Source organism: Astatotilapia calliptera, chromosome 4, assembly GCF_900246225.1.
Source record: "Astatotilapia calliptera chromosome 4, fAstCal1.2, whole genome shotgun sequence".
In the NCBI taxonomy this organism is placed as follows: Eukaryota; Metazoa; Chordata; class Actinopteri; order Cichliformes; family Cichlidae; genus Astatotilapia; species Astatotilapia calliptera.
In genome coordinates, this window is record NC_039305.1 from 9,904,486 (window position 1) to 10,030,296 (window position 125,811).

At 39.2% G+C, this 125,811-nt stretch overlaps 2 protein-coding genes and 1 long non-coding RNA gene across 3 annotated transcripts; 1 reads left to right on the forward strand and 2 right to left on the reverse strand.

The window, feature by feature from the left end:
• Positions 1–4,215: 4,215 nt before the first annotated feature.
• On the reverse strand, positions 4,216–20,404 carry LOC113019999 (uncharacterized). Its single transcript, XR_003272130.1, has 4 exons — positions 20,366–20,404; positions 19,685–19,812; positions 19,314–19,397; positions 4,216–4,245 (listed from the first exon to the last, which is right to left on the reverse strand). It is a non-coding gene; the product is annotated as an uncharacterized LOC113019999 (long non-coding RNA).
• A 3,078-nt stretch (positions 20,405–23,482) lies between these two features.
• usp31 (ubiquitin specific peptidase 31) lies at positions 23,483–39,821 on the reverse strand. Its single transcript, XM_026164499.1, has 16 exons — positions 38,649–39,821; positions 37,865–37,999; positions 37,406–37,500; positions 37,223–37,315; positions 35,642–35,777; positions 35,177–35,324; positions 34,888–35,068; positions 34,555–34,666; positions 33,951–34,045; positions 32,886–32,963; positions 31,500–31,629; positions 31,138–31,257; positions 30,714–30,939; positions 29,529–29,687; positions 29,249–29,401; positions 23,483–28,162 (listed from the first exon to the last, which is right to left on the reverse strand). Exons 1-16 carry the CDS (start codon positions 39,171–39,173, stop codon positions 26,676–26,678), a joined length of 3,873 nt encoding a protein of 1,290 aa, XP_026020284.1. The 5' UTR covers positions 39,174–39,821; the 3' UTR covers positions 23,483–26,675.
• A 6,269-nt stretch (positions 39,822–46,090) lies between these two features.
• On the forward strand, positions 46,091–96,334 carry baiap3 (BAI1 associated protein 3). The gene is made up of 34 exons (XM_026164500.1): positions 46,091–46,310; positions 56,928–57,073; positions 69,671–69,758; positions 71,403–71,486; positions 71,679–71,786; positions 72,303–72,362; positions 75,375–75,441; positions 75,703–75,916; positions 76,184–76,228; positions 78,532–78,609; positions 79,229–79,334; positions 80,088–80,195; positions 80,283–80,375; positions 80,677–80,780; positions 80,870–80,987; positions 81,167–81,291; positions 82,082–82,172; positions 83,823–83,879; positions 83,985–84,082; positions 84,264–84,315; positions 84,443–84,594; positions 84,691–84,814; positions 86,330–86,470; positions 86,616–86,711; positions 86,976–87,191; positions 87,323–87,391; positions 87,477–87,556; positions 90,483–90,591; positions 91,034–91,105; positions 92,130–92,213; positions 92,425–92,545; positions 92,618–92,741; positions 92,826–93,031; positions 93,285–96,334. Exons 2-34 carry the CDS (start codon positions 56,937–56,939, stop codon positions 93,386–93,388), a joined length of 3,531 nt encoding a protein of 1,176 aa, XP_026020285.1. The 5' UTR covers positions 46,091–46,310; positions 56,928–56,936; the 3' UTR covers positions 93,389–96,334.
• The last annotated feature ends 29,477 nt before the right edge of the window (positions 96,335–125,811 follow it).

Sequence of the window (125,811 nt, forward strand, 5' to 3'; positions counted from 1 at the left end):
AGAGTTTTGTGTGTCCCTCCACTGATATTCCCTGACCCACCGTTAAACCAGTCATGCAAAATAATGTTAAAGGCAACATAATGTTCTCAATGTTCTCAGACCCTTTCACATCTGTCACAGGGTGAACCCTTGAAAAACAACGAGTGTTAGTAGTGAACCTGCTATTTCTGGTGTTCTGTGGCAAATGTCAGTCAGGCTCCATGGTGTCGGGCAGTGCACACAGACCCCACTAAGGAATGCCGTACCTTCAGGCCACCCTTATCAAATTTGGTTCTAATTGCTTAGTCAGAGACATTCACACCACTGTCTTGCTGGGGTTATTTTGTAAGCATCTGGCAGTGCTCATCCTATTCCTCCTTGGAAAAAGGAGCAGTTACCAGTCCCGCTGCTGGGTTAAAGACCTTTTAAATCCTTGTCCAGGTCTCCTAGAGTAGCTGCCTGTCTCTTGGAAATGTCTTTATGCTCTTGATGTTGGGTGATGCAGCAAATTTTCTGGCAATGGCACATATAGATGTGCCGTCCTTGAAGAGTTTAGGATGCTGCTGTAAAACAGTGACAAATGGCAAATCATGGCTGTAGTGATAAAAATATGTCTATAGGAGATATGATGATTGAAGCCTAGTGTTTAATAACCAATAGATTAGTACAGCTACATTGTATTCAGTAGCGGTTTTTGATACGGGGCGGCATCGTGGTGGGGGGCGGCATCACGGGCATCGGCAAAAATAAATAAATAAATAAATAAATAAATAAATAAATAAAAATTGCTCGTACTCATGCTGCCCCAACATCATGCCAGCGCATATTGGGAATGGTACAGGCACAGATCGGTTTTCTATCGCCCATTTGCTGGGAGTAAGGGCGCCCTCCGTTTGCAAGGTGCGCCTGCTGCTTGCGGCACAGGGAGGAGAGGGCGGGGCGGCGGGGGAGTCTGTGGCTGGCTGGAGCAGCATCTAATAACCAACTCGCAAAATAAAACAAGATCAAAACAAACCAACAAACACGAAAACACCAGACATTATGATACAGACTTATAATTTGCACCGATGTTTTTTCGCAATTCTATAAAGTGAGCGCGAGAGCCCTCGGTGCGCCTGCTCGCTGCTGAAGTCAAAGTAAACTTTATTGTCATCTCCGCTACATACAGTCAAGTATATAGAGAGACGAGACGACGAGGCTCCAGTTACAGCAGTGCAAGAAAACAAACAATAAATATAAGAAGAGTAAGAAAATAAATATAGACTTTAGGACTCGGGGTAAAGGGATCAATAACAATTTAAAATTTATAACTTACAGTTTGATGATTTAAAGTCTCACACACAACCCGTCAAAAAAAAAGGGGGGGGGGGGGGCGGCTGCTTCCAAATAGAGCACATTTGATTCATAATATTGTCAATCCAAGCCCATTATGTATTCATGATTTGAATCCTGGGTTGTGCGAAATCCCAGAAATAAACCCTAGACAAAGCAAATCTGTGAACTAAGGTGTAGGTCTATTAGGTTTTGTTGTGGTGATTCTCGGGTTGGGGGATTTGTGTTCATACTGGAGTGCAAAATTAAAACCAATGGAAGATGGACAAGAAAAGTTCAAAGCCATCAGGTGCTCACTTTAGAAAAAAGAGAAAAGAAGAGAAGGAGGAACGAGCAAAAGACACATTGTGTTACAGATTTTAATATTAATTAGTCATTGTCAATTGTTGATTTGTCCTGTTCTCATTGTATGACAAATTATGATGGCTGTTTGGTAACTGTCTGCATACTCTCTCTCTCTTCATATGTGTGTGTTTATGTTTCTCTGGTGAAATTCAGTATGGTCCCGACAACAGTTTTATGTTAATGTACAATCCTTTATATGTTTTATGTGTGTGTGTGTGTGGGGGGGGGGGGGGGGGGGGGGGGGGGGTTCGCCCAGGGCACCAAACAAGCTCGGACCGCCACTGATTGTAATGTATCAAACTGTTCATTTATATGTTCATTTATGTATTCATCTAAATGTAAGAGCACCAGTTTACTGATATAGTATAAATCTCATTCACCAGTGTTTCAGACTGGGATGACCACAAACCCTTAAAGTCACACAGGTTCAACTTGGCAGCGAGATGGATTTTTTTCTGGAGCCTCAGGAAACCTGGCTGTTGTGCAAGAGCCTCGAGAAACATATCCGAAAAACAAACAAGCACTGGCATACTCCCTGGCAGTTTTATCATCAGTATTTAACATGTTCAGAAAATGGGACAGCCTGGAGTAATTGTGCATGCACTCCAAAGTCTTTACACCAAACCAACACTCCATTTGGTGTGAATGAAAAAGTCTCAAGTTGAATGAGAGTTTGAGCCAAACACTCTGGGTCCAAAGACACTGCCTTATAATTTAGCTTAATGAAGAAGAAGAAAAACATGCAAAAATGCATAACTAGGATTTTGGTCAAATAAGCTTTCTTAATGCACAAGTATAGAAATAAAGAGTCTGGTCTTGGTTAAACAAATATCTGGTAGGTGCAGATACACTGAAAGTGATCCTGAATATTTATGGCACGCAAACTGTCCTAAAGGAACAATCACAAGCCTCTGCTGTAAGATTCAGATTGCAGCTCTGTAACTGCACACCAGCCACACACAAGCTGCTCATTTGCACTGGCTTCACACTTCTGATTGCACAAGTGGTGCGACTTGCAGCGCGCATGATGAATTTATCTGTTAGGTGTGTGTTTGGTAGATTTTTTTTTTCATTTTTTCAAACTGTATATCTTCACCTAAATCAGATGTTGAGAGGACAGAGAGTGCTGCAAGGGTGTGAATGAAGCACACGGGTCACTTTGTTATGCACTGAGTGGCCCCACTGAGGTCAGGGATCAAAAAAGAGGCCTTGATACTGACAATTCCTCATGCTAGGCTTCCTGGCCGTATGCTAATTTACATACTAGGAATGGTTGGCTGACATTCTAACAAGTTTCCAAGCTGCAATCCGGAGAGCTTGTGTTTTTTCTCTGATTAAACATGAACGTGTATGTTATTGAATGGAAATCCATAAAACATATATTGTTTATTCTTCAGTGTAAATAGAAAGAGACTGTCATGTATAGAAATTCAGCATAAGAGGTCAGTTTCAGTGCAAAGAGATTAATATAGGCTTGTTTTAGCCACTGAAGGAGAAATCTGCTGATGCTAGTTGTAATAAATATTTCTTCTGTGTAACTATAATCCCTACTTTCAAACTACATTAATCATTATTTGAATTTATGATTTCTGGAGGCTAATGGTAATGATTGAGTTTAATTGACCAGCAAAATTAGCAACAGTGAAGCATCTCTGCTTTCATCTTCTTTTTATTCAAGTAATATTTTAAACTCCTCAGTTAGCCTCCCACTCATTCAGGTTTTTTTCCGAATTAGTACCTAGTAAATGGGCCATAAAAACTCCTTTATGTTCATTAGTGGAGATATTTTTCACCTTACAGATATAAGCTGGGGGGAAATGCTAAAGAAGCATCTTTTTTGAGTAACAACTCCATGCGATATTTTATTTTTATTTACATTTCAACATCTCTAAAGTACAAACTCCACACGGAAAGGCCACAGCCAGGTGGTGAAGTCAAACTCAGGACCTTCTTGCTGTGAGGCAAGCGTGCTTACCACCACACCACTGTGCTGCCCTCTACATGTATAGTCATGTTAAAAAGAACATTTTCCAGGCTCTATGCAGTCCTGTGAAAAAGTAGATCCTTACTGTTTACATAGAAATTAAGAGGCATAACACAATATTAAAACCTTCCAAGGAATGGACATTCCGGCAAATTTACCCCAAGATCAGACTAGAGAACGGGCAGGGAATTTCCAAAAACCCCAAGAACTACATCTCCAAATTTATAGAGCTCAGTAGTCAAGACTACATGTTTGAGTTCATGGTTGTACAATTTGAAAAACAGTGAATAAATATGACTTTGGAAGAGTTTTCAAGAGAAAGCGCCATCTCGCTAAAATTCAGTTCAATTTTATTTTATTTATGCAACGACAAATCACATCAACAGTTGCCTAAGGGGGCTTTATATTGTAAGGTAGACCCGACAATTATACATACAGAGAAAACCCAGCAATCATATGACCCCATATTAGCAAGCACTTTGGTGACAGTGGGAAGGAAAAACTCCCTTTTAACAATAAACCTCCAGCAGAACCAAGCTCAGGGAGGGGCGGCCATCTGTCGCGACCAGTTGGGGAGAGAGGAGGAAGACAAGACAGAAGACATGCTGTGGAAGAGAGACAGATATTAATAACAAGCAATGATTCAATGCAGAGAAATTTATTAACACACAGTGAGTGAGAAAGGTCCCTGAAGAAGAAATACTCAGTGCATCATGGGAATCCCCCAGCACCCCACACCTATTGCAGCATAATTAAGGGAGGATTCAGGGTCACCTGATCCAGACCTAATTATCTGTTTTAGCAAAAAGAGAAGTTAAGCCTAAAAAGTAGAGAGAGCGTCTGTGTCTGAATCCAAACTGGAAGCTTATTACACAGAAGATGGGCCTGAAAACTGAAGGCTCTGCCTCCCATTCTACTTTTATGTACTCTAGGAACAACAAGTAAGCCTGCAGCGCGAGAGCATAGTGGGGTGATGGGTTACAGCATAGCTTAGGTTTGCAAAGTTCTGAACATCTGAACAAACCACAAGACTTGTAGAACAATGGCCTTTGGACATATGAGACCAAAGTAGTGATGTTTGGCCATAGTGCACACCATCATATATACAGAAAACCAAACACAGCATATCAGCGCAAGCAACCCAAACCAGCTGTTCAGTAGAGCGGTGAAGGGGTGATGATTTGAGCAAGTTATGCAGCCACAGTACCTGAAATGAAACACCGGTGTAAAAAAGAGTGGCTCAAATTCCTGCATCGAATCCTATGAAAACCTTTCGTTTTTCGTATCAGCATAAATGAATCCATTTGAGTTGTTCCTTTAGTGTTTCTTGGTCATTGAAACTTTGAAATGACCAGAAGAAAAGTATTTTACTACATAATCTTTGACGCAAAAAATACTGAGAAGTAGGAAAGTTATGCCTGCACACAACAAATATAGCATTACTGCAGTTCTGATTATGAACGCAGTGTTTTCTTTTGGTATCTACAGCAAATTATTTGGAGGTTAACTTACATGGGTGCAGGCAGTAACAATAACACTTCATTATGTAGAAAGACCACGAGATATTTATTCTGTGTTATTTTTTGGCAAATCCCTGACAGGCACCATAGATTACCCCTTGCTGTCATGTCTCTTTTAGGGATACAGATGATTTGAAAACACTCTTTTCATCCATGGGATGTCTCGCTCTAGTGTTGCGTTAAAGAACAGCAACAGTCTGGTAAATAACATGTCCAAGTGACACATTGTTCGTTGGCAGGAAGTGGAGTGAAGGCGGACAGGTCAGTGCCCTCAAAAACACTCAAGCGTATCCTGGCCTCAGCTCTGCCAGAGAGAAACTGAAAACAAACAAGAAAGGGCAAAACTGAGCCAAACAAGAAGTCTTATATATAAAGTATATTAGGTAGACTTATGTTGCCTTGTTATTGATTTTTCATATAGAGTTCATGTCTTATAAAATGATGAGTGCGGGGTATTGTACAGAAGATTCTTTTGAACTGATATGCCCGAGAGGAGAAGAATCGTGTCTTATATAATTTATCAGAAGTAAAACCCAACTTGTTTGATGTTCAGAAAGGCCTGCAGACAGACATTACACATTCTTGTAAAACACCAACTAATTGCTGAGGGTTCACAGGACTGGATAAAGTGTGCTAATTACTGTCAACTGTGATTGATAGATTGACGATCATTATCTTTAATGACTGTCATTTTCACTAAGGGCATCGGGTTATAGATAACATATTATCCACCTGCACAATAAAAAAGTGGCATTTTGACACAACTTGACCCAAATCATTGGAGTGCTTTGTCATTTGGCTTTCAAGTCCAATGCAATGAACAAAAATAATTTATGAAAACAAAAAAAAAGCAAAGAAACACTGAGACTGATTAAATACGACCCCCCCCCCCCCCCCCCCCCCCTAAAAAAAATAAAAAATAAAAATAAAAAAACAAAAAAACAAAGAAAATACATGATGCATGAGGATCAGTGTGGATTCAGGGTTGGGAGATGCGCATGAGATTGGACGTAGTGGGTGAGCGCTGTGTGGTGCAGGAAAACAAAATCAAAAGAAGGATTACAGGATCCCTGCCCTGCCCACCAGGCACCTGAGACGTGGGCAGACAAAGAAAAGAACTGACAGCAAAGTCCAAGGGTCATCACAGTTTAACACGCGTCTGCTGCTGCTGCAGTGTACTCTTATAACAAGGTCAAAGACATATTTCAAACAATTACCTGATTTTTAAGTATCAGTTGGCTGCAAAATAGCTCTCATTATAAAGCGAACTCGCTTCACTTTAGAAAATTTACAGGAGCTCTAAGATTTTTTTCGTATTCATTATTGATTGTGATGATGTCCATCACTTTAATAAACCCACAGCCGTGTGAAATCGCATTTGTGTCTGCTCTTGCCTCATTCCAACTAGTCAGAAGGCAAATTATTGACACTAAATAAATAAATAAATACATAGATACATTAAAAGAAAAAGAAAAAAAATCAAACCGCTTCTCCTGAACCAACACAGTCACAGGAGAGAAGCTTCTCCACTTTGAAATGATAAAAATACTCCTGGACTTCTGTTTGCAGATTGGAGAGAAGATCGATAACAATCAAGGCACTGATTAGAAGAAAAGAGCCTATCTTGTTTGGATTGCTCTACATCAGATTTTTGAAAGTATTCAGGCCTGTATGTTACCAGTGTCTAGACAAATAAAACCAGACATGTTGACTTTCTGTAGTGATAAGTAAAATAAAGTCTCTCTGCTTTTCCCATTATAGATAACAAAGGTTTTCACAATTTTAATCTTATAAAGGAAAACGCTGTCTTCATGTTTCCATTTGATAGCGATCTTTCATATTTTGCACTCTATAAATCTGTCATAGAGAGTATATGAGTAAAGCTATAGGTATCGCACACACTTACATGGCTTCTATAATGCACCAGACTGTAAGGATAAGCTCAACCATATCTGCTGAGTGAGCAACAGTCTCAGTGATCCAGAGTGACTTTAAAGATGGCAGATCAGCCGAGAACTGCAGATGAGGGATGAAAGGGGGAGGGAGAATCAGAAAAGGAGGACTGGAGGAGAAACGGGAAGAGATAGAGTGGGGTGAGGAGTTAATATCTCCCAAACGACATATCCTGCATATCATCCAAGTGAAATAACAGCAAGTCCATCAATGCAAATATGCACAATTACAGCTACTTGATATTTTAGACACGTCACGGGGATTTTGAGCTTGAACCTCAGACTGTGGTTGGAATCTCAGTATAACCAGCTGCAGTCTTGCAAAAGGATCAGCCCAATAATCTTTGTAGTATTAAACAACACATTCATTAGTCTGCATTGTGAGGGAGGATGTGGCCTTACTGAGCAACTGATTCCCACTTTAACCTTCCTGCCTTCTTGGGACCTTTTTGTGCCACTGCTATGTGTTAAATGGCTGCCATTTCCACTGTGTTCAGTGGAATATAACCAAACTTGCCACAGGATAGTTTTTACCTGTCAATGTTAATATTCCAGTGTGAATTCCTTAAATCAGCCTAAAATGGCTGAGCAGCAGAAATCCCCACACCCATCACCCTGGGGACCATTTTCTGCCCATTGACTTCCATTATAAACGCTATTTTTCAACCCCAAATTATCATCATATGATTTTATTTTTTCTTCTTTTCTTGGATGTCAATGAAGACTCAGGGCCTTGAAGTTTTAATTTTTAAATTGCAAAAAAAAATGCAAAAAAAATAATGGCAGGTCAAAATGTATGTTGGTGCCAATCTTTGGTCCATCTAAAGGCCTACTTATAATGACAATCACATATTACTTCAACTGGTTTTTTGTGGAAATATTTAGTTTCGTTTTTTGGTTTTTGGGGCTTATAACACAGGGCGCTCATGTAATAACACTGGAATTTGAAGGGTTAAAACAACAAAAATATAATTAAAACTTTACATGAATATTTCAGGGAGAAGTAGTTTTACAAGGTTGGCTAATTTAAAGTGGAATAAAATATGGATATATGGTCTTTTTATGGCGTGGCTGAGAATGGTCCCTAGGGTGATGGGTGTGAGTTTTTTAAAGGATGGCAGGAGGGTTAAACACATACAAGTCCTTAAAAACTTCACAGAGAATTCTGGGTACTGTCCTGATCTGCATCTCTTAAGCTAATCGTCATATAGATACCTAATGGTAAATCCTACAGTACGTTGTGTCCTTTAACAGATTTAAATAAATAAACTGTTGCAATTAAACCCCTATACACAGCAGTGTGTCCTCTGAGCTCTGAGGTTTCACCTGTCAGTTGAGGTTATCTACATTTTGAAGATGGAGCTCATGTCCAGTTTCATTTGTGGGGTTATTACAAAACTGGAGCTGGCTCTGGGTGATTTTTCAGATGAAACACACAGAATGTTAACACTATTTTTAAACATTTGACATTTGAGTAACTTCCCTGAAGCCCCAAGTCGTATTTCATCTTTGTTAAGTTATGTGCAAACATAAATTAGATACTGCATTAGCATGTGCAGAACACATTAAACACCATGTCCTTTTCCATCTCAGTCCTTGGCTTATATTTCAAGTAAATATGGAGATGGGCGGTCACATATTTACAGTGTGACTCAGTATTCATTGCTTTAATTAGAAAATAACATCTGAAAAATTTAAAAATAACCAATAATTTTCTTTTCTAGTGAAAGCAAAAGTAATTATAGACACACACATTACAGCACATTTCTCCATTCAGCCATGTTTAAGTGTATCTGGGCATTGTCGTTACATACGATCATCACAGTATACCCATTTGTTGACTCTGCTGTTTTAGAAATCATAAAGAAGTAGCATTCAGTGCTAATACAAATGTATTTCTCTGTTTGAGGAAATGATATAATAAGACAATTGATGTATAACAAAGTATTAGCAATTTGATTTGATTTGATTTGATTGGAGCTGTGGAGTTAGATATCCTATCAAAATCAGCCACATGTATGTGTTGTCTCATTATAACCCAAACAGAGACGCTAAATCATTCCTGCAGCCTCTTAAGTTTTCCTGAAAACAACCACTTCTGTTCTTGAGACACAAGGTTCAACCTGACAGCAGACCAAACTCTGAACCTTTCATATAGCACCCTGTCCTGCCAATTCCTGTCCCTATATTAAGATTAATTACACAAGCGGCCAGTATGCTGAAATGGGAAATTATATGCCCCCAGGAACGGGGCCGTTAGATGCTCTGTCTCAGTTAGTAGAACAGCTTTTAGATTGCTCTTGCATATTCTTATGCTGAGCAAAGCAGGCATGGGATTGGCTGTCCTGGTCTATTCTATGGGTTTGATAATACCTGGCAGAGGCAGCTTGGGATATGATGACACTGATTAAAGAAACTTTTGCTCCATGCCAGGTGGGGGCTGGAGTCCCTTTGTTTTTCTAATCAGTTGTTAATCACAGTGAAACAATGCGGCTCTGTGTGTTCTGATCAGATTGTTGGTACAAATTTTTCCATTCAAACAGAATTTATAAATGTGTCCGGTAGCATTTTGAACCGTATTGTGGGAATGTCTTACCTGGAGGCAAAGAGGAAGTAGAAATAAATTAGGAACACAACTATTTAAAGTTAATACAGCACACCTGTTAGCATACGGTTACTCAAAAATTCAACATTTCCATGTTAAATTCCATTATCCATTCACGATTCATTTTTATAGCAAGCTGCCAAATGTAAGACCAAATCTGTAAAATGTGTCACTATGTTTACTGGTAAGCTAAATTTTTCAGTTATTTAATTTTGTTTTATTTTTGAAAAGCGCTGTCTGCTAAATTACTATGAAAAAGGTGAGAGTGAAACATGACAGTCAAACATGACAGTGAGGGCTAGACTGCTAAACAATCAGCTGGGAAGTGTGTACTGATTTGACTTTGGAATTGTAATAAAGTAGCAAATTGATGTTCATTAGCACCTGAAACCATTTAAATTATTTTTCTATTAATTAATTCAGGTTTTGTCAAGGATGTTTTTCTATATATTAGCACAGCTTCCCTAAAGAAAAAAGATTTCATGACATGTCACTTTCATGTTTGTTGTTTTGGTGTTTTTACTTTGAGATGTTGTAAATCTTGCATCACATTGCACAAGACCTGCTGCCCATTTTTTGAGTGCTTCAAAGTTCCAGTTATTATCTTTTAGCTGATGTTTTATTCAAACTAACACAAGTGGAATGACCGTCTTTCTACAAAACTGCTTTATGTTAAAAACTTTGCCTCATTGTTACTGCATATTTAGCTCAAAATTTGATGCACTGTGCCTCTGAAACTAGGATTATATGCGTAACATTTCTGTGTTTTTCTGAGTCAAAGCTGCACGCAGACAGTAGACTGATGACTATCACAGACTTTTCTTTGCAATCATTGCAGAAACAGCATCAAAGGCCCTTCATGTATTAGAGGAAAAGCTTTGACCAACTTGGACCAGCTCAACCACCCAATCCCCCACTGTGAACATTACCAAGGGAAAATTCATGCCGAGAGAACTGTAGGGGAGCAGAGGAAAGTGTAGCACCTGGCATGTTATGCAATGCAACCTCCTCATTGTTCATTGTGCAGCTCTGTGTGCTGTGATTTGCAGTCTGTGACACATTATGTCCTGGACTGTGTTCGATCCTCTCACCAAGGATGGAAGCTGAGCTGGGCAGCTGGTGGCTGCTTCTAAACTATTTCACACATGACAGACTCTGTCAAAAATTTGAATAAATTCAGTTCTGAAGAACGACTTTGAAGAGAACGCTAATGACTAATGCAATGCTTTCAAGGCAAAAGGACAAAAGGGAATCCAAAATCTAAACACAACAGGCCCCAAAAGAGTGCACCTCTACTATTTTGTATCAGTTCATAAAACGAATATTTCAAGCTGCAGAGATGGTGTGTATGACACAGCACGCATGTGCTCAGTTTGTTCCCAATGTAAAGTTTTGGATTATCAAGGATGAAGGTCCAGAGTAGGGGTGGGTACTGTAAAATTATATCATGATATTTCAAGAAAACTTGCGATAGCAGTATTTCTGATGATACAGAAAAACTACTGAATGTTTTATCAATGCTTGCGGCTTGCAGGTAGCAGCATTCATACAGTAAGTGTAAGAAATGAAGAGCATTTCCCATTTTTCTTTTCCAGTGAGCTACTGTCATTGATGATACACTACCTAATTTGAAGTGTGAATCTATTGAAAAAGGTGCTAGCAGCAGCAACATTATAGTGCGATAGTAGTGACACAACATAAGTCAAATGTAAGCACAAAAGTAGCCTAGGTAGTGTTTTCTTTTGAAGTTCTAAGTAACAGTATAAAACAACTCAGTCACACTTTAGTTTAACATTAACTGAAGTAACTTAACCTTGTAACTCTTCTTCACATATTATTGTCACATAATATTGGGATATTGTATCTAGGGCCGAACTTTTTTAACCAGTTGCTTAAAGACCTGCTTTCCCATCTTTTTGTTCTTTGTGTCATATAGAGAGCAACTAGCAGGTACTCCACTGGGTAGTACTGGGTGGTGCAATTTATTTACATTTACATTGCACATCACCAGCTACTAGCATTCACTCCTTCATAACCTGGTAATACTAGACCAGTGGTGGTCAAGTGCTAAAACACATTTGCTGTTTCCAACTTGAACAGTTCCACAGTTTTCTTGCATATTTTGCAAAAGTACTGTGTTTTGCTGACGGTTGCTAAAGTAGCGCCCTTGTTCAGTAATAATTATGGTGGCTGAACACGTCTCTTGCTCGACATGCCTGGGCTTATTTCTGGTGCACTAGAGAACATAAACACATGATTATGTTATAGATGCTATTGTGATTATATATTTTTTTATCACTTATATATCTTTTTTTTACCATGTTTGGTTGTTAGTGCATGGGTTTACACAAAGTGTAAAAAAAAAATAGAGCTATTAGCTATTTGCCAATATTTGGATGAACATTCATTAATGGGCAACAAATAAATTTAAAGAGTAAAGAAGAGAGAGCTGTATGGTCATATTACCTTAGTAAAGACCCATAAACTACACAATTTTAGGGAAATCTTTGTATGTTTCATGTATATGAAAGAAAAAATTATTTTAAATCACCAAATACAAAAACATAAATGTCCTCATATTTGATCACTGGTTTTTTCACTATATATTTTCCACTGTGCACAATATTGTAAATTAACTTTTACAAAAGCTTTTTTTAGTCACTGAAATATTAGACTGTGTGCACAACTTGTGCACCACTGTGTGGCCCATCACCTACAATGTTATACAAAAGGTATTCATTCAAAACTGAGATCAATACTGAGATTCATGACAGACACAACAGCCAGCGCAGACAGTCGGGGGCTTTGGAGGTACGCAGCAATAGCCAACTGTGTTTTTATCTCATTTCTGTGTTTTACTTTCTACATTTTTCTATACGTGTCTTCTGGCTTCCACTTCTTTATATGTATACATTTTCTTTGTTGTGACGATAGTTGTCTGGAAAACTGAGTTACCCATGTAAGCACTAAAGAGAGAAAAAATAAAAGGGGAATGGGGGGAAAAAGTAAGATTTGAACAGTGGTTTTTGAAGCTGGCAAAAAGTCTCTGCTGAGGACAAGAAGAGAATACTAAGGAGAATTGCTGGAGCAAGCAGTAAGGCAGTGAACAATAAGTATCCATCTATCCGTCCATTTTGCTCCACTTATTCAGCTAAGGGTTGTGGTTGGGTTGGAGCCTGTCCCAGCTGTTATAGAGCAGGAGGCAAAGTATGCACAATATCACTGATATATTCTGCAAATTAAGATTAGCAAACAACTGTCCTGTGTAAAAAGTGCAATAAATAAAAGAAAATACTGTTTTTAGTAAAATGTGGGTAACTGTAATTGTAGGGGCTAAGCCTACGCTTGAAGCCACTGAGGTGTTCATTGACGGGGGTGACGCGATGCCACTGGTATGCTTGAAATTATTAAACTTGATACAGTCCAATAACCCCAGCCTTACTCATTTTGTCCTTCCACGATTTAACATAGCAGCGCAGTGGTCACAAACTGTTTACCTCCTTCCAATCAACAACACACCTGCCGCTAATTACGCGTGTCTACCTTAAATACATTCAACACATCAAAAAGTGACTTCTAGCTGCATACATAGGGTATCAACCCAAAAATAGCTCCTACAGTAATAAGGAAATGCTAACACTGAATGGTGGCTGGAAGAGCATTCAAAACAGGCTTCAAGGGAAAGCTTGTGAAGATGAGAACAAGCACTTGAATAGTATAAGCTATAAAATTTCATACATATCATTTAATTGAAACCTGGCATTGATCACTTAGTAACCAGAACCAAAGCTGTGACTTAAGACATGAAGGTGGATGTCTTCTTCATTGGGCACTGGCACCTCCTTATGTTGTTCAGCTGACACACATTTGTTACCCATTTGAGAGTTACAGAACAATATTTTTGTCCTTCATAATCAATAGTATTTGGCAGGCAATGTTAATGTGGCAAATCTCACCAATACTGATGAGTCACAGTAATCAACAATGTAACCCAACTCCAACTCATTCCTCTGGCTTAAATAGCAGAGGCTGGGAAGAATTAAGAATAATGGCTTCATGTTAGCACCAGATAGAAGTATCAGTCATGTGAGGATAAATGATGCAGTCAAGGGAAAGTGAAAGTCTTCTGCTTCTTTGTAAGACCTGATAACTCTTTCCAAACATATCTCGTCCTTCACCGAGATGTCAGTGCGAACCCGATTCAGAGACAAAAGAATGCAATGATTAAATTCCTGCCTTCAGCCACGGGGAAACTCGACGCTCGAGAGGATAACGCAAGCCAAGGTCACCGCATTCACATTCCAAAACATGGTTTCTTAGGTCTGTTTGCTTGTTGTTGTTTCCTCTGAGCCCACAGAGAGGAAAGAATACCAGAGACAAATCAGTGGAAGAACTATCAACATGGTGGACTGTAATCTATTACAGTGACGTTCCCAAGGATCAAAAGCAATGAGCTGCTGACTGTTTAATAAACTGCAAGCTTACACTGCAGTATGGTCTTAACTATGATTCATTACTGTCACTGCATCTTCTATGAAAATAAAAGAGGCGCCTGAGGAGGCTGCTGGATTCCAGCCACACTAAATTGCTGTAAATTGCCTCTGCATTACATGTAAAGACTTTTTGTGGAGTTCATTTTTGCTCTGTTTTCTTTCCCGTTCCCTTTATTTTACCACCAATTAAAAATGCATGAAAGTAGGAGTTTTAAGATCCTCGTGAGTTGCCAGGGGGTTTTCAAGTTTACACACTCAAGGCACAGTTTGATATTTTATTCATTAACGTGTTTCCTCACGTCATAATTATAGAGGTAGACTTAAGGAGCTTGCCTCAAAGTCAATGCTGACATTTCAAGGAGCAAACTGCAGTGACTCTTCTCCAGCACTTATGAGCTTCATCTGATCTTTTACATCAACAGCTAAATGAACTCATTCTGGCTGGAGACGATAAGAATATATTGAGTATATAAATCTGGAGAAAAAAGATCCCTTTTTATGGGAAAATTGAAAAAAATAGTCAAATCTGAAATTCTGTTTCATGCTATCCACTGAGAATCTGAAATTGTTGGTATCTATGTCTCAAGAATGTGCTGTTCTTGTGAGGCTGCAGCAAGTATTGCTTATTTGCATTTTAAATAACAAAATTTAAAAAAAAACAACAACAACAAAGGTAGTGCTTATCACCGAAGAAAGCCTGTTTGGGAACCCAGCCAGAAACTGGTGGGAAGTGAAGGAGAACGCTTGAAACACAGCATACACACATCAGCAGGAGCATGGGCTCTGGTTTAAGGTGCTGCTCTGGCTAAAGCCAACACTTGGCTGACTCATTACAGCACCATGAGTACACTCATTAGTCAGTTTCTGTGGGTGCTGAAAACAGCTTAAAAGTGCCTTAAATGGTCACCAAAATTTACTGTGTACTAAAGCACTCGAATTATTCTTCAGAGTATAGGGCAATCTATAATTCATTCAGCTGGGTTCATTGTTATTCTCACTGGTGAAAAGGAGACTCTGGGGAATGTGATAGGGTCTCTTCTTACTATTAATTAGCAGAGCAGAGAGATTGGCTTTTTTTTTCACTTCTCATGAACATGACACAAGGCCGTTACTGAGTGCAGAATTTGATTCATTGCCATATAGCAGCGGTACAATTTGTAGTTCACTTTTCTTTGTAAAAGCTATCTTTTAAGCTATCTCTCAGCAAGGAAATATGAATAACAGTAAAAAAAAAAAAAAATTAAAAAAGGCCAATCAAGTCCTTCTGGATTTGTCCACTGCCTCAGCGTTCATGGTTGAGCTTAATTGAGGGGTTTCAAAGACATATGGGAACCTCAGAACCGAATAAATAAGCTCAACTCAGTACAAGGGAAGCACTTTGTTGCTGTATTCATCCACATTAAACCAACAGAATTCACCAGAGATTGTTTTGAATAGTAAAGCAGTTTTAAATGTATCTTTGTGTCAACCAAAGCGCTCTTCTCAAATGCTACAAAAGTAGAACTACAGGAGTAGGGATATATCCCCTTCAGACACTATTAGGTTTATCATTCATTCAACTTCAAAGCACAAGGTTATGTTTATTACGTAAATATGTCAGTGAAGATGGAGTATTTGCATCGGGGGCATAAAGAAATGAAGATCATTTCCTCTTTTAAAGCTGCATTAGAAAAGGACTCTATTTTCTTTATACTCAGAAACTATTTGCTCGGGCTTTTACTGCTTTCCTGCTTTGGTGAGCAATCAACAGCATTTGCGCTTCTGACGATTATGATCAAATTTTCATTTCTGTTTTTAGAATGCATCAACTGCAGGATATAATAACAAAAGCACTTATTTAGATCTTAGTGCCTCTACAGGCTCGACTGTCATCCACTGTCAGCTCCTGCAGATTTTCTGTATAGTAGGGGGTGAAAGAAAACAGGAAAAAAAACACAAATGACAAAGTGTTAACTTTAGAGATTTGACAGGCAATAAAAAATCCCAGGCCATGCTTAACAAAAATATTAGGCCATTTCCCTAAGCCCAGGGATGTATTAGTGAAGTTGGAGGATATTCATTCATAAATAAATAATGGTGAAACAGCTTATAGGGACATCTGGCTTTATATCCGTATAGCTGCTGTGCTCGTGAAACCATGTATCATGATAAAGAGGATTCATAGCACCGAGCCTCATTAAAATATTGTTCCTGCAAGCCTTTTCTTCCTGTAGAAAAACATAACATTAAGAGTCATGTTATATTTCTTGTCCAAATCCAGCAATGTGATGGTTCACAGCAAAAACAGATATAATACTGACAGAACATATATTAGGTCAGGCTGCAAAGTTTATGCTGGATCTAGTCTAAGATATACAATTTACACTTGACCATGCATGACCTTTACAGTTTTTACTCTGCTGCCTTGATTATTTACTGTCCAAAGGGCGATCACATAAATATGTGTAGAGATTTCTAGACAGTGACACAGTGTTCCTTTGTGTTAAACGAAACATGATAAATACAAGTTCAGGCTTTTTGCTGTAATTTAAAGCATTGAACAGAATAACTGCATTAACTTTTGAGGAACTGCATTTGTTTGTGTACACAATCCATCTTTTTATCCTTCAAACTTCATCATTTTTGTGATGCTTTTACTGCGCCTATCTTAATAATGATAATAATGGATTGGATTTATATAGCGCTTTTCAAGGCACCCAAAGCGCTTTACAATGCCACTATTCATTCACTCTCACATTCACACACTGGTGGAGGTAAGCTACAGTTGTAGCCACAGCTGCCCTGGGGCAGACTGACACAAGCGAGGCTGCCATATCGCGCCATCGGCCCCTCTGGCCAACACCAGTAGGCGGTAGAGTAAAGTGTCTTGCCCAAGGACACAACGACCAGGACAGAGAGCCCAGGGATCGAACCGGCGACCTTCCGGTTACAGATACGCTTCAGTTGATTGTTCTTGGGTCTTTATCCTCTAGTTTTATCTTCAGCAAATTAAATGCATGCTCAATGAGGTTGAGATCCGGTGTTTGACCCATTGCATAATATTCCACTATCTGACCTTCAAAAACTCCTGGCAGCTTTTGCCGTATGTTTTGGGTCACTGTATCTGTGCTGCGAAGTGCTGCGAAGTGCTGCACAATCAACTTTATCCCATATGCCTGAATATGAGCAGAACACATTGCTCTACACACTTCAGAATTCATCAGAATTCATCCAACTTCCACATCATCAGTAAACACCAGTGTAATGAGCTCCCAGTATTTGCTATCACAAGGTCATTTCTCTATGGTCAACTTGCATAAGGACATCCTCTGCCAGCTGGAAAGTGCTATTCAATTGGCTTGAGTTTTTCTTTACTATGGAAAGGATCCTGTGATCAACAACCACCGTTGTGCTCAGTGGACAATCAGGCTGTTTGATGTTGCCAAGTTGATTTTTTTTATCCCCCTGATTGTTTTAAAACTGTTTATCCAACCACCCCTAAAGTTTCTGCTCTCACAATGTTGGATTTGCTTTGTTGTTGCAGCTGGTGGTCTATTTCTTTTGCACTGATATCTTCTAATCTCGTAAAATAGGGAACTGCGAAAGTGAGAGTCTAGACTTCAACTGCATCTTGCTTTATTTATTTTTTTAAAGCTGTTGTGATGACTTACAGACGCAAAAATAATGAAATTTGTCTCATTGCTGAACTGCAATGAGACAAATTGCATTATCCATTATAAGATTTTTGTTTCCTGATTTGTTACAACTACAATGAGGGACACGGCTAAGGGTGTAATTTCCTTAGAATTAAAAGGAATTTAAATATATTTTATCTACACAAGATACAAGAAGACACAAATTATCCTGCAAGCAAGTAGTGAGTATCTTCCACGTATTCCCGCATAAAAATAAGCAATATTTCCACAACTTATTCTGTGAATGCACTGTACTTTCAGGGCCACGGGCTGTATTCTAGAGTAGCTTAACTTTCCAGTCTTATGTCGTAATTGCACAATATTTTAGTGCACATGATGGGTTTTTGACTCTTCAGCTGTACTCTTATAGTACATATAAATTGTGATAATGACCAATCTCCCTTTCCTACTTACAATAAAAAAAATAAACACCATCAAACATTGCAGGTTATAGGCCTATCTTATATACTTCTAAGACATTATGCACTACTTAAAATTACGTATAGTTCAATTATTTCTTCTTTCATGTATAAACTTTAAGTGTTACCCCTTTATTTTAGTATATTTCAGATATAATGGATTCCGTTCTAGCGGAAATACACAATTAATTGTGGGCCTTATGAAAATGAGTTATTTCTGTGATATTTTTCATATTTAAAATGTATGTTTCTGTAAAGCGTTGAGAATTATTTTGTCCTCTTAGTGAAACGGTAGGGCAGCAATTGCATTAGGTACACTAACTGAATAAGTACTCATTTTCAAGAAAATGCTTACAACATTAATGTTCATTTTACATCATTATTCCAGAAATGTATGCAAATACATCTATGCAAAGGCAATATTCAAGTACCTGTCACCTGCTCAGTGCCAGGTTTGAGTTCTTTATGTTTTATCCCACACTGAAAGTAATACAGCCAAAATAGAAACTGGCCATCAAAGTCATAGTGAAAAGGCTCTCACTATAAATCTGCTGAGCTGTACAAAAGGTTATTGCACCTGTCTGATTCTGGTCATGCAACCAACATAAGAAGGGATTTTTAATACATACTGCAAGCTATGCTGCAAACTTTGAAGATTCCTAGTCCTGCCGATACATGGTCGCTGTATAGCAATTGTTTATTCAGTTATACTTTATGCTGCCATATACTGATGAATACTTCCATATATCGTCACAATAACAAGCTGCCGGCTGAAGTCAAAATCTTGTGTCAGAAAATGTTTCCTCTATGAGACGCACACAATATTATGTGAAAGGTCATCCACCTTTCCACAATGCATACCCTGAAGTGGAGAACCCAGCGATATCAACTTTTAAAATCACTTTTATAAGCATGTTGTTTTCATAAGAGAGGAAAAATCAGTGGAACACTGCAGCTGCACTGCGATTGGATGTGCATGTGTGTATGTATCTATATTAAAATCAACTCACCGTTCGGATGGCTCTGATCAACATCAGGAAGAGTGACAATTTCTCTCAGTGCTAATCTTGGGGTATTTGCTTTGTCTGAGAACACTAGATAAGAAAGGAAAGGAAATGACAGCAGAGAATAATAAAAAAAAAAATTCAATAAGAGGACAAAGAACAAAAAAGGAGAAAAAAAAATAAAAGATTCCATTTTCTTTGAAATTTTACTCATCCCGAAGCACTGGTGGATCCCCAGGTGCTTAGATCTGAGTCTGCAGGTACTGAGTACCATTCAGCAGTCCTGATGACAGGAGGGATATGGCCTTCAGCCAAAAGACCACACACAGGCCCGCTCGCATATACACTCTTCACCACATCTGCAGTTTTTGCCCCACCTCCACTCTGCTCTGCTGGTGCCTTGGATCACTGCTCATGTTGTCCAACACTGTTCCGCCTGGGAAAGATCTCAACTATCAATCTCCAAGCTGTCAGCCACGCTGACCCATCAGACCCCAGACAAATCCTGCAATAGAAATCAAACAGCCTTTTTTCTCTGTACTGAAAGTCTGTTGCTGTTTTGTCCTGCTTTGAACATTACCCTGATTGAGTGGTCTTGGAAATAGAGGACTGATAAAAACTCAACCTTAAAAGCGACAACAGGAAAAAGGAAAATAAGCAACTAATTGGCTGCTACAAGGAGAAACATCACCATGAATGCTTATACAAGGGCAGCAGGTTTTATATCCGATTTAATGCATTTTTTTTAAAATGAACAGAAAATGTCAAAATCTTACAGCGTTTATAAGCACAACTGCCAAAAAATGTCTTCTCTTTTAAAAATCTCTAAAATTGACTTTTACTGAACTCAACACACCTACCTTTTTATTGAATAAAATGACTTACTGTCACTGTAACTGTTTGCAGCTGCCACTATTCTTCTTTTATACGCGAGACCTCAGTAACTGCGAGGCTAGACACTTTATAATCTGTTGTTACAGACAGGTTCATGTTGGTGACCTTTATCTGTGCCAGCACATGCATATTATGCTTAGGGTCTTGCACCTCTTTGCTCGTACCTCTCTGTCTCTGTCTTCCTCTGGTCCTTCCCTTGAATTCTAACCTCCTTTTCCTGCTTTCTAAAATCAATTATTATTGATTTTGCTGCACTCTCTGGGGTGGAGTCAAAAGAGGGGACAAAGAAGATAAAACCACAGGCGAATTGCTAAAGTAACTTCACTGTACCACAGGGGACTGGTATTATCGTGAGAGGAGACTCAGATGCTGCTCTGACTCCATTTAAAAGCACTGGAGAATAAGAGTAAATGGCATCCTTCGTTTACCAGGAAATTTCAAATGATGCATGAAGTGGATGTCAGCCAGCAGCTGACTGGCTGTCCTGTTTGATAGTGTAAGCTGACAAGTTGATAACAGTCAGACAGACAGTAAGAGATATTCAGATGCCTCAAAATTTAGGCAAACACCACTATGGCTTAACGGCTGCTTTACAATGACCCATGACAGAGAGCCAGTAACGAGGCCTCTACATGTGGCACCTAAATGCTGATTGTTCTTATCTGGTAACGAAATGAAGAATCTGATTTAAAAAAAAAAAAAGAACATTTATCAAAGATCTTTACACAAAGTATTAATACGACCACTATGAAATATTTTATAGGAGAATAGAAACTATGCTAAACTAATAATAAATTCATGTTTTTTTTAAGGGTTCTTTTAAAAAAAATAATCAGTTTATTTAAAACATAATTGTAAATTTGCAGTGTCTCAGAGCTGGAAGTTTGAAGTGTTACTGGGAATACCTCATATTTTACCTCCTGCCTGAAAAAGATATGTTTTATCTAATTTGTTGCAAAGTATTGGCAGAAAATGATCTTCTTTTAACTTGTCTTGGGAACATGCTCTGCTATTCTGCTATGCAAGTTTTTTGTTTGTTTTTTAAATCCCTTTTCACTGACACAGAAGCCAAAAGGTGGATGGAAAAAAACAAAAATCTGACAAGTGATTACGTCTTTGAGTAAAAGCTAAGCTCAGACTTGCTCCCATCTGCACTTCCCACCCCCGGACCTCGATATTCTGGAACCAGTGAAAGCTTGAAATAATAACCCTGTCCAGAAATTTAGAGCCTCTTATGTATTTCAAAACCTCATTTTTTTAATGATGCATAAACCAAGAAAACACATGAGATGCATTAGGAGTCATGCTGTGGGCAGATTTGTTAGAGAAACACTCCCCCTAGTGTAGGAATAGCTATACCTCAACATTACACAAAGTAAAAGCACAACAACCAAGACAGTTTCAATATTTTTAATCTTTTTCAATTTATACTTGCATGGATTAACCAACAAAGTATATACACATTCATTCTTTTGGAGGGAAAAAAAGTGCATATATGACTTTAAAAAAAACGACAAATACAAATAAATTAACAGAATGCTTGGACACAGTCTAATGAACTTGAAACTGGTTGTTTCAATTGTAAAAATATATATTAAAAAAAAGTGAAATAGCAGGCATATGCTGGAACAAATATTCTAATGTAAACTAAAATTAAAAAAAAAAAAAGAAAGAAAAATTGGTCAATTCAGACACTGCAGATGTCAATATAATAACCACATAGTTCAGCAGGGAGTAGAGTAAAAGACTTTAGAATGAAAACAAATCTCCATGAATGCAGTGTACAAACGCATTACAATTTATACAGAAAGTAAAAGAAGAGGCATGCTTTCATTAAGCACTGTAGTGTTAAAATAGTTTAAAAGAAAATGAGACTTGTGACATTCATTCATCAAACCTCTCCTTAGATTCTCTGATCCAAAGATAGAAACTGTCCATTACAATTTTCTTTGCTTAAGGCTTCTGAAAAGTTTCAGCATCCTTTTTTTGTAGTGTTTCCGTTTGAAAATGCTCTCAAAAGCTTCTCAAATCCTAACCGGCTATTTCAGCTCATCCAGGTGTGTATTTGCAGTACCTCGCCATCTGCAGAACCTTAAGTCTGTACCTCAAATGTAGGATTATGGTAGTTTTGCTACGGCAACTTTGAATTGAACATCATGAATTTAACAGCAAAACAAAACGTCTATGTCGCAACAACAACTCTAAGCAGGATTCTCTAATCCTAATTAAGTTCTGCAGGGAAGCCTGAATGCATTTTACAACTAAAGTGATTAACGTTTAATACCCACTTCACCAGTCATTAGAAAGAAAAAAGAGAATAAATGGCACCGTTTTAAAACATTGGAAGTTACCGTTTGTTGATAAACAGTTTACAATAAGAAAAATAAAATAAAAAAAACCCTCAAAAGTATTAAGATATTAATATTATAATGTCACTGATCATGTACTGTGTTATAAAACTATAAATTTACTATCTTTGTTTATTGCATTGAGCTACATGTATCTATTTTATATGACAGACAGACCACATCTTCAATGCAGCTGAGAACATGGAAACAGGGGTTCACAAACCGTTCACTGAGGTGAACCAAAGTTGGAATTCTTACGATATACGCGTACATAATGAGTCTATATAGTGATCAAAGAGAGATAATCGATTCCATAGTGTTGTCTCTGCTGGTGTACAACAGTAAATATTAAAGAAGACACACAATAAACAACCACTGTGGTAGGAGCACCCAGAGAGCACAGATAAGCAGAATTAAATAACAAAGTGAGAAAAAAACAAAACACTAATTGATATAATGCTATATGCAGTTAGGGAATTAATTAGATTTTCTTTCATATAGGCAACATTAAGTTTAATCCTTTAAAGCAATGATGAAGTATGCTAGATTTTACAGTTTCTAAATGACGTGCAAATTAAGCGATGAATATACCAGCCATGCTTTGCTTTCTACTTAACACAGCTGCAGAATTTTGCATAGTTAATAAATACATGCATTAGCGTTTTCATGCAATACTGCATTCCTTAATCATTCTCGATTTTGTACACTGACAACAAATTTACAAACAAAAATGAAAAATGCAGACACATAACTGGCGTGGAGATAAAGCTACGAGATGACCGATCCTGGAATTGATAACTAGGAATCTTATATTTTGTCCTTCAACCGTTAATAAATTCAGTGGCCCTCAAATGCGGCAGTTTGACACGTTTTTGTAAATCAAACTGAATCCATCTGATGAACACCAAACAACAAAGACATTGTTATGATTTCTTTTTTTTTTTAGATTTTTGCAATCGTAGTGTTTTTATGGTTCATGTTTGGCAGCAGGGCTGTAACAGGTGCGCAATATGCTTCCAGCTTTCTTTCAAGAGTTTAGACTGCACACCGCCAATTTTAAGCTCAACAAACTGCTTGCCATTAGGACCTTTAACTGCAACTGCTAAATCAACAGCTCTCATCTAACCCTACGTTATCAAAACAAAGCCAATCTATAAAAATGAGTGAAAACATCCTGCAGTTTTTAGTGTCCAACATATACAGGAAAAAAGCCAAATAAAAGGTTTGGCGACATCCGCACCTCAAACCACAAACCGTATTTACACAGTGTGTTATAAACACTATACATTTTGACTTTATTACATTATGAGATTGTCTACTGCTTCGTGAGATGTTCTAATAAATTGTTTATGTAGCAAGAAAATTTATGGGCAAAAAACAAAAAAGCTTAATGCCAAGGCCCAGCTCTCTAAAATACACACTAACCACTACATTTCAATTACAGACTTCTAAACAGGCAAACAAGAAAGGGAAAGCTAAATGTACTTAAAATGATCCTGCTTTGATCCAAAGTGCCATTGTCAGCTTCCTGATAGATTACACATGTTAAGTAGAAAAGAGCAGCTACAAGAACACCACCATATTTAAACAGCTCTATGTAATCTCTGTGGTCTGTTGCAGCTTGAATGCCATAGTCAGTCCACGTACGGAGAAAAGTCCCAGGTCTGCAGCAGACACCTTTTTATGCAACCCCACACTAACACTAAAGATTAGCACGCCATGTTAAATCGCAGAAGTAGCGATAAAAACGTCCTGAGGATAAATAGGATGTTCATCACTGACTGAGACCTTCAAAAGCTTCCCTTAAATGTCAGGTTTGAGGCTACTTTAATAAGTGTCCCAGTTATAAACAAATTAATTATTACTGGAAGGTTAACAGGATGTTCGACCAGTTATTAAATGCAAGGAAAGGTTTAACAGGTGGCTTCAATAAAGACATGAAACGTCATCTAGTGTTGCTCGAGCACATCGTGTTGTCTAAACGTGACAATTCATCAAGCAAACCAGGTAGATTAAACGTTTCTGGGTATAATTTCAATTTTAACAACCTGTACAGACCATTGAAATAATACACCGAACTGTTTAAAAATGAGTGGCATCCAAAACCATCTGAGAACCCAATGTAAACCTGAAACCTCATATATGCTACAGAGAAATAGTGAGAAAGATACTGCAAAATACCAAACTCAAAATGTTTTATGCTAGAAGTAAAATCACTTAGTTGTGGTTTATAATAAAATAACTTTGAATCTTTTGAAACATACACTACAGTGGTGCCTAATGTATGAGTATTGCCTTATAAATGGGGCATTTCTATAGTGAACTAAAGCTGATTGTTCACAAAAAGGCCAGCAAGCATCATGACGGCAGCACTGATAATATTCTGCCACTGCTTTGAACTTTACTCCACAATGCATCTGTTATTTTCGCATACATGTCCATATTTGGACAACAACCACTCCATGACAATGTATGTGTAGATCTATAATCAACCAAATGGCTCATTATCAATATTCTGATTCAAGCTGATGAATAACAAAATGGAAAATATTCTCCAGTGAGGTACCGCGGGTTATGATAAACAATACCTTTTCTGAAGTTTGTGGTCACAGTTCTGAACGTCATCATTTGAAAGAATGCTCATTTAAGAAACAAGAGCTAGTGGAGCAGTGGCATTTTAGAGCACCAGGTGAAATAAAGGGGTGATTTCTTAAAAAAAAATGGCCCCTGAAACATCGAGATGAATGTACACTTTTATCATTTCAAGTCTAAGGCCTGTTGAATCTACTGTCTGATATGTCTCGAAACTACTAAATTAATAATTACGACACTGCTTCGTGTTTACAAAGTGCGAACAAAACATTCCTACTCAGTGATGCATACAGTAGAAGACTACTATGTTGCCAAAGGCAATTATTTGTTTACATGTACAGCATTGAAAGGCGCTTAAGATTATTTTCATCTTGCTCATGGAAGGAGAAAATAAAAAATGAGTTACATACCATATACTTTCTGTCAATATATGTACAGACACATATACATATATTTATATACCGTGACTGTAAAGGGTTTCATTCCAAAACACACTATCAATTTAATGCAAAAGTACTTCAATAAAATTTTGAAAAATAGATTTATATTTAAAAAGGTACTCGTAAAAAAAATAATAACGTTTTGAATTATTGGACAAATTGTAAACCAATTCTAATTTCTTGCCAACATTAGTTCTGGTTTTGTTCTTCCTGCTGCTCTGTATCAATGCTAGGAACTATCAAGTAGAGCCACATTATGAGATTACTTATTTTTTCTTAATGGAAAAATGGAGTAAGAATAATATTTGTAAGACCTTTATAGACTAAAGCAGTAGGTGCATGGAGAAACTTGCTTGAAGAACAGAGATTTAACCCATCAGTGGTAAAAACAATCAATGAAATGTACTATTAGCCAACTCTATTTCGGAATGAAACTCTTTTGTATTTGTGTGCATGTCTGAATAATTTTGTTTCAGTATTTGTCAGAGGCTATTTTTGATGTTAAAGTTTTGTACCCTTTGACAATGATTTGAAATGCTTACAGAACAGCAGCAGAATTCAAGCATCAGCAGCCAGCTAATCAATTCTAGAATAACTAGAAGACTTGGAACCTGTGTAACAGAAAACTACAACAAAACTACTACAATATCTGAATTACAAGTTACTGGTGCACAAGACATTGATAAGTATTTCGTAGAGACTCAAGTTCAAATGGATAAGCTGCTGCATTTTAAATCAAGTTTTGTTTCACGCTCGTGTCGTACAGGTCTTCCGTGCACAAAATCAAATATGCTGCTGCACCACCAAAGGTGGAAAAGGTATCAATATTTACTACTGGAAGAAGCTAAATTGGCAGCATACTACACAAGTGCTTGGCACTCAGGTAGGCGGATGATGATACAGTACTTTTAAATATCTTTAAACACTCAAAGCTGGCTGCCAATACTAAAATTGCAAACCCAACATGTGCATTTAAACCAAGAGTACAAAACCATAACATCAAAAATGTGTCTTAAATACATCTGGAGCTCGCTGAAACTTAGGCACAAAGATTAGCTGCATTATGCTTGTTCAATATACCGACTATAGATGTATCATTGAGGCCTCTGTGTTGTTCGTGCAGGAGATTGCATGCTCGATGACAGTTTTCGGGAAGATGTCATTCTTTCAAGGGGTTTCTTCCCATTAGGAGATTTGGAACTTACTTCAGAAGTGGAAGACTTGGACTTGCCTACATTTAAAAGAGAGCGACTCAGAGAGCTGGGGGGCTTGGAAGACTCCTTTGTCTCTGATTTTGTCTCACCTCCAGGAGTCTCTGCAGATTTCGGAGAAGACGCCGCGTCTCCTGGCTTTCCACCATTGCCACCGATCTCCTTGGCTTGTCCATTCTGCTTGCATGTCCTCTCCGAGGCTTTTTTGGTGAGCATGGTACTTTTTCCTAAATCAGCCGACCGGCGGCTTTCCCTTTGTCGGAGGGCACTCTTGAAGAAAGACAACCCTTTCTCCTCAGATTTGCTGCTGCGCTGCAGATCTCTGGTGGAAACGCTGGGTGAACGCAGGCTAGTGACAGAAGAACTGCTGCTGGAACTCCGCACAAATCTCCTCTCAGGACGGTTGCTTTCGCCGCTCTTTGAAAGTGAGCAGCGTGCTACCGAGCCGCATCTGAGGTTGTCAGCCAGAGGGCTAGTGTGCATAGAATCTCTACTGTAGCTCCTTTCTATAAGCCGCTTCCTGCTGTTTGTTGAGCTCTTCTCAGTGACAGTGGAATTCTTCTTTGAGGTTGGTGAAGGAGAAGCTGAGGACTGAGGCGTGGAACGGACGCATGGCTTATGTTGTGGCGTAGCCTCTGGAGGCTGATTTGACTCTTTCGTTTTGGAGGGAGTCCCGCTAGGTGTCGAGGTGCTTTTCTTAGCATTTGCACTCTTCTCTTTAGTATTGCTCAGCTTTTTACCTTTCACTGGTGTACTGGAAGACGTCTCAGGTGCAGAGGTCTTGTGGGTCGAGCACAATCGTTTTTTGGAGCTTTTATCTTGCTCCACTTTGCTGACACTCTTTGTGGATCCTGTGCTTTCAGCCTTTAAGCCAAATCCTCCGATACTATTCTTACGTTTCTGTTCTTTGGAGGGAGTAGCTTGAGTGGGTAATATGTTTTGGTCTATAGCTGTGATCTGGTTGTTGTTTTCAGTTGGCTCATTTTTGGTGATCTTCTTTTCCACTGGAGTGGAAGCCCGACAGTACATGTCTAAGAACCTTTTATTGTTGTCCTGGTCGGGGAAACTGCTCTCCATCATAGACAACGGAGTCCTGTTGCCAAAGTATCGTTCGTGTTTACTGTAGCTGCCAAAACACGATGTGGAAACCTTGTCGTCACATGCCTCTCCTATCCTCTCTAAAGGAGGGGAACACCGAGAGTCAAGGGAGAATCGTGAGGGCGAGTTAGATCTCATGTGCAGCTTGGCAGAGAGAGACCAGGAAGGTTTTATCCCACTGTCACTGAAAGCTAAAGGACTGGCAATGGATGACCTGGAGGACAAACTCTGTCGCTGAATACTCCTCACAAAGGGGCGGACAGAGAATCCTCCTAAAAAACAGGGAATTATTTAGTTTAAAACACACCAACATCTACACAATAATGAACAAGCATTATTATTTTTATATTAAGAATCAAATGAAATAGTTGTACTGTTTCACACTTTTGGGGGGGTAAATCCATCAGTGTATCTACATCAATAACAATACTGACACTGATATTTGATTATTTAAAAAATAGACATTTTGGCTGGTTTTCTTTTTTTGAGTCCTTATTAGATGATGTGACCGTGTTGTTTAAAAAAAATAATCTTGTTTTATTACCACAACAGATTATCTATTGCTCATTAACACTGACTCTACTGTGATCAGCTGGTTGTTTTGCAGCATTATAAACACATGTTACCAACAGGGAACTTGCAGAGTGCCATCTGATGGACAAACTATGTAATACTCTCTAGTTTTTAAATTTTCATTTATTAGCCATTATCAAAGCCAATATCAATAAAATTGCAAACAGCTATAACCCACTGGACCTTAAACATCACTCAGGCCATATTTCTACATTGCTACAAAGCTATGCTATATAATAAAGGACTTTATCACATTTACAGTGCCTGTAATGTTATTCTCGCTTAGTACAAGACCAAGGCCTACACGATGACTAGTAAAAACCATGTTAAATTATAAGTTAATAAAAAGGGAGCATCCAAGACAAGTCATGCATAGTTTTCTGAAATTTTACAACATGCAAGCCATATCTTGCAGACTGGCTAGTGAAGGTTTCCCACACTTCAGAGATCTGTGGGGACTTGTTCATTTCACTCCAATGCCATATTTGCCTTGTGACTTTAATTATTAGAGTTGGGATTGGTAAATTTAAGGTCTGAGTTTGTAATTCTTGACTGTAATGTTTAATCCCACTTTAGATATTGTCTTTAGAGGAAGCTTTAAAGTATCCCTATAAATGCGATGGACTTAAAAACCTTGAAACCAAACTCTGAACTTTGTGCATTTCTGAAACTATGACCTGCTCAGGAGGCAGTAGATGTGTGTATGATGAAAATCAATGAAAATGAACAATCAGGAACCTTTAAATAAAAATAAATAAATAAATGAAAGTTCAGCATTTTCTCACCGTCATCCTCACTACGTTCGACTGGAAACTCAACCGACTCAGCCAGTGAAGCCAGAGAAGTGCGTCTGGATGAGGCTCCAGAGGCCAAACTAGCAGGCCTGCTGCCAGGTAGCCTGTTGATCCAGTGATCACACAAGGATGAACTAGTAGAGCCTGATTAAAACACAAACATGGATACATTTTAAGCCTTAAATGTCACATAAAGCTTATTATGCCACTTTATGGTACGGTATACATTACATATGCTAGGTGGACAAATGGTGTATAAATAAATACTGACCAGCCACAGAGCTATTGGCAGACCAAGAGGGGATGACTGTTCTCCTCTGATAGAACAGTATATAGGCTGTTTGCTGGCACACGTCATCATCAGCTATTGCTGTAACTTCACTGTCATCAAAGCAGTACCACTGACCATCAATGGAGTTTTTGCAGTATGCTGTGAGCACAAAGTAAAGAATGAGTTAACATGGATGGCAAACACATTCAGCTGCTTGATATGCTCATTTCCAATACAACGTTTAATTTGCATCTTATCACAGTTAAAAGCAAATCAGTGATTCATTGTTTGACTTGATCTTTTTTACTCCTTCCCCTGATGTCCCACTCACACTGCAAAAACTCAAAATCTTACCAAGTATATTTGTCTTATTTCTAGTCAAAATTATCTCATTACACTTAAAATAAGACACAATCAGCTACAGGGCAACATTTCAGTAAGCTAAAGGAACTTGTTTCAAGACAGTGAATCTTGAAACTAGAGAAAAACTAGAGATTTTTCACTTGTTCCATTGGCAGATTTTTTCACTTATTTTAAGCTAAAATATCTTGTATTAAGTGAAAAAATCTGCCAATGGAACAAGTGAAAAATCTCTAGTTTTTCTCTAGTTTCAAGATTCACTGTCTTGAAACAAGTTCCTTTAGCTTACTGAAATGTTGCCCTGTAGCTGATTGTGTCTTATTTTAAGTGTAATGAGATAATTTTGACTAGAAATAAGACAAATATACTTGGTAAGATTTTGAGTTTTTGCAGTGCAGTTTTACCTCAGGCTGAAACAAGCCATTTTTTGGTTTTGTCCCTTTAAATGCCCGCTTGTCTGAAAGCCCACTTTCTCCTAATCCCAAAATACTGCTCAGCAAAAATGTTACCAAGCAGCTTGTAGTTTGACTCTACTGGGATATAACACTTGGAAATATAAGGAAATCATGTGCTTCGCTGACATTAGCTTGGCATGAAGCTTATATTCCAGTAGTCTGGAGGCTGACTCTGAGCTTTTGGCTTACAGGGATTACTTTTATATACTTTTACATCACTATTTGACAGCTTGCCCACATTTCATTTGACTTTCAAACACACTAACATTGCACATATGAGAGAAAATAAGGACAGGCATTAAAAAAAGGTTTAATTTGCATTTCTGATCCATTTTAAAATAGGTCTGAAGCAAAGAACTGCTCGCATTACCAGTGTAGTGGCCTCCGTGCATGTTCCCGTGATGGTTGCAAACAGCATACAGGTCATACAGGTAGTCATCAGGATTCCTTCCCAGTCCATAGGACCGTCTCCACGGAGACCAATGGGAAGGTAAACTCCAGCTACTCTGGCTTCTCTTAACCACGTGAGGAGCCATGTCCATCCCCATCAACGGGAACCTCACCATGTTCTGCATCTTCACCCTCCGGTCCCCCTCCTGAAACAAAAATATAGAAGCATGTTGCAACAGAGTCTCGTTATCTGACCATCAGCTGTCCACCTAGACTAAAACTCTAACCTTTAAGTTCTGCAGATGTACAGTGTTAATTTTTAATATCTGCTGGTCAACATATAGGATTTAGCAAAAAACTTACTTACAAATTCTTACTGAAAATATCCAGATGAACTAAAATACCTGTCTGAACCTCTTGAGATGCAGTATGAGTACATCCGGGAGCGTCCACAGGCTGAGCTTAATCCGGCCCTGCTGCAGCTGCTTGCAGTGGGGACAGCGCCAGGCGTCGTCTGGGGCCAGCTAAAACACACAAGACCCAAGGAGTAGCTATGAAGAGAAAGCCCCAACCACAGAGCTTATATAATAGACCTCACACAGGATGAGGCCCCGAATTTCCCTCCAACTTCTCTCTTTTACTCCAGAGCAAAACACAGTAAAACCACTGTGAGCGCATGTGCCAAGGCCAGTTTACGATTTATTTATTCAACTTAAACTACTAACAGTGCCGTCTTGCACGCATGCATACATGCTCGTGTGTCTACCTGCTCTTCTTTAGTGTACAGCTGAAAGCACTGAGCAAGGGTGCAGGCCTGCGGCTGGTGATGTTGTTCTCTATGCAGATAGACACTCTCAGCATCCGGAATATACTCTTCCTCGGTGTGTCCAAACAGACTGTGGGAAACAGAAAAAGAAACACACCCTCCGTGTAACAGCGCAGTCAGGTGAGGATCACAGGATCTGAGATTGATAAAAGAAAAATAAACTGACCAGTATTTTATTGTAACTGAGACAGATGAAGTAATTGTTTACCATGTCATAAGAATGCTGTTTGTCCTTACATTAACGGTTCACACCCAGCAGTGCAACTAAAGGATTTAAGACTTTAAAGGGCTTCACAATCAGCACTTGTGCAGACATGCATTACACATGAACTCGACAGGATTTGTTCAAAGCCAACATCATCAACATCATCAACATCCAAGTACCAAAAAGGGGGAAAAAAAAGTTTGATTTGGCCAGCATGGGCGTTTGTGTTAACTGCTCGACATATTAGTCAGCTTAGTGAGAAAGAAGGAACTGCTTCAAATGCAGCGTGAATTTTTTGACATTTTACATAAGTTAGTTCTTGAAAAAAGAAATCCTGTCAAGCAAACGATATGTTAGGAGGTACGCACAGAAAAGGCCACGTCCTCTGAAACATCCTTAGTTAAGTTTGAGGTGTTGCTCAATTTGAACGTCTTTTCAGAAACACTCGGCAAAGCAATTACTGTCACCATCAATTTTACTGAAAATGCTGAGACACATTGAACTGCCAAACCACAGCCCTGACAGCTACAATAGAAGAGATGGGAGTGGGGAAGGTGGGGGGTTTTCTGTGTCTGTGGCACTACAGATTTTGCCCTTAAAGTCAAAAGGCAGTTACATTAAGTCAGGACCAGAAACGGGTCAAAATTCTGCAACTGCAGACATCAAAACACTTTGAAGTTCAGCCGCATTTGTCTGTAATGTTCCATCATTTCTATGGTGGTCTGAATGGAACTGCTTACGAAGCAAAACGAGGCTGTCTGTAGCAATCATAATCAATTACAGAGTCAATGTTATGTCAACAAAGTCAGTTATAACCAGTGGCTTTACCAATTTTCAGAACAGTTTTCAGCATTTCCCCATCTCAAAATGGGTCTTAAGCAGAATTGGTCTGCCTATAGTAAAGACCTCATTTCTTACTATTTGTCAAAGCTGGCTTTTATATTTGGGTAGATAGGTCATGGCTAACAAAAACTATACTTTTTTAATTTAACAATGATATTTGTTTAGCTCTGGTTAAAGGGCCCACAAATTCCAATTCAAACTTTTTATCCTTTGCAGAACAACTGTGCTGTAGACAAGTGAAACTGGACACATACACATCCGTATTTTTTTCCACTTACTAGTCCTTGGTCTCTTTGTCCCATTCAACCACAATTTTCACATGTGGTGGTCCCCCTTGTCCACAGGACTTGTATGCTCTGTAATGAGAAAAAATAATTTAGCAACAAAGTAAGATGAGTGAAAAAGGTTTTTTCCCCTCTTCCAAGCACTGTATGACAAGAGTTTCATTCACTTAAATGTAATTTAAAAACACCTTTATGTCAGACAGACATTTGAATACAGTATGAGAGTTAATAGTTTATACTGAGAACAGAGCTTTATTAAATGTTTCAGGACTGTAATCAATAAACAAAAGAAAGAATGCTAGTTATGATCGCCACTGATTAATCATGATCATAATAAAATCAAATATAATTGCACTTTGGTTTGTGCATCTGCAGTGTTGTGACTTGTTTTGTTATTCTGAAATCATTCAGTTTCTAAGTCAAACAGGCCAAACTGGTAATTTAACATTCAAATCCTGTTAGGGCATGTCCTCTGCTCAGGTCATAAGTGAAGTAGAACTGATGGGGCAAGTGTGGAGAGGTGAGATTAAAGCTGAAAATTGATGTAATTACAACTTCAAACTATTTACTCAAGCTCGTGCCTGCCTTTACCTTTATGTTTATGCACCAGTATTTATTAGGATTTCAGATTTTCTCACTTTCACTGACGTGCTGTGACTGCTGCAAAACATTAAGGCATTTGGAGAGCCTGGCACCGGTAATACACCTTTTTTAAACTGCTGAGTTTGTTACTACATTACATGACTACGACATGTCAAACGGCTATACTTGTTTTGCAAGGCAAGGTTGCATTTTTATTTATTTTTTTAAGTTCAGTGATCCAATATAATTATGGCAATGTAAACAGGCTTTAGAGAGAAAAACAGTCATTTTATAGTCTGGGTTATTAGCCTTATAAGTTGCTTTTATGAGCTGTAACAAGAAGTCACAGTGTGAGTAAGCTGAAATTTACTAAAGAACGTTCTGAATAAACATATCCCAACTTAGTTAAATTTTAGGTCATACTTCTCATCTGAAATCAAGAAGTTATCAAATATAACAATGGCTATCTGAACGGACCTTTCCACAGTTGGATGACACAGTGGTCGCTCATCTTGGGGCAGGAGGTAGGTGATGCCAACAACGCCAACCACTCGAAGACTGAAAGGTCCAACCTGCACACAGAATGAAAATGAAATATAAACCCCCCAGTGTCATCCAACTACTTTAAACTCTTTTGTCTTAAAAATAGTTTTGATACCTATTAAAATTTCAACTTCACTTAAAAAATAAATTAAGACTATTGTCTTTCCAGCTGTACATCATCTGTCAGAAAGTGTCACTCGACATTTGTTTCTGTTTTATGAACTTTCATGTTAAGCTAGCAAAGATGTGACCCATCAGTGCAGGAGGTATCTAGACTGATGGGTCTAGATACCTTGTTGTTTAAAATAAAGCTTTCTTAATAATCTCCCCACAAGTGGTAGTCACTGCTTGTATAGTCGGTATAAACAGGAGAATGCTGGAGGAAGGTTTGTACTTACTTGTGATCAAACAGAGGGTACGATCACTATAAACCACCTCCAAATAAAACCTTTGACTTCAGCAGTTCAGGTAAATAAAGGCTGCAGGACTACTTAAGGAAATAAACTGAGTATAAGGCAGTGAGTGGTTGTCATCCTACCTGAATGTAGACCCCAGGCCTCAAAAGATGGCGCATTTTCTCAAGGATCTCTTTTTGCAGAGCATCCCAGGTCACAGTGCGCTCCAAGTACAGTACAAAAGGCAGGCCAAACCTAAAAATAAAAAAACAAAATGCACAAGTTCCATTAGCTGCTATCAGCTTCTCCATCAGGCCTGTTATTAGGTAAATGCCAGGGACAAATTGTGGGTTATGTCAATAACCCTTCTTTATCACTGACAGACCCACAAGAACAGGGCATGTATTACATAATCAGAAGAAGCAGAGTGGATGAGTAAGAAATGCAGAACATAAAATCATTCTGAGATGCAGTACCTCTTTCCTTGGTGACCAGTACACGCTCTGTTACACACCAAAAGGATCATTTTTTCTGGTCCCAGGTTTTTATTGGGTGATGCAGTTACAGGTGTCACAGCGCCCTGCATAAAAGACGGAGTCCTGCTGATTTCTGTCCCATACTTCAAGTTGTTATGATTCAGATTTGCCAGAAGGCTTCCTGCGAAAGACAGAATGGCACGCGAGTCTTTTTGATTAAACGTGGAAAATGCAGAACACACCTTTTAAAAAAATAAAATAAAATAAAAATGTAAAACTACTGAGTAACCTCTTTTTGTGCGGATGTTTTCCAGCCTGAAGGTCTCGGGTGTCTCAAAGGCAAAGATGGAATCGCTCTCTTGTATGATGTCAAGATCGTCATCATCGTCACAAAACGAACGGTGAAAGCCGTCGTAGTACATTTCAGTCAAAACAAACTACAAGAGAAAAACAGCACATTTAAACCTTGTAGCAATTATTCTGTATCAAGTCCATATCAGTATTACAGCAATTCAGTAATCTTATTAGCAGCTGCATCCTGCTTTAGCTGTAATTTACATATGCTCTCAAGCCCTTTTTTGCTGCTGTAGTACTAAGAACAAATGTTAGAATTGCGTACTACCTCCCAAATATAACCTATAACAGCCAGGGGCTTGGAGCAAAACTCGCTTCTGTTTTAGAACTGGCTGTACCGACACTGTGCCCGTAATATAGTCTCACTGTGGCAGACCCTGATAAGTGACAGGAATAGCACCTGGTCCATTGGGATCTTAGTCTCGCGTGACACAGCATCTCTGAGGCGATACACGGTGCTGTTGAGCGGAACAGCAACTCCAATCCTCATACAGTGAGAGTACTTCCCCTGGTACACCACCGTCACATACAAGGGCCTAACAAAAAGAAACGGGAATGAGCAGCACAAATAAAACACACACACAAAAAATTCACACACCTATTTAATACTGGACAAAATGGGGAGGGTGTGGTGTTGCAGCTTGGCCTTTAAGTAAGCCGGAGCTGAACTGATATGACGGGAAAGGTGCCACACTAGACGCAGGCACTGTTGTGTAACACATCACACCTCTGATTCTGCATGCTACCTGAAAGTACATGCTAAGATAACATTACGCCAGGTTTGTTTAGTCCATGACGCTGTCTTTGTGTCCAAGTGCTATAAAGCCACTTTTTATCTTTATCGTACTGCAACCATAAAAATACTTTGATATGTAATCCAAATACTTTGAGCCTAAAAGCATTTGGACAGTTAGGCAATATTTGTTCTTTGCGAGTCCAGAACAATCAGTGTAAAGTATAATAATGGATATTACAATAAAGTAAATATTTGGATAGGATCATATCATAGAACAGAAATGTCTATGAGACTTCTAATAGCAGAGCCCTGGTGATGCCCAAGCTCCAGAGGTTAAAAAGTAACAGGATGGTGACACGCCAAAATCCTCATATTTCATAGTTTGTGGAACTCTGTTTGTCAGTGACCTTTAGACATCGCCATACAATTTGTAGCTTCCCTGGTGACATCTTCCTCTTTCTTTCACTTAGCTAGGGAATCATCTTTACTTTATCCAAACAGTAAAGCTTTGTTCAAAAACTCTGCGCTTCTTTTGTATGCTTTTGAAATTTCACTCTGGGTCTTTCAGTCTCTGAGGCTTACAGAGTGTTTGTTTTCTGTTATGAATCCTTTAAGGTTCTAGTCACATACTCTCAAATTCTCTTCTTCGTGGGAGGAGTCGTGCTTTTTGGCCTTCCAACTCATCTCCAAAGGGCTTTATTCCTTAAAATGTCAGACAACCTCGATACACATTCCAACTCTGTCACCTCTGAGCCATGTGAGCTCTTTTCTTTAGGGAAGAGATTACTTTTTAGCTAATGGAATTCATGTTAAGAGGGCCATATCAAATTCTTTCACTACTGATGTAAACTTAATCATGGCTTTAGACCTTCATGTAAAAATCTATTATTTTAATTGAAATAAAATGTGAATATCATGGCCTGAAGAACAATTTTTTTTTTAATTTATAAAATGAGATCTATGCTCTACAACACAACAACAACAAACAAATCTACTCCTGGACATTTAACACGCCCACTTTTGCAATCACATATACTGCATATTTTCACACACATTCTGTTTTACATCCAGTGAAAGGTATCATTCCTCTAAAGACCTTTAAACAAACATGCCTGCTTAAAGTGTAGAAATGCAAACAACCTGGTAGAGCAACAAACACATCAGAAACATGTAAGAACATGTCATCAAAGTGTTGTTAACTGATTACTCCCTGACCTATAGCACAGCTCAGATGGAGAAACTCACCGTGTGTGAGGCAGCGGGATTGGTAATGAGATACAGAGGAAGGGATCAAAGGTATTGCTCTGCTTTTGGCAATGAGGGCAGGTAAGAGAAGACCTGTTGGGAAAACATTAAAAATCTTAATGTGGTGCAGAGACTTCCCTGTCACATTGTCAGAGCAACAGAGCTTCTACATCTACGGCTTACCTGTACTGAGCCTGAAACAGTTCTTGTACAAACGACCCAGCAGAAAGGGGAGGAGATGGTCCCTCTATGCTTTGATCGTCTTCTTCAATAGGTGGCTGAACAAAAACAAACAGGTTTGTTTAGTCTGATTACTTCATCATAATAAACTCTGGTCTATCAGGGTTCACAAGCTGCTGTGGGAGCTACACAGTCTTGTTAGTGAGTAGCTCTGGGGAAAAAAGAGAAAACAAAGCCTGGCAAGCCTAGATGAGCCAGACTGTGAATGCCGCTCATTTGGAAGCTGCACCAAGTGACCAAAACACCCCGAACACTGATGAGATATAAACTGAAACAAAATAGCCTTGGAATGAAAACTGATGAGTTGCAATGAGGAGAAAATATCCAGTTAATGATTCACAATTGTGGCTTGATTAGGGGGGGGTTACGTACATTAGAACACCAAATATTTTCTGGATTCACCTTAATAGCAGGCCTGCTGTTGGGGTTGACGGTGTTGAGATCCTCATGTACTCTGTCCAGCAGCCACAGCAGAAACTCTTGGGCATCATGCTGAGCGTTTCCTTTAAACTGTGTGGCATTTTTTGACACAACATTCTGCAAGAAACAGCATGGTCCAAAAGTTACGATGCCTGCCACCGTTTATCCTGAAATCACTCTGAATATCTAGATCATTGAGTAAAGCTTTATTAACAACAGGTATAAGACTTGTGTGGTGTAGGTACGCATTGTTTTTACCATACACTGTTATAAAAATATAATCCTGGTCATCTTTACTTAAAGAGGGCTTGTTATGCTCAAGTCCAACTCAATACTTTTTTTATCCTATGCAAGTAGTTCTGCATCAGCAACGGTTCAAAATAATCTTTATTTATCTCAGATCCCTTATCACCACTCCTGCTCATCCACGGTCTAAAACGAGCCCATTCAACCTCCCTTTAAGCTATTTTATTAGAAGTGGTTGGTTGCATCAACAAACAAAAGCAGCCACTGCAATCACTGACATCATACAGAGACAAGAGTAGAAAAACATATCTCCATCCAAGCATCTAAAGCAGACAGAAGCTTAAGTTTGGCCCAAAGGAATTCCTTGTTTATACAGTGCACTGCCCTCATTCTTTGAAACTTTGGTCATGTTAAATATGACTGTATACACTACTGTAAGAGTATATATAAGACAGAAAACATGAAAAAGCATAATAGGTCCCCTATTTATCTCGCCTTGATTTATTGATGTCACTCTTACCTTGAAGTCCCTGCTATGCTGGGGGGTATACTCAAACGTCCATAAAGCCCGCACAAGTCCTGACAGCTGCTCCGTGACCTCTCCTTTGGCCAGAAGACCCTTCTTCTGCAAATGCACACCATTTGTCTTTGGTTGGTCCTCGTCCTCCTCCTCGCCTTTGTAGTGCTCCAAAACGAGGTACTCGGCAAAGAGTTCAGTGTTACTGAGGCACTGCAGAATTGCATTCATGAAGCAGGTGTTGCCGTGGTTTTTTAGACCGGACACCCCAGGAACCCTTTCCCTGGATAGGAAGCCCCCCAGGTCCCCATCTTCCATGGGTACATCTTTACTTCCAGATTTAAACGTGGAAAATCCTCCATCATCTTTGTCATCCTCGGTTTGCACTTCGGATCCAAAGTGTGACAGCGCTGTGAGTGTCCTCAGGAGTTTACTCATAAAACTGCCCACAGAGCGCACAGAGCCTCGCCTGAACAGCTTCTTGCTGAAGCTGGACTTCTTGTCCTTGGTTGCGGCTTTACAAGACATGATTTCCCCTCTCACAGACAGCTCACATGCAGACGGAAAACTCAGATGTGCTGCACGGAGTCCGAGTCATCTTGCTGGCTAACTGATGCTACATCTCAAAATATGTAGACAGCAGCAGTGGTTAACGTTAGAGCTGCAGGGAGTGTTAGGTGCGTTAGCGGGTAACATGTTCACTAAGTTGTGTCTTCCAAAAGCATGCAGCGGTCTTTATGTTGTCAAAAAACGTTAGCTAATCCTCCACAACAATCCTGCCTACAAAACAAAACAAATGACCTAATGGCGGAAGAGATGCAGCACTGACATTGCTTAGGTTAGCTGTTTATGCCTGCAACTTGCTTCAAAGTTACCGTGTTGTTGCGATCTACTGCCCTGCAGCACCGAAGCGACAGCGGCTGTGCTGAAGTAAAAACAGCAGCGTTAGCTGAATTAGCTAACGGTTCAACAAGAGCAGCAGAAACCGCGGCAGTGCTTCCCGGCCCAGCCACCACGGTCCGATACGAGCAGACAGTCCGCCATGGTATGCAGGCAATTACACTCTAAGCAGAGTGTGTACGAAATCCAGTTAAACCTCACATCTTCTAGCACATTCAGAGGCACATTCGGGATAAGCTACCAAGTAGCTTGTCGTTTACTTCTTCTTTTTCTTCTTGTCCGAGTAGTCGGCAGATAACTCTGTTTAGAGCTAATATACCGCCACCTATTGGCTAGGAGTTGGATCAGCGGTTTAAGATTATATTCTTTTGTTAACTGGGAAAATGTACCTACCGTGGCTATCATTCAGTTATAATTAACTCTAAAGGTCTGATCAAAGGTTTAATTTTTAAGAGATATATTAGTTTCAGGAAGGAGATCTTAAGAATTCAGATTAGTGACAGTATTGGGCTGTACTCACCACAGGGGTGTAATACACGCAAAGGACTAACCATGCTGATACCAGTCATCGTCTGTCTCTTATATTGATCATTTATGATTCTGTTTACAGTCATTTGCTCCTCTGCGTCTGCCCTGTTGACACTGTTTTTGGTTGGGTTGTTTTTTTTGTTGTTTGTTTTGTTTTGTTTTTTGCATCTTTAGTGTCATTTTGTGTATCTTTGTGTTATACTTTCTTTTGTTTTGGGGGTTTTGTCTCTCATTTGGTGTTTTTATATCTCATTTTGTGCCACACTTTGGGCTTAGTGAATTTCTCTTGTAATCATTTTGCATCTCTTAATCTTTCTCAAATTGGTTAGATCACATCTTATTCTGGGATTTACAATTGTAGTCTGAAGTTCACACACATCATGGACATGAGTAATTTGGGGATTTTAATGATTTCTTTGAAGTGTTCTTTTTCCAGGGTATACATCTATTATGTACTTTACAAAAGCTTACAGGAGCTGGATTTTCTCTAATCCACAAAGAGTCAAAAGTAAACATACAGGCTCTAAATACATACACCAGCACTAATATTTGGTTAAATGTCCTCTGGCAAGTTCCTCAACCAGAAACTTTTGGTAGCTAATAACCAGTTTTCTGACATAATTCTAGTTGGATAAGTGACCACTCTTCTTGGCAAAACTTAAGTTGGCTGGTTTCTTGGTATAGACCTGGCTTTTAAGCATTGTCCACAATTTACAACACAACTTAGTAGGGTTGGGACCAGGGCTTTGGGAAGGGTATTTCAGAATTGAGTGTTAAGTTGTTAAGATGTGTACACACTGGAAGCAATTGTCTCAACATGCATTACTTTCAGTTCACTATTGTGCCTGAAGGAGGTGCAACTAGCATTAAAAAAGGAAAAGGAGAGCCACAAGTGTGCCTATTTATCTGATTATCTGAGTAACTGAAGTACATATATTAGAAGGTGGTATGTGTATATCTACACGTGTGTGAATTTTGTATGGCCATGCTAGCATATGGTTGTCCATATCTTTGTACATTTTTTCAAACAAAGAATCAAAATAATTAACGCAGGATATGTCTGATAAAATACATTGTCGTGACTGTGAGAGAAGATTGTATTTTATTTATCACTCCAAATGCAGCAATATCTTATTTAAAAGCTGCTTAGTCAGACTTTCTAATGTCCTTGTGTCCAAGTCAAATCTGATATCGGTTGTGTTCAGTCTGAAAAGGGTCATATGCATTTTACTCTTAGCTAGTTAGTAGCAGCTACATTGTCAAACTGACTGTTATTTGTGAAGTGTTTTTGTACATGTGTTTTTGTGGGTTATAATTTAACTCAGGCTGGATATTTTTGATGCTCTCAAAACAGTCAGGTAACATTGTTGCTACTAACCTTAACAGGGTGACACTTCCAGCCATCCTTTTAAAGATTACAGAGATTACAGGGCCAAATGTGAGCTTCTTTTTTTTTTTCAAATAAAGCATAAAGCATTGTGTAAAAAAGTCCGAGCCACCCCACCCTATTCATTCATTTATATTTTGCTAGAAAAAGGAGAACTAGGCTCAGTAATTTATTGAAAGATGTTTGTCGTACATAGAAATACAGTATATAGATGTAGTTTAAAAAAGAGTTTGTGCACTTCTAAAGTACTTTAAAGCCAATATTTGGTATGATCACTTTTATTCTCCAACACAGGCTAAATTTTCTTTAGAAGGTTTCTAGTAATTCTTTAAGTAGTCTTTAGGAAAACCTTTCCAGGCCTATTTTGATGCTGGCTGCCTTTTTTTTTTCTGTTCTCTCTAAGCTGTTGCCAATCATTTACTTTCCAGATGGTGTGGCATCATAATTCCACCAATTTTGACAAGATCCCTAATACCACTGAGTGAAATGCAGCTCCAGACCACGATCTTCTCTGCTGTACCTGTCTCCTTGAAGCAAAAAGTTCCCATTCGCACTCATCACTTCATAAGAGCTGTTGCCACTGATTTCCTGTCCAGTTATTGAGTAATTTGGCACACATCAGTCTTTTCTCCCTGTTTTCTTTTCTTAAGAATGATTGCTCGACAGCCACCCCATGGACACCATTTCTGGTGAGGCTTTCGTGAATAGTACATGAGTCAAATGAAGGGACAGATGCATCTCTCAGGTCCTCTGTGTCACATCCTTCTTAAAAATGTGACTTTCAGATACTGTTCATCTGCTGCAGATAAAGGCTAAGACCTATTAAATTCTCATTCGTGATCGTGACGAACTCCAATTGGCAGTTTTCTCTGTGGCAGCATAAAAAGGCAGCATGGAAGTAAAAGTTTGGATGTGTCACCACTTTGCCCAGGTCTGGAAGAAGACACAAACTGTCACCCTTGGATAAAATTGCTAAGGATTTTCAGAAACAACCTAGAAACCACCAAAACTCAACCTTGCCAAGAACTGGACACTGCTAGAACACCAGCGTCCCATCTCCCACGTGAAGCCAGTTTTTTATCATCATAAACTGAGGGTGCAGACCAAGAAAAAAATCTTAAAATTCAGTTTCGCAGTTATCCACATGGAAAAGCCAAATGCACTTCGGAGAAATGTTTTATGGTCAGACAAACATTGAGCTATTTGACCACAATGACAAGAGGTATATATTTGGAGGAGTGCAGTTGAGGCTTTTAAACCTCTGATTTCAAGCATGTTTGCAGTGGCATCATGCTCTAGGGATGTTTTGCTGGTACTTTGCAAAGCCCTAACCTCACCTCTATTGAAAATTTGTTCAAAATTTATGCTTAGAAGGCAGGTCCCTGCCAGGAAACCAACCAGTTTAGATGAACTCAATTCTGCCAAGAAGAGTGGTCATATATCCAGAAGCTTACTCCTGACTACCAAAAATGTCTGGTCAAGGTACAACTTTCTAAGGGACATTCAGCAAAAATATTAGTGGGGAGTAAGTATACATTTTAGCTTGTACGTAAAATTTTAACCCTCTGTGAATTAGAGAAAATAAAAGAATCCAATTTGTAATCCCAGTAATTGTTTTTTAAAATCAATAAAGCTGTACGTACCTACTGGATCTGGACACCCTTTATGCAATGTATAATGGATTTATCTGTACAGAGAACGATGTTACAACTAATATACATATGTGCTGAGAATATGACGCTGTTGGGTGGGTTGGGGATTTCAAGGTAACAGTTACAGGAAGTGTATTTTAACCACCTTATAATGGTTGAAAAAACTGACGTTGTTAGTGCAGTTCTCATCAAGAAAGTGCAAGGTCTCGTTCAATGGAAGGAAATGATTCAATGCACTAAATTCCAAGACTATATTGAATATATACTATAACTGCTCAATCATGTGGCATCTGTAGGACTTTAATCTCTTCAAGTGCTGGACTTTGAAAGTCACTTTTGCTTTTGTCTTCCTTTTGAAAAATCCTTCTCTTATTATTTGCCACCAATACTTCAAGCACTTGGAGCCAGCTGGGGAAGTTCGTTAATGATGTGTCCATGGAAACAAGGCACAGGGTCACATGTGTCTTATCACTCAAGACAGGAAAAGCCCTGTGCTTGATTTTTCTTAGATTTTAAAATGATGTCAAAATACATCAAAATCAAGGAACAGTCTACCTTTTTGGTTTTCCTCATTAGTAGATTTGATAAGGCTTTTGATATTATTCTTCCGACTCCAGCTTTGGAGTCCTTGTCAGTCTATTTTTGTATTACTCACAGGAGGCACTTGCAATCAGTCGTGAAAAAAATAGAAAAGAAAAAAAAATGAAGAAATAAATAAATAAATCAAATAAACAGGCTTTTAACATTGGCAATTATCCCATCACGACCCTCCCAGTGATCAAGTATCAATTAGGAAAGGCTTTGAGCAGAAAAACAGCAAAATATAAGATTAATTTTGAAGACTGAACTACAGCTCTTATGTTCTTGAATGCCAATGTGTTTACTCAAAATACAGCTGAAGTGCTCTGGTATTGTTTTGGTTTTAATTGGAATGTCAAGAGGCTCTAAAATAGATGTAAAAACTTTTTTTTGTTTACCGTGATTTGAAATAATATGCTAAATTATTTCCATAAAACATGTCTATGTTTTATGGGCTTTATAGGCTTTATAAACAAAGGTCACTCTTACTTAATTTAAAACCATTGTAACACAATAACTGCTCCAGGCTTTTATGTACATTATTGTCAGTAAACTGTGATAAATGAAATCCCCTAATAAGATAAGCTTTGACTTTGTTGACGCTGATGAATAGTATACATTAGTGAATTGCCAGTCCTACGCTACAAGATGATGCCTGCTTGCACCTTCTGCTATGATATCTATAATTAGAAAAAAGCAATGGTATGATTAATGTTCCTGAGCCAGTTTAAAGCACATGCACGTTCACTCATGTGTCGTGTGAGAAAATTTCTGACGTGTCATAAAAGAAATGACTCCCATATGCTGTGTTTTATCTATTTAACCCTCAGAGTAACATTATATTACTGCAATGAAAAACAGGCCCTGAACTTATTATCAAAGCAGGCGTATTGCCAAGATGTCTAATTTAGCTACATAAAGAAAAGGATTATTTCTATCATTTAAATACTAATCCCACATTTTTAAATTAAATGGGAAATGATTATTAATAATGGATTACCTACAGTGGCCATTATATCCAATTGTGTATTTGTAGTCTACTTGAATTTTTTTGGTTGCAGCATGTTTTCTTTTGTCCCTCTGTCCCACATTGCTCTGCCTGTGGAGAAATTTCATGTTCAACACATAATGTACATTCAGAACTAATACTCTGTATTTAAAAAAAAAAAAAGAAAGAAAAGAAAGAAAGAAAGAAAAGAAAAGAAAAAGTGAAATATTGTCTTTTTGTATGAAAATGAGACCTCAGTTTGAGAAACCTCTAATGCCTTTTTGGTATTCTGCATAGGGCATACTCTACTTTTATTAAAGTCCCGTTTAGGTGCAACAACGCTGTCAGAGCACCGGAAGAGCTAATTAAGCTAAGCAAAGAAAAAAGTACATGAATCTCAATCTGACTGACAGCTGAACTTGCTCCCCTCTGCCGCTGAGAGGATTATTCTCGGCGACATCCCTCAGCAACAGTCAAATGATGCCTTCAGGTGAACAATGTAAACTTCCGAATTTCACTAAAGTAGCTTGGTTAGTAACAATCAGCATGAAACGGGCAGGGGACAAGACATACCTGCACTGTAAATCAGTGTTGGAAAGCGTTCATTTAAAGGACAGAAAGTAGACTAGTAATTTTACTGACTTAAGTGGAATATGACTAAAAAAGTGACTTGAATATTAATGATAAATGATCAGAGGGACAGCACAGGTTTGAGCTGAAATTAAAGTTGGAGACGCAAGGCTGAGATTGTTTGGACATGTGCGGGGGAAAGATAGTGGATATAAGGGGGAAGCATTTTGAAGATGGGGCTGGCAAGCAGGAGGAAAAGAGGAAGAAGTCAGAGGAAATTCATGAATATAGTGATGGAGGACGTTGGTGTGAAAGATAATAGAGGTGATGTGAAAGTAAGGAAGATTATACGCTGGGCCGAACCCTAAAGGCAGCAGCAGGAGGAGAAATAGAAGTAGAAGAAGAAAAGGGTGCTCTTGTATTCTACCCAACTTGTCATCAGAAAACAAATTCTCTGCTAAACCTACCTCACCCCTCAAAAGTTAAAAAATAAAATAAATAAAATTACTAACATAAAAATATGTAGCCTACATTTTTTAAATTTATTTTTGATTTTCACTTTAAGTCGAGGTAGCAAATGTTGGCCATGTTACACGATAAATGATTCGACTGTTTCGTTTCTATTTCCTTTGCCTTATACTTTTTTCTCCTTATCGGTTAACCCGGCCAGCCATATTACTTACTCGTGTATAAACAGTAACAATCAATCTACGCAGTACACTTTGTTTAACGATCGGTTGTCCACAAAACAGTCAACGCTTAATAGCCATACATCCGACCGTATTCAAGGGCATTGAAGTATCGCGGCACTTCCTATGGCCATATTTGGAGTGAGCATCGGTGGAGCGTGAGCACAGGAAAGCATTTCGAAGGACTAAAATGAGCTTTTGTCTGTCGTCTGTCATAAGAAAAAAAATCCAAACGTTGTTTTCACATAAGTTGACTGCGCCGCGTTCACAGAGGGAAGCAGCGTCCTGCTGCAGTGAGCTTTGATTCACAGGAACTCTGACACGCAGCAACAAAAGAACATTTGACACTGAGAAAACTGTCAGGAGACACAGGTAAGGTGTTTTTTTTATTTTGAATCATTTAACACCTTACAAAAATCCCCCTTTTAAACTAATTAACCAAAGAAATTAGAAAAAAATGCGTCACACAGCTGCAGACTCATCGTCATTTATAAGGATGTTAAATTGGCACCTGTTGATCTGCATTTCCTCTAGTTGGAAATCATTTAAAATTAGTCTTTTTAAAGGATGATAAAGTTCTGTTGACGCACTGATGATATGAAAGTAGGCTCTACTGGAATAGCACATGAAGGACGACGTGAGGATTTATGCACTGGGCAGCATTTATGGCATTTCTCGTAAAAAGATCCTGCACAATCTCTCTGCCATATGGCCAAAAGTTGCCCCCACTGATAAACATACAGATCATAAACATGGTGCTGCAAGCTTGATCAGAAGCTCGAGGAAACACTGGTATACATTTAATAATAAATATTCATTTTAGTAGAATTATGTTGGCCTTAAACTCTCACAGGTAGATATGATTGTATGGTATCATCATTAGTATTATCACTACTATGTTTTATGCATGTGGTTTTTATAATTGAGCTGAGGATATAAAGCTGTTTACTCTTCAAATTTCTATAGATACAATGCCCCACACCCATAAAACACACACACACACACTCAGGAAGATAAAGGTAAGTTGGATTTAAACCTTTTGATTTGTTTTTGTTTTTTTACTACTTAATCATGTCAGTTCTAAAGCTTATTGAGCTTATTTGTAATGCTTACTGAGCTTTATGTATAAATCAATGTTCTGTCATAGAGATGTATGTGAAGCGCACCCTCTCTCTTTCTCTCTCTCTCTCTCACACACACACACACACACAAACACCGACTTCTCTGCTTGAAGCGTCTTTTTCCCCAGTGAAAGCCGCAGCAATAGTGAGCTGGTAATTTACCTGAGCTATTTATATTGACAATAATTACATGTACAGCAGATTAAAAGGGTAATAAAAAGGATTATATCTCATTATTCACCATCTGTATAAAACTCGAAGCGCTGGTGGTGTATGAAACAAAACAAAACAAAAACAAACAAACATAGTGATTCTCAATTTTGCAGAAATCATCTCCAGTTCATAATTCCTTGCTCTCTGTGGCCTCCCTTCAGCTATCTCCTTATGAGCCTTGCTGGTGCAGGTCATAGCCCCACTTTAGAGTCATGAGTCCATTAGACATTAATTAATCGTTACCTCTTTTTATCATACAGGGCCTCAGTGGTTATTACTCACAAACCTGTCTATGTAAAAAGCAGCTTGCGCACACTCATAGAGGCATGACAAAAGGTTATGGTAATGCTGTACAAACAGAGTATTCAGATGTTTGGTAGTACGCCATTAATTACAGCCTTTGTGAAGTGTTGCATGTCTTCAGAGAATCGTATTGTAGCTCAGTGTCTTGTAGATGTAGATTGATGTTTTTGCGTAAACTATAGAGCATTATTGCCACTGCATAATAAGTCAGTGGTTTCTATTTTTGAGAGTAGTGTTACTGCTGCTGAGCGCTTTCAGGGTGACAAAAGATGCATTGTGTGTAGTATAATAAGCAGGGATTTTCACTATTGTTTAAATTTTATATTTTGTGCGTGGCTGTCAGTGGTTTTTGCTGCCTTACTGTGCTGCAGACGCCCTTTACAAAAGCTCTCTGCCGTCAATTCCTGGGATTTTCTCTGGCAATCAATTTCCAAGCCGGAGTGCCTGTCATGTGCCTTGACAACACCGACTCTGTTAGCTCCTGGGAATAGACAGCTAAATGTTCAGTGTTTTTTAGGTGAATCATAGATTAGGTGTTATCTGCAGGTGCATACAGGACAGGTCACTACGATGTAATGTCTGCACTTTTTCCCATTGATCCCACTGAAAAGATATTACAGAGAGCTGGCAGTTTAATCCATTTAGCCTTTTGTGTCCCCAAGGGCCAGCCACATAATAACATTCCAGTGACGAGGCTCTTGGATTTGACTTAAAGGTGGTTTTTAACACGGGCAACTCTGCAGAATAATCTACTTAGAGTTATGATATGATCTGAATGTGTAAGCTGCCATGCTTAAATTAAGTTTTGAGGAATATGCAGGTCAAAATAAGCACGTCTTGTTTTATTCAATTACATAAACTGCCACAAAGGGATGGTTAATTGTTCCCTTTTATTTCAGCGACTCAAGGGGAATGTAATAGCATTTCAACTATGTTGATCGAGGTGTCTCTTTAGAGCTGTTGTTAATCAACTATTGCAGAACGCGCTACACTTTTTTGAGGTTATTGATTTTTTATTCTTTCGCTGTCTTTTGGACAGAATTGAAAATATCAAATGGGACCAAGTTAAAAGTTTGAACTGTAGTTATTAGCTCATAAGTCACACTGAAATATTCTCAGGACTGAGCATTAGGTGAACTAATGACTGGCACTAAATAGGCAAATGTAATGTCAGTATCAGCTTTGTATTTTGCAGCATTAAAGTGAATGCATTATAAAACCCAGGGTCTTTTTTTCAGCCCTTGCAGAATTCCATTTACCTGTATTTACCGACTCCTTTCCGCTGCTGTTACCATAGAGACTAACCATCCCTATCAGCAAGTCGCCTTTGGCTGCCGGGCTCATTGGATCTCACAGGAAAGAGACACTGGTGAGCCAGTGTTTCCCTGGCTTGATTTCGGCACCAGTGTAGTGAGAAAGGCATTTGCTTGGCTTTGACAGTGTTTCCTTGGCAGCTGGCGCCACACCAATAGTGGCACGTCGACCCATTTTGTCACTATGGGTTGACAGCCGAGACAGAGTGAAATCAGCTGGGAGAAATCCACTCCCGTAATTGAAATGAGTTCACCTGGGAGACAGCTGCTCTGCGGCGCCTGCTACCTGTCAACAGTCCACGCTTGCCAGTCTGCATGTAGTAGATATAATATGATGCCTGAGCAAGTCTTCCACCGGTGGCGCCATAGTGTGGAAGTTGAAAGAGATGCCTCGGGTATTTCAGCTGTGTGGCCTTTGTAAGATGTCATCCACAGAGCATAACTCTGTTAAATAGATGCTCTGCAATAAAGCTGTGACAAGTGGCAAGTGCACATGAATCCAGCTGGAACATAACATTTATGTTACAATTAATGCTTTTTGAAATTTTTCTAGGCTTGAATTAATTTTTTTTATTTTTGTGATATTAACTGACTGACTAAAAAAAACTTTTTTTTTTGCAATATCTGTTTTTTATACAAATCATATAAATATTTGCTTTACAAGTACAAAGTATCCCATACATACCCTCAGCATGAGCCTTTTCTTTTTCCACTGCACTGTGCTTTCTGTTCCGAATGCTTAAATCTCTGGATAACTGCAAAACTCGTCATTGTCACAGTTCCCTGTGACTTTCCTCTCACCTACAACTCACAATAAAGAACTGGAAGGACTTAACTGTTGTTTCCTGTCAAACACTGAAGAAGCAACATTTAAGCTCTTGAAAAAAGCACCCTGAAAATTAGGCCACGATTGCTTCCTTTATAAGCTACTTTTTGGCAGTCAACCAGGAAACCTAGTAAATTACAAGTGTATCATATGAATAGGAAGCAAACTAAAAATGCCTCATTTATAGCACCACTTGAATATAGTGTGGTCTTTGATTATCATGCAAAAAAAAAAGTCAATATAAGTCAAACAAATAAGTGTTAATAATTGCATTTGTAGGGGACTAGGAGTCTTAATCCTACTGATCAAACATATTTGAACATTGAGAATCTCAAAACCACGGGAAGTCATTCGATTACGAATAACTTTTCTTCTTCGACTGCTTCCTTTAGGGGTCATCGCAGTGGTTCCTCTTCCTCACCATATCCCTAGCATCACCATCTCTAAACCATATATCATAGCAGGTCTTACAGTTTACTCAAATATTGTAAAATATGAAAAAAATAATGGTGTTGTCGAGGCTGGCTGTGTGGCAGGCAGGAGTCGGATCAAAACACAGGACTCTAAAACAAGAGGTAAACTAAAACGCAGCTTTATTGCTGAACTTAAACTAACTACAAAATAATGCAGGTCAAAAACCAAGGAAACCAAAACAACAAGTCTGCTATCGGGATAAATGTCAAGGGAGGACACAACAAAGACAGAGGCAAACTGAGGGTATAAATAGACAAGAGGAGATTGGGGTAGAGTGGAAACATCTGAGAAAACACAGTTGAACTGAATCTAACAAATGAGACAAGGGGGTGCAAAAGTAGGAGGTAAAATAGGAGATAACAAACACTGGGATCAGGACTAAGACATACAAACTTGAATGAGAATTAAAAAGGGATCCCAAAGACAGCACACTGAGAAACCAGACCAACACAGGGACACGACAGAGGAGACAGAAAGGCACACAGACATACTGACAAGCCTAGGGCAGACTGGACAGGAAAGACAAGGATAGAAGGATAGAAAACAAAACTCAAAGAAAGACAAACACACAAACAAACAATATAATACTTCAAAGGACAAAATATAGAAGTTGAATGTTTCATTTCCCAAAAGAACAGAATCACAAGTCCACAACAAAAATTAGTTTTAATTAAGTGCTGGCTCGAAGTGCCCAGGACCAGGAAAGATTATGTGAGGATATTATAGTCAGGAGTTAAAATTACATTTTAAAAACATGCAATCTTTATTAGTCCTGTTGTAATTGCTGGCATGTCTATATGTACAATCACCACCACTGATTCAAAACAGCAAATTTACGCCTTATCGCTACCATTTTGGGAAACATCGAAAATTGCTAAGTGCGTCGAAGTAGAGGAAATTCCAAGAGTTTCCCTCTGTGGTGCACTGGAAACAAAACACTGATGTTATCTAGCAGAGAAGAAGTATCAACGCTTGAGTCTAACAAAGTAAAGTGTGAATTCTCCATGTGGACAACAGATGCCAGCCTCCAGGATCGATAGCATACTCTCCTTTGGCACAGTCAATGATGCAACTTCTACCCCGAGCTTCTGGCTTACTCCGAACCGGAAAGCCGACTGCATGCTGCTCTCTCTGTGCAGTTGGCCTGGTGCACCGACTGACAGTCACACACACAAATACAGTATGTTTCATTTTCTGGATTCATTTGGTGTAAGCAAATTCAATTCAACAGGCAACCTTCATCAGCACCATCCTAAAAAGACAAAAAAAAATCAACATTGCCAGTAAAATGGGTGCCATCAGCTCAGAATCTCTTCCCACATACCCACCAAGCTAATTATCCTCTAACGTTGATATTGTGTCTTGTAAAAGTCAGAACAAACCCTTCCCCTGGCTCACTCTGTTTCTTTCTCGTCGATGCGCAGACACTGGCTGTCAAATATTGAAAAGGAGTCTGACTGTTTGAGGCTGTCTGACTGTCTTCTGAAACAACTTCTCCATCAATCAGACCCTCTCTCCGTTGTGTCCTTGTCATTTCTTTTTTTGAGTGTTCTGTCTCTTCTTCTTTCACTGTTTTTCGTGGCACAGACACTGTTGCAGTTGCACAAAAGCCACTCATTCATCCAGGTGGAGCTGCAATCTCAGTCCCTTTTATACAAATTTCACATCAAAATTTAAAAGCCATAAGCAGTGTCGATGGGAAGATGTGAAGGGGATTCTTGATACTCTCCTCATCAGTTACTAGACAGATACAAGCTGCGTGATTAATGAGGTTGCAATCATTGTAAAGCCTTTTGACATGAAGAGTGAAATGAAAAGTAAACACAACTATAAACTGTTTTGCTGCTGCGGTGATTACAAATGTAATGTTAGTGCTCAGAAATGTGGCAGCTAATAAGTGTGCTGTGTTCCTGTGAAAGTTTGGTAATCAACATCAGTTAAGGCTGAGCAAATAATATTCTGCTAAATCACAATTTTTCATATAATTCAAGTGAATGAATGACAGATAAGAACTGCAGAGGCCTGAAGGTATACCCCTGTGGCTGATCCAGGCACAAAAGAGGGAGGACAGGTGGTGATCAGGCAGGTAACTATTAATCACGTTTCCAGATGTCTACCTCTGAAAACCTCCTTATGACTTTTACATCCTCTAGATCAATCTTGCTGACCAAAGCTCATTTCCTGTCATGTGCTGTCTGAGGTAAACAGTTCAAAACATGGTTTGGGCTTTTAAGGAGAGGTCAAAGTGGAATGCTGCAAAGAAAAGGCGTGTGCTGAATTCATAACACAGTAAAAAAAAAAAAAAGGTCTTAATATGGTCATTTAAGACTATTTTACTTTGTTGCTTGCCACTCTTAAAACTCCAGGAAAAACCAGTATGTTAACATCAGAGGTGGGACACACCAGCCACCACAAAATACAATGTGATCACAATATTTTGACATTTTTCAGTATGGTAAGTATTGCAATAACATATAGTGAGATTTGTAACCTTCTTCAACTGCAAATGATGTCCTCAAATTAAAAGTTTGTCAATATCTGTTTTATCAAAAAGATAAAGCTGTCTCATTTGATGACACTGTCAGCAAAACCTGCCATAAATGTTGAGTTGAGTGCCCTTAGGTTGTCCTCATTGATAAAGACTAATTCAGAATGACAGCAAAATGTTGGCAATCTGTCTGCATTTATAAATTAGATTGTGAGATATGCAAATAATTGCTATCTCTTTGAGGAGGATTGCTGTCGGTCCAAGCCTATTTAGTCACCACAAGTAGTGATCGGTACCAGGATGTAAAAAAAACCCCAAAACAATTCCATGTAATTACCATTTAGCCACCAATTTATTTATTTTTTAATTGTGACTGATGACTCCTGTCACTGAGCCATTATTAGGAGCTAGCTTTATCAAGCTAAGTGTGTCCGATGTTGGATTTATTTTGTTTGTTTGGTTGTCTTTTTGGGCCGAGTCAATTTGCTAACGTAATCTCACAATAGTGGTGTCTGAGATGAGGCTTCTTTTTCTTAGTATTTAAATTTATTTTATAAAATATAGATATTTAGTGTCCTTGTATGAAAAGAATATCACCATGCAAAATATCACAAAATGATGCTCTATTGATATTTTTCCGGTACCCCTATTATGGATCAGTAACAAATTGATATGATGTTATATTTTGCCTTTAGAAATTGGTCAGCAAGGTTGAAATTGGTTAGAGTGTGTGTGAAACTGAAGACTGGAAATAGAGTGAAAAGAGTTAACCGTTCATCTGATATCACTCTACAAAACAAGACAGGAAATGAAATACAGCAGGATAATCATCGTCTCTTGATTGTATTTTTAAATAATCACTAGAGCCTAGAATCACAATTAAAAATAAAACATGTTTAATCATCCACACCCTAACTTTAATATTAAATTGCAAGCATTTGTAGATTAAGTCCTAATAAACAGCACGTGCTTCCGACATACATAATGAAGTTCTTTGCTTGACTAAGACAAAAAAAACTGAAGCTTAAAAAAATATTTTTGTGTGCCATAGTTTTGGAGCAAACTGTGGTTATAGGCTAACCACAGCTGATTTTTGATATTCTTGATATTTTAAGCTTTATATTGTGGTTCCTTCACATATTTGTGTTATTCCTTTACATGGTGAAAATGACAGCATGTGATATTTCCATCCAGAAGAATTTGTTTGATTGTTTGGCTCTGCACGGAGCTGTGACAGCATATGATATTGTTATTAGGACATATAATTTAGTTACACTTGAATGTCACTATGAAGCCAAAATGAGAATTCACTTTATGGCAATTGGCTTTGAGAGAGAACTACTCAGTCTCAGAGAATCGCTTAGCAACACAGTGCCAATCTCTTTCAGGATGTTGCATAGGCTCAGATTTCTAAATTCATATTTCATACTCATGACAGCCCGAGGATAGCTTTCTTTATATATGCTCAGATGCCATTTTTGAATTTGTTAAAAAAAAAAACTGTCATGTTATGAAATAACTATATAAGAAATTAACTATTGGACATAATCTTGTTTAATTAAATGTATTATATGCAAACAACTCTTAGTTATTGTTTGCAAAGATAACAGTCAACCTGGTTTCATCCTGTGTAGCTCAGCTGTCCACTCATTGAATGCTTCAGTAGTGTGTGTGGCATAGCTTGATGAATGGCTCCTTAGTTCAATAAGTCTAATTAATGCTGTTACAAATGGGTCATTTACAAGTTAAAACATTCATCATCCAGAATAATTGAATGACCAAGGTCAGTTTGAGATCACTAAGTTCCTTTAGGGGATTTTGTTTTGTTTTTTACCCAGATGGAATTAATAAATAATTTTTTGTGATCCTGACTTTCTAGCCAAAAGACAGATGACAGGACTGATAGCACTTGTCCCAAAAATGAATATAAAACGACAGAAAGCAGCTGGTAGTCTTCTGAGCTCCAACCTACAGGGAATTGCCAATCTCTGATTTCTCAAAATCCACCTATCATTAGTCACCACATTCCGTAATATCTGTTTTGTGTAATGTACATAAAACAGAAGGTAAAGGCAGCCAGTACAGTTATCAGTCTGTGAGCTAAGCCAAGAAGAGCAGCTGAAGCTGCCAGCATCTTATTTACTAAGAGACGCAACACTTGCTATCAATCTTATTAATCAAATTTAAGCGACAAAACAATAACGTTAATTGCCAAGAAATGCAAAACAATCCTGTGTAAAAGTTGCAAAATCTCGAGATGTTAAAATTCCCATTCATCACACAATGCTGAATCCCCCAAAGTGCAGCTACATCATAGCTACATCAGCCACCCATTATTTGTCTATATTTTGCTAGGAAAATTGGGAATATAATCTTTATTTATTAAGAGATTTATTGACCAATAGTGTTCCATTGTGTGTTTTTCTTTCCGTTTACTGCACTGGCAGTATGTTTGGGATTATTGTTAAGCTGAAAAATGAATATGTTGCCAATCAAATCAGGAATTGTTGGGTGGATCATGCACATACTGCTTAACATTTGAACTAAAGAGTTCAAATTTGCACTCATCCCTCCATAAGATCTCATAAGTTCTTGTGTAATTTGGCATACCTCAGAACAAATTATACTTTTGCATTAGGCACCTAGTAATAACGTGCCTAAAGGAATTAAAAATCATTTTTTTAAGTTGTCTTATTTGTCTATTTTAAGTCAACATTAAGTGGCTTAAACAAACAAACAAACAAACAAAAACAAATCAATTCTTCGAAAATGGTCAGGTATGAGAACTTGAATAATTACGTTTACATTAATATTTACTGCTTTCATGTAAACTGGTTTTGATTATGCAAGATGTTTTCCCCAGTCACTGCAGGCAGGGTTAATAACGGTACATGCTAGACAGATTAGCAGCAAATTAAAAGGAAGTGAATAACACTGATTATGTTGATACAATAGTAGTTGATAAGGAGTGGGATACATAAGTATTGTATGTAAGAGAAAGTCTGCCCAGGTCTATGTGTTATATATTTGTCAAAATCATAGCTCCATGAAAATTTATGTGTGCCTGCTGAATTATTGTGACAGCCTGTGCAGACACTGACTTCTAAAATGTATAACAGGAACAAATACTTGGTTAACGTGTGTATAGCTGTCGGTGTTAGTGTCTGCAAGCGAGTACAATCCTAGTCTAGAACAAAGTGAACAGTCAGTTTGTACTTGATGTACTGGAAGCAGGAAAAAATGTGGATGACTTAGCAAAGGAGCAAATTATAACAGCAAGCAGCAGGGTCAAAGCAGCTGGTTTTGTGATATGCAGTTGTTAGTACCTAATAAGTACCTACTAATTCCCAAGAAGGACAAATGTTAAGCCCATTATAGGTTTTGGGATGGCCATAGCTCACTGACGCCTGTGAAAAGCTAAGGCTGGCTCATATTGTAGTGTGAACATGGTGTGATGATCTGGCTAAAGTTCTGCTAAGAAATCCTTGTTCCTGGCATTCATGCAGATATTACACTGCCAACTACCACTTACCTAAAATGATTGTAAACCAGATACCAGATACCAGTAAAGTGGAAACTCAGTCCAGTCCACAGATCTCTACCTCTTACTCACGTCTGGTTTCCTGACACGCTAGAAGATCAAGCGAAGTCTGCGCCTCGAGGAATCTGAACTGTTTTAGCAGTACGATGTAGAATTGCATAAAATTACATCCGCACAAAGACCAGGTCTATAATTAAGACATTCATTTCCAAATTTAGTTTCTACGTAACTCATTATTTTTTTAACATATATTTTATGGTTCTTTTAATTATAAAACATCTTTTGTGACCATTACTTTTATGCAGCCTTGTTTTTCCACTCTCTCTTTTGTTTTGCATATTTTTTTACAAAGTGCAGTGGAAAAAATAGGGTTCAATTGGCTCTGAGCAGGCCAGACATAAAGGTGAAAGATAAATTGCATACCCTGCAGCATCGGTTAGGTGCAGACAGAAATAGAACACAGCTCCTGTTGAGGAAGAGAATAATTATGTTAAAGGTGAAAGAGGGTGATTATGCAGCTGATTAAACTAAAAGAAGCCTTCAGACCAAGTGTATTTCTAGAAACAAGTAGTTTTATGAATATTGTCTTGTACCTAAAATCAAATGTATTATGACAAACCTTCCCAGAGTTGAGCCTGCAAATTACTAACTCTCAGGGGTTGCAGCGAGTTGCAGAGTCTTAACATGTGCTTCCTGTCTCCACTCTGCAGTGAAACATCATGACTACGCTGCTGGACCTAAAAAGTAGTGTGCTGAGGCAGGTGCAGAGGAGCCAGTCGCTAAGGAGCCGAAGGGAACCTCCTCCTCCGACTGCCAGCAGCCCCCTCACACACTGTCCTGATCCCTTACCTCGCAGGTGAGTCAGCCGGATGCACATACATGTACAAATAGTACCACAAACAAATAAACAAACATTCAATCATATATGTTCACCGAGAATAAGATTTCCATACCCGCATTCCACGCCACCTCTGGGGAAAAGGACTTTTGTTAGGCAGAAAGATCGACCTGGAAAGGATGTGCAGCAAATTAGGGATATTAAAATGTACCAACGAGTGAAGAGAGTGTCAAGGTGGAGTACATTGAGAAGCTCGTGAATGATGAAAATGAAAAGATGGATGGATGGATGGATGGATGGATGGATGGATGGATGGATGGAGGAAGGTTAGTGAATCACGTGGTTAAAAAGATGGTTGGCCCAGGTAACACATCTGTGCAGGGATGGAGATGTCTAGGAGAGAGGGCAGTGAGCTTTTTATTCAGACTGTTTAACACAAAGTTGGAGAGTCAGAGGATGTTTGAGGAGTGGAGAAGAAGTGTACTGCTGTTGATTTTCAAGAACAAGGATGTGCAAAGGAATAAAATGGTTAAGTTGGTTAAATTTTGAGAATATGGGAAAGAGTTGTTAAAGATATGTTAGAAGAGTTCAGTGAGCAACAGTATGGCTTTATTCTGAGAAGGAGCACTACAAATGAAATATGTGCTTTGAGGGTGTTGATGGAAAAGTATAGAGGTCAGAAAGAGTTGCGCTGTTTCTTTGTGGATCTAGAGAAAACATATAGGATAACATGAGAACATCTGTGGTGTTCTATGAGGAAGTCAGGAGTGTAGAGAAGTATTCTGTGCAGGAGATGTTTGAGGACAGCAAGGCAGTGGAGAGGTGTGTGATAGGAGTGACAGATGGGTTCATCAGGCATCGCCTCGGAGCCCCTTTTTGTTTGCAATGGTAATGGATAGGCTGACAGTTGAGCTAAGTCTCTGTGGACTGTATATTCATAGACATTGTTGTGGTCTGTCTGAGGTGGAGGTATCCTCTAGAGAGAAGACAAATGAAAGTCAGGAGATGCAAGACAGAATACCTATGTAAATGAGAGGGAGACAGGTGTTACAAGAAGCTGCAAGGAGCAGAGGTAGTGAAGGTGGATGTGTTTAAATGCTTGGTGTCGACCATATAAAGCAACTGACATTGCACTAGAGAGGAGAAGGAGAATAGAGTGAAAATTTACAAGATAGTAATTAGAGACCTGCTGTGATGAATGATCCTGGAAGAGTTGAAGATGTTAAGGTTTTCAGTGAGAGCAACCAGAACAGTCAGGATTAGAAATTGGTATATCAGAACAGGTTGAGTGTTTTGGAGGCAAGGTTAGAGAGGCAAGGTTGAGATGGTTTGGAAACACTGAATATTGAATTGCCAGAGAGGAGGAAATGATGAAGACCACAGAGAAGATTCTAGGATTTGATGAAGAAAGGCATGCAGAGTTATCAATAACGTCTATCTAATTTTGGGTTATGTTATAGCAGCCTTCAAATCTAATTATGTGTAAAAACAAAATGTTGCTAGGCAACCAGGCGTGCAGCAGTAGTAGTTTTACATTAATTCCTTTGGGGTCAAAATGACGTACCCGGCAGTTTTGGGTAAAAGTGTTCATAATTTTTTTTTATTTTGATCCCACAACCGCTAACAAGATGAAAACGTGCTTATCAGGATAGAAATGTTATGTCATAGGACAGATCACTCCAAACAACTTTGCATTGATTTGTACGAACTTTTCATTCCAAGGGGGAAGTGGGCCTTGACCATCCTTATCACAGCCCCCTCCCCTCACTAGCAGCTGAACACTTCAGCAATCGTTGAGATTCATACCACTGAACTACACTTTATGAGGAATTTAAAAGTGAGTAAAGGTCCCATTTAAAAAAGAAATGTAGCATTGTAGTATTAAAAAGTTACTGAACTACCTGATCTTTTCTTTTAAAATGTGTGATATACTCCAGCCTCCGCGCAACCCAGAATTGGTTGCATGGTTATTTTACAGCTTCTGTTTTGTTTCTCACTATGGCAGAGAGCTTGACAAATAGTTTTCTCATTTACGTAACTGAAAAAAGTGCATCTTGATTTTATTTTGTCTTTTTTTCCCCCTGTGGTATTGAAAATGGTGTCAAGGATTTTCCTGGGTATCCGTGTCAAGTTTAAACCCTAGTCCCAAAAGGTTCATTCTGTTGATCCGGACGTAATGTTTACAGTAGCAGAAACATTTAAATCCTAGTATTGTGAAACCCTAGTCTCCTGTGGATACTCAAGAGTTACTCAGCGCACAAACATGACAGGTTTTGCAAAAGCCCTAAACACCATTACCATGAGGCAAAAATAAATCTCTGCCAGATGTAGAATCAGATATATAATGCTCATGATAATCTCCCTAATGATAAGCGGAAGTCTCAAAGCTCATTTAAGGAAAAAAAATAAATGTTTTTTCCACATTTTGGCACCTGCAGTGAAAGCACAAAAGACATAGTTCAGTTGCTTTAAACTAGACCTCTCCAAAATCACAAAACACATTTAATAGATGTTGAGTTTTCCCTCATTTAACAGTTTCCTATTACAAATTGAAACACCTGTAAACAACAACTTTTAAGTAAAACCTTTACTGCACTGAAGATCCATCCACAAAGACTGTAGAGTCAGGATTTGACAAAACTCCATCACGCTTTATATCCTACTGTTAAATAATTTGCTGTTTGTGACTAACTGCAGATACTTTAGTCTTCCTCAGCTTCATCGCAGTTCTTTCTAAGTAACTACAAAACTAGCAAGAAAACTGAGACCTTATATATTTCTCTTTTGAAGGCACTGTATTCTTGAGTGTATGAAAAACATTGCCTGGTTACTGTGGCTCTGTTACTGTCATGGATATGTCTGTATAGAGTTATGAGGATCATTAACGTAAAAGTGACACATTCACATGACAAAAGCGCCGTGATGGTGACAGTCTGATGAAGCCAGTAATGTTATAGATCCTATTTCTGAAATGAGATTATGGTAGATAGAAACCTTGTGACAGGCCAGTGAATATGCTAACCTCAGAGCTTTTTTATGCAGATAGCCAACAATAGAAAACTAAATGGATAAAACCTATCTGAATCTCTGAAAGGGCACATTAATCTAAATCCAGTATTTTAGTCACCCTTTAAGCCAGTATAGACAGTGGTTGCCCTGTATTGTTCATCTTCATGCCATACACACATACATATTTATCTATACTCTGCAGTATATCCACTAGATACCTTGTGATGTTTTCTATTTTTTTCTCTCTCTTATAATGCCATTTTTAATTAATTTCTTAAATGTGTTACCATTAGCTTATGCTAGTTATGTTAGTGGAGTTTAGTTTTTTCTTCGCAACAAGTGGAATAGGAAAAAAAAAGAGTCATCTGATTTATTTCAGTCGTGTTTTGAAGCTTTATATAAAGCCAAAAGTAATCGTATGAACCTGAGGTTTCTATAGCAACCTAAACACAGGCTGCTGCCGTGATGTGAACTTATACTTGTAATAACAACCATTTCTATTTTTAACATTGAAGATAACCTCAATCGCTGCGTTGAACACTAATCGAATTTGAATTTGAAAGTGTGATGCTGAACATACAGATTATTTTTGACGCATTTTTCACATACATTTTAATTCATTGTATTTTTTAAGATAACTTAAAGAGGTTTATTGATTTAGAATTTTAATATTTTTAAGCAAAATTAATATCACATAATAGAAGCTGATTTGTGCTCTTTATTAAAGACCTGATTTATTGTCTTCATTAAGCAGTGATTCGACCTGACAGTATCGCACCTTTCTCTCATTTCCCATGCCAGCTTCTTGGTGCTGCAGCTTCCCCACTGAGTCTCAGCTGTGTGCATACCCTGAGCCCTCATCATTAGAGTCAGGCTGTTGATCTTTGTTATCCATTCAGACGCCTGCTGACCTGGATGCACTTTCACTTTAATTGAGAATTTGCAAATGAGGCCGGGTGGATTTAGGCTGCTCCATCCACGGTTGTTGACCCAGTAGTACAGTCGGCTGTCAGAGCCGAGCAGAGACCTGCACATCGGAGGTGAACTTTTTAATTCAGTAGAGCAAATTATGTTTTACCTCTATGTGAGCTGGTTTTTTTAACAATGTGGAAAAGCACAATACACTGTCAGCAATCAGCTCGACTGGCGGTACAGCATATAAACCCACCAGGGTTTATATTTAAATTTATATTTTGCTTTTTTGTTGTTGTTGTTGTTGCTTGATTACTTTGCTGTCCACTTCCACATCCGTCAAGAGAAGTAGTCTTCATATTTCACACTTGCCTTCACTGTGTTTTGAATCCCCAGCTTGCTTAATGGCTCTCACTTCTCAGTGTCACGGTATCGAGGCTCTCGTTTTTTAATAATGCAGAATAACACAGTCAATTGAGAGTGACATTAAACAGAAACCCCTAATGCAATAAAAGTCAACACCTGCTATTGCAAAGTCAGCCAAGACTAGTATATTTTTAATTTTTGCTTTACAAGTCCTTGAAACGAGCAGGACCTACCATGTTTTACTTTATTTTCCTGACTTCCTGGCTGTCTTCCCAAAACCTAGAAAATCTTAGTAAAACTTTATTTCTTTGTGTAGTAATTAAATTTTAAAAGAGCTCAGTAAAGTAGCTGAGAATCTCAGCCTTTAGCATGTCAGTCAAATAATAATACTGCACTTATTTGAGACTGCTTCCAGCATCACATGAGTAGTTGTTTTTGCATTCAAACAAGAATTTAGATCGTATTGTGGGAATAACCAACCAGGGATGGAAAGTAACAGAGTAGTTCTGTGCATGCACTATTAAAAGAGGCAGTTGTGCTTTGCACTCTGATTTGGATAAATATTGTAAAGTTGACTGTTTTACAAGCTCTGCAAAATGTAATATGGTCTCCTAAATAGGTTATTTAAACATAGGATATATATAAACATCCTAAAGTGTATTTGTTCCAAACAGCTCCACCTGTCAAGTATCAGAGGAGGATGAGCCAAAATGCAGACTCCTAGGCAGACTGAATAAAAAAAAGGAAAGCCCTTTATTTCAGCTGATACAAATCCAAAGAAAGAAAAACAGAATCCAAAACAGGCAGAAAACACATGGGGAGGAAAGCAGATGCTGTGAGGACAAAGGGTACACATACACACTGATGGTGAATTAGGAATTTAAACACAGTTGGGAAAAAATGAGACACAGGTGCACACAAAACAGGGAAACACACACAAGAATACCCATATGGAAAAGAAATAGTAAAAACCTATATGTGATTACTCATGAAAGTGGCCACTTTCATGAGTAAATCATATAAGGCTTACATGATTTTCTCATGAAAGTGGCCACTTTCTCATTACTTTCATACATTGTTTTAGTAAGTATCCAAAACATACAAGTTTCATTATATAATTTTTCAAGGGATCTTATATCTGTTTTCACTCTTATATGCTTTTCATACAAGTTTCACACAAGACAGATACAAACTTTATAAGATTTATATATATCTTTTCCATATGGGTAAGCTTGGCACAGGGGAAAGACACAGGAGGATAGACAAAAAGGAAACACAGAGGATAGGATTGTAGGATTTTGTACTACACTGTACAAAAAAAAATCCTAAAAAAACCCAGTAATATTCCAGCAGCTGGGGCGCCAAAATAATACCAGAAAATAACAGAAAATAACTTTCTCATGAAAATATGGTTATTTTCAGTAATGACAATACAGTTTGTTGCCCTAATTTTACATGGGATTTTGCCTTTTTCAAGTGCTTTAAACATTAAATTAAGAACATTTTAATGTGATTAAACAATGAAATTATCTATAAACAAGGTCAATGAATGCGGCAATATGAATAATAATACTTAATTGTACAGAAATATACAGTTAACAGTTGGTTTAAATAATAAAGGATTGCATTCATATAGCGCTTTTTGAGAACCTCAAAGCGCTTTACAATTCCACTTTATAATTCCCCTCTGGCCATCACCAGTAGGTGAAGTGTCTTGCCCAAGGACACAACGACCGAGCGTGTCCGAGCCGGGGCTCAAACCGACAACCGTCTGATTACAAGGCGAACTGCCAACTCTTGAGCCACGATCGGCCTAAATAGCAATAATACCGGTAATAATTATTATTTGATGTAAAAACAGTTTATAAGAATCACTTTATATATTTTTCTATAGCATTACATTTGAATTTAACAGTTCAATCTTTCAAATAACGGACAAATATTTGTGAAATTATGATACATTTTTGAATGTATTTTAACAATATAAATATGCATATGTAAAGACAGATACATTTAAAAAACAAGAAAATTCTGTTTTATTACATTTACAGTGATTTTATGTTAATTTACATTTGAAATGTAAAATCACAGTCTATTTATGTGAATTTAATGATATTCTAGAAGAACAGTACAAAACTGTAAAATACACAGTAAAATACTTTTATATTACAATTTTTTTTTACAGTGTATAAACAGTACTAAAATATAGCAAAAGCTGAATCTTCAAAATACTGGGGATAATTGAGAACAAAAAGCTACCAAACAAAACCCACAGACCATGACACCACACTGATCAGGATAAAATTTATATACGGTTCCCGTAGGGAATCCTTATATTACACAAGTTCCAAATAATGACCATATGTGGAAGTAGTCACAGTGAGACAAAATTTTAGGTTTCAGAAGTTAGGCTTTAAGCGTTTCTTTTAACTCTTTACACTATTGAGAGGCAATATTGTAATCATTTCAGATAGCTTAACCCACGTGTTTACATTTTTGTTTATGAGGGACAGCGATTCACAGGAAAAGTAGCTGATGGGTTGCTCCAACCTCCAGAATAATAATGATCAAGTTTCCTTGATTGGTTTCCTCAAAGTATGTTTTGCTGATCCTATTTTTGTCCTTCAGTCAAACAAATTTTTTAACTTTAAATCCTTCTCATCACATACAAGGTCTTCAATAATCAGCCTCATCTTATCTTAAAGACCTCATAGTACCATATCACCTCAATAAAACCCTATCCTCTCGGATTGCTGGCTTACATGTGGTTCCTGCGGTTTTTAAAGTAGAATCACTACTTTTTTATTTTTGCATTTTTCTAATGCCTTTCCTTTAACTGATATAAATATCAGAATGTATCTTATATCACAGTACATATTATAATTGTAATGAATGAACATGACATAGAGTGAAACATTGTTGCACAAGGATGTTTCATGAATTAAAATGAATTAAAATGTCAAATTTAATTAGCCGGTTTCTGGCATTTAGAGCATTCTGGATCAGATATTGGAACACTTTGAAAATTACTCAGTTTGTAGTTAAGCTTTAGTTTAGTTTAAAGTTCAGTTTTGGATTTGGTTTTTAGTTGTGGGAGTTGTGGAAATTATGAAAATCTAAAATACTACCAGACAGGCAACCTCTAATGCACATTTAGTTGTGTCAGTAAGCACAATGTTACAACGCTTGGTCAGCACTTGTAAGGATTGCATTGTAGTACGCTGGGACTCCATTTAACTTCATTTTTCAGTGGGCAGGATAGTTCCACAGAATTAAATAGCTAGACTTTGGCCAACTGTGAGTTTTATGAGATCATGGGTTTGTTGCAGATGTGAAAAGATTTCCTGGTTAATGTTGTATACCCTCACTGGCCACTTTATTTGGTAAAACTTGCTAATACTGGGCTGGTCTCCCTTTTACCCTCAAAACATCCTTAATTTTTGGAGATAAAAGGGGTGATCTGCTCTGATACTCATCAGACCGCATCATGTTTTTCCAAAGTTCTTTTGTCCACTTTTGAATGTCAGCCTCACCTTCTTGTTCCTAGCTGATAGGAGTGACACAGTGTGGTCTTCTGCCACTATAGCCCATCTGCTTCCAGATTCAACATTATGTTTGAGTTAATATTGGCTATCCAAAGCAGACTGGCCATTCTTCTCTGAACTCTGGCATCAACAAGGCATTTTCTCTTTCACTGCAGACCAGTAGATATTTTCCCTTTTGGAGACCATTCTCTGTAAATCCTAGAGATGGTGGTGTGGGAAAAAAACACTGACAAGCCTGTCTTCAACAACAATCTTGTCACATTCAAAGTCATTTATTAAATGACCTGTTATCCCAATGCTAATTTTGGGTTTGATCTTCAGTCGGTAGCCTTAACCATGTCTCCATGCCTAAATGCATTAAATTGCATTTTTTTTCCCTTAAAAATAACCAAATAACAACAGAGAAGACAAATCAAACACAAAAATAAACGTGTAAAAAAACAAAGTGGTCCCACACATTTTTACAACATTTGAAATGTTATAGTGATGCGCTATTCTTCATGGTAATGAGACATGCTGTGATGCATGGCCTGGGGACACTAGCACTAACAAGAAGAGATGACGCAGAGCAGGACGTGGCAGAGATGCAGATGCTAAGATTATCATTTGGGTGATGAGAATGGATAGAATTATGAACAAGTATATCAGAGGGAAAGCTGAAGTTGAGACATTCAGAGACAAAAGTGACGATAAAATTCTGAGATGGTTTGGACATACAGTGGAAGCATAGTGGATATACTGGGCAAATGATGTTAAATATAGAGCTGCCAGACAGGAGAAAAGAGAAAGACCACCCTAGAAGATTTGTGGATGTAATGAAGCAAGACAAGCAGAGAGTTAGTGTGACAGAAGAGGATACTAAGACATAGTTAGATGAAGGCAAATGATCCGCTGTAATGACCCCTAAAGCGAGCCGTCAAAAGAAGAATAAGATTGTGCATGCTCAAAGAGCTCTGAGGGGGCACATCTTACTTAAAATTGTGAAAACAGTATGTGATAAGTGGGGAAAAAGTTAAAGGAAGGAATAGCCATTTACTCAAAGTATCCAGGAGAATTGTCTTTTACCTCAGCAATCCTTTAATTGTGTCTTTGTGTCAGATTTCTTGTTGACACTGCTTTTGTTTTCAGAAGGCATGCCAAACCTTTACTTTAAACCTGACAGTGGTCTGTTTTAAAATATGTCAGATCCACAGTCAGCCACTGACCCACGGAATGAGAAAGTAAAAACTGTGAAACGCAACTGGGAAGCAACCAAGAAGTCTTGAGTTGGAAATAATTTCACACCAGGCTACTTTTATGTCTGTCAGTACCACTGGCTGCATGAGCGACTGCAGATTCTTCCACGGTATTGAATGGAAAGATTCAATCAGAGCTTTTGTGATTTTATCTCCGCGCTGAAGCCTTCCACCTGTAATGTTTTGCTGCTTAATCAAATGTGTAATTAGAGTATAACAAACAGTCTTCTGTGTTGTTTTGAGGGGTTCCTTGTCATAGAGATCTCAGTTTATGATTGGAGCCACAGGCTTATATTATGGATTGACATCCATAAGGAATTAGATTAAAAATAAATAAATAAATAAAACAACATTTAACTTTACTAGAAGATGACGCAGATGACAGCGATGTCGGCAATATTAATTACTATGTATGCACTGCCAGCATGTATTGGGGTTTGAAGTGAAGGGCTTCTGTCATCTTCGCACTCTCAGTCAGTTCAGGTTTATTCTGAGATATTCTTTTAGACAGAAGACATTCTTGTTTTTATTTGTTTTCCTTCTGATTTACTCTCCAGACAGGAAATCATAATTGAAGCATTTGAATGAATTCGGAAAATAAATTACAATAAAATGAGGTTTTAAAAAAAGGGACCTGTTTCCTAGCAACATCAAATCAGTTTGTTATTCTGGTAGCGTGCGTGTGTGTGTGTGTGTGTGTGTGTGTGTGTGTGTGTGTGTGTGTGTGTGTGTGTGTGTGTGTGTGTGTGTGGATGAGAGATGGAGAGAACGATTTAACTTAATACATCTTTAATATATCTTTTTGATGTATCATGTTAAAATGGACTTGATTTGCATCATTTGTGCTGTACTGCTTCCCATGAACATGTTGTCCCAAGCCCCCAGAAAGAAAAAAAAGTATCCCAGACTGTTTGGACAAATCCTCAAGCTGACTGACAAAAGATGGGACAGATTTCTGGATACAAAAATACTCTCAATTCAACCCGGATGTGGAGAGAACCGAGTGTCTCTAAACACAAGTCTTAGTGTGGAATGAAGCTTATTTGTACTATTTGTGCAAATGAAAACTGAAGCTCCGTGAAACAAAGCTCCCAATCCCTTGTTAGTGGAACAGGCTTTGTCTTTGACAGACTCGGTTTGGGGGTTTCTTTCAAATGCTGTCTGAGGAGGTTTACTTACGAAAAACAGCTGTGGTTTTATTTTCTGTATAATGCAGGAGGGTGGTTGAAAAGTATAGCTATGGGTTTTATTCAGAACTGTTTTAATGTAGAGCAAATTCAGCAGCTGTCCTGGTTATCAGTTAATTGCTGGATTTTTTGTTGTTGTTGTTGTTGAAATGTCACTTAGACAAAAGAAGATACCATTTGTTTTGGGATTTTTGATGGGAATAGGCAAGAAATCCTGAAGCAAGTTTGAGTGTCGAATTTTTTATTGAGTAAACATTAAATAATGCTTAGCTAGTCTTACTGACTAATGGACATTCAACAAGTTCCAAACATATTCAAAAAGGTTGGGGTTTTTTAAAAGTTTTATTTTTATTTTGGGGATGTGTTGAGGGAAATTTGGGATTTAGTATCTGACCCAAAGAAACTTCAGATTAGATTAGTTGGGGATCAAATCACTAAGGCAAGATTCACAGAGGATTCAGGCTTTCCAGAATTTTGAGGTCAGGATATCTTTACTAGGGCAATTGTCATAGCAACTATAACCAGTCATCAAAAGACTAGCTAGCAGGGCTTTGACTAATGTTAGCATTAGCCAAGCTAGCTAATGCTTGTTACTAACTTTGTTTATATCCAACAGCTTGATTATTCACTGCAATGATCAATTACTCCTATAAAAAATAAACAGACGGGCCAATTCATGCTCTCAGGATATTTGCATAAAAAATTTAATTGACTAACAGCCATGCTGGCACTTCAGAAGTTGAATTTCCTCTTGACTTTCGCCACGTGTAGCGTAAGAAAAGAGAATTCATTTCAGCAATGCATGACATCACCAACTCAAAGTGACAAGAAGTGAGAACACTGAAGCCTGAAATACAGCCATGTGAATCCTGCCATAATGACCAGTAAGGCTGCAATGGCTCAGTCACCTGAAATGAGTTGTCGACTTTTTATGGGTTGAAACTGCAATGAAGAAAATACTCTTTAGAAAATATTCATACATGATTTATTCCCTCCAAATATCTATAAGCTGTCACTTACCTACAAAAAAGATTTCTAACTCCATCAATTTTACAAACAGAGTCAGATGAAATGGCATCATGCCAATAAACTGCTTTGGTAAAATGGTTTCTTGGCTGTAGATTAAAAAAAAAAAAAACCACTGAAGGCCTAACATTAGACACTGATATTGGGAGGACTGACCTCACTGTCAAGCTGTACACCTCACTTTTCTTTTTTTTCTTTTTTTTGGGGGGGTATACCAAAGGCATGACACTCAAAGATAAATCAAATACCATTGCAATGCAGTGTTTTTCTCTTTATCCCTGTTCACAATTATAAACCCATAAAAAAACACTATGTGGTATAGTTATAGCCATGCATGAGTGTTATGTTAAAATGAATGTTTTAGTGACTCTGATATGATTATAAAAGTTTACCCAAGGAAACTTTCAGTTTTCCAGTTCAACTGGGCCTCACCCCAGTGGAAACTTCACCAACTCACCCAGCATGGCAGCAATTAGTATCCATTAAAAACCTCATGGGTTTACCATCTGCTGCCCCACCACTGTGATATTCAGTAAGTGCTGGGATGTGGGATGCTGGGATGCTAATAAAGGAGTGTGTCAGGGCCTCTGTGGACAGTTCTTTTAAAGTATGCCAGGATAAGAAAAGAGGTAGATGTGGTGGTAGGGTTAGGTGGTGGAGGTGAGAAGTTAAAGGCAGACGGCATGGCTGATCCTGATGGTTCCGCTACAGCTCACATAAGAGTGGCTGCCGGTGTCTGTGAATTCCATAAAGGCTGAGGGGAAGATTCCCCCTAGAGAGATTTGGACGATACTGGGAGAGATGGGGTGTAAGTGGTGGTGGTGGTGGTGGTGGGGATTCCCAAGGTGTTCAGCCAGCTCAGTGAATGTGCCCGAATCACCATGACAACTGGGGCTGGCGGGAGTCCGGGGATTCACTCACACCTGGAGGAAACAGAAACATCATTTGCATTTTGCACACAGCCCGGCTCATAGCAGATTAACATGGTTCATGCAGGGTGCAGACATGCTGACTTTTTCTTTTTTTAAGCTTGAGACAAGAGGGTGTTTGATAAGTAATAAAAAGCTGAACGGTAGGCGATGGAGTCCAGTAGTTCAACATTAAAAGAAAAAGATCCTCTTTATTGACAGATGTTTCTTCAAAGTGTCTGCAAACAGGATGCTGTGTGATCCCACAAATGTCACTGAATCCTGCTGTAATTACCATCCATAAATAATTTAGGTTGATCAGATTGTGTGGGTGTATAACAGAGTACAACATGCATTTCAACTCACTTTTTTTCCCTCTCTATCTTTAGAGATAATCGATTTTCAATGTGTTCCGTCTACTTGGCAGGATTTCAGAGGAGAGCGTGGAGTTCTTTGAGCGTATGAATGCCATCCTGCAGAAACAGGAGAACATGATGCGGGCGGCCCAGGCGGAGGTAACCCCCACCTAACCTCCTCATTTCTGTCTGTTACAGGCTTGAAACATGTACAGCATGTGTAGCGAGTGTAGATCTCTGCGCTGTCTTTCAGCCCACCACCATGACCACTCTGACGTCTATGGACAGACGGACTAGGTCAAGCAGGGCGCTCAAAGGGCTGGAAACTCGGCTGTGACAAACTGCTGTCGAGGCTGTGTTCAGTTTCTCCTACTGCCAAAGCTAGACAGTGATGCTTTTTAAAAATTTGTAGCAAATGCTTGATGATTTCATTTCCAAATTGCTGTATCGCTGTCAGCAAAATAGCCAATAAGCCCAAAGCAAACTGCTGACTGTGATCAAAACAGAAGGTATATTCACTCAGCATGCCATTTATCATATTGTCTTCTGGAAACATGATTTTTTTGTTTGTTTGTTTTGTTTTTCCCCTACCCGTTGGTGGCTAAATTTACGCTTATTTATTTATTTTGTTTGTGTGTGCAAGATAGAAAGACAATTGAACTCTGAATTTCTATTCCACCAGAGGGATCAAGTTGAGTCAGATTCATTTGTATAGTGCTATTCAAACACAAGGTAAGTCAAAGGGCTTTACAGAGGGCTTTCCATGCAAATGAAATTGAGTGACATCCCATTCTTAATACATTGGGTCTAATCCGATTTCAGCCCATTCCTTTCCACAAGGTTTAGGAGTTTGTTTATAGAAGTTTTTGACCATTTTTCCAGGAGCTCAGAAGAGTTTGGACATTGATGTTGGCACTGATTTACGAGTTGTCCCTTGTAAACCTGTCCATAACTATTGACCATTTCTCCATTCTTGAACCAGTCGTCAGTGGAAGTTCAACTTGAGTTCCGTTTCAACTTTCGGTCTGGTTGTGATCATGTTGTCTTTCAGCACTTTTTGATGTTGTGCAGAATACATTGCTGAATCAATAACTACAACCTGACTGGCTCCTGAGGGTATGGGGACAAGACCATAATGTTTTTATGCCTTTATAAGGTTCTTTTCATAGCTGTCATTGGTCAACAACAAACAAATATTGTACAAATATTTGTTGGCCAATGACTTTGACCCATCATCAAGAGCACATTCTTTTAGGCACGGTTTTTATCCTTGTGTTCAGTGGCAGGTTTGCTGTAATGTTCTTTTTGGAGAACAAAGGCATTTGACTACCCTTCAGTTTTTATGATTTTTTGACACCACCAATTACCTGCAGATCCTGTTAAATTATTTCATTTTTTATTCTTTTTCGCAAAAGAGAGCAGCTCTTAGGATGAGTTGTGCATTCATGGAAAAACTGCAAATCATTTGAAATCTGTGACACAGTAGGAATTTTTTAATTAGATATGTGTCTTGAAGATAATTTCCATGAAATTTCCTCAGTTTTCAGTGAGACGTCTTAGATTGTAATTTTTGCTTTTGTGTTTTTAGTTCAAAAAGATTATTATTTTTATATTGTTGTATTGATGCTATTACCCAAATAAATGGGCGTTGTACTTCTCCTACCACTGGAAGATTTTTTTAGGTTGAAAAAAAAAAAAAAAAAAAAAAAAAGCCAAACATGTATCTTATAAGTTCTTCCTCTCAACACAGCCTTTATCCAAGGCCAATTTTATTTTGGCTGAACTGGTTTTGTCCTCTCGCAGTGCCAAACAGGGGCCTGCACAGTTCCACCACCCCAAGAGCATGTGGACCAGGCCTTTATCCCCGACAGAATCAGCAGGACAGAGGTGCGTGAGCTCAGCTTCTCTGTTTTCATCTTATTTCAGCAGGGATTAAATCTCAAAACTCACAATAACAACACAGTTGAGGCTTTTTATTCCTGCTTTTGATGTGCAGTGGAGCAGAACGCATAAGGGCAAAAGAACACGAGCTTTTTATTTTTGAAAGGTTGTTATTAACTGGAGTGTGTTTTCATGTAGCTGGACCTGCTTTATGAGGAAGCTGTGTACACGGTGGTCAACAGGGTTGGAGTGCCCTCACCCGAACATGTGAAAAGTGACGATGAGCTATTTGCTTACCTGCTGAAGGTATCTATTTGTCTGTCTGTCCGTCCGTCCATCCGTCTTTTTCTCTGTCTCGTGGACACATGAGAAGAGCAGACTGTATTTCTTGAGCTTCATTAAATCTCTGTCAGTAACACTGATGGTAGCCTCAGAGAGAGCGTTATTTGTTGTGAGCGGGCTGTAAGAATCAGAGCAGATGCTCTTGGCTCAAAACTGATTAAACATCAAAGCCCAGTCACACTGTGTACTGATATTCAGCTGTTATATTACATTCATTCAGATGATGTCATGCTATGAATCGTAGTCTCCTTTTGTTTTTTTCTGAAGTGGGCATCTTTTTCTGGCTTTCTTGTTTTAACAGAAGGTTAGCTTCTGCCAGGGACTTTGACCGAATTATGTTTTTTTATATTTCTGAGATGGTTTGTTAGATTTAAGCAGTAACTCTGTTATCTATTTTGTAGGTTTTAATCTTGCTACCAAGAAACTCTAAGTCAGATATGGTTAAAAGGTCTTTTTTGACTGACACTCTCCTCCTTAAAGGTTTTTGATATGGGTGAGGAAGAACATGAAATCATTCTCCAAAAAGTTCAAGAATCCAAGGTGAGATTTGTTTGTGGTGTTCAAGCAAATTTTGTGTCTTCTGTTATAGGACAGGCAGAATTCAGCTGTAGTATTATGTGACTTCTATCAAATATTCTTTTTTCGGGTGAGCCTTTCACGATATCCCTAAGTTAAAGTGAAACATTGTAGAAAAAAAAAAAAATCCTGAAAAAAGTCAGCCATGCCCCCGCAGGAGGTGCAGAATCAGAGCACAAAAACAAAAATGTGTCCAAAATGTGTGTTTGATGTGTCCATCAAAGGCACAGGAATGCAGGGAACAGTTCATAACCCCTCAAGGGGCCGACCCGGAGGGTGATGGTCCAGAAATCCATAGTTCGTTAGAGGCCGGCGGCACAGGAGTTCATGATCAAAGGGTTCAGGGGGCCAGCCGTGCGGACGGCAGTGGCGGCGATGGAGCAGGTCCGGGGGCCGCCCACAATGGCCATGACGCCCAGCCAGAGGCCTGGAAAGTGGCCGGTGATGTCGAGGAGATGACCGTGGAAAAGCCAGCTGTGCTAGGCGTGGACGAGGTGGTGGCGTGGCAATAGCAGGACCAGACGAGGCAGGACCAGACGAGGCAGGTCCAGCTGCGTGCAAAGGAGCAGATGGCGGCGCTGCAAGCCACAGGTGGTGGAGCAGGTGGTGGCTGAACGGACTCAGAGATGTCAGCAGACACGGAGAGATGCTGGGTGGGTGCTCCAGAACCCCCAGCTGACGTGGCACGAGGCTGGACAGACCCGAGCCCTCCAGCTGGAACATGCAGCGACGTGGGAGCCGCGGAGTGCTGAACAGACTGTTGAGCAGTTGGCTGTGCAGATGTTTGGGCTAATGAAAGGGGTATAGGTGACAAAACTGAAGCCTGACCTGGAGGCAAAACTGATGACGGAACAAATGACTGAGATAATAACTGAGCAACAGACTGAACTATGGAAAAAATGAGAGGTTGTAGAGACTGTGGTAGTGGTTGCTGACTTAACTCTGAGCCTCCAGAACACAAGGACAGGGGCTGGATAGGCTTGCCTGAGCCTCCAGCGGACACAGGAATGGGTGCAGGCACCTGCCAGACATGAGCCCACCCACCCGAGGAGTAGGTACGGGTGCAGAGGTAGGCTGTGTCCTGGCTGGCCTCACCCTGGGAGCCGGGACAGGTACCGGCGACAGCTGGGCAGCTGCTGTCCCCACCCAAGGAGCTGGTACAGGTGCAGGGACTGGCAGAGCCTCAGCCAGCCTGGAAACCAGAGCAGGGACCAGCTGGACCTCAGCCTCCCTCACCTGAGGGACTGGTACAAGTGCAGGGGAAAGTTGGGCCCGAGCTGCCCTGGGTGCAGGGACTGGAGCTCAGGAGCATTTTCACTGACAGTTTCTGTGTAAATGGGCTGGTGAGTAGCACCGTCCGGGGGTAAAGCCACTCTAACGGTGGACACAAAAGCATGGTGAGCTGGGTCAAGGTGAAATGGTTCTGAAACACAAAACTCAACTTGATTCAATGGTTCTGAGGCACTGAGTCCAAGCTAGCCAGTTTTAATAAGGCAGATGGTACTCTGTTGCTAGTCACATTTTCCAACTGAGGCACAGAAAAAAATACGGTGAGGTACTGGCGGAGCAACACTGGGAGTCTCAGACACAGAAGCAGGATTATCGAGGTTCAGAGGAGTCGGTTGAAAAACCAAAGTGTTCATAGAAGGAGCGTGATTAACCATGGATGAAATGGCAGTAAGTCTGGTACCAGAATGTGGAGAATGTGGCAAACAGTCATTTTCACTCACGAAAGTCATCTGCTCAGCTGCCGTGGAGCGACGGCGGCGTGAACACTGCCTTCTCCTGGAAGAGGGAGGAGACGGGTCGGCCCGCGAATCCTCCAGCGTTCTTGGCTGAAAATCCTCCAGCTCTTCACACAGGAGCGGCTGCTCAGGGTGGACGCGTACGATGGAAACAAGGAAGTCTTGAATGAGTGGGTGTAGTGCGCCAAATAGCCAGGGAAGTCCAGAAAACATTCTCTGTAACCGAATAGCTAGCTCCTCCTGGTATTCCTTAAAAGGCAGGGCAAACCACTCCTGACATAGAAACTCCACCACGTAAATCATGTCCTCCTGGAGCTCAGCGGAGGGATTGTGAGCTGCTGGGTCCATTGTCTGGTCGTAGTCTTCTGTCACAATACGGCTGTGTGCAGGCAAGAGAAGGACCCAAACGCAAACTCGCAGAGACAAAGGTAAACTCAAAAACACAGCTTTATTGCTGGTGTAGGGGGACACAAAAAAACAATACTAAACTAAAAAACCTAAAGCACAAGGAGCCACAGGGACCATCACACAGCTATGAGGGACGCTACAACACAACACTGACAAAGAGAAACACAGGGCTTAAATACACTGAGGGATAACGAGGGAATGAGAGACAGAAGGAGAGCACAGCTGGGAGCAGTCATGCTGGATGAGACAAGGGAAGAAAAACTAGAAACACTGACATGATACACGGACCTTCAAAGTAAAACAGGAAACACACTGACTGAACTCTAGACAACTTAACAGCAACTGGGGAGACGGAACATAGGAACCTGAAACATGGTACAAAAAGTCACAGTAGACATAACATGGAACGCAGGGAAGCCATATTACAAAACCTAAGAACTAAACCTATGATAACCATACCTGAAACCTAGGGAAATAAGAAACAGTACAACAAAGGACTCAAAACATGAACCATAATATAAAAAACACAAGAACTCAAAAAGCTGGGTCAGAAAGACCCAGAACCGTGACAGTAACAAGTAAAAGCTACAGCATGTTTTTTGGGGCTTTTTGGCTATTTACTTGACTGCCACTTTGCACTTTTTAATATCCACGTAAAGAACTTTGAAGTGTTTTGAAATAGAGGTTGCCTGAGTTTTACTGACTTTTTACTTGAAGTTTATCAGGAAATAGGAAGTTATTGTTTTTTAAAATTCATGCCCATCATCCTTGAAATATACTCAGATGTTTTAAACTAAACAGGCATGAAATTCTTTTTCCACAGAGAGCTAATTTTTCCTTGAGAGTTTCTGTTATGAAAGCAAAGAATCTAATGGCCAAGGATGCAAATGGTGAGATATTTCATTCATTACATGTTCTTTTTCTAATATTTAATTGAAATGCTTCATCCACTCACTGTGATTAATCACTTTACTTCTCTACTCTGACACTTTGTACAAAAAGAAGCCAATAAGCCTAAAGTGTAAGGATGAGTGCTGATGTTATAATCCAAGTAATCTGATATCATGTTTACTCTATGACCAATGAACTATGCTAATGAAACAGCAATAACAGTAACTATCCAACACTGTCTTCTGGTTGTCACCCTGCAGGCTACAGTGACCCGTACTGCATGCTGGGCATCCTCGTGGGCCAGAGCCCTCGGGAAACGGAGGAGAAGAAGGAGAGAAAGTTCAGCTTCAGGAAGAGGAAGGACAAGCTGGAGAAACGCTCCAGCACCAAGGAAGTGTTACCAGCCAGGTGTATTCAGGTGACTGAGGTCAAACCTGAGACTCTGAACCCAGTGTGGGACGAGCACTTCGTGTTGTGAGTATAAGACAAATTCTAACCTTTATCAGAGAGCTGCACACGCTGGTATGTGTGATATGCAGGAATCACGGTTTCATTAGTTTCACACTAACGCCCAAAGCTGCTAGTTATGTGACCAGTGCGCCACAATGTCATTTCTGTGAAAAGAGCCACTGAAGAATTGAGCCGATTATTGTCAGTGTTGCTGATGAAATTGAGCGCTTAAACGATGATGTTTCCGGGTCTTTAGTTTTTTATTGTTGCTTTGCTGTTGTTGTGTTCTAGTGAAATAGACGATGTCCACAATGACCTCTTACATCTGGACATATGGTAAGATAATTCAATTCAACTTTATTTCCTATTAATGCAGTGTGTGATCTGAGGAGACTGTGCATAGTAATGCCAAGCTCTTACAGCTACAAACATAACCTACAGTATATTTGATTTTGCTTTAATGCCAGATTACTACATTGCATTGCAGAAATTTAAAAGAAAACATATATGGAAGCAGAGAAACAAGAGGTGGTAAATAAATATATTAAGTATACAATAACTGATTACTTTATCAGTTAATAATTAGATCTATGCAAACTTTTGAAAAACATGACAAATTGAATTATTCTCAACTAATGTGTTTGATTTGATCAGTTAGCTGTCAAAATCTATTGATATACAATTGAGTTAATTCTTCTGCTCTTGCTCTTGACTAAGGCGGTCGCACTTTTCTCCTCTCCTCCTCCTCCTCTCCCTCAGCTTCCCTGCTTAGCCTCTTATGTCCTTGTCTAGTCTCGTGTTTTTTTGTATTACTTTTCCCTGGAACACTCTCTCTGTTCTCTAAAACCTAAAAGAGGAATTATGGATTGGATCAACTGGTCCCTAAATGCAATTGACACCCCTTTCTCAACAAGAAGTTTGGGCTTGGGTGAGCCTGAGTGCTGAAGATATCTACCTATTCGGAACCATGGTAACAGGGTTCTGGCGGATCGGAGCTGGCTTGGCCCTGACTTATCAAAGAATTAAGAAAGCGGAACCAGCTGTTCAAACCCCCACAAGGCTGCCCGCTGGGATTGGAACGATGGGAAGAGGCGTGAGTTTCTCAAAATGGGCTCATTGAGTGCAGCACGGATAAGATCTTGGAGAGGCTACGGCTGCTGTGAATACTCAGAATAAGATCTCTGACTGCAGACTGGATACATCTCAGAAGGGCTAGCTCGGAATAACATCTCTGGGCGCAAATTGGATGACATCTCGGGGAGGCACACTGCCGTGAGTTCTCAGAAATCTGCTCCTTGAGCACAAGAAATGACAACATCACAGAACGCAAGTATGGCGAAGCTCGCGGCTCTCCAACGGGAGATTGAGAGACCAGTGTTGGACTGTAGAACTGCTTTGAAATTCATATGAGCTGTTCGCACTAACGTAAAAAGCACCATCACCTCATGCGGATACCCCTTTGGCGCCAGCTGCGTTTGCAGGGCTGGAGCCGAACAAAAACACCCTGATAACGACTGTGTTTAGTCTGTTCCTTCCCATTCCATGCAAGGCCACCTGGGTTGGCTGGAAGACTGTTTACTTAGCCTAGCAGGGCGAAGGACACTGTCTCAGCTGAACTCTGGACACGCACACACAAACATATACACTGATATGCACACACTCATCCCCCCTCCCTTTCCAAACGCCTTCGACGCTTATTCCCTTCCAATGCTGCACCCTTTACCCACCCCTGTTGCTTGTCATGTGTTTCTTTGGTGTATTAAGAGTTTTTTCATGTGCTATGTGCAGAGGTGTTTTTTTCTGTTCTCAAACTGATCTCCCTGTTGGAGCTCAGTCTGGAGTTATTTTTTTCTCCTTATCTTTCCTCATGTGGGGCATTTTCCATTGTTATACCTCTCTGACCTGTCTTCCCCATGTGATGTTTTGTGTAATGTATATATGGTCGGAGTGTAAGATGGCGCTGCCATTGAGTGCAATAGGTCGGCAGCCTTATGAAATTTCCCCTTGTGGGACTAATAAAGGTATATCAATTCAATTAAAATTAAATGTAAGGCAGCATACTCTTTCAGCTGAGAAACATAAATCATCACATTTTGGGTTTTTTGGAAAATTAACAGTCAAAAAACGTTTATATTTTGTGTTTGAGCAAAAAAATCCTCTAAAATAGCTCATCACTGCAGCTCTAGAAAAGTCACAGAGCTCTATCTTTTTTATTACTTTGTCAAAAGCTTTACAATCTTCCCAGTTTAGTGCCTGGTTCTGCTCACTTTGTCAATTTTAGCAGATCAAAGTTTTACAAGCAAAAGAGAAAACGTCCAAAGTGAAGCGAAGCAATCATCCTTTCTAATTATGCAAAAATGTAACAATTTTATCCGCATCATTCAGTGTGAATATCATTACTATGCAAATCAAATAGCCTGTTAAAATGTGATGTTCTAAATTACAAAATGTCCCCATTATTCAGCTGTTACCGAAACATTTCCTGCCTCTTGTCATGGTAAAAGTTGCTTTTCTTAAACAACAATGGGCCTTGATTATAGATGACCTTCTCTTCTCAGTTTATTACAGCTTCTTACAGCCTCTCATGTTTTGCAGTAAGTGAGAGTGTAACAAGCTTTTATTCGTCTTCTTTCCTTCAGGGATCACGATGACGACGTATCTGTTGCTGAGGCCTGCAAAAAGCTCAATGAAGTCAGTGGACTTCGAGGAATGGGCAGGTAGAAAAAAGTACTGCATGCTAACTACAGTAATTCTGGATTTCCAGCGTAATTTTGTCAGAAATCCTTAAAACTTTCCTAATTTTGGAAACAATTAAACTTGTTAATTCGTGAGTCCAGTTGACATTGCAACAGTAAAAATATGAGTCATTAAATATGTAATTTCCATGTGAATTATTCCAGAAGTTCCAGCTGATGAGTATAGAGACCTGGTTTGTCTCCGCATGTTCAAAAAGCTGATAGCAGCCTACTTGTTAATTTTACGGGATCATTTGGTATTTGCCCTTTGAAAGACTGACATACAGAAAACCCTGGTGCCAATAAATCTGTGCACACAGAAAACATGAGGAGATCTGCCAGGTCACAGAGAAACTAATAAATAGCAGACATGTCTAATGAAAACCTGAGAATGCCAACCATAGCCAAGGGATTAAAGGATCCTCATCCCGTGGTGAAAAATCTGCAATTTTAATCCAACAAGAAAGTAACAAGTGGTCAGCTGGCATCAGTAAATAAATGCAGTATCTCTAATTGTGAGTCACACATAATGAAGGCATTAGCTAAATGCAGAAAAACTGAAAACTCACCATTTACTTTGTTCCTCGCATTTTCCGCTCAGGTATTTTAAGCAAATAGCAAAGTCGGTGCGTGCGAATGGATCTGCATCATCGGGCTCTGAGGAGAATGTAGATGACTTCCTCGGATGCATCAATATTCCTTTGAATGTGAGTGAACAAAGTGCAACTGTCTCCGCAGAGAAACCACACACAAGCTTTTCTTCTTTCAGCTGCTCCCTTTAGGGGTCACCACAGCGAAACCATCTGCCTCCGTCTCACCCCAATCCTTAGCATCTTCTTCCATCACACTAACCCTCTGCATGTCTTCCTTCACTGAATCCCTGAATCTTCTCTGTCACAAATCTTCTTTATCCTCCTGCCCGGCAGCTCCATATTCAACATCCTTTGTACATGTCATCCTCCTCTGCACATGTCCAAACCATGTCAGCCTTGCCTCTCTACCTTTGTCTTCAAACTGCTGAACCTGAGATGTCACTCTGATATACTCATTTCTAATTTTGTCCTGTCACTTCTGGTCACTAACAGTCTTACCGTCTTTAACTCTGCTAGCTTCCGCTTGGCCTCTTTTGGGCTTTTTTTTGTTGATTGGTTGGTTATTGTTTATTTGTTTTTTTCCAGTGCCACCACATCCAAAGCAAACATCATAGCACGTCTCCCACCATCTTGTAAATCATCTCCTTCTCTTGCTGCTATCCTTCTGTCACGAATCACCTCTAATACTTCACCCGCTCCATGCTTCTTCCCTTCTCTTATGCTCAATCTGTGGCTTCAGATGGTTTAGCCCATTAATTCTACCCCTGCCCCTTGCATCTTCAAAATCTCACACAAACTCATATACATTAAAGGACATACTGTAAAAGTTTTGTCAGTATGTCAAGTCAAGCTGCTTTCCTTATTCAGGAAATTCCCGTTATGGGCTACGACACCTGGTTCAAGCTTGAGCCACGCTCGAGTGCATCTAAAGTTCAGGGAGAATGTCACCTGATTCTGAAGCTCTTCACCAGCCAGGTATTAAAAGTACAACAGTTATTCATTATATAAAAATGTGTCTTCCTCTGTGTACGATAAGACTTCAAATGTTCATTTGACCTTCAGAGAGACACAGCTTTGTCTAAGAAGGAGACAAATGTCTCCATTCACAAGAAACTGCTGAGTCAGATTGTGGAGTATGAGCATGCTCATGTTAAGGTGAGTTTCCTTTAGATGGTTTTTTTTTCTACGCACACACTTTTATAACAGCTTCTATTGTTTTCTGTTTAACTATTTAGTCATATTTTTTATCATTAAATGTAAACTTATACAGATGGAAATAATCCTGCTGTCAGAGAGTGAAAGGCAGGGTACACCCTGCATAGGCTGCCAGTTTATCACATGGCTAAAATGATTGTATTTAGAAACAAAGCCTCAAAAGTGCACAAACTGTACAAAGAGTTTCTTCTTACATTGAAGTGTGGTTGAAATGACTGTAATCTTCCACATGTATTTCCAGCGAGAGCCGTACAACTGGAACGGGCAGGTTTCTCCTCCAGCATGGACTGTGCTAACTCACCATGCTGTGCAAACTGATCTCTCACCTCTGCAACAGGCTATTATGTGAGTATTAATGGAGGAATAAAATTGATCAAATGTTATATGAACGCTTTAGCATCAGGAGGAAGGTGCGTGTTTTATTTTTAATGCAGTCGCTGGCAGTGCTACAGCAGCCACCATCGGACCCAGAGGGTGTGCTACTCCCTGCTGCTGCGCCTCCTGAGGACTATCGATGCAGAGTGGGACCCTCCCGCTGTGCGGGGAGACCTAGTAGGTTCTACACCATTGCTCCCCCAACAGGGAAAAAAACAAAAACCTTTCATCATCTAGAAACAGTCACCTCATTAGCTCAGCTCCTCACTGACATTCATCAAGGTTTTTGGTTCAGCCAAAAATGTCTCACAGCCAGTGTACTAGAAGCTATAACTGAGGGCCCTTCCTGTGTCCAGGAGAGGCAGCTGTCAGACAGCTTCAGGCTGTACACAGAGCACTGCCTGTGCCTGATGAAGAACATGCGTCAGGTTTTCCCCTGCACCAGCGCTGCTGCCATTACACGCTACGAGCTCATGCTGAGGTAAAGGCACACCACCATCACATCACGCACTCGCCCGTGCTCTCATACCAACATGTTCAGCCATTCACCCCAACAAACACAGAGAGACTACAGAGAGTCACACTCTGTGGAGGAAGCAGTGTTGGGTTCCTTACTCACTAAACAATGTTTTAAATGTCATTGTTCATTACTCATGTCAAAAGAGCTATAACACCTTTTCCTCAAAGCCCAATTTGTTGTAAAAAAAAAAAAAAAAAGACTAACACCTGACTAATGTACCAAGAGGGAAATTTTAACTAGAAGTCTTGGATAACTAGAAATGAGAAGCCATCGACAAGCAAAATCTGGATCAGCAAGAGAAGAATCGCCATCTTTTGGCTTTTGCTTGTACGTAGCAGTGACCAAAGGAAGAAAGTAAGAGCACAGAGATGAGGAGTCTGTATCTTATAAATTGCAGTAAAAGCAGCTAATTATTGAAGTTCATGTGCCTGGTTTGGACTAATTTAGAGGCGACTGGCTTTTTATAGAAGCTTTTACAGTAAGAAGTCTTGCTCTGCCCAGTTATCAGCACCTCAAGGGAACTCTTTTCTACACTCTGAAACACACACACACATAAAGTGACTCACTAACAGTTAAAGTTATCTTTCTCATTTTCTCCACAGATATGCAGAATCTTGCATACAATTAAAGTGCAATAGATATAGCTTTTATATTTTCTGAGGTGTAAAGAACATTATGTTACTGTATAACTGCTTTATGATATAATCGCACTCATACATTGTCGCTGGCTTTTTCTGTCTGTGACTGTCAGGGGGATTGGGTACATGCAAAACATGCGTGCCTTTAAGACTGTGTGTCCTCTTCGAAATGACCTGCATCTCGACATCACTACTGCTATTAAGGTAACAAGAAAACCTGTGTGGGTGACTCATGAAGTTTTTGACCAGCAGGATTTTTTTAATGTAGTACATAAATTAATTGTTGTCCTTCATGCATGTACTTATGAAACTTTATTAGGTACCAGGTGCTAGAACTGCCCTAAAAAAACCTTGCATGTAAAAAACCTCAGTGTCTACCTTGATGGTTCTTTTAAATTGAATAAGCAGGTGAGTGCAGTAGTCTAATCCTGCTTTTTTCAGTTAAGACAGCTAGTCAAGCTTCTCTACACTGGCTTCCTGTCTCCTACAGGATCCAATTTAAACTTTTACTTTTTGTTTTTAAGTCACTTAACGCTGGAGCCCCTTCTTACCTGTCTGAGCTCCTTTCTGTTTATGCTCCAGGAAAATCCATTAGGTCTAGCTCAAAATTAATGCTATCCATCCCACGGACTAATCTCAAATCTCGTAGCGATAGAGCCTTCTCTGTGGCAGGTCTCAGACTTTGGAATAGTCTTCCCCAAAATATTCGATCTGCACAAGCACTTGATCAATTTAAATCACTTCTAAAGACACATTTTTATGGCCTGGCTTTTAATACATTATGACCCAAGCATTTTGGTCTTATTTAATAATATTAGTTATTGTTTTAATTCTTTTATTGTCCTATCATTGTTTTATATTGTTATTATTGTTTTACGTTGTTTCTTTTTTATGACATTTTTATATTGTTAAGCACTTTGTGCAGCATCATCTATCTGGAAATGTGCTATATAAATAAATTTGACCTTGACCTTAAATCTTCATAGTGTAGATTCAAGAAGGTGCTGGAAATGTTCCTCACAGATTTTGGTCTATATTGTCATGAAGGATCTGCTGGGTGTGGATACAGTTTGAACACAAACTCGTTTTCATGTTTAAAAAACTGTTTGAGATGATTTGAATTTTGTGACCTTGCCATGGAGGACATGGTCAGGTACGCTGTGACACTGAAATGATGCTCATTTGGTACTAAGGGCCCAAAGTGTCCCAAATAAAATATTCCCCACGTTGTTAAACCAAGAGCAGCAACTCAAACTATTAATACAAGGCTGGATGGATCAGTGCATTCATGTATTTAATGAGAAATCCTGACACTAGCATCGGAAAGAAAGGGAAATTCATCAGACCTGGCAATGTTTTTCCAATCTTCTATTGTCTGTTGACCTTGTGTAGATATTTTTCTTAGTTGACAGGAGTGGCACCCAGTGCCATTTTATCTTTTTCAGACCATTCTCTGTAAAACCTACAGATGGTTGTGTGGGAAAGTCCAGGCAGATCAGCAGTTTCTGAAATTCTGAAATAAACTGACAACCATACGTGAATATTTTGAGTTGCTGTCATAGCTGGTTAGCAGTTGAACAGATGTACCTAATAACCTAGTCATTTAGTGTACAGAGTGTAGGGATGTACTGCATATCTGTGGATGTCATTGTTGGTCTTAATGGAGCAAAGTACCAATAAAATATGGAAATATGGATATTAGTTTTAAATGAGGAAGTAAATGTGTTTAACACTTGAGCTTTTATTGATTCATAGAGTGTTTTTGATGAGAAATGATGAATGTAAGAAATACTTACTAGTCAATAAGAGCCCTTTACTTCAGCCCAGTTATTCTCCTTTTAATCTTTTGAACAGAAAGGAACTGCTGAGTGGTACGAGAGCTTAATCACTCGATATAAACCAGAGGAAGGAGTAAGCTTGTTTTGGTCCTAAATCATAGATATCCTAACATCTTTTACACAGTGTACCTTGAGTTTTTTCATCCAGGGTGATGTTCATTATATTCTGACAATGCAGACTCTGGAGGAACAGCTGAAGAAGCTGGTTCAGGTGATTGATGCTGCATGTGCAGATGTCCAGAGGGCCCAGAACATCTACAATAAACTTTTCTACAGGTGAACAGCAGTTTTCTGCAAGAAATCCGAGGGAGAAAAAAAAAACAACCGATAAGTGTCATGCTATATTATTCAGTGGTGACACACTGATTTGTGTGCTTGGTTGTTGATGGGATTTTTATATTTTTCTTTGTTTGTTTGTTTGTTTGTTTGTTTGTTTGTTTGTTTGTTTTCTCCACAGTGCAGTGAAAGTAGATTTCTTCAGCATATCATACAGACTGTTGGAAAAGCAGGTATGTCACTGAAAATGATGCGACAGGTCACTGTAAACATGACATGACAAGTCTTTCTGAGTCATATGTTGTTGTTGCTGCTAACTTTTACACGGATGAAACACGCTGACTTCCTTTGACCTGACAGGTAGCTGATGATGTGAACGTGGCGATGGAGCGGGTGTGTGGGACTCTCGAGCAGGAGAGCTCCAGACTGTCTCAGACAATGGGAGAGACCATCTTCGAGCTCTTCGTGTCCTTGAAAATCCTCAAAGGCTTTCGAGAGTTTCTTCCTCTCAAGTTGGTTATCCTTTTGACTCCAACGTCTATTGATGTAGCAATGTAAAAGGCTCTGACTGGAAGTCATGTCCTAATGAATGTATTTCTCTTTTACAGGGATGCTAAAATGTTGGCCTTGACAGGTTTCCATAACTGGTTCAAGTCCTCAATTCACAAGTGGCTGCAGATTGTTCACGACAGGTCCTGTGACAGGATTCGCAAGGCAGTGGAAACAGATAAGGTGAGAAATGGCATGAATAATAGAAGGAACATAATAGACTCTTTCTCAGAAAACAAGTCAACTTACAGAAGTACTGAACACGCAGGTGTGTAAAATATAGCTGTGTGCCACATAGAGTAGGTCTAAAGATTTAGAACAAGCTAAAACTCATTAGGATTGTAGCTGTGAATATCATGGTCCTGGGCCATGTGGGCCCAGTATTCTTAGTTTTCATGTATTTTTGTATTTTGTTCTTTATTTAGGCCATGCTTCCTGGGTTGATCTGTTACGTTGTTCCTTATGTGTTTTCCCTTCGTGACTCTTACCCCTGTGTGCCCCTCTGTGTATTTATGAGCCCTCGTCTCTCTTTGTGCTTTATTCTATGTTTTCCCCAGCCTGTTATGTCTGCGTTCTCCCCGTGCTCTCTCTCCTCCTGTTTGAACCTCTGTGTACTTCCTGCTTTACTTTGCCCATCTCCCATCAGTGTTACGTCCACTCCTGCTGTGTCTTGTTATGATTATCAGTGTCACCTGTGTTCCCCGTGTGCATCCACTTCCCCTGATCTTCGCTCATGTGTATTTAGTCTCTGTGTTTCGTACAGTCTGTGTCGCGTCGTCTGTGTTCCCACCCTCCGTGTTTCCATGCCCGGTCTATTATATTCCAAGTCATAGCCTTACCTTAGTTTATTCCCAGTTTAGGTTTCTGTTTAGTTATTGCTCTTGTGTTGCCCTTATTCTGGTTTGCTTCTGTTGTATTCATCAGCCACAATAAAAGGCTCGCTTTTGTTTAAGTCCACTTCCTTATCACTCGTGTCTGCACCTGAGTCCTCCACGCACTTTCCACTCGGTCCGTCACAGCGGACCGTGACAGTGAATAGCTGTAAAAGGCACCTTTAATGTGTTATCAATTAACACATTATCACAGCATCAATGTACAATTAACCTGTAATTAATTATATATATATATATTGTATCCTTATTGCTCAAAGGTGTTCCATTGTTACCAAAGGTGTAAAAAAATTATGAGACCCCCAGCTCTCTTGTTTTTCTATATTTTTTCCTAAGAATTAAAATATTTTGTACAATAATGATTTATTCACCATTATTAAACATGTACAGTATTCACTTTAAGGAGAAGCAGTAATCTGCTGATAAATTATTTGTCTGGCGCTATAAGCTAGCATTCATTAGCTGATCAGCCAGTCCCTCCATCAGTTGAGATGAGCTGTAATAGAAGTGATCCAATTAGAAGGAGCAGCGTTGGAAGTGAGCTTTACAACTATATGACCTTAAAGGGGAAATTTTAAATCAGGTCTGTTTTTTATGAATGAACTGCCTATTTTTTAATCGCAGGTCATGTACCTCCTTGGAACTACATTAAAATGTTTTACCGTGTTAAGTTTAAAACAGTTATTCATTCCCTGCTTGCAAAATATGCTAAAATGTTACAGATTTTCATGCATGTAAAAAAAAAAAGTAAATATTAGGAAATCCATGCTTTGTCTTTTTTAAGATTGATTTTATTTTTTGTGAGTAGCTTGGACCTTTGCAGCAAGCCAAGCACAGTTCCTCAGCAGTTGAAGTGACAGCTTGCTTCAGCCAGGTACGCGAGATCTGGGTCCAGCTGGCCTGGCCAGACTCTGCGGGGGCCTTCATCTTTGTCACACGTTTGACAGACGTGAGTGCCACTTATAGTGTTGCCACACTCACATACTCATATTCTGTGCACATAGAAACATGACACATACAGTTTATCAGTCAAAATCATAAAGGAAACTGAGGGAGCTGTGCCGTAATGACAAGACTGATTTTATCTACTGCAGAATTTCTGCAGTGAGGCCGTGTGCTACTCAGAGATGATAACGCACAAGATTGAGAGGAACCAGCTGGGCCGAGACCACAAGAGTTTCACAGTGCAGGTAACGCCTGTAGCAAGACAGAACCGGGGGTGGGCACAGAATTACGTCAACGATGTCAGCAAGCTCTCTGTCAACACAAAGGGCTCAGTGGGAGAGCAGATATGTTATACACACAAAAACAAAGCAGTTGCTTCTTGTCGTCATCAATCATTTACACTCAAACTCAATCCCTCCACTTCTCTGTAGCCCTGCTTCTTTTCCTTCTTTTTTTCTCCATCTCTACCCTCTGTTTCTCCGCCTTTGCTCCTCCTCGCTTTCTGCTAGCTCTGCATCGCCCTGAACAACACAGAGCATGTGCGTGTTTTCCTGGGTCACCTGCCCCGGGACCTGGACTGGCAGGGTGTGGAGCGCGCCATGGAGGAATCATGCGGGGTGGAGGGGAAAGAGCAGGTTTACAAGGCTCTGAATGGACAGCTGTTCAACATGGACCTGGATCTGCAGAGAGAAACTAAACGCCTCATCACACTGCTCACTGACAAGGTGAACACGAGGAGTATAATTTTCCTGTTTCTCACAAACCAGTTTGTAGAACTTTTTGAGCGTATCCGGACATCTATATACTTTGAAGTATGCACCTTCATGAACATCTGTGACTAAATATTCCTGTGCAGATGCTGCCTGAGCTGCGGAGGTACATCCAGCACATCAGCCTGTCTCCTGACTCCATCAACAATGATGATGTATGTAGCAATAGCCGCCTAGCCTTTTTTATCCTTATATTAGCGGTGTTTTGTGGTATTTATGTAATGTGTGACATTCTCCCAGGCTGTTTCCCCTCTCATGAAGTACTTACAAGACACTATGGTCATCCTGACAGAAAACCTTGTAAAAGAAAATCTAACCAGGTACTTTTTAATTCTCTTTTTACTATTAATATTAAGTTCTTATTCTTGCATTTCTCTCTAAAAAAAAAAACAGCACACAGACTTTTGTTGCCTTCAGCAAAACTTGCTTTTTGAGTCACTATGCAATGACATCACAAGATGCCAAAAAAGGCAGGGGGGAGGTAGACTTTAATGTGTTAATAACTGTTGTGAGTCACAATGTGCTAAAAGAAATAGACATTCAGTACAAAACCACTGAATCATGTCATACACAAGACAAAACATGAACATAACAAAGAACATGAGAAATCAGAATGGGCACATAGAGCTCATAGTTGAAGAGGCATACATGCAAATGTCTGTGAAGGTTCTCAGTCATCCAGGTCATCGTAGTCTAAGGAGCTTGGAAAGAAAAGCGTCTGGACTTCTTTAAGTTGCTTGAAGACGTTTCACCTCTCATTCAAGAAGCTTCTTCAGTTCTAGAGTCAAATGGTGGAGAGTCTCAGATTTAAGCTCTGTGTGAGTAACCCACCAAGAGGGACAATGGACCACCTAATGATCCTCTACCTAATCACATGAGCCAAGGTGTGGAAATGGGTGTAGGTCACAATCAGCCAAGGCTTCGGGTGAGCTCATTGTGAAACTTACATAGGGGATGGCAATGTTGTTGCGTTTGTCCTTCTTATCCTCCCTAGTTGGTGTCTGATGTGAGCGACCATCTTTGAACAGAGTCGGTGGTTTACGACACCAACTGTCTGCCAATCCAGTTTTGAGATCCCTTCTCAGACGCCTTAACGCCCTCTCACATGGGTCACCTGACCTCAGGAATTCACAGGGTGGGGCTAGGTTTCACAATGAGTTCACCCGAAACCTTGGCTGATTGTGACCTACACCTATTTCCACACCTTGGCTCACGTGATTAGGTAGAGGATCATTAGGGGGTTCATTGTCCCTCTTGGTGGGTTACTCCCACAAAGCTTAAATCTGGGACTCTCCACCATTTGACCCTAGAACTGAAGAAGCTTCTCGGATGAGAGGTGAAATGTCTTCAAGCAACTTAAAGAAGTCCAGACGCTTTTCTTTCCAAGCTCCTTAGGCATACATGCAAAACTAATCACAACATTAATTTGAGTGATAGTCAAAATACTGTGAAAATAAGTTTGACTATAGCAGGAAAAGACTGTTCTGAGGCTTATTTCAAAGTATGGTATCTTTATACTAACTTAAGATGTGCATAACACTGATGCAAGCATCCAAGGATCTAGACTTTCTCGTAATGTTTCAAGGTGGTCTTGAGCAAAAGTTCTCCAGGCTTTCTGAAGCTTTGGATGATTTCTTTAACACTGACTGCTTTTTCACTAATTTTCCGTCCAGTGCTTGTATCTTTTCCAGGCTTTTTCAGAGGAATGTTTTTATTTGTTTTTTGGTTTATTTAAGCCACTTAACACAGATCTATGAATCATTCAAGCCTAAAAAGACATGTAACAGTGCATTTAGCAAATCACCACTTTCAAAAAAACAAAGGTCAAATTTAAAACTCTTACCCTTTTGTTTTTCAGTAGCCTGCAGAAAAAGCACATAATTGCCCCCATTTTTTTAATCTACGGGAAATGATGACACAGATAACACAGTTTGACAGGCATAAAATAGCAAGATTTTATTTTTGCGCTTTAGGATTCACCTATTGCACTACAACAAGGTTATTCCCAAAGAGCTATTAGCCAAAAATTGACATCTTGACACAGGAAACTGGACTAGTGGAGGACAAAAATAAGAAGTGGCAGACCTTAAAAACTATCTACAGCAGATAAACCGTATCTCAAAGTCATGTCCTTAAGAAATAGCAAAAAAAGACCTGACGAAGGACCTGAGAGATGTATCTGCCCTCCAGTTGATCCAGCTACTGTTCACCAAAGCCTCAACAGAAATGGTGTCAGTGGAAGGGAATCAAGGAGGCTGAGGTGTGTGAAATTACACAAAACTGGACTAACCAATAAAATCTGGCAGAGGCTCTGTCATAAATTTCAGCCACATTTCAGTCAGTGTTGTTGTGAATCTTGTCAAAGTTGATGGGATTATGAACTCAGATCCATCATGCAATGCCCTCTGGAAAGCATCTGCCACGGCTTCATTTTTCATTATAACAACGATCCCAAACACACTGCAGTGAAAGATACCAGGATAGGGAAACCCACAATGGAACACTATTGGTTAAGAACTGGCATCCCCAAAGCCTGGACCTCAATATTATTAAAGGAGTTTGGGATCGTCTTGATAAAAACAAAAGAAAAGCCAGCCAGTTTCCAAAGAAGAACTTCTAATGTCCCTGAAGAAGCCTGGAGAACTGTTCCTTAGGACGACTTAGAGAAATTACAAGAAAGCTTGCCTAAAAGAGTTCAGGTCGTGTTTGAGAATAAAGGAGGCCATACAAAATATGAATTTTAGGCTTGTTAGAACTGTACAAACTGTATAAGGGTGGCTCAAGATTTTTGCACTGTACTATAAATATGATTTATATGAGTTCAGCCAGTATGCACCACACCAAATATCCCCTGGTTCCTTATGTTTCCCATGCACATGAAACACTGCATGATCAGCATATATTTGATTGTTAAAACCACAATGAATCCAAGCCAACCCAAAATAGATTTCTGGTTCACTCCAAACGCAGTTACACAACAAAATCCATTGTTTCCTTGTCTTAAAAAGAGATTTTCCCTATTCTGTTGCACTACATAAAATGTGTGACAGCTCAGCAAATAAGATGCTGCGCTTGTGTATGAATGTAAGCGTTGCAATAATAATAATAGCCTTTAGCACTTACACTACTTACAAGTATTCATTATCGGCCTATTATCTGTGAAAACATAGTGAGAGTACATGGGGTGTAATTGGAAGAGCTGGTAAACACACATGTGTGGGTGTCTCATTGTCTGCTTCCTGGTAGAGTTCTCCAGAGCATGTGGGAGCTCCTCCTGCGGATGATCCTGGACACGGTCACTGAAAACAGGGGTGTCCAGGTGGAGTTTTACAACCGCTTCCAGTACACAGTAGAGGTCAGTGATTACTGCATCGCACAATAATCCTTTTAGTCTGTGTGCCCACTGAAAAGAATGGTCTGTTTTAAAAGACGTGTCTAATATGTTAAGATTATCATTGCCACTTGCATTCTTTAATTATCTCGGTATGCCCTTTGGCGTGCAATCATTAGCATATATCAGATATTCATGAAGACACTAGGTAATAGTTCAGTGCCAAAGTGAGCTCCCTTATGAATGACAATGTGGGAACTGTTGTATATTCTAATTCCAATTTAACCAGCTGGAAGAGGACGTGACATATTTGCATGAAAAGTCATGGCATGAATTCGGAGGCTGGCAGACAGATGCAATGTTTGCCAGAGGTTTCATGCTGTTTGTGTGAACAACAAGTCTATCAAAAATAGAGGGATAAATGTTATGAGCTCCCGAGTTTAATGCTTTTGTTCAATCGCTTTAGACTCTGTTGCAGTTCTTTCATGCTAGGGGAGAGGGTCTATTCCTGGAAGACATGAAGAGCGGAGACTACAAGGTAGGAACTCGTCCAACCTGTCAACCAGGAGCCGGCTGTATAAATAATGTACATCTTTTCCCAAACGTATACTGATTTTTATAAACAAAAAAGTGCATGAAAAATGTTGTGCACACTGCACATGATATGAAAAAGTTGAGATTTTAAAAAGTGCAACAAAACAGACAATTTTCACAAAACTTGCGTTTAATATTACACTTATTTTGGCAGGTGGTCCTTCTGTTTTACTAATGGTTCATGTTTGTCTTCCAGTCCTAAATCTGCCGTGATCTTTTACCCTGAACTTACAGAGTTGATGGCTTCAGTTACTTTTACTTTTACATTTTTGGCATTTTTCTTCTGTTCATGATTCCATAAGGAAGGAAATTTTCTACAGTGCTTAACCAAATTATAAGACCAGCACCCAATGCCAGGTTTATTTATATATGCCACAGCTGCCCTTAATTGTCATTGTTGGTAATTGCCAAATAATAATAATAATATTTTTATGTTTCTGTTATGGTTAATTCACCAGTATGTGCAAGGTCTTTAATTAAAATAATATTTTTAATGCTAAAATGTTGCATAAAACTGCAGCCTTTCAGTTTTACATAAGGAAAAAACAGTAAAATACATTATTTATTTTAAAAAAAAATGTCATTAAAACACTTGATTAATTCCTAATTTTCCAGAGAAGTTTAGTTTGGGTATAAAAATCTAAATTCAGTTTGTTATTTGGCTAATAAGTGATATAGTTTTTAGTTTTAAAGTTTTCGAAAGATTTCTAAAATATTTTTGTTTTTATGACAGATGCTCTGCTAAATTGTTAAACTCTACAAGTTCCACTTTCTGTAAAGTCCAAAGATTTATAAAAGAAGCAAATTTCTGCACTTTTTCCATTACACACACTTTTAGTGGTGAACATCTACTAGTACATCTACTAGTCTGGCTCCTGGTATCTTGATAAATGGGTTTAAGGTCAGATTTATGTTGCGTTATCCATCATGCTATTGAGCGCTTTGTGACAATCTCGATGCTGTTTTAGGTCTTGGATGAGGAGCTGAGGCTGAATAAATGTTCATCCTTTGAGCTGATTGAACAGTACTATCTGGAGAAGATTTCCCACCAGGTGCGTTTCAACCTACAAGACTGACAATCTCATTTTGTTCTCCTTTGAAGTGAAGAAGGAAGTATTGATTGGACAGCAGAGTGCTCTTTCTTCTGTTGTTATACCTCTGATTAAAAATCTGCCTTCTCGTCGGCCCTTTGAAGACACGACACAACCCGCGAAATGAGGATGGATGCATGCTTAATATTTCTGTCAATACTTAATGTTGCAGAAAACTCTCAAACATACACGTTACGGTCGGATCAGCGTGAAGTGCTACTATGATGCTCCAGAGCAGCGCCTGACAGTGGAGATCCTGCATGCTGCTGATATCATTGCACTGGATGCCAATGGTAAATATGTGAATTTATGAATTTAAATTTTTGTCTTAAATTAAATATTAAAGTTGAACACTACTTCCTCAGGTCTGAGTGATCCCTTCGTCATAGTGGAGTTATGTCCTCACCACCTGTTTCCTATGGCCAAGAGTCAACGCACGCAAGTGAAGCTTAAGACGCTGCACCCAGTGTTCGATGAGCTCTTTTACTTGTGAGTACTCTGCCCTTTTGTTAGGTCTCCCTGTTTATATGCACACACCCTGTGGCTGATTTGTTTGATTCCATTGTCTTCCAGCCACGTCAGTCCTGAACAGTACAGGCACAGGTTTGCCTGTTTGACCTTTACTGTGATGGACTACGATTGGCTGTCCACCAACGACTTCGCTGGAGAAGCCGTCGCTCCTCTCAGCGACTTCTGCTGGCCGGGGAGACCGAACGCCTCAGCGGCTGGCAAGAGTGTCCAGCCTGTCATTCTGCATCTGTCTCGCAGTAAACCCAGCGGTACATACGGCTCCGGGCTGTATCATTTATTTTGTTTTTTGTTTTTTTGGGGGGGGGTTTTTTGGGGGGGGGGGGGGGGGGGGGGTTATGCCGTCGTTTTGTTTACTCAAACATAATGTTTGCTTCTTGAAGACCAGGGGGTGTAAGTCTGGGTTTCCAATTACTTCTTCAATGCAGCATGAAAAGCCATTCAATCAAGAGATATTTGTGTCAGGTGTAGAAACTGTGCTCATCTGTTTTCTCTCGCCTCCAGAGAAGCCAATCATGGGGATGCTGGAAGCTCGCGTCGGGGACCGGGAGGCTCAGGAGTTTGTCCGCAGGCTGAAAGAGATTGAGAAGTCAATGGAGGAAGAGTAAAGGGTGACAGCGCTGCCTGTGTTGGTGTTTTCTGACCACGTCTTGCGACATGTGCTTTTGTACTGGTACAATGTTTACACTATTGAAATTATTTTTTCCCCTCCCTGATGTATTGTTTGTTCAGTAATTATACCAAAATGAAAAGAAAAGGAAGACAGTGAAGCATATTTCTGTTTTCTTACTGAATGAACGTCCTGTCACTGTGCAACTCGATGCTGTCTCAGTTAAACTATATTTTAGAATTCAGTGGATAGCTGATCCTAAATGTTACTAGTCTATATTTTTTGTAATGAGGTAATCGTTATCTTTGTTGTATACTCTTTGATATGATAGATTTAACATTTTAGAACTATTTTGTGGAAGTAGCTTACACATCCAATAGTATTTAGTCAAAGTCTATACCTCAGATATGCTCATTAGTTGAAGGGAAGTTTGACATTCTTCATGACTTTGTGGAGATAAATTGTGGGAAGGACTGTTAAGAAAGTAAAACCGTGAACCCGCATTTAGTTTCCATTTCATAAGTTGAATTTTAAATAGAAATTTGTAGTAGAACTCATGAAAACATAATGCACAGCTTTGGGAAACTGCACCAGTCGTTCACTCAGCAGCAGCAGGAGCAGCAGGAGGAGCAGCAGGAAGGCTTAACGTTCCCCTGAGGCACACGCCACAGCTCGGGTTCATTCAACTTTTCAGATTGTTCCTCACAAAGATTGTGATGGGTCAGTGAAGAGACCAAAGACAGTGCTACCTTAGTGCTGGAAAGCTCTATCATTTGAACTCCTTCCCGTATTTTGTGCGACACCACCTCCTCAACTGACAGATTAACTTTACAGACATAGCGCCAGAAACAAATGTATCCTCCGTGTGCAAAAGGTTGAAATGTTGCGTGTTTGTGCATTTCCTTAGTGGATGCTCATTAAAATATGGACAAACTTTCAGATAATGAGGGCATCATATGTGTAGCTAATCCCTAACACTCAATTTCAGACACTTTTTTCTGCTTTTCAATCTGACATGATGTCACTGAGAGGGATATCTATAATATGGTCATCTCAGCATAGAAGCTTTCCCCATCTGATGTACAAAGCTTTTGTTTCCAAGAGGCAGCCAATCAGTAGAAAGTTGGCAAAGTGAGAGGAGCTTAAAGAGCTTGTTCATCCAGAGATACTCTAGTAGAGTCCAAGAATAAAGATGCAGTTATGAAAGAGTATAAGAGGTTCCTGCTAAACAGACAGTTGGTTCATTTAGACAGCAGATATCCCAAGGAGGAAATAACTCCTAATAACATTTGTACTCCAGAAGTTCAGCGTTATTAAGAAGTCTGGTTTATGGTAGTGGGTGTTGTTACATTAATGCGTCACACACATGTCGACTTATTAGTCACTTATTATTACGATCTGATATCCAAGGCAGTGTGGTTGGGAGATGGAGAGTAGAGCTTATGAAAACAGCAGCACTGAACTCGCTGCACATTCAAAATTCTAATCTAGGAGCGAGCTATTGAAAAGCACAGTCAGGAGAGCAATGGTAAAAAGTGGTGTCCCTCTCTGTTACCTTAGTAATGCTTTTATCCACATCTTCTCAAGTGTGGAAAATCATGCAATCAAGCCCACTCACCACCAAAAGACTTTCACTGCATCTGCAAGGCCGCGGGGAATTGCAGAGTGGAATTGCAAAGAACAGTCGAAAGAGAGAGGCAGGACACCTTTTTAAAGTTTTCGTTATTAAACATGATAAATTAGTTGTTGTTTTTTTCAACTGAGTACATGTGAAATCCTTAATAACTATTACTCTTTGCTACATCAGATCTAGATCAATCTGATGGGTGGGGGAATATATCCCCTGACACTCTCAAAAAGTAATACACTTTGTGGCACAGTGTGTGGCCCTAAACCCCGATGAAAGAGGTTAAAAAATATTCATTAGGTGAAACAGTAGTGTTCAGAAAACCATCAAACATCAAAAGATCTCCATTGATCACATTTGAACTCATCGTAGTCCTTTTGCGAGGAAAAGAAATGAACATTATGTCGTGTTCTGAAGTTTAATCTCTTGAGGTCAAAAGGAAATAAGGTTAATGAACCTGCGCAGGGGCTTAATCATACTTAAGGGGTAAAGAAAGCTCTCCTTACCAGCAGCTGCTCTCGTGTGGCTGACAGAAATAACACTAGCCAGTCTCTCAAAGCTGTGCCAGTAACTGAGAGGTTAGGATGTTAAGGTGAGGGTTAAACCACACCCAGAAATCCAGCCACTATTTATCTTGTTAACCACATGGGATTGTTGTTATATTTTTATGCAATTTAAAGATTAACAAACCATTTTATTTAAAAAAAAAATATAATAATGGAGTATTCTCAATTTCACACTCATTTAATTCTAAAGGGCTCGTTTCCTAGGAAGGTTGAAATAAAAATTAGCCAATTATGCTTTTAAAAAGAGGCTTTTTAGTAAACCTCATATTTACTTTTAAAGGGGAGGTTGTGGATTAATGAGCTTAATTTCAGTCTTTAGTGTTAGAGGTCTGGTGACATTGAGAATAATATCAACAACTCAAGCCATCTTTCAGCAAACAAAATTTTAAAAAAGGAACAAAACATTGAAAACGAGCGGAGTACTTTGCAAAGAAATCAGCCGCCCCTCATTTATTTGACTTTTGCTAGGAAATTGAGAAATACATGCAGACATTTGTTGAAACATGTCTTATCACACCTGGAAATACAACATATTTTAGAAGTCAGTACTCGCTATGACCACCTTTATTCTTCGACACAAGCCAAATTCTCTTAAGCAGCTTTCTTGTTTTTTCTTTAAGTTGTCTGCTGGAATAGTTCTCCAGGTTTCTTGAAAATGTTAAGGTCTGACTCAACACTAATTCCACACCTTGAGATATGAACCTTTTTTTATGCTTGAATGAGTCAATTGATAGGTTCATAGGTCAGTGTTAAGTGGCTTAACAAACAAGCAGTCAATGTCAAAAGAAAAAATCAGAAAGAGCATCAGAAAGGCTGGAGAACTATTGCTCAAGACCACTTGAGTCTGCAAGGAAGGAAAATAAAAACAAATGAGGGGTGGCTCAAGAGTTCTGCCGAGTACTGTACCTTTAATTATTTTCATTGACAACCAGAACTTTTAAATTGGAGGTTTAATGCTATATTTTTCTAGGAAATTGCCCCTAATATCAAAAATGTAGCTCAAGTTTTACAGTTGTAATGCACTAGAAACTCTGAACAGTCATCTGCTGTTGTAACAAGCTACTTTCAGCTGCTCCCTTGGTACAAGGGGTCACCACAGCGGGTAGCTCTGCATGTTTGATCTGGCAGTGTTTCATGCCAGTTGCCCTTCCTGACGTGACCCCAAAGGGGATTTGAGACCTATGTTAAAAGCATTTAAAAAACAGGAATACATTCGGGTTATTGGAAAGTATTAAAATCGCAGTTCTAATTACGAATGGAACCTTTTTTAGACGAGACAGCGGGATCACAGAGTAGTAACAGAGGTGTAGTGAAGAAACACTGAAAAAACACTGTAGCAAGTACTTAGCACCAAAATCTTCACACCGACAGCATTTTGATAGTGATGTAACTTTACAGTAGCTGCTTGTGTAGTGCTTTGTCGTTAACCTGTGGAGTCGTGAGGATGAAGCACCCAAAAAACCATATCTATGCCTGGAGAGTGTGCTGCATTTACAGGCATTATTAAAGCGTTCGATAAGCCTGCCTTACAAACAGGAGCTGGGAATGCTTTCAGTCCATCTGAAGAGCACTTGGCTTTACATTTAGTTCTTAGGATATTTCAGGTAGAATAGTGTTGGCGTTGTTGCAGAAAAAAAAATCACCCAGCATCTCCACTGTTAAGTCTGCAGGTTTTCATAGGCGTGATAAAAGGATGTAACTGTGATATTTGAGTGAGTACCAGTGTTGCGATTATATTTTCTCCGTATTATTTTAAAACCAGTTCTTCTGGGCCAGATGTTTACAAAGAAAAATGCAACCTCACTTTGAGCATAAGCAACTATTTTAAAGTCAAATAAATGTTATAAGATAAGTCTTATATTGTAGGATCAACATGCAGGAGTAAGTTGCATATTTATAGTCAAATTAAAACTAACACTGATGATTTTAAATTTTAGAAAAAGAAGCAAAAACCTTTTTTTCCAGAATGCAGTTGAAGAACGCAACTATATTTTCCAGTTATTAAAGATTTGTCTATACTCAGTCACAGTTTTGTAAATTTCCTAACGTTGCCCTTAGACAGGCAGATCCGGTCAGTATTATTATGGATTTGTTCTGCTGATTATTCAGAAGCAAATGAAACATTTTGGTCGTTAAATGTTCAGTTAAGTCAAAGTGTTAACATAGTGTTTGGTTCATTGAAAACGATGTAAAATGTTTAGTTCTGAATATACAGGAAGTGTGGCAAAGGAAATCAGACTGTGAATCAACACACCGTCATTATGACCTAGTGTCACGGCTTAACCAATAGTTTATTTAAACTATTATGTGATATGTTGCTGAGTTGAGCACTTTCTTTGGTCGTTTCGATTCAAAGGCACTGCTGGTGAAAAGTATCTGCAAGAGGCAAAACTCTTTCAATTTGTTATTGTGAAAGTGAATTATTTGTCCTTGAATTGTAAATGCCTGTGTTGCTGTTTATTGGATTATACCTTTGGGAAATGTCTACAAACCCAATAAAGATTGTATTTAACTTTAAACTCAGTGCCGTCACTTAGATAGCATTTGCTGCATCTTTGTCAGTGTGGAGGCATGCTATAGGCTCACACCTATTTGTTCACTCCGTCATCCCGACCATCAGCCCTCCTACCCCCCCCCCACCCCAAGTTTTGTGTCCCTGGTTTTCGGATGACCTTTAATGTTTTACATCCCCTTGGCAGCGGTTACATGAAGATCAAATGCACCTTGTAACGCAGCAGCAGCCCTTCAGAAAAATCGCATACGACCACAAAAATCATATTCCACAGCCAGTGAAACATACCTCGACACAATCGCCTTGCTGTTCGCATTTCTCAAGGAGCTGCTGTGATAGTAGATTAGACAAGAATTTCTCACAGCTGGAGGACATGAATGTCTGCGAGTGCTTGTGCTCTACTGAACACTAGTCGATACGTTCTAAATTAGAAGCCTGGTGATGACTGAAGGGTATTGAATTGCATGCTGGCTCAGGTGTGGAGAGGAACTTGTCATCTAATGCAGACATTATGCCCTCTAGTCAGTGCCAGCGCTCACTACATCTGTCGGTGCATATGACAGCTCTCTGGTCTTTGTCTCCGTGCACCTGTGAGCCGACGTACAGATTATTAATGCTCTCGCTGGTTGACTGTCATCTATTCTGGATTCTAAAATACAAACTATATTCAGTGTTTGCGCGATAACATGTATTTGTGTTAGAGAGGTGCTCAGTAGACAGAAATGGTCCCAAGGATTTCCAGTTCTAACCACTAGATGTAGTCGTAACTTTACAAATCCTCACTCAGCCTTATAGGGGTCGCCCTAGGCCTGATGTCACTTGATTGTTTACATTATTTTGTGATAGGAGCACAGAATAAGAAGTGACTACTTTATCCTTTTAAGGTTCTTCCTCTATCGAAAGGACTAGACAGCCTTCAGCTGGTGACGCTGGGTGTTGGGGCATGCATGCATGTTTTCAGACATACAGACATAAGCGCCTGCTGCTGTGACTAGTGATTTGATTCAGTCAAAACATAAAAAGCAAGTGTAATAATTGTGGGAAAATGCATGTTATTATTTCTTATCGTCATGTTTGTGTGGCAAATCTTAAATAAATCTTAATGGACCAAACAGAGAGACAGAAATGAGAGAAATAATGTTGCTCTTTGAGCTTTAGTGGTGTAGAAGTACATGAAGTACTAACAATGTAACAAATTGCTACAAAAAACCCAGGACGTTTTCTAAAATAATCTGCTATACTGCAAGATTGGTGGCCTTTATGGTAAAAGAAAATAAGAGCAAACTACTGTACTTTTTTAAAATACAATATATGTAGACTTTGTTGTGGAAGTGTGATGCAGTTTGCACTGTTTGTGTGACCAAGAGCAGTGTTAAAGTATAGCTGCCAATGTGAATGACATTTGCAATGAATACATTCAGACTTCTGTCCCCTTGCAATGCAAGTAATGGGCAACAGTTGCTGAGTACAGGGGGAGGGTGTGCAATTATATTTTACAGTAATAAACTTTGTGGAGATTACATCAATACACTTAATACCAACCAAACAGACAGCATCATAAAGTATAGTCCATATTCATTCATAGAATAGGCCTATAATACCATTTTTGTGATGTGTTTTCCTGCCAGTATTGTTCTTTATCAGGGGCATTTTTTACAGTGTAAGTATTTTCCATCAACAGAGTTTAGTTTTTTATTTTTGGACAGTAACCTGATTTAAAACAAAGCAATAGAGACATAAGAAGACAGTTTAGTGTGCTGGAAGCTCCAGTGAGCTCCATCTATCAGGTTTTCTTTAACTTCTGGCTGTGGAGGAGAGAGGTGGGAGCATTTAGCTCGTGTTGATCCCCAGGAATGTTGGCAGAGTCACTGCATTGCTGTAGCTCCTCTGCTGGCTCTGGCAGATACATTTAACAGCGCACTGATCCCACAATCTCTTATCTTCCCTCAAACAACCCTCCAACTCCACACAGTAATGTTACGCTGCAGAGGCCGTCTCCTCCCACTGCAGCAGGTCAGCCTGGATCCCCCACACAGACACTTTTGTTTTGTTTGTCTGAGATGTAAAATTTCACACCTGCAGATTTCCAGACATGGCACTGTATGGCTTTCTTAGACTGATATCACAGGTTTAGTTTTGTAGCTTGATACATGTGCTGAAGGAGGAGAGGGAGGTTATTAATTCAGCTTAACCAATCTGTCATGTATATCAGCATGCACTCGCTTGCTTGAGTTACTTAAAAAAATCTTTAAAAACTTCCACTTCAAACAATGAAAATAATTCACATCTGAATCGCTTCCAGAGAAAGATCCACCTTTGAGGCTTCACGGAAAATGTGAATATATATAGACACAGCACACTGGCAGGACCTCAGAAGCTTTCCTCAGAATAAAGGAAGGCTCCTCGCAGGCTGAGGACAAAAACACCTGTTGACTGCAGGTGCATCCTTTGGTGTGGCGTCAGCATTATTAGAGAGGAGAGTCTGTCTGGACTCTCCTCTCCGGCAAATATGATGTGGGAAGAAGCCAACACAGCAAGTCCTTTGTGGTTTCAGGGGCCTGTGATGGAGTGAGTAGAGATAATATTGGACAGCTTGCCTATGAGGAATGCAAATAGGACAGTGTTTGGGCCAAAGCCAGTGAGCTTTTTAATGAGACCCATCGCAGAATCATCTTCACACAAAGTTGTATCGACTGATCTCTATAGAGTGAGAAGGCGAGTCTATTCCTGGTCCATCAATATAGACACATGGGTTTTGACATAGACATTACCTTTAACCCAATGTTCAAGCAATAAGTGCTTGAGGTCTCTCTAAAGTCTACAGTCCCACCAACACTTTTTAAAAGAATTACTGTGGAACTGTATATAGTATTATACTGCTAGCAGGTAGGGCTGTGGGATATGACCAAAATCTCATATCCCGATATAAAACATCTATCGTCCGATAATGATATAAATCACAAAAATTTAACATTTTCTGTAAATTCTGTGAATTCTCGGGTAGCTGAAGTGTTTCCAGTGTGCACCTGGAGTCGAGTGTTTTATTGATGCACGAAACTACACATTTTTAGACATAGGTTGTAACGGCCGCCGTTTTCTTTGTGAGTATTTATTACGCGTGCTGCGGGGAAAAACCTGTTCTAACGTTTGAGTCTAAGGTTTATTTTTTAGCACCTGGCGGCTCTTTTTTGCTTCTCATGCATAAACTCTTTGCATACTATTTCACGCGATTCAGTTTATTTTGAAAAGTCTCAACAGGATCTTGAGCTTTATTGTGAAAGGCTTATGTGGAAAATAAACACGCAGGCACATGATGGTTTTACCATCGTTGTTGCTAACGACAACACATAAAAACAGGCGCTTGTCTGTTGGTAGTGTGGTTATATTAAATATAAGAGAAAGAGAGAACTTTAAGAAATTAATAGAGCCACTACAGTGACCATCAAAACGATGAAAAAATATTGCCGTAAACAGTTTCTTTTGCAACACCACAAAACAAGCGATAGCGTAAAATGAAACGATAGACGTTTTTATATCATCATCCGATACATATCGTTATATCGAACAGCCCTACTAGCAGGCCCCTTTGTAACTGCAGGAGCAAGTAGTTACAACATAAAACAGCATTATAGGAAAAAGTTCAGAAGCAGCATTACAGGAGTGGGTGAAAAGGGCAGCACTAACTGCCGTCTAACACATCTTGATAAGTATAGATCAAAAAAGTAGAACTAGGTAGAAAGCTTAGCTTATTTAGAGACCCTACATGCAGCACCCACGTGCATAGAAAATGAGGGCGTGCAGAGAAGGAGAGATGAATTCATGTAAGACTGTAAAAGGAAAAGATAAGAATGTTAAAGGAAGGAGGAGATGTTTTGATTAAAACTGTGTATGAAGGGTACAGGAACACAGAGTACTAAATAACAGGAAAAGTAGGCACTGAATGAGGAACTTTGAAAAAGTATAAATGTAACAGATCGAGGGACTTCGCGCTGTGTACATCTCCCCTTCATGGGTGAATAAAGAAGTTCTTGAACTGAGAAGTCCGCCTCGAGTCGTGTGTTTCCACCAGGTCAGAATCCAAGAATCGGGAGCGACAGCTGGTCGGGACATTACCCATGATTCATAGCGTTATTAAATTATTAAAATGAACAACAAGGGAAACCCAAAGCCTGGATTTGACCCCAGATTTGGAAAGAACAAGTTTAGGCCTACAAGAATATAGCCAGGCACCATTGCAGTGAGTTCATCCAATAATAGCAAATTTCTAATGTTTATAGATGATCTCAGCCAATAACAATATGGCTTTATTATTATCCCCCCTTTTAGTAACACTCATTTAATGAGATACAAAACATGAGCCTCACTTCCCTGACCACAGAAATGCCTGTGCTCCGGTCACTATGAAGAGCAATATGCTATTTTGAGCTATTATCCTCATGCATTCATGTTATCCTGTCCGTGACGTTAGTGCAAGCATGTAGGTCACCACTCGTGGCAAAGGGTGACAAGTGCCAACCACCGTGGCTGACCAGCAAAACCAGCAAAGTTCATATACATTCCATTAAATACAGATTTTCTAAACTATTAAAGCTGTGCTATATTGTTTGATTACCAGTTTCTTGTGGCCTCACCTCAAACAAGTGAACTACCTTGAAACAACTACCAAGATACATCACTGTTCATTTCATTTCCCAAGAAACAGTGTTTTTAGAAAGTGAAAGAGATCCACACACATTTATTAATTCAGGTTTATTTTGCACAGGCTAAATACCCTCATTTCCTGAGAGGTTGCCACAATGGATGGATTTGCATGTTTGATTTGGCACAGACTTTTGCTCTGGATGCCCTTCTTGACGCAACCCCTAGGCTACATAATAAAACAGAAATATTTCAAAAGCTAGCGCGCATGTATTTACATAAATACAAATTACTACCGGTAGTGTTGCCACATCAGCCTCAGAGTACTGAGGTGATGACATATTTCCTTGATGTGTACTTGTGAGGGATGCATCAGGACCTATTCAAATTTAGACTGCAAATAATTAAGTAATCAAATGTGACCCAGATCGCTTCACAAGGGGTAAGTAAACTGTGTGGAGCTCGGCCCCCTGATGGGTCGCGAAGGTACTGCTGACATCATTTGAAACAAATAAATATAATAAAACTTGTTTGCTCAACAGTGATAAAAAATTTATTTTAAAAGAATGAAAACTATTGAAAGTTGTTTTTTTTAAATTACATTAAATTTTGTGCTTTTAAAAAAAGATATGTTTAATTGTCATAGAACTAAATCGATGGTGCTCGAAGAACAGTCATTAAAGTAGAATAGACTTTAAGAGGTAAATTATTTTTAGAATAAAATGAATTTTAAAAAAAACCCCAAAGACTTTATTTTGGGTTTGCTTGATGATCAGAGGTGTTATCAAAGGTTTGGGTGGCCTGCAGAAGGTTTTTCAGATTAAAAGGAGCGTTGGGGCCTTAAAATTGTGAATGGCTGGTTGTCAATTTTCATCTAGCATTCAAAGTTTAAACCAGGTAACTGTTTTGTTTTGTTTTTGTCCTGCTAAATTTCTCAGCCCTAGCAATGCAGAGCATTTAGATATTTATTCCTCTGAGACATTTGTGAGAGAGCAGGAAGGAATTTGCAATAAGTTACCTATGAATTTGAAAGATATTAAAATGCCAGTGGTTTGTTAAAGTTGCTCCCAAGTGGCCAGAAAATTCTTCAATTCAGTTACAAAAAGAAGTCAGAATATCAGTAACCTACACAACACTATTTGACACTTCAATACATTTGTGTTTAACCCTGTGTCTACACAATGCACTCGCACGCCACTGAACTCCCTTCTTCTCTCTGTGTTGTGCATTATGTTGTTGTTTTCTTTGTCCACAATTGCTCCACATGACATGACTCCCGGGTTGCAATAATAATTAACTTTTCCTCATTCTTCACTTGAAGGAGTGACAGTTGGAAGTAGTTTAAAGAACAAACTAATCAAGGAGACACCCCGCTGTCTCGCTCCTCCCCTGCTGGTGCCCTTGCAGAGTCTGCCTCAAAGCCTTCACTCCATCTTTCTGTTCATGCTCTTGTTCAAATGTCTCCATTGTGTTCACACAGTAATTGTGCTGTAAGCTTTGAAGAGCTGTAAATAATTAGTTATGACAGCTAAACAATAGATCGTATACACAAAAAATGTGCAGTGCCTCAGCACACATTCAGCATTCTGGCCTTTTTTGACTTATGATATCTGTAAAAGGTTATCAGAGGATTTTTTTCTAGTCATACTCCAGGAATTACTAGACAGCTTGCATGTGAATGACTCCTTTGCTGGTAGACCATGGACTGAGGAGGTCAGCTGCACAAACCCAGAACCTAAAAAGCAGAGACAGGAGCTCACAGTTGAGGCAGGCCAGCTCTGCGCTTTGATGTCGGTGAAGGATGTTCATTTTGGGACTTAAATAAAAACAGAACGGTTTTCTTTCTTCTTTCTGTGAAGAAGTCATTATTGTGGCAGGGCATGTCCACATGAATCCTCTGTTTATCCACTCAGTGCGGGGAGCACACTAACCGCAGTTCACTCAGTTGGTCTCAAACACGCACATCTATCCCCAGCTATTTCTGCAACATTATAAAAGACTTATACTTCCACAGCAGTATGTACTTACACAAAGCTCCCAAACAAATCACAACGCTGGAAGAAAAACATGTTGGCACAGTAATTATATGACTGAAAGTGAGCATTAAACATTGTTATCTCCCCCTGGTATTCTCCTTTGTCTACAGTATGGGCATTCATGCTTGATTTTCTCTTGGCAGTGCGTCTTAATGGAGAGACTAACTGTTCCTAACTTTGCTTGTAGTCTTAAAATAAGCCCGTAGTTTAACAGGAGGCCAACATAATTTGCTGCTTGGCAGGACTTTACATGCAAGGCTGGCCTCAAGCTGCTGATTTCTTCGAGTCTTCAAGTCTTCATCAGTAAGATGCCGCTAAAATTTAACGTTCATCAGCGAACATATGGTTCAGAGCAGATGTAAAATGGTAAATGACGGAAAGTTTGAGATTAAAAACCTGAGCTAGACGCTAGACTGTGCACAACTCGCCACAATATAGCGCTTGGTAGAAAAACACATACCATAAATGGTCATTTCAGTTGAATGTGTGTGATTTTAATTTTGGATGTAAATGCAGGTTGTATTTAAGGTTTTGAATACATGAGAAAACATATCTCACCACAAGGATGTTTTTATTTTCTTAGTTTCATTTACAATCAGGGGGACTTGTTTATACTTCTGGTCTGCTTATTATAAGAGCAAAGCGAAATAAACGACTTTTTAATTGTTGCGTGTTTCCCTAATAGCTTTCGATACCTCACTCCTTATATGCAGTCAATAGCATTAATTAGAAAAACACACTATTTCAACACAATGTGCACTTATTCATGCTGTTTGCTTTGGCACTGAGAGAGAACATTGGCAGGCTTTAAGGAGAACTGAATTTAGGGATCGTGCCAGCAATCTGGCATTGATAAAACAGTTCAAAGTGAATAATTTTTATCCAGCACTAAATCTATTTTTCATCACATTAGTCATACGATGTGACGCAGCCTTACTTTTACTACAACTGCACAAGCAAACCTAAACCTTTCCTCTTTCTGGCTCATGCTGGCTGTGTTGATGGATGCAATGAAAGTTATTTCACTTCCTTTAAAAAATGGGGAAGGAAAAAAAATGCGCTCACTCTAATTTCACGAGAGAGCAAGAAGGTCACAAAAGGTGGGGACCGCATCCAAAAGAATGGATCTGTATCTCATGCATATCGAAGAATGCAAACCATTGCACCAATGCCTGGGGTGACATTAAAGATGACATTTTGACCAGAGTTGTTTAGACCTCTTGTTATTCATTCGTTGTCACCGCTGCCCTTTTCACAGGCAAGAAATAACAGAACCAAAGTCTGAATTCTTCAAAGTAGCCGCCGTGCCACCCAAAGTCAGGATTAATTGAATCTGAAGGACCACCACCCTAGTATTTATCTCTGAGTGCCCGGTGTATTCTTCTCGCTTCTTGTTGCAAAGGCTAATATCCTCTGGTGTAAAGCCTCTTTTTATCCCCTGACTGATTGTAGGCAGACTAATCTTCAGTTCATTTCCTATCACAGCTCTCCACGAGCAGGGCATCTGAGGGTCAAGTGGTCAGTCTTAAAGCCAAAGTGCCCACAGCTCCATCTTTGAAGTCTTTGAAGGTGACTAACTAATAAAGACAACTGTATCCATGGCCACCAGTGGTGAAAGAGGGAGAATGTGACCAGTCACTGCAGTTGAAATCTCCCAGTTCATTTCAAGGTCAGCAGACTTTTCACACTTCCCCAACTTTTTTTTGGACAAGATATAAATTGTGTACCAAACCTTTACCGCTCCTTTATAACTTTCATAGGCTTGTGATGATTCATACAGGAAACGCTGGCTGCCGAAGCAGACTCCACCACAATGTGTTTCCTCTCGCATCCCTTGGGGGCTTTTGTATGACTGCAAATTCATAAAGTATACGTGAGAGCTCTAAAGAGCTGTCTTGTTTTTCAGTGCCAGCTATTCCGTTTCCTTGGAAGATTTCCAGTCAGCTCACATGAAGGATCTCATGCCCTCTTTCACTGCACGCATTAGCTGGATGACTGAACAATGCAGTGTGCAAATGAAGTGGTGAAATATAACTGTATTGAACAGGGAAACGCATATCCTCAACAATTTCAGATGAAATAAAATAGCACACATTTCTTCGTGGACGATGAGGAGATTTGCAATAATGGGGGCTATTCCTGCAGCACTTCCTGAAAGTGCCATAAAGTCGAGGTTCACAAGGTAGAGGGTACAGCTGTAAACAGTGCCCCCCTTTCTCTTTCCTGACCGGACCTCTTGCATGGAGGCTGTGGGAATAGATTCAAAGAATCCTCCCAAAAGAGAATAAGGGTAAGAAACACAAATCTAACACAAATCTGCGGTTACTCGGCCTGTGGGTGTAGTGTATAAATGTCAGCCTCTCTCCCATGCCCCCAGACCTCCACATAAGCCAAATCAACTTTCCCTGGGTGGTGGAGAGTAGGTGGATGGGGTCTCAGTTATGGGGGTGTTGGCACTTTCAAATTGTGTGTTTTTTCATGGACGGGAGCAGCTGTTAAAATGTTATCCTAACACCCTGTCCAATCACACATATTTTACAGCCGGCTCAGCTGTCCCACGTTTTGTTTTGCAGTCTCCTGTGATCTTGACTTTAAACGCCTCTTAACAGATCATCAGAGCAGGTAGGAAATCTACCACGAAAGGCGGGAACAAAGGCACAGACCCTAGCTTGTCTTACTGGTGTTGAAACATGCAAATGATTTCACATGAGCCAAAGGGGAAAGCTGAGGCTGTCAGAAATAGTCCTGTTGTCTCCAAAACATTCTTCCAGCCATGCCATGTCTGCATAAATAAACAGCCTCAGTTAAACACAGTATGTGACCACAAAGCTGAAGAAATTCAAAAATTTAAAAAAGCTCTTTTCTCTGTATTGTAAGCAGTATATTATTTGAGTGTGTCACTGGAACAAAGATGCATACACAGAAGGAGACAAACGGCTCAAAGGTGACAGTTTAAGCAAACTATTTGGCCTCGACAAGTCAAAATGCTCTACAGTTAGACTTCAGCCAAAAACCCACATTCAGCCTATTTAGTTTGCTCAGAGCCCCAATGGATGCCATCATTGAGTCCCTGGGACCACCATGGCAGCTGCCAACACTCACAGTCTGCTCTCATCAGCTCCCACGCAGTTAAAAAACTCTGTGGCCACTGTGGGTAAGCACTGCTCCGTATTTTCATATCATGTGGACATCATGTGGTGAGATTTAGAAAGAAAAAATTGCCATCCTGTATTCCAGTGGAAATGTAGCTCGGGCATCCCTCTCATGCTCAGTAGTATGCAGTTCTTTATGCTAATGTACTTGTTTGTTCTTGCTGGCATGCTTGACAAAGACCATTTGCCCCTAAATTCCCCTAAATCCTAAAGTAACATGCAAACAAATTTGTAGACTTTGTTCTTACCCAAAATGCCAGTAAAGGTTACAATCAGCACTCAAAGGTTCGCAATAAAGTGGACAGAAACAGAAAGACAATGCTGTTAATCAGTCACCACCAGCTTTTTACTGTAAATGAAGCTTCCCCTACCCTGATCACAGAGGCGTGTACGGCACTCACTTTCCTTACATGTTATTAAAACTGGCCTTTGGACAAGCATGCGTGAAATGTGTGCATATAAGTGAGAGGGCTGCCCCTCTGGTTCTAATCAGCGTTGCTTGTTTGGCGAGCACCATCTGCTGAGGACCAGGCCTCAGCGTGATGAAACTCAATCCAGATGCCTGCTATTTGGCAACACCAGCACTGTCTCATCCTATACCCCTGAGTGGATTCCACTAACAACATGGCTGATTCCTCACATAGCAGCGGAGCTTTGCTTTAACAGCAAATTTATCCAAAATCAGACAAAAACGTGAGCAGGTCTTCCACTTTTTCAAAGCTTAGTAATTGTCAGTAAATTGTCAGGATTCTCTATCAAAATAAGACAAAAAAAGAACAACGTATTATGTCATGAAATAACATTTATATAAGCTGAACAATTGACGTGAATGTAAACCGAGGTTATCCAGTCTTCGTTTATATGCACATCTCCCAAAGCTTCAATGGAAAATACCAAACAGCCTCGGTAATCAGTGCATGAGCAGACAGACTGTACTTTATCAGATCAAGTGCATACAAACATCCACACGCTCACACATATCAACCCAGCCAGCCAGACGCACGCACATACGCACACACACACACATACAGCTTCCCTTTCACTCAGATCCTAGAAACACCCCATGGTTGTTACACAACAGTAAAATCCTGCAGTTTGCCCCAGAATGCACTGCTCTCTTTGAAGTGAGGAGAGTGGGGAGTGGTTGTTTTTTTATCATCTGAGGATGAAACCCTACTGTAAAACCATGCTCTGTCTGTTCATCTAACATTTATCTCGCCGTTATTGCAGGAGCAGATGTCTGAATGGAGATAACAAACAGGTTAGTCTGGCTCTGTGTTAATCTACATCTTCAGTTTCCCAGGTGGATAGAGCACACAAAAAGTAGAAACCATTAAATGTTCAATGTTCTCAGTGAATTGAATTCAAAATAGTTCACGAGCCTCACGTACACATAGTTACCCCTCAGTTTAAAATCTTTTTTTTTGTCTTGTATGCACACACTTAGACAATAATCGGTGTCATAAATCTCTGTCCCGGCTAAACTGCAGTGTAGTGCACAACATTTAAAGAACCATACATCACACTCTTCGTCGAGCCAAAACTAGTAAACAAGCCATTAGACTTAATGAAATATTACTTAAGGAAAACTGAATGCTGCAAAAATAAACGCCAGCATAATGACATCAGATATTAATGGGATGGAAATACTTCATGATGACTTCATCCATCAGCAAAACTCGGGAGGTGTGTTACCGTAAACGGAAAAAGATTTACAGTTTCAACAGCAATTTGTGATGAAAGCTGGTTGACAACAGAAGTGTGACTTTTGATTTGATGGACAGAAGATTTAGATGCAATGTATGAAAATCAGGAAGCAGGAGTCTAAAGGAAAAAGTTAGAACCTGCAATTATATGCAGACATTACCTAATAAGAAATTCTGACTAAAAAGAAAGATGTACTTTCTAGATACGAAAAGATGTTTTATGTTAATTTAGTTTTATTCTTTATTTGTTAGGGATTATGCACAAAAATATTGATCTCATGAGAAAAAAAATTTCTCATTCCAGATTTAGCTGCTAGTTCATTTCCATCTGTATTCCCTGCAGGTACACAAAATAGTAAAGTGATAAAACACAGGATACAAGATCGAAGTAATAAAGTGAACATATGGTAAAAATAACATAATCAAATGTGCAAGTGATCCTTATACTTTTACTGTAAAGTTGACTGCGCAGCAGGCTTGTTAAAGGCTGGATTGTGAGTGTTGCTGCTGACCCTTTCCATCCCTTCATGAACGCAGTGTACTCATCTTCTGATGGCTACCAGCGGGATAACGCACCACGTCAAAAAGTAATCTCAAACTGCTTTCACTTTCAAAATGTTTCGACTGCCTTGTTATTTCTAAATCATGAAACACTAAGGTAGTTCATAAGGAAAAAGGGGGTCCAGCCCAATGCTAGTGATATGTACCTAATCAAATGGCCAGATTATATTTCATCCTTTTCTTTGTGATTAAGAGATCCTAAAAGTCTTGGCAGGTAAGACTACATCTACCACAGAAATGTAAATGATCTTTTTTTTTACTTGTGCAGCATATTTTCTTTGAATTTAATGTAGCCAGGTGTCGGAAATTCAGAAATGCCCTAGAGGGCTTTGAATATAATGATAGTACTTCTCCCTGTGTCCCAGCAAAGAACATTAACCCCTTGTATCTCCAGCTGAATGCTACAGTGCAAAGCTCAAGATGAATTCGAACTTACATGTGCTGTCTGATGCAGTTTCTCAGACACACGAAAGGGAATCGTTATTGAAAGGTGAACAAAACATAAAATGTTGTACGTATATAATAATTATGTAAGTGCAGCTAAATTAAACTTTAAGTTGGTTATTTAATATGCAGATGCAGTACTGTCTCTCTGGAGTTTATATGGCATTTAATGCCACGTACAGCTGGGTGGCCCATTATCTACAGTAGATGTAGGCTCTAATCGCATCATCTTTCTGTGTGATCCAGTTAGGCACAAGCAGATAAAGCCTTTTGCATCTTAAAAACAGCACACATCTAACACTCCCAGTGAAATAGGGGCCACAGCTACGGAGGGAAGACAAAAGCCGTCTTGTGTAGCAGCACAGGAATGCTCAGAGAAGTCCATGCCTGCTCCCTGGACTTACTCTTATCTGATTGAAAGCACATGGAGGCCCATGCATTTATTCAGGCTTTCTTGTACAAGTCATTTAAGCTTGAAGTCTGCCTCTCCTGCACAGCTGCTCTGGAGTAACTCAAGTTCAAGATGTCACCCTGGAAAACCCAGGACTTTGGGAAGTCAAACTTTGCGGTGAGGGCAGTCAGTCTGCCTTTGAGTTTCTGGACAGAGTGGAGACATGCTCTTTGTTTGCACTACAGTCATGTGTTTTGGGGTGTGAAGGATATGTGGCTGATGTAAGCAAAACTGTGTAATGACACCCTTGCGGTTCAGTGGTCCTAGTCGCACCTATATAGCTTTACTTTCCCAACACGACTTTCCGGTCTTGCAGCTTAAGCATATAAATAATAAGAATTTTACAAACATGGGAACAATCCCTTATGTACCTGCATCGTGTAGATTCTAACTCTGCGTGCAGACAGAGAGGTAAGTCTGTCATCTGCTAAACTCTGCATGTCTCTAGAAAATCCTGTGCGGTGAACGCAGACCTCCCATAAAACAAACCTTCCAGACAAGGGCGGGCAGCCTTAACTCTACCTCCACACAAGCCTCCCACAATGCACTAAAAGGGCCAATAAAAGGGGCTGCTGGCAGGCAAAGGGTGGAGAATGTCCTGAGAGTGAGGAAAACTTGGTAAATGTGATGGATGCAGACAAATATGTCCTGCAGATTTGTCAACTAATTAGCTGTGTTTAATGTTATATTTGTTATTGCAGCTTTCGGGAGCCAGGCAGTTAGTGCGCAACGGGGGGAGAATTTGAGATGTTTATAAATAGGACAGTTGGAGCCTGTACAGATGATAAGAGAAAGCCTCAAACAAAGCACCAAACAGATGAACAATAGCGAGTAGGAGGGTTTTGGAGGGGAAGGAGGCCCAGAGAGGGGCAACTGAAAAGGCCCACAGTGTAGCCAGACAGAGAGAGACACACACACACAGCACCACTCTGAAAACAGCATAGCTAATGTGTTTTGCTTGCACTATTTCACAGATCAGCAACTACATTTCGTAACTCAGATACCAAAACCGGCCAATATTCCAACCGTAAGATCAGCTGATGAAAGGAACTGGTTTTAGGGAATGACTCTGGAGCTTGGAATAAATTAAAATACAAAGTTTGATGGGGTTTTTTTTTAAGTCTGTCATGTCATCATGTCACTAACATGGAGGCAACAGACTAGTACTGGGTGTATGTGTGTGTGTTGAGCAGACCTCTCATTAAAAAGGGGCTTTTGTGGAAGAATTTAAACAGTTATGTAGAAAAGAAATGTATTAACAGTTAAACTGCAACTGTAATATGTTTTGGGAAGAAAGGATGACATTTTCTAACTTAATTCATCAAGTAATTGTTAAGTTATTGCATCTTGCAGTACAATTACTTTTGTGGTGACTGCAACCCTCACAGCCTTGAGGTCAGGTTGGCAAAATATTGAAGTCTACACAAATAAAGTTTACAGTGACCTGAGAGACGATGTGTTTATTTCATTTAAACCGCATCTTTTCTCAACACCAACCAAGGTTAGATTCAAATACTGTGTGCGTTTCTTTTCTCTAGGAGACAAGAGTACTACTGAAAAGAGTCCATTTTATTTTCCATTTCAAATGATCTTCTAATTGAAGATTTTTTACCAAATGGGTACAAGATACAGACAGACCAACAGCTTATTGCACGGGTCAGTTCTATAGTGATCCAGCTAAAGTCAAAATAAGAAAGAGGTTGGATGAAAAGATTAATAGCATTCTTTTGCATGCTAAGAAGCATTTTGATTTAACTCCCTCTCAAGAAAACAACATCTACCTACAAGCACATCTGGAAGCTCAGTGTGCACATTGATTAGTTTTTGCTGAAAACACAATTGGTTTTATTGGCTGTTCTTCAGAACAACCACAACCAAGGTTGTAGTTGACTCAGGTGGACTATTGGTGTATTTATTTTATTTTTCACTGTACAACTGAATAAGCTAGCTCAGACTTGTCTGTGAGAAACTTGGAAAAGTTCTCCTTTTTATACCAGCAGGCCACTTTATAAGGCAGACATAGCCACCTGACCTGCTGAATCAAAATAGGCTTAAAGATGAATTTAAGTGACTTTGAATGTGCCATGTGTGTTGCTGAAAATGCTGATCTGCTGGAATTTACAGAGAAAAACAGGAAATATCCAGTGAGCAAAAGGTCTTTGGGTGAAAATCCTTTGTTGATGCCAGGGGTCAGAGGAGAATGGTCAGACTGCTTTGAGATGTCAAGAAGGCAACTGTAACTCAAACAACCACGGGCTACAGCCAACATATTCAAATGAGTATCTCTGAAAATCCTGAAGCAGATGGCCAAGAGCAGTAGAAAACAACACTGGGTGTCACTCGTCTCAGAGTAAACTGAGGCTACAGCTCGAACAGGCTCATCAAAACTGTACAACAGAAGAAAGGAAAAAGCTGCTTTGGTATGATGAGTCTCGAGTTCTGCTGCAACATCTACATGGTATGATCAGAACTTCGGCGTTATCAGTATGATGGCATGTGTCCAGCCAGCCATGTTTCATTAGTTCAGGCTAGTAATAGTGGTGTAAGGTGTGGGGAACACTTTTTTGGTCCACTTCATCATGCTATGATGTTAATATGGACTAAAATATCTGAAAATATCTCGTTGAATGTATGCAACAAAGAATTAAGGCAGTTTAAAAGCAAAAGAGGGTCCAAACAAGTCCTAGAAAGCTGTAGTGAGTGTGTGTGTGTGTGTTTCTAAACAAGAAAAAAGGCGCATTTCAAATTGTACAGCTTCAGCCCAGCCTTTACACGCCCAACTCTACTCATTATGACATCACTTATGAACTTGATTTTTTTTTTATAACAAAAATTATAGTGTTTTCTCAGGGCATCTGTGTAACATTAGTAAAACAACAGCAAGCTGCAAGATTTCACTTCCAGTTATATCATGTTTGCCAGCAGAATTTAAAAACAAAGGCAAGAACAGTACATGTTTACAGTGAATCTAAGACATGTTTCTGGCATTATGCACAAAACACAGCTGTTTTAGTCATTTACATGTTTGTAACTTGACGGCTTTGCTTCACAGTATTAAAGTGCCTATTACCACACAATACAGAAATATGACAGGTTTGAGTTATGATAATAGCCTTCAGATTTATTGCCTTTTCTCAACCACGCTATGTTGGGTAACTTTGTCCAGACCTCCCTAACTGTGGCTTGAGCCATGGTAACCAAAGATTTCCCTACAGTCAAGAAGATGTTTTAATCATACAACTTAGTGTGCCAGAAAGGCTGATATTGTTTAACCTTCCTTTTTATCCCCACATGAGTCAAAGCAGAAATGTGTATTTTGTAAGGAAGCTAATGATTAATCTTTCGGGGGCTATTTCAACATGAACCCACCTCGTCTCTGATGAATACACTGTTTTTGCGCATGTTTTCACATCCATTCGCTTTCCTTCCTCTCCTTTAACAAAAGCATTCCCCTGCTTGGAAAAGCTCAAGTTGAGAAAAATAGACAAAAATAATACAAAATCAACTTTTGTACAAGTGTAACCTGATCTGTATCTGCACTATTCATCAAGCTGGAACAGGTGCTACAGCCACTTAAACATCATGCACACAGCAGATGTTTTAATTTGGGTGCGCTAGCTTTTAACACTAAGAGATCTCATGGAGCCAGTCATCCATATAATGAGCATCAGCGCGAGATCAATGGACTTCATGCGTATGTAGTTTCATATAATTTGAGCTCTGAGAGAAAAAGCACTCTTTGAACTTGAATCCAGGAATGTGGATTATCAGCGTTTGAAGCTGGTTGTGCAAAAATGACAGCTGTATGTTTTGTGGCTTTAGAAATTTTAACAACTTGAAAAGAAGCTTAGGATAATGAATTCAGAATTTAAATAGTCCCACCTCATACACTGACTGTACTATCAGGTATATGGGGCTGAAAAACTGAAACACAAGTATAGGCAAGTGACACTAAGAGTGCTTTCATCTAGAAGTCTAGGCCTAACAGCTGAGGGTGATGAAAAGGAGGAAGCCGCATAAAGAATGAATTTAAGGCTGGATTGCATTCATCTGCAAGCACAGTCAACTTCTCCCTGAAGTATATTATTACACAGTACATGTTCCCCATGTAGAAATCATTATTTGAGCTGTTTCATTCAAACACTTGCGAGCCAGCATGTACCTTATGGGACTGTGCATGAAACATGTGGTCTGATTCTGCGGCTTTTTTCCCAAAAAATGCATGGTTAATGTTAGATCACCCGCTGGTGGCTGTTTGGCACACCACAACGGTGTGAAAAGAGAAACGTCTTACAAATTATGGTTTCAGCCTGATCTCGTGTTAAAGCTACAACATTTGCCACAACCACAGCATGAAGTCATAAAACGTCTTGCTTTTTGGTTATTGTTATTAAATTACACAATAGAGCATATCTTTGCATGCAGAAATCACTAAGTAGTTAAAAAAAACTGGCAGGTTGATGAAACTAGTAGAAGGGTGAGATTACTTGTGTATTTGACTTTAGAATTGTATGAAATATGTGCCATTCTATCGCTTACTAGCTTACCCTAATATAGCTATAGTAGCTATGTTAACCCTAGACAGGGTGACGGTGTGACATGACATGTTTAGGAATGACACTAAACAGGTCACGTCTTGTTTGTTTAATTTGTACAAAAAAAGTGACTGCTATGGTATGTATGTTAAGCTAACTGGCTCCAGGAAGTAAAGCTTTTTTATTTCAGGCAGTAAATCATTCTTCTTTGGGAAAGGTATTTCTCACAGCTCTTAAACTTTATTTGACTTATTTATGCAGTTTGCAAATTAACACTAACATTTTCCAACACTATACAACAGTTGTAGCACAATCGCCTAAGCTACTGAAGAGGCTTTAAAGCTAATGTATGAACTAGAACCAGTTCTTTCCAAAGGAACTAATTGTGCAAAGAAGAAGCAAGTTCCAGCCGAGGAAGTGACTGTTGTTTAAATATTATGTTTTAGTAGTACTTATAATTTGACCATAAAGCCTTTGGTGGTGCATCAGCAAGAAAGTTAGTACTATGTTTTTGAAGAAGTTCAAAATCAGTTGTATCTCTTCACCACTAATGGCGGCATAAGAGGCATAAGACTTATGCCACCATTAGTGGCACAGGCCTAGTGACCAATCAGCAGATTACCAGTGGTGGCCTTAACTTGCACGGAAGAGTAAGTAAAAACACTCACCAACTAACATTGGTGTCTTGCCAGTGAAACCAACAAGTTTCAAAAGGCACATTTACTCTGAAGGCAAACTGTTTCTGGGGGTTTTTGTCACACTTTTCACCATTTGTTTACTACTTGGCAAGCAATTGGTGAGTGTGCACGAATAACCTATTTTCCTAGCATCTGGTGGATGACAAGCAGTCACCCACTGGTCTCTAGGCCTGTGTTACTGAGGCCTTGTAGAATTGGCACCAAGGAGTGTGCATACTGTGAAGTGTCCTACTAGTCTTCCCTTACCTTATTAAATAGTAAACCAGAGGTCAATAACTGGGATATACCAGAATGATCAATAATGTTACAACAAATGACACACACAGATGTAGTCGAAAGGTGACACATCAATGTTAGTAAGTCATTCATAGATTGAAAGTTGGGAAGTTGGGAAACTATTTTTAGACAGTAGGTGTTGTGAAATATGATGCTCGGAAGAACAGAAATGATCTATAGTCAACAGCATGTCCTGGCAAAGAGCTTTTCAACTTCTGTGTTTTGTCATCTCTGCTTCACTAAAAAGCCAAAATGCCTTTTGACGTCATTCTTCCCCTGACACTCACTCAGTGGAACTAAATCACAGCAAAGTTTATTGTTTATTGCCCCATAAAGATCATTAGCATTTCCTCCCCTGCCATCATCCAGTCCCTTGTACAAATACCCACACCAATTCAATTCTTCACACTCAGAGAGGCTGCCCTGAGTCACAGCCAAAAGCTCATACAGCCGAGCAGCAGAGACAAACTCCTCATGCCGATCAAAAGTCATAAACACAGAGGTCCTCGATTGGACAAGATCCCGATCACTTTTTCTTGCTTCCAATCAGTCCTTGCAAAGTTCCTGTCTGTCTCTGCTTTAGTTATTCTAACAATGACTTCAGGGGGAACCCACACTGGCATGCCCTAGGGCATTACATATTCACAATAAAAAGACACTTCTGTTTTAAAACAATGCATGTCCCTGTCAACAGGATTCCACACAGAAAATTTAAAAGCAGAAGTATGCGGTTTCATAAATCAATCCACTTGTGCTCAAATGGAACTTTTTCTTAGTTGCATGTTTACATAACACTTTAGTCATCATGAGGCCAATCCATTGTTGAAGTCTAGGCAGTGGAAAGCGGTTGTATACTGAGATATGGCATAAAATATCAATAAAAACTGATTTATGCGTTGCACTCTCAAGTGGCACCACAATTTGTAGGCAGAATGAAACTGAACGCTGATAGAGAAAGCAAAGATGTTTGGGCTGATCACAGTTGGCGACTTCCCCCTCAGACAGATGAAGGTAGACTTGTGTATATATGAAAGACACTCAGTTTCCTAAATTTGTTATGTCAGTCCTGAATTTGCTATGACACAAAAAGAATTCAAATTAACATTTCTGTCCGACTACAACTTTGTAGATTTATAGATGTAAAAATGCTGTATGGGAAAGTTCATTAAACCTTGCAGGGATACTTTCTAGTTTGAGATATTGTTTATCAATTGCCACTTTATATTGCAATCGGTAGAAAATGCATAATTTAACTAAAAAAAAAAAATCCAAAACATGTCAAATGACAAAAGTTTAATTTTGGCAAGGAAACAGCACTAGAACTAATTCTAACACTGCCGTCTCATTGGCTGGTGACTTGTGATTGACAAGGCCTCAACCAACGAACCTTTTTTAAGTTCATTGGTTCGTTGGTCAGCAGGGCAGCTGAGGGTTATTGTCCCCGTAGACATCGACAAATCTTGCTCACCACCTACAAGCTATTAGAAAGAGCTTTAAGACACTTCAGCACTTGGTCCACTTTTCAGACCTGGAAGCTGCGTCACATTTTTACACTGTCATTGCAATTAAAACATCTTTGAAAGGATGTCTAACCATCTGCTCAAACTGGTCTTAAAATAGGTTCTCCCTCAACATAAAACTAGGGTTCATTCAAAAATAGTTTGCAGACAATCATTTATAATAAATGATTGATTTACATCAGATAAAAAATATAAATAATACCATACTATAACGTTTGTGGCACATGTAAGTATCTATATCTCTATTTTGCCTCTCCCCCTTAACTGGTGGACCAACGTACATCATCCCAATCCAATCCAATTTTATTTATAAAGAACTTTAAAATACCCAGCACAGGACCAAAATGCTGTACAGAAAATAAGTTAAAAACAATAGAATAACAGAAAACAGCAAAAATAAATAAATAAATAAAACACATAATACGTAAACATTAAAACAGCCCTATATTAAAAAGAAAACACGATAAAACAGCATAGAATCAACTAAAAACAACTTTAAAAAAAATAAAAACCAACATCTCACGTGTTGCCAAAGGCCAGGGTAAAGAGGTGGGTTTTCAGGAGTGACTTAAAAACATGCAGAGAAGAGGCCTGTCTAATCTCTAAAGGTAGATCGTTCCACAGTTTGGGAGCTGCTACAGCAAAAGCACGATCTCCCCTAAGTTTACGCTCAGTCCTGGGTGCATTCAGGAGCAGCTGATCAGCTGACCTGAGAGAGCAGGTGGGTATATAAGGCTGCAGCAGATCAGAGAGATAAGATGGGGCTAGGCCATGGAGAGCTTTAAAAGCAAATAAAAGAAACAGTGGGGCTATCAAAAACCATCCCCTCAGTCTTTTTATCATTGAATTTTAAAAACTCATTCTGTCACTGGGACAAGGTAACAGGAGAGGAGTGTATGGAAGCAGCTGTCTGTTTTCCTCCCTGAGCTCGAGCACCTCCTCGGTTACTCTGTAGTTTCTTCTCGAATACGCCCAGTCCCAAAACATCAGTCCTATTTAGTTACTCCAGAAATGTTAGGCCATGCAGCCATGTACTGTGCAATTTCACTACCACAGCACATTTAAAACAAAAGGTATAACAAGTATTTCTGTTTAAAACTAAGTCAAGTGTGTATCAGATTACAAGCAATCAGTATTTGTTTATTTACATAGCTCAAAAAGCCGAGTATCAACGGAAAATGTGGAAAAAAAACAAACCAAAGAAGGAAATTGCATTTAACGGTTTCCTTTCATTGCTTCAAAGCAGATGTGTGCCTCAGCAGTTGAATTGTGAAATTCCCTGAAGAATGTCTTAAGAGGCTGTGTAAATATCTTTCAGTTCAAGAAAATGTGCAAAGAAAGAATTATTAGACTATATGAAACTGCCCAAAAAAAATGTTGCCTCAACTGATGATAAAATATTGGGCATTGTTTGATTGTCTTTGTACTTGCTATGTAACTGTGAGCAACACATCGTATATCTATTCTTGATTTTGTATCTAGAGTTAAAGTCAGTCAGATTAACTCTTTCCTTTGCCCTGTTCCTTATTGAAATATATGCAAACAGTCTTGAATTTTAATCTCTTTGTTATGCAGTTTTGCATTTCCTCAAGCACAACAAATTAAGGATTGACAATTGTATCGGTTCGAGTAAGCAAAAATGTCAAGCTAAGCTCCAATCCCAGCAGATCAGCTCTCTGTGTGCCAGCCTGTATCAGCTGACCGATCAGCTGATAATCTTCTATGCAGCTGATTGCCTAATCTAAAACAGGGCATGCTGTTTAAGCTTTTTCAGCCTGCATGCTGCAAGCCACTGAGCAACCCACCTCCACCTTAGCTCCTCATTTCATCGATGCCTCCCTGTTCCATTCCGAGAAACAGCTATCTGACTTTGATTATAATCATCCTGAATTAAACCAAATTAAATAGTTAATATGACTGCTGAATTGAAAAATAAATGGATGGACAGTATGTTGATATATATATGTAATAATGTCTCCCTACATTATACATGATTCATTTTACATGAGGAATATCTCCAAATGCATGGAGACATTGACTTTATTTTATAGGTTTAATTAGGAGATTTCCTGGTGAGTTATTATATCTTCCTAAAAACTCTCGGAGCAACTATGCTGCAACTATGTACTCACATACATATGTTATGTGGGTTGATATTCCTATGCTGAAAGTAGCTACTTACATGTGTAAACTTGATGGTTTGGATATAAATACATCAAATTTGCATGTGGCACAAGGCCGCAGTATAGCTCACCATGCTAATGTGTATCTCTGGTCCTGCCATTATTAACGTGAACCGTTGGGTGACCTAGTGATATTACACAGGTGCTGAAAGTACACACACAAGGTTGATTATTTGGTTGATTACTGTACATAAATTATAGTGCCTGACTTCTTCTCAAAGTGTTCTGTTATGGCCATTATACCTTTATCAGCACTGATTAGAGTAAGATGTTTCTTCAGACTGACAGATGTGCTATTTGCCATCTCCCTCCAAGGCATACTGCTCATTTCAGCATAAATATGAGGATGAGCCAGGACAACAAAAATATCACCGCTGCTCGTGACATTATTTGGCTCACAAAGCCCAAATGTTAATGAATCTTTGGAGAAAAATGGATGACACAAACAGATGGGAAGGGAGTACCAAAAAGTGACAGCAAAAATCTTTCCAAAGCATAATTTGTCCCAGCAGGGAAACACACGCAGACACCAGCTTAAAGGGATAAGCTTATGTCTTGTCATATTAATCCATTCTCCATTGGGATTCCTTCCTTTCGAGAAACACCATTGGTTATATGTATTCATCTATACCTGGTCCACCATTAAATATTTTAATACTGTATTTACATTCATATTTCTAGTAAGAAAACCCTGGCACACAGACACACACATACACAGAAACACAGGCAACGCTTCTATTAGTAAAAACTGTTGACACAAATGCATATTACCATATTAAAAGTCTTTTTCCAGGAAACTGTCTGACAAGATAACAGACCTCAGTGTGTTGCAAAACAAAAACAAGCTGCACAGAACATACTGTTGTTTAAATTATGAACTTGTCATGTTTTATGATGAGAGCTTGCTCTGTCCTCTGCCAGTAAATGTAAATATTATGCAAAGCTTTGCTCTAGTTTGTTCTTGGTGGTATGTTGTGTGCGACCATATTATACTTTTCCTCTATTAAGAAATAAGAGCGTGTTTCTATTTTCTTGCTCTCTAATTGTATGTAATACAATACGATTAGCCCTTTGTCTGAAACGGAAGTGTCAATAGTGAATAATAAGAAGAGCTCCTCCACTCTTTCCCCTGGCCTTTAAAAATGAGGAGATGTCCAAGCTGCTGGACAGCGCTGCCTGGTCTGCAGTAAACCATAATCTCCGCCACAGACTTAATGAGCTTAATGTGCACTCCCAGGCCTCTGAGCTTAAAAGGAGTGTGCACAACATAGTGCTATGCAGTTTGCCTCAATGTGTTTGTGAGGAGGCAGTTTCTCACATAAATATTTTTGTAAGTCAAATAAGTATTTAGCTGTGTCTGCTCCTGTGAAATATCTCAAATTTCTTTGAGCAACCTAATCATTGATTATTTAGGCAATTGTTCTGTGTAAAAGGACACAAAGTAAGACTAAAATCTGCTGAAATGCTTCATACTTTCAGAGTGTCCACAGACACTGTGTTTTTTCATTATCATTAGACTCACATTACGTGTCTGAGACCATCTGGTGCCAAAGTGACTGTGCAAACAGATGCATCCAGGGCTGAATGAAGCTGAGTGTAGATGAGCATTTGTAAACAACCCCTATGTCGTCATGCAGCCTAACATATTTAGGGGAAAGTAAATTCAGTCCAGAACCTTACAGTGGATTGAGGCTTCCAAGAAGAACAGATTTTTTTTTTAGCGTGATTAGGGATAAACTGTGTTTAGTCCTCAGACTCACGACACACTGTGCCCCTAACACTCACTTTCTCCCTGCTGGAGTAAATGCCAGCATCACATGCACTGCCACGCAAACAAATACACGTCAGCACGTTTTCCTTGTTTAAACCTGCCATTAAGACTTTAAAAGAATTCACTTTATTCTGATGACGCTCATTAATCTAAAATTGAAAAGGTGTTAGACTATACCTCTGATCTTTAACTGATATAAACACGGGAAATATGAGGTGTAAATTCAAGGTTTAAATTCTTGGTTAGAGTAACAGTGGTATGTAAAAGTGTCTGCCTCTTCCTGATTTCCTATTTGGTCATATGTTTGTCACATTTAAATGTTTCAGATCATCAAACAAATTCAAATACTAGACAAAGATAACATAAGTAAACACAAAATGCAGGTGTTTGTTATTAGGGGAAAAAAATCCAAACCTATTTCCTGTGTGAAAAAGGGATTGCCCCCTAAACCTAGTAACCGGTTGGGCCACTCTTAGCAGCAACAAGTGAAATCAAGTGTTTGCGATAACTGGCAATGAGTCTTTTGCTGCACTGTGGAGGAATTTTGGCCTACTCATCTTTGCAGAACTGTTGTAATTTAGCCACACTGGAGAGTTTTCGAGCATGAACCGCCTTTTTAAGGTCATGCCACAGCATCTCAATCCGATTCAGATCAGGACTTTGACTAGGCCACTCCAAAGTCTTTGTTTTGTTTTTCTTAAGCCATTCAGGGGTTGACTTGCTGGTTTGGTTTGGATAATTGTCCTGCTGCAGAACTCCAGTGCACTTCAACTTATGGTCACGAACAAATGGCTAGACATTCTCCTTCAGGATGTTTTGGTAGACAGCAGAATTCACAGTTCCATTTCCATTTCTTCCAGGTCCCCAGGTAGCAAAGCAGCCCCAGACCATCACACTACCACCATATTTTACTGTTGGTACAATGTTTCTTTCCTGAAATGCTGCGTTTGTTTCACGTCACATGTAACAGGACTCAAACCTTCCAAAAGGTTCCGCTTTAGTCTCATCATTCCACAGAATAAATTCCCAGAATATGTTATGTCTTGGGGATCATCAAGCTGTTTTTTGGCAAATGTGAGACAAGCCTTTGTGTACTTTTTGGTCAGCAATTGTTTTCTCCTTGAACTCTCCCATGGGTGGCATTTTTTCACAGTCTTTTTATTCTTCTCTTCTTCTTATTGTTGAATAATGAACTCTGACCTTAACTGAGGCAAGGGAGGCCTGCAGTTCTTTGGGTGTTGTTCTGGGGGTTTTTGTGACCTCTTGGATGAGTCATCGCTGCACGTTTGGGGTAATTTTGGTCAGCCGGCCACTCCTGGGAAGGTTCTCCACTGTTCCATGTTTTCGCCATTTGTCGATAATGTTTCTCATTGTAGTTTGCTGGAGTCCCAAAACTTTAGAAATTAGTTTGTGAAATTATGTTGTGATGCAGATATGGATGATGGAGAACATTCAACCAGGGTATGTGATAGTTTAAAATAAATTTTTGACAAGAGATTGTGTCTTGATTAGCTACAACAGATGTGCAGCATAGGTGAACCTGAAATATCTAAGCTGTCAGAATTGTTCATCCAACCTGGATAGCCTGTGCAGACCCAAGTTTACATGACAAAATGGTAAGTATAATACATAAAATCTCATTCTGTTTGTTTCTTTATCTGCAAACTCCTCTTAACACCATAGCAACCAAACCTTACCTGGCTAAAATGACCCATTTTTAAAAAACATTTATACACTTGTAAAATGTTACAGATGTATCAGATCATTTTTATTTTGCAACAGTGACATCAAATTTATAACCACAAAAACTGAATTGATATGATGATGCATTACGATGCAATCACATTGCCTGCCAACATTCTAGCAACAGGCTAAAATTATTTTGACCTTTTTGCACCCATCACATCTTATAAAAGCATTCTAGTTTTAAAATACCTGGTTGCTTCTCATTTATGGTGATAACATTTTCATTATAACTGCCTAGCAACCATCTAGCAACATGTTAAAGCGACCTAATATTAGCACATAAATAACACCTACCACAGATTTTCCCCCTCCAGTGTGATCAAGAAACACACAAATAGGCCAAACAATACTGTAGCATGGACATGTGGTAGTTAAATAAATAAAACTGGTTTCCTAGTAGCAGGTATCTGTTTTCTAGATCTCTGTGCATTAAAGGAAATGTGGGGGATTTGTTTTTTGTTTTTTTTGCTTTTTAATGATCAATCATTTAAGTATATGATTCAATGAATACCTGTGGGGTTGAACGTGCCCCTGCTTTTAATTGTTCCTTACTTAAAGTTCGCCTCAATGGCCTTAAACAATTGAATGCAATTTCATGATATAAAACAGACTGTCAATCTGCGAGACAGCGGGCTGTGAGATTAACGTAATACTGAAATTCACTGATTGTAAAGAAAACCAATCGTTCATGAATTTGATCAGTTTTTTTCAGAAGCAGAGGGGGTGGTTGCATGAATGAGCACTTTGTGTTCCAAGGACAATGTGACAAATTCTGAATGTCTTACCGGACAAAGGAACACAGTCAACGGTGTAATCACTGGAACAACATCTCTGTCTCCAGGGCAATGCTTTCACAAGAAGTGCAGCGAGTGTGTGCTGTTCTACTGCAGCACCTCAATTAGCTGAAAAGCAATGATAAAAGACTGAGACAAGCAGGAACAAGGAAAATAAACACTTTACAAGAACTCTGGGGATTGAAGTTATACTTAATTTACAGAGTGGCCACTTTCAATCTAGTTGTGAAACGGAACTACAACTGCTTCTGTTTTGTAAAGGTTAGACTCTTTTTCGTGATGCCTTTATGTTGCTAGATAGTTGTACTATTGTTGACATTTTTCTGCTTGGTCCAAGCCTTTTGTAACACTGACTAATAAACTAACACACTCATGCGATACTCAGTATCCCTGCCTTTTGCATGTATAGCACAGAGTTTTCAGTTCTTATTAGCTGACAGAGTCAATGATAACAAAGGAAATAGTGTAGCATACAGTTTCCTGTATTATGACTACTTATCTGATTAAACTTAATGTTCTTGAACATCACAGTTCTCAGTATCTTTGACTGGCTGTAAGTAACCACCAGAAATTGTGCCGATGTAGCTACTTTGTTTCTTTGAAAGTGGAACAAGAGACTAATGTTCAGCACTCTTAAAGGGCAGGAATACTAACTGAGACGACGAAGCACAAAAAGCACAGGTACTGTACTTCTACTTCTCTTAGATATTAATGAAGTATATGTTTTATGTCCTTGAATACTGTGTTTTACTTTGTTACTGTATTCCTCCTTCCCTCAGGTAAGCAGTAAATTCACACTCTATGTATGACTCCTGTATGGGCAAAAAGGTTTTTGTTGTAGGGTAATTTAAATACTTAAGATCACTGAGCTCCAGTTCAGCTATAAAATGATGATATCCCAATAATTGCATATTTCTTCTTGAAACACCATTGCTTTTAAATAAATGAGTTTCTAACTTGGCCCATTATCTTGTAACAATGTAATGTTTGGCAAAATGAGCTATTAGTTGCAATAATCCTATAGTGTTACTTTTTATGTTACTGACATGTCTCATAATCCGGATTTCTGCTTTAAACTGTAAACAATTTGCATTATAATGCTTAAGCTCCTTAACCAAACTCCCGCTGCTTTTTCAGAGTCCATTCAGCAGGACAATGCAAACGATTTTTATTGTACTGCATTTATTGTAATGTTTCCTCAAGCT

Excerpts from the sequence above, each read along its gene's own strand:
- usp31 (XM_026164499.1), bottom strand. The coding sequence starts at position 39,173 with ATGTCTTGTAAAGCCGCAACCAAGGACAAGAAGTCCAGCTTCAGCAAG. Across the intron at positions 38,000-38,648 it reads AGCATAGCAGGGACTTCAAG|AATGTTGTGTCAAAAAATGC; the intron begins GTAAGAGTGACA and ends TGTTTCTTGCAG. Across the intron at positions 30,940-31,137 it reads ATCTCAAGAGGTTCAGACAG|GAGGGGGACCGGAGGGTGAA; the intron begins GTATTTTAGTTC and ends TTTTTGTTTCAG.
- baiap3 (XM_026164500.1), top strand. The coding sequence starts at position 56,937 with ATGACTACGCTGCTGGACCTAAAAAGTAGTGTGCTGAGGCAGGTGCAG. Across the intron at positions 76,229-78,531 it reads CTCTTACATCTGGACATATG|GGATCACGATGACGACGTAT; the intron begins GTAAGATAATTC and ends TCTTTCCTTCAG. Across the intron at positions 80,781-80,869 it reads CCTCTGCAACAGGCTATTAT|TCGCTGGCAGTGCTACAGCA; the intron begins GTGAGTATTAAT and ends TTTTTAATGCAG.